Source organism: Lithobates pipiens, unplaced genomic scaffold (genome assembly GCF_037356315.1).
Source record: "Lithobates pipiens isolate NorthernLeopardFrog02 unplaced genomic scaffold, aLitPip1_a1.2 Scaffold_28, whole genome shotgun sequence".
Classification (NCBI taxonomy): Eukaryota; Metazoa; Chordata; class Amphibia; order Anura; family Ranidae; genus Lithobates; species Lithobates pipiens.
Window position 1 is genome coordinate 21,267,300 of NW_027507789.1, and position 144,179 is coordinate 21,411,478.

Sequence of the window (144,179 nt, forward strand, 5' to 3'; positions counted from 1 at the left end):
GACAATAAACATTTCCGAGTACAGAAATGTTCCACTGCTCTTCCATTAGATCACGTCACAATTGAAAAAAACTAGCTAGATATAATCTTCAAGAGGCCACACCAACCTATTTCCAGAAAAAAAAAATTATAGCACTTAGGTAAATAAAATAGTAATAGTTGCTATTTTATCCAAGAGAAAGAGGACTTAAGATCCAATGAAGTTGGTTGGGAAACCAACACTTCAGGTAATGTCAATCTTTTGGCCCCCTGCAGCTCTCACCGATTCCTCCCGCCAACTTCTAGGCCACGACTTTGTTCTGAGGCCTGGTGACAAGAACCAACTGAGCACTCTAGGGGGTCAGTGGTTCCTCCCGCTATGATTAAGCGCCACTTGAGGCGTGAAACACGTTAACTATTTGCATCTATAACCTATACCTCTGTTGGGGGGTATGGATCACGATTTACATGAATTAAGGTGTCGTATTGGAGTGCGGCCATCCATCTCTCTTTTCTTCCATTGGTTCCTCCCACAAACTTGGTGTTGCCTGGTCGAAGAAACATCTGAGCATTGTGAGGGACCCGGAGATTTCCCAAAGTCTGACTCCTGCCACTGACTTCTAAACCGCTTTCCTGGTGCCTCCATGGCAGCATATACATGTGGTAGTATGCTGCCATGGAAATGCATCAGAAAAGGGAAAAATACGGTATGATACAATTTTCTGTTTTCCTGATGCCTCCTTGGCAGCATACTACCACATGTATGCTGCCACGGATAGGCACCAGGAAAGAAAAATTACAGTAAGTATAATAAAATGTTGTTACTTTGTCCTTAGGCGAGGTGGAGGCTGTTGGAAGAAACGTTTGAGCTCCACGGGGGACCAGGAGATCGGCACTCCAAAAAATGTCAGGTTCCTCGCTGGAGTGGCAAGGGAAATGCAAATATTTCTTCTCAACCTTTACAAGTATACCTATTTGGAATTGTTTTTTTTAATTACAGGGTCACTAAGTGTAGCCTTTATCAATTTGGGCCTTGTTTAATTTAAATTTCCAAGCCGCTAAGGGTCAAAAAAGAGCTAGCGGGTTGCATGAAGCCCAAATAAAAATCTGTTTGACATGCGTGCATTATACAATACGGCATCTGCATCCACTGTGAGCAAAATCATGGGACATGCAAGGAAAAAAAAAAAAACAGCATTTTAGCTTGCACATGATTAGATGATAGAGTCAGCAGAGCTTCCCCTCATTTCAGATCTTCCCCCCCAGATCTACAGCAAGTGCACTTGAAGTGCAGAGTGGATTTGCCTTTAGTAAATAAACCCCTTTTGTATACAATAGTTGATACATGTGCTGTTATAGTCACAATACTGCCTTGGAGGTTGGTTGTAGTATTTTTCACCAAAGCTCACATAAATTCAGTTGGAGCATAAAAATGAACGAAATGTAATTTTGACATTTCAGTAAAATAACAAAAAAAAAAAAAACACAAAGCACAGCTCATATGCTAAAATGGATCGTTTTATCGTGCGGGCTGGTGTGAACGGGTCCTTAATCAGAAAACGAGATTGTTGTACTCGCCTTTTCTCCAAGGACATTGAGGGACACCGCAGATCTTCATAAGAGGTGGGCATGCTGTTGTCACTTGTAGGTGCAAAGGCCGATCAGCAGATGCCAGTGGTCAATCATTGCCTGGCACCTGCTGATCAGATTGTGCTGGGACAAGTCACAGGACAGCTGGTGCGGCAGGCACACGCCCTCCCTCTACCCAGCAGCGCTGGATCACATATTATATGCGTGATCCAGCACAGGAGAGTCGATCTGGCGTTGTATTTCTACATTAAGGGGTCAATCAGGTCACCAAGTATAAAAGTGAAACGTGATGGGACCCAACTCTTTTTCAGGCTACTAGTATAAAAGTGAAACAAGGAATACCAAAATTATTACCAGGTTTCATAACAATTACAAGGTATTCTGACCGCATACTTTCAGGTTACACAAATGAAAATGAAGCAACAGAAACTAAAGCTACAAAAAAAAAAAAAAAAGTAATCAGCAGAGAACCTTGGTTTAAAGAGGAAGTAAACCCTAATGGGTTTACTTCCTCTTTCATTCCCTGCAAAGGTAAAGCATAATGGACTACACATAGTAGTCCATTATGTGTCACTTACCTGACACTGGAGCCAGCGAAGTCACCGCTGTCCCCTGTAGTCCGCCGCATCCATCTTCTCAGTGGGTCTCACCGCTGTCATTCGGCGAAGCCGTCACAAGCCTTAATCTAGGCTTACCTGTAGGTCAAAGTTGGTTGTAAGGGTTTACAACCACTTTAAGTCACAAAGTATTTAATGCGTGAAGAAGCGTGCCTGTTTGGTGGCTTGAAACTTTGCACTTTAGAATGATTTTTTTCAGAATCGGACTCCTCTAAACCTATTAAAAAAAAAAACGGAAATATTTTTTTTTTTATACTTACTAGAATTGCCCTGTTATGTAGTCCTAATCTGCCACTTCCTACTCCGTGGAGCTCCTCGTCACTTCCTCCCTCTCCAGTAGTCTGTGGGCAGTACTGTGATGTTACCACAATGAGGCGGGACCTTCCTCCGTCACCGCCCTTCATTATGGTAACTTTAGAAAAAATCAGCGCTACAGCCGGTGAATCGTGCATGCGCGAGATCGAGAGGTGCCTGCTGGTTACCCAGCATGCGCCTCTCCAAAGCTAACCCAGGAAAAGATCTCGATTAGGCTTCACATGCCCGCAATCATAATGGTAATGGCCACAACAGGAGGCAGAAAAGATGCAGTAAGAAATGTATATTTTTGCTAAATCGATCATGATCATTGTATACTTTTTTTGTATTTCATTAGAAATAATGCTAGGATCAATTAAAAAAATAAATAAAATTTTTGCCGGAAAGCCGCTTTAAGCATAGAACATCTCAAAGTAGTCATCTGGTGCATCCCCATTCACCATTTCAGCCCAAATTCAGACCTGAAAACGGTCCAGAAGGTGCACAGGACTCCTGTGCAAATTCGCACCGGCTCCATAGAGAGCCGGTCACCTGAAATGTGAATTGGATACGGTGAAACTCACATCCAATTTGCAGGGTGTAAGACTGGGTCCACACTATTGCGAATTTCAACCAGTTCCTGCCAAGTTTGCTACATGGTGGCACGGATGGCCCCCCTCCTGCCTGATACCCATCGATTTCAAGAATGAAGCCAGGTGAAAAATGTTCAGCTGAATCCAATCGGATGCAGCAACTGGCAGAATACAGGAGGCACAGTAGACTTGTCTACCTGGGCTGTATAGCATAGATGGGAGGAAGTTGTAGGACTACTACATACAGCTCATTTTATTTTTAGCTTTTTTGGAGGAGTGTTTTTGGAGTGGCACCATTCATTTGAATAAGCGCGCCCCACACACACACACACACACACACACACACACACACACACACACACACACACACACACACACACACACTCCAAGAGAAGCTCATGTACCAAATCTTGGCAACAGAGCCAGGAGCGTGTGTGGTCACGATTGTTGACATGATTGTACTGGCATTTGGGGCTCGACAACATTTCCCCCTCGAGTTTGGGGTGCCATTAAGAAATAACATGGTTGCACTTGCGATCCAAATAGTTCAGGTGTGAACGGAGCCTTAGAAGCTGCAGCAAGTCATAGCCCACCTCATTTATGATTGGAGGATGCCCATCATCTAGCTCCTACCTCCCCAGCCCAGCTACCCGTGGGACCATCCCTTTCATTCATTAAAGATATAATCCACTTGGATGCACAAAGTAGTTGTGATGATATGTACGGTTTTACCAACTCATGTCTAAGTTGCAAAATTGTGCTTAGGCATTAATATCTGTTTTACCCTTGGGCATGAAAGGATTAATATTAAATACGAGTTGTGTGATATAAAGACAAACACATTTTGATATCCTTATTGGCCTGATGATTAAGCTCCAGTGGGTGGGACGAAACAGGTCAGGAGGTGTGGCTTTGGTAGAGACTAGGTTAGCGGGGCAGGCGTGAGGCGATTCTTTGATTTTATACATGCATCCTGGTGACTACGGAAGTTTGGTTTACCCAGCTTGAACTGCGTTCATAGTCTAATACTGCCACTTAGGTTATTGTGATTCATGTTAATGATAGTGCTGTGTTTATTGCCGTTTTTATACTCTATAGCGTGGGTACTCCGGAATGAGATGCAAGGTGTAATTTTTCCAAAAGACAAAGCTATAAAAAGCCAAAACTTTCCCACTCTTTCCAAAAAGGGAAAAATAAAATGTTTTGGCTAGAATTGGGCTTCAACACTTTCTTAAACCCTTCGCACCATCCGTATGAAAAATATGCGGCCCCACTAGACTGGGCTTTTTTTTCCTCCATGGGGCCACATATTTGAGTATCTCCCTTTGTGTGTCCAAGCATAGAGACCGGAGTGTCACCAAGAGCCCTGGGCACCGTTCCAATGATCGGGACCCAGAACTCCCGATACCGGGGCATTTGAGTGTTGTGATCAGTCACTGTAAAGCCCACCCCCCATGTTTTCTGTCTGAATGGATGAGACCGATACATTGCATCATTGTCCTTGCAGAGATAAAAAAGGAAAAAAAAAAAAAAAAAAAAAAAGCGGAAAAAAATTAAAATTAAAATAAAAACAAAACCAACACTTACAAAAAAATAAAAAAATAAATAAAAAAATGTATACAAAAATAAAAAAATAAATACAAAAAAACCTAGATCAAGGTTTGAGCTAGGTCAGCCCCAGGGTTAGTGTTTGGGTCAGGATCAGCATTTTTTTTATAATCAGTATCAGTTAGTTAGTGTTGGTGTGTTTTAGGCAGGATAAAAAATAAAATAAAAAAAGCAAAATGCACACTATGGTCTCTGGGCTGTACTACCAGTACAAACAACAACTAACATACACATATGTGGCATCGCTTTGATTGTCAGGAGCATTTTGTTTTCGGTTGGTCTTTGGTGGTAGGTTATGGAAATGGCAAGAAATATACAGTTAAATTTAGAATAAAAACCTTTTTTGGGGACAGTTTTCCTGCGAAAAAAATAAATAAATAAAAATCTGGGAGGCATCTATTCCCATTTACCATCAAATGAAAGCTCAATTTGTCCTAAGAAAAAAACAAAACGTGTTATAGTCCACCTGGATGCACAAAGTAGTTGTGCTGATATGTACAGGTTTACTAACGCATGTCAAAGTTGAAAAATTGTGCTTAGGCATTAATATATTTGTTTTACCCTTCGGTGTAAAGGGGTTAAAATGTCAGAAATAGAAGCCTGGTTCAAATACTTAGCCCTTGTACACACGGTCGGAGAATCCGTCAGAAAGTGTCCTATCGGACCGTGTTGTCGGATAATCCGACTGTGTGTGGTATGCATCGGACTGATTCCGTCGGACCCAAATTTTCCAACTTGTTGGAAATATTTTCCGACCAACTGGTTCGATCGGACATACTCCGATCATGTGTAGAGAATTTTGGTCGGACCAAGTGCCACGCATGCTCAGATCAAATTCCTACATCAAAGCTATTGGCTACTAGCCTGAATGTAGTCCCATCGTAACGAAATTACGTCATCGCGTTCTGAATGATCGGATTTTTCGACAACTTAGTCCGACCGTGTGTATGCAACAGTTTCGGACAAGATCCGACGGATTTGGTTGTCGAAATCTCCGACCGTGTGTACAAGGGCTTACAGCTGTAAACGCCTCTCAAAAAAAAAAAAAAATAGTAAAATTCCCCTTTAGCGTCAGGCATGCACAAAACATTTTACACAGACAACGTAGAAGTTACGAATTTATTATTTACACAATTTGTAAAGTACACAAATACAGTAGTGATACAAATTGTTGTTTGAGCAATAAGTATCAATGTACAGGATTTTTTTGTTTCCCGATCCCAGGAAAACATTCGGTCGTTTTATGGCAAAAAAAGAAAAACAAGGGAAGGATCGCTCCCCTCGGCTGGAATAGACGCAAAGATCTTGTGTACAGTGGTTAGAAAAGTCGGTCAGTTAACAGGACATTCACAGATATTTACAAAGAAAAAAAACAGAAAAAAAAAAAAAAAAAAGCACGCTGTGAAGAATCGTACAAGGAACATGGGACATGCGCAAAAAAGTCTTACGGTTTTATACTAGCATACAAGGACAACTCCTTCTGGGACAAGCCTCACGTTATTTTTAAGAAATAATCAGTAAAACTCCCTTACAACAAGAACACAAAGCCCTACTTAGTACTGTAAATACCCACCTAACACACTCCTGTACCATAAAAAGGATTGCTGTGAAGGCTACAGAAGGAAGAAGATATTTAAACCTTTTAAAAACACAACCAATAGACCACATCGAACATTTGAAACCCACCCCTTTCCCCTCCCACCTCCCGCTAGCCCCACCCACCCATCACAAAATTTAGACAATCGTCAATATTGCCAAAAAACCCCCCCCCCAAAAAACATCCTTTCTTGTGGGCAACCCATCTTATGAGCCAGCACCTCCGAAGGGTTTCGCACTGCGGCTCATCGTACGCGAGGGATGCACGTTGGGACAAGCTGATGTCAAACTCTACGAACACTGAAGTGGCCTTCGAAAATTTTATTTGCTACAGTGATAACTTGAGGCTTCGAGAACAGTGGCGATGCAATGATCCGATACTATCCAAGGCTTCAAAAAATCTACAAATGGACAAGATCGTGACTTCCGATATGGAACTAAATGGTGTCTATACAACAACAGTGATATGTTTTAGAACAAAGACTGAGGAAAAAAAAAATATTTTTTTTTTTCCCGTAGAAAATAGAGGTAACAATTTTTTTTTTGACACCATGAACGCCAATGCTGCGTTAAACCTATAACAGCTATGCATAGGAATGCTTTTATCGACCCCGATAAAAAAAAAAAAAAAAAAAAGTCGAAGAATTAAAAATGTGAACAAAATATGTACTTTACTTGGGAAAACTAAAAATTTAAAAAAGGGGAAAAACACACAAATTAAAAAAAAAAAAAAAAAAATTAAATATTCATTAAAGGGAGGAGAGAAAAAAAAAAAAAAAAAGAAGATGAAAACGAAGCCCATCCTCGCCTGGACACTTTTCCAGTAAAAATTACCAACTGCTCACCTTACATGCTACAAAACTGCTGTCCCTATGGAAGCAGACAAGTCTGGCACTGACAGATGGAATTATTTTTTTTTTTTTTCTAAACACACAAAAAAAAGGAAAAATACATTTAACGTACAGAATAAAAAGGGCCCCTGAAAAAAAGTAAAAGATGGCAATTCTGTATTTGGCGTCAAGAGTCTACGCTTGCACACGGGTGCTCAAAGTTCTTGCATGGTTATCGCGCCACTCCACAAACTCCGTCCCGCCAGCTGGTAATTGCTCAGATTATTATCTTGGTAAAAAGCATGTAAAGCTCCATTTTCCATTTGGTTCTTTTTTTAATTCAGGGTTCTGTTGTGGCTGTGAGATTTTTTATTTTTTTTTTATTTTTATTGATTTTTTTTTTTGCTAGTGAAACCACTGAAAAAAGGTTAGCCATGCATTAAACCACCCTCCAAGAGGAATGTGATCATCGGTGCACGGTGGAAGGGAAACCGCTGGATGCCACCCGACTTGGAATCTGTAAGGCAAAAGGAATAAGGTTACAATCTGAATCAATAAAATCGGTACAAAATCAGAAAAAAAAAAAAAATGAATAAAATCTCCATCTCCTTCCTGAATCCTAACTTAGGCCTTTTTTTTTTAAATTTTAGTTGTGGATAGAGCGCGACAATCTTCTGACCTCAATGTCCCCACATTCCTGTGTTGATGGGAAAAATCGAGCGATTATTTTTTCCTGCAAACAAAGAAAAATTGCACCGTCTATGGCTGGCTTTGCTATTCTCTGCTCTATTCAAAATGAAATAGCTTTACCTTAAAATGTTACTAAACCTAAAAGGCATTGTTTGCATTAAGGTAACATGTTTTCTGTTTCTCTGTGCCCCCATTCCCTGTGTGAAGGGGAAGAGAGAGGGGAAGAGATCAGAGCTGTGCACGGCTGTATCTATTCTCCCCTCTTTTCCACTTTGAACAGCAGGAAACATTGGCTCTTGCTGCTGTCAATCGGATGCAGTGAAGAGGAAGTGGGGGGCAGGCCTAAGACCTGCTATGCAAAGCTATGTAGTGCAGCTCCAAAGACAGTTTGGGATTGCGCAGACTACGCTCTCCCTATAGCCAACATCTTGCTATGGTAGTCCTAAGAAGAGGAAGAGGAGACGAAGGAGGGAGGAGGAAGAGGAGACGAAGGAGGGAGGAGGAAGAGGAGACGAAGGAGGGAGGAGGAAGAGGAGACGAAGGAGGGAGGAGGAAGAGGAGACGAAGGAGGGAGGAGGAAGAGGAGACGAAGGAGGGAGGAGGAAGAGGAGACGAAGGAGGGAGGAGGAAGAGGAGACGAAGGAGGGAGGAGGAAGAGGAGACGAAGGAGGGAGGAGGAAGAGGAGACGAAGGAGGGAGGAGGAAGAGGAGACGAAGGAGGGAGGAGGAAGAGACGAAGGAGGAAGAGGAAGAAGGAGACGAAGAAGGAGGAGAAGAAGGAGACGAAGAAGGAGGAGAAAGAGGAGGAGGAGCCAAGATTGCCACCCAAGGAGGGAGAAGGAGGGAGGAGCCGCCAAGAAGGAGGGAGGAGGAGGGGCCAAGATTGCCACCCAAGAAGGAGGGGGGAGGAGGGGCCAAGATTGCCACCCAAGAAGGAGGGGGGAGGAGGGGCCAAGATTGCCACCCAAGAAGGAGGGGGGAGGAGGGGCCAAGATTGCCACCCAAGAAGGAGGGGGGAGGAGGGGCCAAGATTGCCACCCAAGAAGGAGGAAGGAGAAGGAGGAGGAAGGAGGGAGGAAGGAGGGAGGGAGGAGGGAGGGGGGGGGGGGAGTAGCCACTCTGTGCAACACCACTGCACAGAGCAGGCATTACATGTTTGTTATTAAAGTCAAAAAACATTATTATTATTTTTTTTTTATAACCACTTAAAGACCAGGGCTCTTTTTCAGACTCCTTGTTTACAAGTTAAAAACATGTTTTTTTTTGCTAGAAAATTACTTAGAACTCCCAAACATTATACTTTTTCCCCCCTAACAACTGAGAGAATAAAATGGCGGTTATTGCAATACTTTGTCACACCGTATTTGCGCAGCGGTCCTACAAGCGCACTTTTTTGGGGAAAAAATCTCACTTTTTTTATATTGTGAAAGAAAATGTTACGCCACGTAAGCGGGGTGGCCGCTCTCCCGCCGCCAATGGTGATTTTAAGGCGAATCCGCTGCAGAGACCACCATTATCGTAAACGGGACCCCTGGCTTAAAAGATGGATATCTCAGTTATGGCAGCAGCTGCTGCAGTTACCGAGATATCGTCTTTAAAAATGCTGATGCATATATACAGGAGCCGGTCGGCAAAAAAATATTATAATTAATATTTCTATCAAGCCACTAAAGAGAACCTGTGCTTAGGGAACCTACAGCACTGCTGTCCCCTCTCCTCCTGCTATGCTCATTCTGTGGCTTCAACACAAACTTGTACACGGGTCAAAGTTCTGACTTCAGTAGTTGGGCAGATAGCACTTCCTAGTACACCCACCCACCGACTCGCATGCAACTTTACAAGGTGCTGAAGAGGCTACGCACTAGCATGGTCACACAGGAGGAAGGAGACCATGTCACATGATTCCTTTAGGCTACTTTCACACTGGAGCGTTGGGGGTGTCTATTTTTAGTGGCACTATTTGGCTGCTAGCGGGGAGCTTATAAGCCCCACTAGTGGCAGAAAAACGGTTAAAGCCATCAGCAAAGCACTGCTTTGCCGGCGCTGCCCCATTGATTTCAATGGGCAGGATCGCTTTAGGAGACGTGTATACACCGCTCCTACAGCACTGCAAAGATGCTGCTTGCAGGACTTTTTTTTTTACCGTCCTGCCAGCACATCACTTCAGTAGCCTTACTCCTCTGGGTAACTCTGCTCCTAGACAGAGCATCAGAGAAGCAAAAAGTATTTACAGTCAGTGGGAGGGCCATTAAAAAAAAAAAAAAAAAAAAAAAAAAAGGATAAGTTCACCTTTTGCAATTTGCATTCGTTTTTGTTGCAGGAGCCTGGAAATTCAGCAAATCGCTGATGCCACGCAGGTCTCCTGCAGATCTGTCACTGTATTGGCTTCCTCGTACAAAGAAGCCCGATACATTCTGACAGGAAGAATAAAAAGGGGTTGTAATTTAAACACTGTTTTCACCTTAAAAACGGATTTTCACCCGTAAATAGAACTTGCGCTTTTCCGGTACCCCCCTCCGGTGTCACATTTGACACCTTTCAGGGGGGAGCAGATATCTGCCTAATACAGGTATTTGCTCCCACTTCAGACAGACCGCTGCAGATTCCAAGGCGATCTACGCCATGTCAGTGCCCCCCCCCCCCCCGCTGTCTTCTGGGTGATACACAGGTCCCAGAAGACAGCAGGGACCAGTAAGGATGCGCAGCACGACTTGCGAATGCGCAGTAGGGAACCAGGCTAATACCGATTAGCTTATTGAAGATGGCAGCACCTACACCTGAGGGAGGAGGGATAAGACCGTTCAGAAACCATGCTGATTGGTTGAGAGCTGGCGCCGTCTGACAGGCCAACTCTCACAGTGCGCTCCAAGCTGCAAAAGGAAATGTTAGCAGAATTGTGCGGGGAAACGTTGGAGCCCAACACCACGTTTTACAGAATTTTTATATAGTTAGTTTGGAACAAGATGGTCCAAACAAACCATTTGCTTCACTAATATGTGCAGCAGCTGTCAGCTCTGTATTAAAAAGGAGTTGTAAAGGCAGAAGGTTTTTTTATTATCTTAATGCATTTTATGCATTAAGATAAACCTGCGTGTAGCAGCCTCTCCAGCATCCTCTTGATTATGTACCTGAGCTGCATCTTTCTCCAGCGATGTCCACGAATGTCTAAGCCATTCAGGACACTCCTCCCAATTGGCTGAGACACAGCAGCGGTGCCATTGGCTCCTGCAGCTGTCAAAGTCAGTCAGCCAAACCTTTACTTGCGCTAAAAAGGTGCCAACAATAAATTCATATTCATTAAGCTAAAAAGAAAAAAAAAAAAAACCTGTGAGCAGCAGCCAGCCCAGCAGCCGCCAATACTTACCTGAGCCAATCTCTGTCTAGCGATGTCAACGAGCGTCTCGCCCATCTCAGACTCTCCTTTCCGATTGGCTGAGACACAGCAGTGGCGCCATTGGCTCCCGCTGCTGTCAGAATCAGCAGAGAGAGAGAGAGAGAGAGAGAGAGAGAGAGAGAGAGAGAGAGAGAGAGAGAGAGAGAGAGACGCGGACACAGAGCGGTGACTCGGCTCGGGTGTCCTCATAGCAAGCGGCTTGCTGTAGGGGCACTCGACAGGAGGGAGTGGCCAGGATCACATGAGGGGCTGTTGCAAAACCACTGCAACAGAGCAGGCAAGTATGACTTTTTTTGGTTTAAAAAAAAACAAACGAGGCGTTACAATCACGTTAATTAAAAAGGCAAAACATAATATAATTATATCTAAAAACATCCAAATATAATTTTTTAAATGGTCATTTTCAGTTTTGTACATCCTAAGTTTTTGGAAACCAAAATTTCCATTTCGGTGCACTTTTCATTTTGCAAATGAATACAAAGCTTCCTCTGATTGGCGGAGGTGGAGGAAGACATCATGATCTCCGCCTCAGCCAGAGGAAGCTTTGTATTCATTCAAAAAAATAAAAAGACTTCCTGTGAATGGCTAAGCAGTGCTCAACCCGAGTTGATTTAGTTCCAGGTGCCGGAACACAGCGCTGTATACTGTATGTAGCTAAGACTATTCTTTTTTTTTTTTTTTTTTTTTATGAATACAAAGCTTCCTCTGATTGGCTGTGGTGTGTATAATGTCATTTTCCACCTCAGCCAGAAAAAGCTTTGTATTCATAACAAAAAAAAAAAAAAAAATAGTATAGCTTCAGTTACTTGCTTAACCCAATTTTCTTCCAGGAGTCAGACAGGGCTGTCTACTGTATGTAGCTGGGGCTTTATAGACTTTATACAGTGCTGACAGCTAGTACAAGCAAAGAGTTTGGACAAGCACACTATTCTCTCACTATAGAGAGTATTTTTTATTTTTATTTTTTATTAAATAAGTTCCTGCTGTTCAAGACTTCATATCTTCTGAAGGAAAATTAATAATGCTAATACTACTACTACTACTACTACTAAAACTACTACTAATAATAATACTACTAAAACTACTACTACTACTACTACTAATAGTAATACTAATACTACTACTAATATAATATTATTATTATTAATTATTATTATTATTAATAATAATATTATTATTAATAATAGATTTATTTAGCGCCCAACAGTTTGTGCAGCTCTTTACAACATGAGAGCAGATAATTAAAGTTACAATACAATAATAAAACTATAATGACCATTTAAACCCAAGATCTGCATATTTTGTTGACACTTCATATAAATGGAGACAAGTCTTCATCCCGAATCCTTGCAGCGAGAAATCAGTGTAGCCGGTAAAGTGACAGATTCAGTTCATAGGTCAATGTTTTTAGGTACAGCACCCATCTACACAATCTAGCTACTACTCGCTTTCAATGAAAAAATAAAAAGTGGGAGGAAAGGAAAAAGTGGGTTGGAGGATATATTTATCACACAGCAACCAATTAGATCCTAATTTTTAAATAAAAGAATACTGGAATCTGATTGGTTTGAGGTATTCTGCCACAAGTTTAAGTCCCTCATCTGAATGAATGAGCTTAGCTAGCTATAAAATCACAAACTAAACCCAAGATACTAAAACTCGGATATAGGTTTTACTCATTTTACTGTTGGATTTGGCAAAGAAAGGTTTGAATCTCTTGCGTTTTCATTGCTCTGTTCCTCATTAGGGGGACATTTCTGATCACGTTCTGTACCATAGACACACTCCTAAACCTTGTGGACGGCCTTCCCAGAAGAGTTGAAGCTGTTATAGCTGCAAAGGGTGGGCCAACCCAGTATTGAACCCTACAGACTAAGACTGGGATGCCATTGAAGTTCATGTGCGTGTAAAAGCAGGTGCCCCAATACTTTTGGTAATATAGTGCATCTTCAAAACCATATTATAAGCCAAAAAAAAAAAAAAAGCTATGCCCCTCTATTGCCATTCACATTTCACCCATTCTAATGTAAAGGCAGGTGTCCCAATACTTTTAGTAATATATTTTTATATCATCTCCCCTCCCCCCTACAAGCAGGAAACAAAAGGTGCCTGCCGACATCCAAAAAAGCCTCTCCTGCCTCTTGTCACATGGTAAACTTACTTTGACATCAGATGTAAACTTTGGGTACAAGCTCTACCCATTAAATACCACTAAACGCTCTTTGCAGAGGCAGCCAACGGGCAAGGCAAGGCTCCTGCCCCACGTGGATAAGTTAAGGTCTCTGTTACAAAGCAAGTTCTCTCATGTGGGGCACAGAGGAAGTATTTCTAGACAAGAAATGAATTGCAGGGATCTTCTTGTGCCTGAAAACTGAACTCCCAGTAAACAGCCAAATACTCAAATGATACACACATATAAGCTGTTTGACTTACCAAAGGATTTGTTTTTTTGTACACCTAGTACTAAGATTTACATACAGAGACATCAAAGGCAGTATGGTGACCGCAGTTAAAGTGTTACTAAACTTAAAAAATAAAAAAATAAAGTGGGCTCTTTATTGCTAGGTCTCTTCTAGAATAAACTTACCTGTATATTCACAATCATTAGAATATAGACTGAGCTGTGCATGGAGCAGCACAGGTCTCTGCCAACATCTGTTCTACAATAAATGTGTATTTATTCCAGGAAGATGCGCTAGTTGATAATTGTACTATATTAATTGGTGGGGGCTTTTTATATATACGTTTGCCTGGAGTTTACCTTTAAACATCATCTTAGTTTTAAATAAATAATAGGCTCACTTTAAAGAGAGAGGAAGTCTACAGCTTTCATTTCCACCAGGTAAAGAGACTTCTTGCTAGCCGGAGGAGTAGAGCCTGGAGGAGAGGAGACTTCTTGGTGTAGACAAGGGCTTATCAGGGGTCTCAAACAGGCGGCCCTCCAGCTGTTGCTAAACTACAAGTCCCATGAGGCATTGCAAGGCTGGCAGTTACAAACATGACTCCCATAGGCAGAAGCATGATGGGAATTGTAGTTTCGCAACAGCTGGAGGGCTGCCAGTTTGAGACCCCCTGGCTTATACAAATGGGTCTTCTAGGATCTGATTGGTTGCTGTGGGGTACACTTTTGTCCAGTTTTTATAGGAGTTCCAGGGTTTTATTTTTTTTTCAGGAAATACAGATCTGGTGGTCTGGATAAACACACCAAGTTTTAGTAAAGCTTAACCCAAAAACAAAGAAAAAAAAAAAAAAGTAAAAGTAAATGTATTGCAGCTTACTGGTCCTTAGATGGGGTGACTGCATTTGTGTTATGCAGGGTTATTTTTCCCCCTTATTGGCTTTCAGCTGATTACACCGTCAGTAACGCTTTCTGTCCTAGGGTGATGACGCTCACTTATGGTTCCAGCAATGGGGCCCCAGCATTGTCATCCTAGGTGAATCTCCTAGTCTGTACTACAAAAGTCTCCCACTCAATCATATAGGGAGATGTTTTTTTGTAGTACACAGAAGAGAGCTGGGAAAATTTGAAATGTTGTTTGATGTTCAGTGTGAGATAAGCCCCAGGTTCACACTGCCGTGACTTTGAAGTCGAATGAGACTTTGGCACGACTTGCATAAGACTTCTTTAATGGGAGTTGTGTCTCACATCTGGCTAAACACATGGATGGCGGCGTCCCCAGCCTGTGGGCAACGTTTGCCGCTGGGCTGGGCAAGGCCTCCACGCGCTCTGGAATTTTCCCCATGTGACACTGGGCGGAACCTGGGGGGTGGGGGCTGGCTGGGCACATATATGGCCCTCATTTTGTGCCCATCGGTCCTCTGGCAGCACGTTTTTAACCAGGTACATACATTTGGCCATCATTCACGCATCACAGGAAGGGGGTCTTTCTTAGTTCCCCCAGCTTTCCACTCAGATTTTTACCGCCATTCACTCCTTCTGTTCATTTTAGTTTTGGCGCTCTTATTCGTTCTTTTACTTCTTTTCTTCTCTTCCTTCCCCTTTCTTTCCCCTCCTTTCCCTTTTTCTCTTTCCTTTTACCCCCCCCCTCTTTTTTCTCTTTCCTTCCCCACCCCTTTTTTCCCCTCTTTCCTCCCCCCTTTTTTTCCCTCTTTCCTTTTCTCCCCCCTTTTTTTCTCTCTTTCCTTTTCTCCCCCCTTTTTTTCTCTTTCCTTTTCTCCCCCCCCCCCTCTTTTTTCTCTTTCCTTCCCCGCCCCTTTTTTCTCCCCCCCTTTTTTCCCCCCTTTTTTTCCCTCCCTTTCCTTTTCTCCCCCCCCCCTTTTTTTCTCTCTTTCCTTTTCTGCCCCCCATTTTTTCTCTCTTTCCTTTTCTCCCCCCCATTTTTTCTCTTTCCTTTTCTCCCCCCCCCCCCTCCACCCTTTATCCCTTTCCACCTCCTCCCCCTCTTATTCACTTCAGACATCCTACCACACTGGCATTTTTTTTTTTGTCTTAATCTGCGATTATTGGGTTTTAGTTATTTTCCAGTCACACTTTATTCGTTAACCACTTTTCCACAATTTTCACCAATCGTAGTATCATCATCAGTCACCAGTGTGGACACATTCACCACATGGGGGACATCTTTGTGCGCCCGGCCCTCCCTCTATAGGCTTCTCCCTCAGTTTCCGGACTCTGGTCCTTTTGGTGGCCTGCGGTCCTCTTGGGGTTCACACTGTACTGGTATGCGAGTATCCACTGGGAATTAGTGACTTTTTCTCTTCCCTTATACGTATAACCCTTCCCACAACAATGCACTTTGAGCTCCATTTACCAACCTTTATTTTTTTTTTTAGATTTTGGTGAAAACTGCCCCTGAAGTGTGTTTTGATACACGAAAAGCGTCAGATTTACGCCATGCACCAAACAATCAACCCCTGTATCGGGTTTTAAACACATCAGTGTGTTTTTAGAACTTTTGTGATTGTGTCATTTTAGAATGGGTGCATCAACTATTAAGGATTTTCTGCCCTGCATCCTCTGGAGGCTTTCCATTCTGTTTATAATGTACTAATCATTGTGTATATACTGTATGATGTGACTGTTCTTGCATCTCTATTATGATACTATGTTATTGTTTCCTAATAAAATGATTTTAGACAATGGTGACTGCCCCTTGGCCTCACGCACCCACCTCATCTAAAGTCCCAAACCTCTTTGCTTCATATCAGTTTAGGGATGGAGACGTGTGTCTCATTTAAAGTCCCAACCTTTTCTGCTTAATTACTCTTTAAGACCCCTTTCACACTGGGGCGTTTTTCAGGCGCTTTAGCGTTAAAAAAAGCGACTGAAGCGCTTGAAAGAAGCCTCATCTGCAGTCCCAATGTGAAAGCCCAAGTGCTTTAAGAGCCCTTTCACAATGTCAGCGCCCAAAAAACGCTCATAAAAGAGCTGCTTAAACTAGCAGTGCTTTACCGGCGTTTTTTCTAGCGCTATTTTGGGCGATTTTTTTTATTGGGGCGATTTTAACCCCTGCTAGTGGCTAAATAAAGGGTTAAAAGCTCCCGCAAACCGCTGTTGCCAAAAGCGCTTTTCAGGCGTTTTTCAGGCGCTTCCCATTGATTTCGATAGGAGGGGGTGCTTTAGGAGCGGTGTATTCAACGCTCCAAACGCGCTGCAAAGAAGCTGCTTGCCGGACTTTTTTTTGACGCACTGCCAGCTGAAAGCGCCTGAAAAATGCCCCAGTGTGAAAGGGATCTCAGTGTGAAAGCACTTGGGCTTTTACATTGGGATTGCAGTTGCGGCTTCTTTCAAGCACTTTACAGGCGATTTTTTTAAACGCTAAAGCGCCTGAAAAACGCCCCAGTGTGAAAGGGGTCTTATAGAAGCCAACACAAGTCATGCCAAAAGTCGTACCAGAAGTAGTCGCTCCTATTAGAATGGGTTCTTTGCACTGAATGGGGTGCAACATGTGCAAAGCGAACTGGGCCTTAACTGGCGTCTAGAGAAGAGATTTCCCCAGTTTGAGAGAGAGAAAGGAGGGCTACCGAAGTGACTTATCTGGCATCTGCATTTGTAGCAAAATGTGCTTTTACCTGAACACTCTGTAAATTTCCTGATCACACAGCTGAAATTCAAAGTGGCAGACCCTGTTGGATCTCTACTGCTCAGATGGAAAAATGTCATACAAAGAACAGCTGCATCCAATCAGATGCAGCCACTCTTTGGGCATTCGGCCTGAAGTGGCTGTTAGAATACAATTAGGGTTACACCGATACCAAGTATTTGTACAAGTATCGGTACTCGTGCAAATGCACCGATACCTGAAACCGATACTTACAGGCTCGGTTCTTTGAGCTGGCAGTGGGTTCTCCCCTGTTGACAAGTGTTAAAGAAGTCCGGTAATTAAAGCTGTCAAAAAAGAAAAAAAAAAAGAAGCAGCCGGCAATGTTTATAAAAACATCGCTCAGCCGCTGAAACACTAAAATAAAAATAAACCTTGTATATCTTTTTGAATCTGTTTCTTCTAGGGATGCACCAATATCATTTATTTTTTTTTATTTTTTTTTTTTTTTTACAATGAGTACAAGTACCAATACTTTTTTTTTTTTTACCCGCCGATACCAATTACCGATACCTACCGCAACTGCTTTGTTTTAACTTCAGCTGTCAACAATGGTACAAAGCATTGAAAAAGTTATTTACAAATTAAACTGGATTTTTTTTTTTTTAATTTAGCGCTTTTTCAATGTAAAATGTGCAAATATATATGTGTAAAAATATTCACTAACAAAGCAAACCAAAAAAAAAAAAAAAAGCAGGAAAATAATAATTAAATGGAGGAGAATAGGGAGTTAAGGCTGATTAGAGTAAATTAGGGGTTATTAAAGTGGATGTAAACACAAAATGTTTTTTTGTCTGGCACAATATACAGTATGGGATTTCAGATCAGCTGTGCCCAGTCTTGCCACAAAGTTAATCCAGCTCTGAGCAATCCTCATATCTTTTATCAGTGAAATAAAAACAGACAAACTGAAATCTTTGTCAGTTCTTCCCCCTTGCTGTGATTGACAGGTAATTTACATATTTCGTGCACTAACCTAAGACATTTTTTTAATTTCCAACCCCCACTCCTTTCTTCAGCAGCTCTGCAAGGATTGGCTGTTCCACACCTCAGCATAATTTGGCATGCTGAAGTCATGTGGGGACTTTTCTGGGTTTCGACTGGATGTTAGTGATCATAGCAGAAGTTCAGTGTAAGAAATACACAGGAGAAAATGCATGTTGATAAGGGGAGTTTAGAGGTGGGCGGGGAGTCTACTGACATCACGACTCCACCCACTGAGCTCCGGGCAACAGACCCACCCACAAAATCTGCAGTTTTTCGGGTCTCATAGCAGACAGACAGAGGGGAGACATTTGACAGATAAGTATGCATACAGGAGGCATGAATATCCTTCTAGATAACCAATATTGCAGTAGTTTAGAAAGTAGTTTACATCCACTTTAACGGGTTAAACTGAGGAACATTTGTTAATCTCTTTGATCTGCAGATGAAGAAACAAAAATATACAAAAAGAAACAATGTTTTTTTTTTACTTTAGTGCTTCAGGGCTGAGCAATGTTAATAAACATTGCCGGATGCTTTTTTTTGACAGCTCCAATTACCGGAATCCTTTAACACAGGGTAGACCCACTGCCAGCTCAAAGAACAGAGCCTGAAAGTATCTGTTTCAGGTATCGGTGCATTTGCACGAGTACCGATACTTGTGAAAATACTCAGTATCGTGTAACCCTAGTTTCTTCACCTGCAGATCAAAGGGATGAACAAATGTTCCTCTGTTTAACCCCTTATTAACCCTTAATTTACTCTAACTCCCTATTCTCTTCCATTTAATTATTTTCCTTTTTTTGTTCACATCTATTTTATAAAAACTATAAGCAATTAAAAAACCTTGTTTGCTTGGTTAGTGAATATTTTTACACACATACATTTTATATATATATATATATACACATATACATACACACATTATATATATATATATATATATACACACACACACACACACACACATACATACATACACACACACACTATTATATATACATATATATACACACACACAAAATTTTTATATTTTTACACACGTGTGTGTATATGTATGTGTATATATATATATATATATATACATACACATATAATATATATATATATATATATATATATATATATATATATATATATACACACACACACACATACATACATATACATTATATATATATATATATATATATATATATATATATATATATATATATATATATATATATATATATATATATATATATATATATAATCATTTACACATTTCACATTGAAAAAGCGCTAAAAAAATAAATAAAAAATATCTATTTCATTTGCAAATAACTTTTCAATGTTTGGTACCATTGCTGACAGACCGACATGAAAACAAAACAGTTGCAGTAGGTATCAGTAATTGGCATCGGCGAGTACTTAAAAAAATAAAAATAAAAATAAAAGATACGAGGAGTAAAAAAATAAATAAATAAAAAAAGTGCATCGGTGCATCCCTAAATACTACATGCCGCAGATTTGTCCATCCGAAATATGTATAGCAAGGATGGAGCAACCCTTCAGGTCATCGATTAGTTCACACCAAGGACTGGTAAGCTGCCACATATTTTGTTCTTAGGTTTATATATCCTTTAAAGTGAACATTTTTGAAAACGTATCACTGGACATAAATGTGTATAATTTAAAAAGGTAAAAATGGCTGCAGTTCATAGGGATGCTTTCTAAACAAGACTCACCCAGTGCTGCCTTCAGCCGAGAATGGGGCGAGCAGCTACTTGCCATGATGTTCGAAAGGAATGCTATTCTGAGGTGGGGAAAAGACAGCTGCTTGTCACTGTCCCAACAACCCAGCAGTTTACTGTGAGCAAAATGTACATTGGCTTTGTGTGTTAGCATACACCCACAGAGCGCCAGCCAGAAGGAAGTGTGAAGCTGTGGCTGAGAATTGGAGGATCTCTGAGGGACTCCATGTGTTTACAATGATAAGATAATGTGTGTGAATGGAGTTCCTCAGGAGATCCCGTCAGATAGCAACGTATCCCTACCCCAGCCTCCCATAGCATGCTCTCATGTCACCACACCATGTACCCAAGCCCACACCCTCAGATTCTCGCACTCTAAGATCTACCCAATGAAGAATAATCTGCTGTGTCACATGCACTCACTGGGGATGCAAATAATTTGGAAACAGTTTATAAAATACTCCTCAGTTGTCAAAGGACTACAAGTTCCAGCATGTCACATAACACAGGACACACTGGGGCTTCCAGCTGCATAACAACTGAATGGATATAGGCTATGCTTGCACCAGACATCTTTAAATTAGAATTCCAGCTAAATCCTAACTTGTCTTAAATTGCTCCCTCCACTTCCCAACACCTATACACCCAACACCTGTGTAAAAAATAAAAATAGGGCTGTAGATATTTACAGATTTTCAGCTTGCTCCAGTCACATGATCCCCTGTGTGTGGGGATGGAGAGCGAGCCTGAAAACAGCTGTGAAAGCCGAGAGCGATTATGTGACCCCCAGGCTCCCATGGTGCAGCAGTGTTGTCGGTGGTCCCTCTTCTCCCTTGCAGTTGCCACTGGCAAACACAGGAGAGCTGGATCACGTGTGACCAGACCAGTCTGAAAATAGGCCAGTATATCTATCTTTTTTACACAGGTTAGTATAGGTGTCGGAGGTCGTGCATTTTTAAGACTATTGGGCTTTAGCTGGAATCCTATACGTTAAAGGTTTCCCAGTAAAGAGGTAACCATTTTTCCACCTAAGTGAGGTTGGGGAGCTTATGTTGTGCCTTCGCTCTTGTACACTGCTTAAGCAAACTATAGAGCAGGGGGAGGAAGAAACCAATGCAGAGTCTATGGACGAGGGATGAAAGACACTTTGCCAAGTAAAGCAGTGTCAATTCACAGCATGCATAGGTTATCCAAGAGATTTAGCGCCCAAATATAAACCTTGCCATGATGATATTTAGTGCAAGGCGGACAAGAGAGGCAGGGTATGGAATATCATATATATTCAGATTAAAAGGAATACAGAGCCCGACAAACAATGGACGGGGGGGGATATGGCATATGTAAAACTAAAAAGGGAAAATAGACTAAGGCATTCTATATAAAAAAGGTTCCAACAAAGTACTATAACCCTGATGTCCTTCCCAATCAAGCCAGATGCTCAAAAACCCAAGTTGAAAGGGGGTTGCGGGGGGTTGGTATTAGGGGGGGCTGTCAACTGAGAAAACCCCAGCCCAGTCTAAGCCCCTGTACACACGGTCAGACATTCTGCCAACCAAATCCGTTGGATTGTGTCCGAAACTGTTGCATACACACGGTCGGACCAAGTTGTTGGAAAATCCGATTGTACATAACGTGATGACGTTATTTCGTTACGACGGGACTACGTTCAGGCTAGTAGCCAATAGCTTTGGTGTAGGAATTTGATCTAAGCATGCGTGGCACTTTGTCCGATCGGAATTCTCTACACATGATCGGAGTATGTCCGATCGGACCAGTTTGTCCGAAAATATTTCCAACATGTTGGAAAATTGGGTCCGACGGATATTCTGACGGGATCAGTCCGATGCAGACCACACACAGTCGGATTATCCGACAACACGGTCCGATAGGACACATTCCGACGGATTCTCCGACTGTGTGTACAAGGGCTAAGAGGCTGAGGGTGTCTAATAAGCACTTTCCCCACTATAGGCACATTTGTACCATAATGTTTCATTACAAAGATGGTTTAATTGCCTGATGATCAATGGTCTGTACGTTTACCATTTCCTGGAAAACCTCTTCATAAGCAATGCTGTTTGATGTTCCCATGTACAAAGTCTGAAGCATTACTATTTGCATCCCCATGCGCTTATACTAGACACATACTGTCATTTGGTATGCAAGGCAGTGCTGTCCATGGCTTTCATGGGAGTGGCTGAGAATGAAATATTCATGTTCAGGCAGACTGGGTTTTTTTTTTTTTTTTAGATTTGAATGCAGCAAAGAAAAAAAAAATTAAATTAAACAAAATGACAACCAAAAACCAATCAGGCTTCATCTTTCACTCTCTGACTTGCATAGGGAAATTTTTTTTTTTTTCTTAAATGGGGGGGGGGGGGGGGGGAACAGCTCCTGATTTTCCAAAAAAGAAAAGCCTCAATGTGCTCTTATAAAAAGGTGATGACTTCATGATAAGCTGCATATCACAAAACCAGCACAGGAAAAAAAGGTTGTGCCCTGGTTTGCAGGAGAGTCTTTGACTTTTGATGACCTCATTTGCTCCTCCCATGAACGGATATAACTATGCACAAAGATGGAGAGAGACTACCCACAGTAGTTATACAGCACCCTTTTGAACAACCCCTGGAAATAAAATTAAGGAGGAGGAGGACAGCATTGCTGGCGGCAAGCTTAGAAGCGTAAGCAAGTTATTTCCCCGCCAAGCCCCGGAGGATCTCAGGCTGTACCTGTGAGGTTGACATGCGGGAGGTATCTTGTCTGCCGGTAAGATCAGAGGACGACACGTTAACAGGAGCGCCACGATGTAATCTCATGCTGACTTTGCGCTCGCGCTCCATGCCAGAAACGGGTCGTGGTGAAGTGTTTGCTGTAACAGATTTTAAGAGGCAGGCCAAATGAACTTCAATCTAAAAGATCTTACCAAGGTCCACATTTTACTACAGTGCTATATATAGCTATACTGCCGACGGAAGTAACATTAAAAAGAGAAGTTCAGGAGGTAAAGATACACCCATTTTTTTTTTACTACCCTAGTTGAATGCTACATTTGTCCCGCCACCTCCAAGACAGAGAACTGAGCGATCAAAGACTGCTGATCTCTCAGTTTTCGGTCTTCAGTGAGCAGAAAGCCTGTGACTGTCGGTCACCAGCTCTCTGCCCTGTCCCTCCCACACTCACTAGAGCGTCCTGTGAAGGAGGCGGAAGTGACTGGCTCAGGCTCTCAGCAGCTCGTCGAGAGGCTGAGCCAGCTACTGGTCCAGGCATCTGGGTGGATTCAGACTTAAAAGTTGGGATCTCTCCAGAGCCTGGATCGGCTTAGTTGCTTCAACCAACAGTGGACTAGGCTGTTGGCTTAAAACGGGTCACAGGCGTGCAGAACAATCCATAGGAAAAGCAGAGCCAGAGTAGCTTTGACCATAATTATCCTTTAAAGATGGTCTTAACTATATCAGCTGTGGCAAAAAGGAGGCAGGCAGAGAACCTCTGACCTTTTTACCATTACCGACATACCATACCTTTTTTTTGCATGGTCTGTATGGAGGTGGCCATCTTAGTACAGAAACAAAGATTAGCTTCCTCCTGGGGAATGGACTGGTTGCATAATGAGCAATATTTAGCAGCAGGAGTAGTGCCAAAATCACGGATCCAATGAATGAAGGAGATCCTGCACGGCAGCCTTCTCTCCAGCAAGGAGAACAGTAAGCAGCACAGTAGTGACACCAAATCTCACTCCAGATCTTGTGGAACTAGCAGTCAGGAGCAGCAGCGTCACAGATTACCTCACTGAAGATATAGTTTATAAGGGCTCATGACAGAGGAGTACCCAGCTAATGTTCAGGAGAAATTTCAGGCAAAAAGGTGTTTCAGGGTACCGCTTATTTACAGTTGAAGTTTTTATGTCCTCCTCCCCACCTCCTCTAACAGTTTTAGAAATTTTTGGGGAGCGAGTACCTAGTTTTGTCAGGTACCCAGTCCCACTTTCCCTGGAATCAGCTAGACCAGTGATGGTGGACCTTGGCACGCCAGATGTTTTGGAGCTATATTTCCCATGCAATGGGACTCTGCAGTGTAGCTGAGCATCATTGGAAATGTAGTTTCAAAACATCTGGGGTGCCAAGGTGCACCATCACTGGCCTAGACGATTGCACCAAATGTCTACCCCCTTCCACAACCTCCTGGGAACAGAGGTTCCAGGAACCTGAAGGACCATTTACACAACAAAGCCAGCTGTGAAGCCCCACAATAAACATGCCGGAGCCAGGGACACGAAGACTGGTATAGAACTGACCTGGGTGATGACAATGCTGGATTCATTGGACAGGCAAGTGTCCTTTTATTTAAAAAAGTCAGCAGTTACAGTATCTGTTGCTGTTGACTTAATTAAAAAAAAAAAAAAAAAAAAAAAAAAATTACTGAAAACCCACCTTAACATTTCTAGATATAACCCACATAAGAAAACATTGATGTTTTTGACTTGAGGTGCACTTAAATCTAGAAATCTGGAGAGCCAAACCCACTGGGTAGGAGGATAGAATTCTGATAGGTCAACAATAGCATGGTGCTTTACAGGAAGTTGGTCCCATTGACCACTTTAGCCCTGGAAGAATTGGCTGCCCAGTGACCAGGCCACTTTTTGCGATTCCGCACTGCGCCGCTTTACCTGACAATTGCACGGTTGTGCGACGCCGTAACCAAACAAAATGGACAACCTTTTTTTCCCACAAATAGAGCTCTCTTTTGGTGGTATTTGATCATCTCTGTGGTTTTTATTTTTTGAGAAAAAAAAAAACCACCATAATATTTTGTACGTTTTGCTGTAATAAATAGCCCCAATTTAAAAAAAAAAAAATTTTTTTCCCTCAGTTTAGGACGATATGTATTCTAATTTTTTAACCCAAAAAAATCCCAAAAAGCGTATATTGATTTGTTTGCACAAAAGTTATAGAGTCTACAAAATAGGGGATAGCTTTATGGCATTTTTATTATTATTATTTTTTTACTAGTAATAGCGGGCGATCTTCAATTTTTATCGAGACTGCGACACTATGGAGGACACATCGGACACTTGACAGATTTTTGGGTCGAATGACAATTATACAGTATTCAGTGCTATAAAAATGCACCGATTACTGTATAAATGTCTCTGGCTGGGAAGGGGTTAACACTAGGGGGCGATCAATGGGTTGTGTTCCCTAAGTGTGTGTTCTAACTGTGGGTGATGGGACTGACTATAGGCGATGAGAGATTGTGGTTTCCCAGCTCGTAGGAACTCACAATCTCTCTCTCTTCTCACAGAACTGGAACGTGTGTTTACACACACGTCCCTATTCTGCCTCTCGTGCCCACGATCGCTTGTGGCTGGCGTTCACGAGCATTGGCACCCCCACTCACACCTGCTCTACCGCTTGAAGGGACTGACGTATAGCTACGATGGTCCGTGGGATCGTGCGGACCTGTAGATTATAACGAAGGCGGCTGGTCGGCAAGTGGTTAAGGGAACACAGATGACTCTGTACAAGTTTACTTGAACCTGAGAGTAGAAGGGGGTGTAGCCCTTCTGGTGACTGGACCTGCCTCCACCCTTCCAGCCCTTTTCAGCAACCATTAGCTGCGAGTTTTATTTTTTTTCTACTTCTTAGACCAGGCTAAAAGGAGAGCAGTGTTTTCTTCACAGACTCTCCTACCGTGTCAACTGCGCTCTATCCTGACATTTAATCAGGGCTGCTTTGCCACTGGGGAGAGGGAGAGCCCTGTAGAGACAGAAAGACAGAGCTTGCTTTATGAAACACTTTTGCAGGTAGACATTTTCAGAGCTAATCAAACATGATCAAATAGGTTGTCTGCAATAGGGAGACAGACAGAAAGCTGGTTAACATTCACCTGCACTGAGCGTTTTCTTTGATCAGCCTAGCCCTGAGGAGGCAACAAGACTGTATTAAAGCCCCTTTTCAACCCTAACAAAAAGTAGAGTTTAAGTGAAGAGAAAAAAAAAAAAAACCCACACACCTCGACTGATCGTTATGAATAGGACACATTACTTTCCCCAAAAGCAGTCAAACAGGAAAAACCGTGCGATTGCAGTGGCCCCACCATACCTGTGTGGGAGGTTGGAGTGAGAGGAGTTGGTGGAGTGACTTCCTGGGTGCCTCTTAGTCTACCTGAAGCAGTGGAGGGTAGTCCTCGGGCTGCGGGGTTCCTTGTGTGTCTTAGACGCTCTTCCCGCTCTCTCCGTTCACGTTCTGCATCTTCGGCAGCGCGGCTTGCTCCCTAAATGAAAGAATGAAAATAAAACAAAAAAAAAACAAAAACAAACATTGGTCAAAAAAACAGCACTACCTCCACCCTTCTGTGTGGTGTTCTATTTGCTTATATGTATGAGGTGGTATCAAAACTCTTTGGAGACTTTCTCCGTTTACAAGAAAGTACTTTATCACCTTTAAAATTAGTCCCCTTGCACAGCAATAGAGCGCTCCCAGCATTCCTACCACTTCTGGAATGCGTCCTGGAAGTTTTCTTTTCTAAGAACGCCAAGCACCTTCTGCGATTCTCGCTGGATTTTCGCAATGGTGTCACAATGACATTTGAGCTAGATCTTCATCTTTGGGAAGAGGGTGAAGTCCGCAGGAGTCAAATCTGGCGAGTGGGGTGGGTGCGGAAGCGAGATCATGTTTCCGGCGAGAAATTCACTGTTCCAATTTACTGCCCATGATGTAATAGCCGACATTGTAATGCAACTGGTCACAATAGCACCAGTTGCACAGCTTTCGATGTACACAGGACCATGTCTTGGCACACCGACTTATGAAGGTCAGTGCTCCAGGTGACTGTGCGTGCAGCCTTGTGCTTCCATCTGTTGGCATGTTACAAAACTAGTCTCCAAACTTTTTGATACCACCCTAGGACTTCCTAATTGAAAATATTCCTTTGATGGGCAACGTGACCGTGTGTATGTAAAGAACCTGACCCAACCCAATTAAACAAGCTTCATTAGCACCCCACTGCAGCCAGAAATAAAATATATATAATAATTATATATATATATATATACACACACACCTTACTTTCTAACAAGGATTCTGTCTCAAAAGGTTAAGGGCATAAATATTCCCATTGAGACTGTCCCAAGTGTTTACAGCTTGCTTTACACCCAATGTGCTACCTACCAGCTCTGTAGTGTGCTCTGCGGGGGAAGTATTGAAGCCGCCTCACAAATACGAGAACTCAGAACACTTAACAGTCCAGCAATTTACTCACAAATTTCAGCATGTTCCAGTCAAACACATAATCGTAGGAGAAGCCTTGACGGTGGAACAGATTCCTGAACAACTGCCTCAAGTAAGAATAGTCTGGCTTGTCATCAAAACGTAGAGACCTACAGAAGTTCAAGTAGGTGGCAAACTCCGCTAAAAGAGGGGGGGGGAAAAAAAAAAAAAAAAAAAAAAGTACAAAATAATTTTTTTATTTTTTATAAAAAAACATTTTAGTGCAGACACGCTTTACATTGATGTGCATGTTAAAGCACCAACTACACAATTTTTTATAAAATGGCACAGCAGGTCTTGAAATTGAAAATGTATCTCTTTTTGCAATACTACCCAATGACGCTCTCCCCCCTCAGACACACTATTCCATTTGTCCAGTACTGCGCCTCTTCTGGCTTGAATGACCACCACATTTATCCCACTTTCTGTGAGCCCAGGTCATCAAGGACACAACCATTAGAGGTGTAGAATTAGGATGCCCAGGGCACACAGCGATGCTGCACAGATTGGTGCTTGCATTGAATTCTGCTCAGCAGTGAGGACTGCCTACTACTGAAATAGAGTACAATTTAAGAATGTGTGAAATATGTAATATTATATATATATATATATATATATATATATATATCCACCCCAAACTGCTGCACCGCTACAGAGGACTAAGCAGTGTTGTCACCTGCATGTAGACTGCTAGTCAATCAGCACCAGGCCACATACATATTTGCACAAAGTGTCCCCAAGCACCTTTCTTTCGGGGGCCCCTCACTAGCTCTTCTGGCTCCTCTTATCTAGGCACCCCCATAGAAAGCAGCTTCCTATGGGGGCGGACGTGTGGGCTCGATCATGAGCAATGCTGCCTACGTCCATTGACACAGAGTGTGGCATGACCCCGCCCCTTGCTCGCTTGTCACAGGATTTGACCGACAGCAGCAGGAGCCAACGGCTCTCACTGCCTCAGCAAAGCCTGTGAGAGCGGGGTGAGAAGGGAGCCGTGCTGGATCGAGCGAGGACTAAGTGAGGTCTAACGTAAGAATAAGGGGCAGTGAGGGGGCGATATCACTACTGGAACATTTTTACCTTAATGCAGGGAATGAATCAATGAATCAAGGTAATAAAAAAAAAAAAAAAAAAAAAAAAAATGTTTAGGCTTTAGAACCACTTTAACCACTCCCTGCCTGATAACTAAAAGACTGCTACAGCGCAGGCTCACATTGCTGGGGAGGGAGTCTATGGGTGTCCTCCCATGATCAAGCTGCCAACGCTACCCCTGCGTGCATCGGCAGGGATCTGTGAGCACCACGTCCTTAGGACACAGCTGATCACAGATTGGGGTAAAGAGCCAGTCACAGCGTTTAAAAATTTTTTTTTACCATGTGACCAGCTGTGTCCAATCGCAGCGTAAACAGAATTTGCCGGTTATCAGCAATCTCCTTATGCTGACAGCATGCAAGCAGAGGATAACCGGCAAATCCACACAGGGGACATCTACACTGATAATCGGGGCACAGATCTGATTAGGAGTGCAGAAACAACAACGCCCACAAATGCTGCCAATCTTTACCCATCAATGAAAGAGGAAAATTTCTCATTTAGAAAATTTTAGAACAGAACCTAAGAAAAAAAATAAAAAATTTCCCCAAAACATTTGGTCTTTTTTCGTTTGTTTGGGTCTCCAAATAAAATTGATGGATAAAGTGTTAAATCACCATGCAATTGTCATTCAAAATGTGACAGCACTGAAAAATGGCCTGGGCAAGAAGGGAGTAAAAGTGCCCAGTAGGCAAGGAGTAAAGAGGAGTTCCCCTTAATGAAGGTAAAAACACTTTAATCACACGAAAAGATTAAATACCAAAATGATTTCCTAAAACAAAAACCTTTAAATTTTTTCTCATTTGTTTCAATAGCAAAGTACCAGCAGGTATTCTGGTTCCCCAGGCAAACTTACAAGGGTAACTTTTACATAAGACTTCGATGGGCGTTGACATCTTTTTCTCGCTGATGCGTTCATATTTCTGCCTCTTGGTGGCAGCTTTCAGTCCTTGCCATGGCAGGGAGCCCAGGTTGAAATACATCAGCACGTAGCCGAGAGACTCCAGATCATCTCTGCGAGATTGTTCTTACATGGAAAAAGAAAAAAAAGGAAAATGTAAGACTAAAGAAGATGACATTACTTTTACTCTCCTGCCAATAAACACAAAAATGGCGGCCTCTGTGGTACAGGTACGCGATTTCGCCGTTCCTGGTCTGGGGCGCACACGCGCTCTGCCCGGCAACCAGGTGCCAATCGGCAGGTCCGACGGACCCGATGATCATTCCCGAGGCAGACAGAACAGTGGTCTGCCTAAGTAAACAAGGCAGATCGCCGTTCTGCGACAGAAGACAGGAACTTCCCAAAGTACAAGCACGCCCCCATTAGAAAGCACTCCCTAGGGCAGTGATGGCGAACCTTGGCACCCCAGATGTTATGGAACTACATTTCCCATGATGCTCATCTACACTGCAGAGTGCATCAGCATCATGGGAAATGTAGTTCCAAAACATCTGGAGTGCCAAGGTTCGCCATCACTGCCCTAGGGACACATTTAATCCTTTGATTGCCCCTGATGTTAATCCCTTCCCGTGTCATTAGTACAGTTACAGTGCATATTATTAAGCATTGATCACTAATAAATTACACTGGTCCCCAAAAAAAGTGTCAAAAGTTTCACTTAGTGTCCGGTTCGTTTGCCGCAATCCCACTATAAAATCACTGATTTCCGCCATTACTAGTAAAAATTTCATAAATCTATCCCACAGTTTGTAGAGGTTATAACTTTTGTGCAAGCCAATCAATATATGCTTACTGGGATTTTTTTTTTTTTATTATTATTATTTTTTTTTTAACCAAAAACTTAGCAGAATACATATTGGCCTAAACTGAAGAAATTTGAACATTTCTTTTACTCAATGTGTCTTATAGCAGAAAAGAGAATAAAAAAATAAAAACGCATTATTTTTTACTATAATAAAATATCCACCCCAAAAAATAAAATAATCGCAATAAGCATATATTCATTGGTTTGTGCAAAAGTTATAGCGTCTACAAAATAGGGGATAATTTTATGGCATTTTTATTCTTTACTAGTAATGGTGGGGATCAGCGATTTTTATGACACATTTTTGGGACCATTGTCATTAATACAGCGATCACTGCGATTAAAATTGCATTGATTACTGTAAGATGTCACTGGCAGTGAAGGGGTTAATATGTGTCCTAGCGAGTGTTCTAACTGAAGGGGGGGAGGCGACTGTGCAGGGAAACTAACAGATCGCTTTTCATACTCTGTATGAACAGACTGCCAGTTCACTGCTCAGAGACCCGGAAACTGTGTTTACAAACACAGCTCCAGGTTCTAAGCGTGCCCGAGCGATCGAGGATGTATGTAAAAATATTATATAATTTTTTTTTCAGGTTTACTTTTTTCTCCTCCACTTTCTGGCTTCCCTAAAGACAGTGACGACAGGCCCCAGGCACATAGATGTCTCTTGGAAAGGCAATGTCACCATTTCCTTCAGGGAAATCTTGCCATCTCAACTGTGAAATTTCGCAGTATTGTTATGCTTTGTACATGCGGGTAGTGCCGGACATCATCAAGCTTCTAACCAAGATCTCAGGGAAGGGTTGGGTTTTTCTTCAACAGATGCAAGTAGTGTTGCACAACGCATGATGAAACACATGACATTATTATGCTACAGAATTTACGTAGCAGCAAGTTTACGCAGCTCTTTACAATATAAAAAGGGAAGACAGTACACCAACAATACAAGAGGGTTAGAATGACCCTGTTTTTGGGAGCTTACAATCTAATAGGGAGGGGCTGGTGAAACAAAAAAGTCAGTAGCTGTGAGTGATGAACTGATGTAGAAGATTCAGTTAGCTGAAGGCAGGATAGGCCTCTCTGAAGAGATGAGTTTTCAGGGATTGCCTAAAAGTGGGCAGAGTAATAGATAACAGATTGGGGTTGGGAGTTCCAGAGAATAGGAGAGGCTCTGGAAAAGTTCTAGAGACGAGCATTGGAGGAGACAAGGGAGCTAGAGAGTAGGAGGTCTTGAGAGGAGCAGAGAGGACGGTTTGGGAGATATTTGGAGACAAGATTGGGGATGTAGCTCGGGATAGAGTTGTAAATGGCTTTGTTATTGTTAGTGTTTTGAATTGAACTTGTTGGGCAATGGGAAGCCAGTGGAGGGATTGGCAGAGAGGGGTGGGGGACACCGAGGCCAGCGGAGGGATTGGCAGAGAGGGGGTGACAGGTGCTGAACGGCTGGTAAGGAGGAGGAGTCTGGCAGCAGCATTCATGATAGACTGAAGAGGGGATAGCTTGATGCAATGAGGAGGGAGTCACTAGTCAAGGTGAGAGATAACACAGGAGTGAATAGTTGCTTAGTGGTTACAACAGTTAAAAAGGGGTGTATTTTGGAGAGGTTACGGAGGCGACGTTGGCAAAATTTGGACAGCGTTTGGATTTGAGTCTGAAAGGACAGGTCAGAGTCCAGGATTTTATGCTCTTCATCTACGCATGCGCAGCATCACAAACATTTGCAAAATGGCAACACTGGGAAAGAGGGCCCATGCAGCACTGGGCAGAGAAAAATTTGTAGAGTCACAAGGGATATACTGTAGACAAGTATATAAAAGTAGGGACAGCAAAGGGCAGGACTCAGGGGGAATATGGCTGGGGGAACAAAATGTTCAAAATCAGGAATGGCTGATCTACATTCTGTAGAAAGTGGGCGCCCTGTGCTATGGTACAGCTATGATCGATTATACTTTCAGTTGCATGACTGCACTGTATACAGTACTAGATGTGAGCAGAGGGGACAAGCACTTTATTTCAGATCGCTAGCAAGGCTGCAAACTGCTGGTTCTGACATGCATTTTCTAATGAAGGCAACTTACTTATGTTTGAGATCACATGCTCCGTTTCACTACCAAGTTTAGTACCCCAGTGAATCTCAACTGTGCCTGTATGCTTCCACAATGCTCCCTGGGAGCTCCATACAAACCTTCATATAAGATTGCAGTGGCACATTGCTTCCATTTCCTACAATCAGGTGTGAGCTCGGTCACATGGGGGATGCACCAGAGGTGTTGAATATAAATCACAGCATCGATTCAGACATCACAATGCTGAGTCGGTCGAATCGATCTCTGATGACATCATCCATCGCTCCGTACGGTGCTCTGCCTCTCTGGGAGAAACACAGACAGAGCCTGCATGGTGGATAAAGCCCCCTCCCCTTCACTGAAGCAGAAAGTCAGCTGATGAGCTGACAGCCAGTACAGTGAAGGGGGAGGAGCTCAAGGAGACCCGGTGTCTTGTCTAATAACGTCCTCCATCGGATAGTGTCCGCTGTGTACTGCGCATGCGCAGTACATAGCAACACAGATTCCGAAAATTGCCGAGGAGGAACGGCGCTTGCGCCGTGAGTCCAGGTTCTATCCCCACTATCCAAGTGGACATAGAGTAGGAATAAAAAAAGAGCCGAGCGCAGCGAGGCCGAGCCTGAAGCGTGGCGAGCGAAGCTCGCCCGCGAGGGGCCCTTTAATACTCACAACCCTATGTCCGCTTGGATGGTGGGGCTACCACCTCCACTCACGGCGCAGGCGCCGTTCAGCTTCGGAAATTTTCCCGAAGCTTCGTCTGCTCCGTACTGCGCATGCGCAGTACGGGGCGGACGCTATATGATGGCCGGACACTATGCGGCAGAACACCAGCATCAGGAGAGGAATCACTGGGAGGCACCGGAAGGGAGAAATCGACTGACACTGAGCAGGCGAGTGCCACTCACCCGATCCCTCCACTACCGTCAACCCTCTGCCTCCGGTACCAGCCAACTCTCTGCCTCTACCTTTCTGACGGCTTGAATTTTTGGATAAAAGTTTTTTTTTTAACCATGTGCACTTACGCAGTAATCATGATGCATTGCGAAATCAAATCGAACCATGGACAGGCAAATCATAATCAAATAGAATAACCAGTGAAGAAGCCCCCTAGGGTGCACATCTAGTCTTCTTCAAATACCAACTTTTAGAAAGTCAACATATTGTGACGTCTACCAGGATGCTTTAAGTATACAGGAATTGTTACTTCTTTGTACAATATGGTGCTTGCTATTCAGAAAAGCTCTGACTACCATTACAGTTTTATTTTAACCACTTAAGCCCCGGACCAATTTGCAGCCAAAGGACCAGGCCCCTTTTTGCGAATCGGCACTGCGTCGCTTTAACTGACAATTGCGCGGTCGTGCGACGTGGCTCCCAAACAAAAATTGGTGTCCTTTTTTTCCCGCACAAATAGAACTTTCTTTTGGTGGTATTTGATCACCTCTGCGGTTTTTATTTTTTGCGCTATAAACAAAAATAGAGCGACAATTTTGAAAATGCACTATTTTTAACTTTTTGCTATAATAAATATCCCCAAAAAATATATAAAAAAAAAAAAAAAAAAAACATTTTTCCTCAGTTTAGGTCGATGCGTATTCTTCTACATATTTTTGGTAGAGGAAATAATCGCAATTAGGGATTATTGGTTTGCGCAAAAGTTATAGCGTTTACAAACTAGGGGATAGTTTTATAGCATTTTTAATATATATATATTTTTTTTTTTTACTTTTTTTATCAGTGCTATTTAAATGCACCGATTCCTGTGTAAATGACACTTGCAGTGAAGGAGTTAACCACTAGGGGGAAGTGTAGGTGTTATGTATGACGTTATGTGTGTTTTTTTTTTTTTTGTAGGGGGACGTAGCCTGGCATGTGACGTCACTGATCGTCCTTCCCTATAAAAGGGAAGAGGCGATTGGTGACAGCCACACAGGGAAGCACGGGGAGAGGTTTGTGTACACAGACCTCTCCTCGTTCTTCAGCTCTGTGACCCGATCGCGGGACACCAGCAGCGATGGGGTCCGCTGGTCCCGCGGCCACAGAGCACGCCGCCACGCTCCCGACCCACGCCTGGGCGCTTAAAAAGCAACGTACAGGTACGTGCTTGTGCCCAGCCGTGCCATTCTGCCGACGTACATCGGCGTGAGGCGGTCCTTAAGTGGTTAAACCTTCTTGTGACCAATGGTCATAGGTATCTAGGCCAGATTTATCCAGAGACTGTGATTAAGCATGCAATCCCCATGTTGTATCCATTTTATGAATTTAGATCAATAAAAGGAGTATTATTTTGACTGTCGTGTGAGCATCCACTACATTAAACACCATACAACAGCACAAGTTTGTCCACTTACCTATGCCCAGGTGAGTGTTTATAGAGGCATATCTTGCAGTGCCAGTTAAGTTCTTGTTTTCACGATAGGGTATATGCTGGTGTGTGCGGGCATCTCTGTACTTCTTCGCAAGGCCAAAGTCTATGATGTAGACCAGATTTCCTTTCTTGCCGAGGCCCATTAGAAAGTTATCTGGCTTGACATCTCGATGAATGAAGTTCTTGGAATGGATGTACTCAATGCGACTAATCTGCAATGACAAGAGAGAAAATCCACGTTTTACTCTTTTTTTGTAAAGGTTCCATTTAGACTTGAGCAACTTGTCATGCAACTTTGGAAATCAAAGTCGTATGACAAGTAGTTCCTCCTGTTTTTAAATAATAATCATTCATATACGTTCGACTTAAAGTTGCAGCAACTGCATAGTAGTTTATGCACTACATTTGTCCGACTTTCATGCAACTTGAGGGCCATAGACTACAATGTTAACCTTCAAAAGATGCGCGAAAATCGTACCTGAATGTTACACAATGCATTAGTTGTCAATTATCACTGGTAAAAGCCAAACCCCCCCATGACCACCCAACGCCCAAGCCAAACCCCCCCATGACCACCCAACGCCCAAGCCAAACCCCCCCATGACCACCCAACGCCCAAGCCAAACCCCCCCATGACCACCCAACGCCCAAGCCAAACCCCCCCATGACCACCCAACGCCCAAGCCAAACCCCCCCATGACCACCCAACGCCCAAGCCAAACCCCCCCATGACCACCCAACGCCCAAGCCAAACCCCCATGACCACCCAACGCCCAAGCCAAACCCCCATGACCACCCAACGCCCAAGCCAAACCCCCATGACCACCCAACGCCCAAGCCAAACCCCCATGACCACCCAACGCCCAAGCCAAACCCCATGACAACCCAACATCCAACCCCACCCAACGTTGTTGCAATTTTGGAGCAGTACAAGTGTGAATGGAGTCCAAGTTCAAAAGCAGCAGCGCCCTTGATTGCACACTGACCTGTACAACTAAAGTCTACCCATAGAGCATTTTCCAATCAGATTTTTTTTCAATGAACGTCACCAATATCTTCGGTAACGTATCTTTAAAACCAAAGACATCTTTTTAGCTTTACATAGAGAAGGGGGGAGACTGAAAACATTCAATTTGTTTTCCTTTGTGTTCCATTGGGAAGATCTTCCTTCACTTCTTAGACTGCCGTCACCAGAACAGATGACACATTGAAAGATTTTCCCCTCTATCGTGTTCCAGTGACCACTTACGTTTTTTCCCCCCTCACTTTCAATTCCAGTGACAGTCACCAAGACAGAGGTCAAATCTTCCCAAACACAAGACAGCAATCAAAACCTAACAAGGGTTCTAAGCCTTTTACATACAAAATGGCAGCCCCAATGGCATCTGTCTGAAGGTAAATCTAGAGACAAGGCAGGAGGACATTGTGTAATATGTGCAGTCCCCTCCTCATAGAAACCAATCACATCTTCACAGCACACGGGTTTGGACAGGAAAATTTGATTGGCCGCTTCAGGACAGAATGGCAGATGGTTTTCCTCTCATGTAAATGAGTTACTTTAGCCCAGCTACATTTCAACTGAATTTGCCATTCAAATAGGATTTGTTCTGAATTCAACAACACTTAAATGCATCTTTTTTTTTTTTTTTTTTTTTTTTAACCACTAGCTGACCGTGTCCCGCAGATATACTGCAGCACAATGGCTCTCCTGGGCAAAATCGTGTATGGGTATGTCCTACCCGTTTCTGACCACCAGATGGCGCGTGCCCGCTGCTTAGCGGGGAGCCCGATGTACATGGCCGACGGGCACAATCGTGCGCACGAGCGTCAGCACGGGGATTAGTGTGTGTAAACACACAAATCCCTGTGCTATCACAGGAGAGGAGCCATATCGTTTCTTCCTATGAAGTAGGAAAAAAACAATATGGCTCCTCTCCTAGTCACTCACATCCCCACACAGAACATGCTGATGAAACACATTTAACCCCTTCCATGCCAGTGACATTTACACAGTAAACGGTGCATTTTTATTGCACCGATGGCTGTATAAGTGCCCAAAAAAAAAAAAAAAAAAAAAAAAAAAAAATGTCAAAAGTCTATGATCTGTCCATCGCAATGTCACAGATCACCGCCATTAGTAGTAAAAAAAAAAAAAAAAAAAAAACGTAAAAAGCGCCATAAATCGTTTGCAGACGCTATAACTTTTGTGCAAAAAAATAAAAATATTTGCTCATTACATTACCAAGCTCATCCTGTTACACTGAAACGTCCTTACGGATTGAAAACAACGGACTATGCAGTACACTGATGTCCAAACACCCACATTGCACCTGGTAGTCAGATACCATGTGATCATTACCTAACCTGGGAAAAGAAAGAGCTGCAATCAGCATCTTATTCTTGGCAAGATGAGCACAAACATTTTGCACTAGTGATGTGCTTTAGCCTAGAGTCTACACAAAAAAAAAAAAAAAAATATTACCTATTAAAAAGCAATCGAATGATCATCTGATCGCTAGTACGCCGCTGACAAAATTTTCCAAAAGGGACAAACGCGAAAATATTTCTCTTTCTCATACGATGTTCATTAGTACAGTTTTCAATCGAAAATACAATACATTACTTACAAATTTTTATTCTGCCATAGGAGAATTTTCATACTTTAGTAACCTATTCATTCGAGATAAGGAGACGAGCAACCAAAAGAGAGAAGAAAAAAAAAAGAAGAAAAAAAAGGGACGGACGAGCATTTGTCCAAAAAAGCTTATTGTGTGTATGAGGTAGGGAATCGATCAATATCGTTTTTTCGGTGCTAATACAATACCGATATTTCAGCCACCTCTCATGCCAATAGTCTGTATGTAGTACATTTAAAATTTCTTTTTCTTTAATCACTGTTATTGCTGTCACTAGGAATGTAAACATCCTCTGTGACAGTAATAGGCATTGACAGGTACTCTTTATAGAGAGATGGGGGGGGTATTGAAAGTATTCAAAAACGTCCAGAGCGGCGTTTTTGAATACTTTATTTTTTTTAAACTGGAGCCTTTAAAGTGGTTGTAAACCCTTACAACACACTTTGACCTACAGGTAAGCCTAGATTAAGGCTTACCTGTAGGTCCAAGAAATATCTCCTAAATCTACACGGTTTAGGAGATATTTGCCGAAAGACAGGCACAGCTGTCTACGGCGCAGGCGCCGTAGACAGCGGCGCGCAGGCGCACTGAGCGCGCCACCGTCAACTGCGATATGCCGTGCGTGGCGGCTCCCCTGCGCATGCGCGGGAGTGGCATCACGGCTTCGCCGAATGACAGCGGCGCAGCAGTGAGACCCACCGAGAAGATGGATGCGCCGGACTACAGGGGACAGCGGTGACTTCGCTGGCTCCTGTGTCAGGTAAGTGACACATAATGGACTACTATGCGATACGATGCAGAGGTACATCCCCTACCGCTGCTTGCAACAGCCAAGTGGCTGCTTTACGGGCAGTTCAGCGACTCTGCCCATTGATTTCAAGGAGCGGTGGAGGATCGGTGTATTCACTGCTTCTACAGCGCTGCAAAGAAGCTGCTGGCAGGACTTTTTGTGATGTCCTGCCAGCGCAGTGCCCCAGTGTAAAGGCACTCGGCTTTTCACACTGGGATTGCAGCTGAGGCTTTTAGCGCCAAGGTGCTTGAAAAACACCTCCAGTGTGAAAGGGGTCTAAAGAACAGTAGTGGGGTGCTGTGTGCAGCTGCATGCATCACCCCGGTGAAACCCCTTGAAGCAATAATTGGTACTTTCCGGTACGTTTGTGCCAGATACTTCCAAAACAGTGAATGTCGGCGGCCAATAATAAGTCGATCCCTAGTACTAGTACCAGACTTAATATAATCACACAAATGGGTTGGCCTTGATGGACTTGCCTTTTTTCAACCTCACCTACTATGTAACTATGCAAGAATAAAATTTTAGCGACTGGTCTACTTCGACTGACCAGGAAAACAAAAAAACAGAAAACAAAACAAAAAACAAAAAAACACACACCACGACAAACTGGACTTTTTTTTCATGCAAAAGTCCAGTTTCGGTTGTTATTACAAACAGCGGGAGGGGACGCCTCCCCCTTCCGCCACTCGCCTGTGCGCTCCCATCACAATGGGAGGGCCGAGCAACCAGCCGGCATGTCCGCCGGCTGGCCGAAGACCCGAACTATGATCCAGTAATCTGGAATCGATGTCATGATATCAATTACCAGATTACTGACATCTTAACCACTTCCCGACCAGCGCACGCCGATGTACATTAGAAGAATGGCACGGGCAGGCATATTGGCGTACAAGTACGTCCAATTTTAAATGCTGCCCTGCCATCTTGAGCGCACCGTGCACATGTGCCGGTTGGGACCCCCGTGAGTCCAGTCGCGGGTCCCGGGGACTTGATCGCAGCGGGCATACCCGCGATAGTCTCACAGGGCGACTGAATTGGGAGATGCCGTTGTAAACAGCATCTCCCCGTTCTGCCTAGCAACAAGTGACGCTGATCTCTGCTCCATGTGATTGGAGCAGAGATCAGTGTTCACTAAAAGAAAGCCCAGCCCCCAACAGTTAGTAACACACCCCTAGGAACACTTAACCCCTACACTGCCAGTGTCATTTACACAGGAATCACTGTATTTGTATAGCAGTTTTTCCTGTATAAATGACAATGGTCCCAAAAATGTCCAACGTGTCTGCCATAATGTCGCAGAAAAAAAAAAAAAAAAAAATTATGCCTTTTGCTTTGCAGGTTTAAAAAAAAAAAAAAAAAAAAAAACATTGCGGGTTTACTACCGCTTTAAAGGCTCCCGTTCAAAAAAAAAAAAAAAAAAAAAAAAAGGAAGGAAAGTAATGCTTTGCAGGTTTTCCTTTATCTTGCACAGGTGCTTTAAATCCGAGTCAATGGCTTTGTATTTACAGCTATTTTATCTAAGAGAAATTCACAAAACATGTCCTATTGGGGGTACTTGAGGACAGGGTTGAGAACCACTGCTGTAGAGAACTTTACAGTTTGACTTAGCTATGCAAATAAAAATAAATAAAAATTCCGGTAGGCGTTAAAATGACCACCTGAAATATGTACTTGCTGAATATAGACAGTTTCCCCTTTAAACCAATCTTTGTAGAAAGTCGCACCCCATGACACTGGGCAGATGTCGGCAGCAGTAATAGAAAGCAAGCGGCTTGCTACACAAAGCAGCTTTGTTTACGTAAGGTAAAGGCACTACCCTGCTGAGCTCCAGGATTACACTGCAGATCATGGCGGACTGACAAGCGGTACACGGGTGTCTAAATAAACGTGACACTGAGAACGGGGACTGGTTCCTCGATGTGCATCACGTGAGTCACTCCTTTCAACCTACCATGACCGCACTTTCTGTTTTGAAGGTGTCACTAAATAATTTTGCAAGAGACAAGTCATCCGAAGTGTTCACCACACACGGGGCGTAGCTCTAGTGAGTCAGACCAATCTCAACAGACCGTCTTTATTTTACAGGAACAGCTACACCGTGGCATCACAATTTCATTGTAATTAAATGGGTGATGAAGCTCAATTCTCCAAACATCAATCAGCTTACAACAAAACAGCAAAAAAAAAAAATAAAATATATACAGCTGGATAGCTTCATCGTGACGTGGCTGGCTACGACCTTGTGCAGCGTTTATTCTCAGGGGCTCCACAAGACATCGTACTATCTTGTACACCCTTCAATTAGAGATGGGGCCTTGTAAATAAGATCTCGTCATTTTTTTTTTTTTGTCTGTTAAAGAGGAAGTAAACCCTGATGGGTTTACTTCCTCTTTCATTCCCTGCAAAGGTAAAGCATAATGGACTACTATGCATCGCATAGTAGCCCATTATGTGTCACTTACCTGACACAGGATCCAGCGACGTCACCGCTGTCCCCTGTAGCCCGGAGCGTCCATCTTCTTGGTGGGGTCTCGCTGCTCCACCGCTGTCATTCAGCGAAGCCGTGATGACGTCACTCCCGTGCATGGGAGCCGCCACGCGTGGCATATTCGCAGTTGACGGTGCCGCTCAGTGCGCCTGCGTTCCACTGTCTACGGCGCATGCACCATAGACAGCAGTGCCTGTCTTTCAGCAAATATCTCCTAAACCGTGTAGGTTTAGGAGATATTTCTTGGACCTACAGGTAAGCCTTAATCTAGGCTTACCTGTAGGTCAAAGTGTGTTGTAAGGGTTTACAACCACTTTAAAAAGTGTTCCTAAACCCACAACAGTAAAATCAGTCTGTACATGTAGTAAAGCATGCTTGTTACAATCACTGTGGAACCTAAGGGGTTACTCCTCTGCAATGTGTAAAAAGGCTGTTTGATCCTGTCTTCTCTAGTACTCCCCTTCTTCCACTGTCCTCAAACCATCTCCTGAAAGAACAGAGCCCCAGGGACACATTAGCAATGCACACCAGACTGAGCATGTGCAGAGTTTTTTTTTCCTTGGGAGGGTGCATTTGATTAGCACAGGGCCAATCAGCACTGCCCAGACAGAGGGTTAGGGGTCCTGCAGCCTAAGACTGGATTCACACTTTTGCAGTTTTAGTGCTCTTTGCATATTTGCACTACAGAACAACGTGTATCATAGGAAACCATGCTAAATGGACCGTAGTGCAAATCTGCAAAATGCAAAAAAGCACTAAAACTGCATAGGTGTGAATCCAGCCTAATGCCGGCCATACACGGTTCGAATTTTGAAAAGAATTTTCTTTCGAAAATCATATCTAAGAATTTTCGTATGAATTTTGCACCATTAGTGGGCTGCAGCAACAGCCGATTTTTGTGCGGAAATAAAATTTGAGGAATCGGACATGTTGGAAATTTTTTGAAAAACAAACGATTTTATAATCAATCAATGATGGGAGAATCGTGCGAGAAATGTGATAAGAAAAGAAAATTTATGGAGAGAAAAAAAATAAAAATAAATTTACGGAGAGAAAAGAAGATTCCCGACCAACATTCTTTTCTGTAGCAACATGAGGTGAAATTGAAGGCTTGGTCGGCCGAATTTCGAAAACGAATTTTCTGATTTTGAAAAGAAAATTTGTTAGAAATTCGACCGTGTATGGCCTGCATTATAGAAGAATGAAAACTCCTCCTACAAGTATTTTTTAATTCCTCCTACAAGCTTTAACCACTTGCCGACCAGGCCAATTCTGACACTTCTCTCCTACACTTAAAAAAATCATCATTTTTTTTATAAAAAATTACACAGAACCCCCAAACATTATATATGTTTTTTTTAGCAGAGATCCTAGAGAATACAATGGCGGTCATTGCAACTTCTCACACTATATTTGTGCAGCAAATTTTCCAAACACTTTTCCAAACACAAAAAAAATAAAACAGTAAAGTTAGTTCAATTTTTTTGCATAATGTGAAAGATGAGGTTGCGCCAAGTAAATAGATACCAAACAAGTCACACTGGTGCCAAAAATCCCCATAGGCGATAATTTTTACTGGTTACATGTTTTGTGTCACAGAGGTGGGACTTGCGTATGCGTTCGCTTCTGCATGCGAGCACACGAGGACAGGGGCACTTTAAAAAAAAAAAAAAACATTTTTTGTAATAGGAATATGGCATCACAGAACCTATTTACAGTGAGATATGGGGTCAATAGGACCCCACATGTCACCTCTAGGCTGGGAAGCAAAAAAGAAAAGGGGAGGGGGGGGGGAGAAAGAATCATGGCTTCCCAGCCGAGGCTGCGCCATTTTTTGAATGCAGAGGCCGGGCGTGACACGTCATAACATCACGCCCGGCCTCCAACGATCATAGAGACTCTAGAGACCATCTGGTCCACCGAAAATCTCTATGGTGGCTATCCGGGACCAACGGGAGAAGCACCGGACGGCGGCAGGATGTCCCCTGTTGCCGCCCGTAAGAACGATCTAGCAGCCAACCAGCCGTGATGATCGTTCTTATGGTGTAGGAAATCACCGGCTGAAAACGCAGATATCTGAATGATGCCTATGGCTTCAGGCATCAGTCAAAAAAAAAAAGAAAAAAAAAAATGTATACGCCAATAAATAAAAACGTAAAAAAATAAATAAATAAGAGAAAGAAAAAAAAAAAAAAAAAAAAAAAGGGGAAAAAAAATAAATAAATAAAAAAGCGTGTCTTGTTACAAAACAGGAATGGACGGATTATTTAAGTAAATGCACAAATCCAGTACAATCCGACGAGCCAAAACACCGGGCTCACATCACATTAGACCAATGATGTTAATTGGGCAAACTTCCTCTTCCTTAAACAAATGCATGTGACCCATCCTCAGGCCATAATCAGCCATCACCAATGATGTTCAAACACAGCTGTCCTGAATTTGGCAGCCGCCGTCTGTCTGCTGGAGGGAGCGCCCTGTTAGGGAATTCTGATCCTCACGGTCAGCTGTTTTTCTCCCAAATAACTTTCTACAAAAAAACTGTGGCAATTCCTCGCCCACACGATGGACAAACCTAAAATTCTAATTAGACGAGGTTATGCCGAGAACAATTTGCCTATTATGAAGCGGAACTTCAGGCCAACAGCTGTACACACAGTTGAATTTTACAATTACCAGCCACTTTATAAGGTCCCCCTTGCTTGGGTTAGACCCCCTTTTGCCTTCATTCTTTGTGGCATAGATAAAAAGATGTTGGAAAAACGTCTGAGATTTTGCTCCATAGTGACACGATAGCATCACGCAGTTGCTGCAAGCTTATCGGCTGTACATCCATGATGGAAATCTCCTGTTCCCCCACATCCCAAAAGATGCTGTATTGAATGAGATGTGGTGAGTGTGGAGGCCATTGGAGTACAGAGACCTCATTGTCCAGTGGTGAGATGATTGGAGCTTTGCGACATGGTGCATTATCCTGCTGGAAGGAGCCACCAGAAGATGGGGACATCATAGTCATAAAGGGATGAACAATACTCAGGTAGGCCTGTAGAGCTGCATAATTAATCGTTAAAAAAATTGTGATCTCAATTCAACTCCCCTGACTGTCTCTATTGCAGAGTTTGCGGATTCTTTCATAACAAGTGGAGAGGCTTATCTGCTCACTCAGCTGTCAAAAGAAAACATCTGGGCAGTCTATTAAAGTCTTTTAAATAAAAAAATAATTCGGCAAAATTGTAGGTCTTCGTTTATAGCGCCAAAAAAAAAAAAAGTGCAATTGTCAAAGTAACGCAGTGCTGCATTGCAAAAAAATACACTGGTTGGAAAGGGGGGGGGGGGGGGGGGGTTAAACCTTCCAGAGGTCAAGTGGTTAATAAAGCAACACACTCCACTGTTCCGAAAACTGCTTCAGGAGGTTGTCTCGAGAGAGGGGACCCATCCGCATATCTTCTGGAGTTGTAAAGCACTTAAAGAAATCTGACAAAAGGTATCTTCCGAAGTGGCTGAGATCACAGGTATTTTGAAGACCCTAGCACAGTGATGGCGAACCTTGGCACCCCAGATGTTTTGGAACTACATTTCCCATGATGCTCAACTACACTGCAGAGTGCATGAGCATCATGGGAAATGTAGTTCCAAAACATCTGGAGTGCCAAGGTTCTCCATCACTGCCCTAGCACATCAGATGTGTCTACTCTTTGCAGAAATACCTGGGACTCTCCCTCTCTGAACAAAAACTGCCCTATACTCTCTTTAGTGCGGTCTACTGGACTATCGCCTTGTTCTGCCATGCTCCTGGGATCCCATGGGACCAGGTCCTTAAACGTGTGGCGGCCCATACAACTCATGGAGAAAGTTTTTCATACTAATGGGCACCATGCCCATCTATGATATGAAATGGAAGTCCTGGTCCTCCTGATCCCAAAAAGATCATATTTGCTCTCCCATGGAAAAATTCCCAGATAATAATGCATTGTAAACATCCTTTATCCCAGGGATATGCAATTAGCGGAACTCCAGCTGTTGCAGAACTACAAGTCCCATGAGGCATAGCAAGACTCCGACAGCCACAAGCATAACACCCAGAGGCAGAGGCATGATGGGACTTGTAGTTTTGAAACAGCTGGAGGTCCGCTAATTGCATATCCCTGCTTTATCCTAAAGGTTCCCCGTAATTACCTCTTTATTTTGTTTAATGGTTTGTTTTGTATTTTGTTTGCTCCTTTTCACCTCTTTCTGTAGTAGAAGTGTCAATGAGAAATTGGGATGCCCACTAGCAAGACATTGGGCTCCTCTCATTGGGCCGCCTCTCTTAGCTGACCAACATATGCGACGATATAGAGTGAAGCTGATAAAAATGGCCCCATGTGGTCTTCTGACCACCAGATTTTGTTATATGTACTTCAATACTATTAAATGCATAACCTGTTCCATACATTGTACCACCTTCTGTAATTGATGCTTCTTGTTACTAATCTTTATTTTCTACAAAAAAATCTTTTGTATTAAAAAAAAATAAAAGCAACACACAAAGCAGGAGCAAAACAGACATGGTCATATGATGTCAACTGTGTTCACAGTGCAGCATCCTTCCAGATATCAATTCAGACATCAAATAGCCACAGGGGTTCTTATCACGTGCTCATCAGCAGATCATTCTTAATTGTCCTACCATGCAACAGTCCCTGACTTATTCAGCATAATTACGGCACAAGACGCGGACCCCCCCCCCCCCCATGTTTATTGCCAAAACAAACTTACCATCTGGTCGGCTAGCAGCAGTACGGTCTTCAAGCTGAATTTCCTGGAGCAAAAGTTGAAGAGATCTTCCAGGCTTGGTCCCAGCAGCTCCATCACCATGACGTTATAGTCACCCTCCGCTCCACACCACTTTATGGTCGGGATTCCCACTAAAAAGAAAACAAAAAACAAGCTGGTAAACAATGCTGGACACAGAACGAGAAGTCTCCTTAAGGTAGCTTGTGGCGTGTCACAAGAAGATGATGACATCTTTATGTCCAGGCCGTCCTCACCTCCTCCTTGCATCATCTTGTAGATCTTGCTCTCGATGTGGAGCTGGGGATGTTTCGTCTTCACACATTCTAACTTTATTGCAACTTCCTCAGCTGCTGCGATATCAGTTCCTGAAAATAAACAGATATAAAACATTAAAATATTTTATAAAATAATTCTAGGGCTAACAAAGCTAGAAAAAAAAAAACATTATAGATATCAAACTACTTTACCACACAGAGAAATTGTTCTAAAGCCTAGCACACAAGATGAAATTAAGTTAATCGGACAAATTATCTTCTGGGGTTTTTTTTTTTTTTTTTTGCATGCTAGTCTCCAGATCAAAAATGAAGAGGTTAACAAAATACGAAAATTCTCGTACGACAATAAAAGTTTGGAAGCGATGTCATGTGTTGTAGTGTATTTGTATTGTATTTTTGGTTGAAAACTAAAATGATTAACCCTTTGGCACCAGCTGCCCGTAAATATGCAGCCTCTCAGCGTCCGCCTCCCAGTGTCAAACTTTTTTTTATTTTTTTAAAGTAATAATATATATATATATATATATATATATATATAACGATCTGGTATAGTACAAGAAAATGTTTTCGTATTTGTCCCCAGATTATCGTACGATCGCTACAAAAACAGTATTTTTTGTACGATTTTCGGATCGCGTGTATGAACCTTAACCTCCTTAAATGGTATTTCCGGGTCTGGCTCAGGATCGCATCGCAGGATCCAGGCAACGTTACTTACCTTGTCCCCAGGATCCTGCGATGTCTCCCCGCACTGTGTGCGAGCCGTCCTCCACTTGATCTATCACAGAGCCAAGCTCCGTTCCCTGCGACGCACGGGGACGGAGAACGGTGCCAAATTCAAAAAGTAAAAAACACATAATCCGTATACAGTACACAGAAATCTTACAGATTACAATACTGTATCAAATAATTTCACATCCCTTTTGTGCCTAGTGGTCTGTCCAGTGCCCTGCATGCAGTTATATATTATAAATACTGTTCTTTCTGCCTAGAAACTGGAGATTGTCCATAGCAACCAAAAAGAGTCCCTTCAAATCAAAAGCGGTTTTAGACCCGCTAGAAAACAGTGATAATAAATTAGAATCACTTGCAGAATTGAACGATAGCGATTTGTGGGGAGATCCGTCATCAAACACTGAAAGTAACGACAGCGACAATTCTGCAACTGGGCAAATTTCAGTGTTTTTGATTTGATTACATTGAGTAATTTTTATTATTATATTTGTTATAATTATAAATTTATGATTTTGTGTTTCAAACTTTATCATACTGGCGCTGTCCACTAGACTCGTTTGGACAGATTTATTAGCGAGTTGTTCCTAAGAATTACGGCCTAAAATATAAAAAACGCCAAATTTCCATATGAAACAATTGTATCGCTTTACGCATCAAAAATCTGAAATAATCATACTGCGAGCGAGGTTAAAGAAGAGTTCCAGACAACTGGGAAAATTAAAAAAAAAAAAAAAAAAAAAAAAAAACTAATTTTTTTAAAAAGGTCAGCAGCTACAAAAACTGTAGATTCTTTTAAAAGACAGCCATTCACCTGCCCCATGATCCAGCGTTGTGCTGCCACCAGTCTGTTTCACCTGCGGTCTTCCGTCCCCGGCATCTTCACTAGGGGAGGGAGGAGAACTTCAGCTTCCGAACGAAAATGATAAGCAGGTACCTGCGTGCCCCCCCCCCCTTTTCTTCAAAAGTGGCAACTGTTTAAGAGGAGCGGGAACTTGGCGTGGAAGTGAAACATCCCCTTTTGGGTGGAGCTCCGCTTTAAGGGCTCATTCACACTAAGCAGTTTTTGGGGGGGGGGGGGGGGGGGGGTGTGACTCCCCCGACCATCACCACTGCCCCTATAGGTGGTGAGGGTGTACAACACATTGTGGCTGAGCTTTGTGGCCCCGGCAGGCATTATACCTCATCGCTTTCGTCATGCATTGTGTCTGCCGAATGTGACCCACCCAAGTGAATGGGGCCTCTCTGCAAGTGCCCTGCAAACAGCAATCAAGGGGGTAAAAGCAGGTGGTGAAACAATGCCACCACCTGTCAAATGCTCTCTGAAGAGGGATCCAAATGTGAATAACTCTTCAGTGACCAAAGCTCGTTTGAATGAGCCACAAGTGATACCCATGGTCGACAAATACACAAAATGTCAAACCCTTAGACCTCTTTCACACTGGGGCACTTTTCAGGAGATTTTGTGCTAAAAATAGCGCCTGTAAAGCACCTCTCAAGCCAGTTTACAGGCGCTTTTCATGCGCTATTTTTAGCACAAAAATGCCTCAGTGTGAAAGTAGCCTTAGGGCACTTTCACTCTGGGATGGACACGTGTCGGCGGGGTACACCGCTCTTAAAGGGCCTCAAAGATGCTGCTTGCAGGACTTTGAGCCTCCCGCCAGCGCACCGCTCCAGTGTGAAGGAGCGAGAGGAGAGGCGCTTTGCAGGCGCTTTTCTTTTAGCGATAAAACACCTGTAAAGTGCCTCAGTGTGAAAGCAGCCTTATATTCACTGATCCATGGATCTCCAAGTTAAAAAAAAAAAAAAGTTAATGTTAAAAGCAACTATATTAGTGTACCTTGTCCTTGGTTGGCAAAGTAATGACGGGAGAAGCACGGCCAGGTGGCTTCTATATTCCCTGCCCATGGTAAGAGGAGAGGGGGAGATTCAAAAGAAATAATATAAAAAGATTTATTAGAATGAGTGCCGCTGTGCAGGCAGATCCTTGCTCTGCATTACCCAGCGCTTACATCCTTCAGCACTGCAAAAGCCCAGGAGGGACATCAGCATTATAGGGAGGGCTTGTTCTACCGCCAGCCTTCTCCTCAGTCGTGCAGAGTTGTACCGGCTCCTCTCCTGTACTGAAAGAATTTACTAACTGCACACTGTGAGCTTCTAACAGTGTGAATTAGAAACTGCAGCAGATCACATGGAGCCCGCCTCATTTCCTGGCTGGAGGACGTCAAGCACAATCTAGCCCTTTCCTTCCCAGCTTCTTTCCTGGGCCCGCCCCCTCGATCCATTGAATTTCAGCTTTCATTAAAGTGTCACTAAACCCACATCATAAAAAAAAAAAAAAAAAAAAAAAAAAACAACAACACCCCCCACACACACACCCCCCAACACAATAAATGGTGTAGTACATGCTGTTCATACTCAGTCGCTAGGAGATTCGTTCTGTATTCTGCCAAGTACCTGGTTGATCCTGCTGCTCTCTATCTCCCCCTTCTGTTCATGTCTTCAAATCGGCTACGGATTTTGCAGCTGTGCTGGCAGTTCTGCACATGCTCAGTTTTCAGCGAGTTCCTATGCTGAGCATTTCCTCCCCATCACATCAGAGCAGCCCATGTGACTACAGAGTCACACGTGGGTGTATACACTGTGGTAAATGACAGCCCACTCCCTCCACATCTACTAACCAGCTAAACACAATGAGGGTGGGATATTACATGTAGATTAACTACTTGTCAACCAGCCGTCTTTATACGGCTCCCCTGCACGAATCGCCATAGCTGTACGACAGCCGCTTTAAGGGGTATGGGGGGGGGGACCCCATGCACTCGCCGCGTAACATCAAAGACGATGCGCCTAGCTGGCGGCCGCGATGTCCGCCTGCGATCGCTCCTGAGACAGACAGAACGGGGGATCTGTCAATGTAAACATATCCCTGTTCTGTCAGGGAAGCAGAGAGAGATCTGCTGTTCCAAGTAATCAGGAACAGCAATCTCTCTCATCCTCCAGTCAGTCCACTCTCCCCCCCCCAGGTTAGAAAACCCCTCACCCCTCGATCCCCCCTAGTGTTAACTCCTTCCCTGCCAGTAACATTTACACAGTAATCAGTGGCTATTAGCTCCGATTGCTGTATAAATGTCAATGGTCTCAATAAAACAAAACAAAAGTGTCAAAATGTCTCATCTGTCAATGTCAGTCCCGCAAAAAAAAAAAAAAATAAATAAAAATCTCATACTTTTTTTTTTTTTTTATGAGCGTTTCGCAACACAAGCGATTTTTTTTTTAAAGCCTGTCTTGCAAGACAAACAGGATTCAAAAGGTGGGGTGTGCAATACCGCATTTGGCCAGAGGTGCAGGGGACACCGGAGACGCTTGGAAATACTCGGCGCCCCTGCTCCTCTGGCCACATGGGGTACTGCATACACAAGTGGTGGCTGCGGATTATCCGAGTTTCCATTATTTCCTATAGGGAAACTCGCTTTGATATACGAGTGCTTTGGATGGCAAGCATTCTAGAAACAAATTATGCTCGGGATCCAAGGCATTACAGTATTGGACGAGCATCACAATAGACCTGGGCAGCTGACCAACGAGGGCAAGAAGATCTCGCACCGACCAATCAGCATTAATGCTGCATACATTTCATAAGTCATATTACAGGGATATGCAATTAGCGGACCTCCAGCTGTTGCAGAACTACAAGTCCCATGAGGCATAGCAAGACTCGGACAGCCACAAGCATGACACCCAGAGGCATGATGGGACTTGTAGTTTTACAACAGCTGGAGCATATCCCTGCTCTATTAGAAGGATTGGGCCTTCCTCATTCCAAAAAACAAAACACTGATTTTAAAAACATGTCAAATAGGATATCGGTCACATAAAATGATGTGGGGTCTGTATAGAGGAAGTAGCAATACTCCTAAAACATCTCTAAAATGTCAGAAACCAAAAGCACAATACAAATCTTATATGAAGCGTACAGAATTTTATATACAGCCGTCATAAAAAGCAACAAAAAACACACACACTGCAATTATCAGCCGAGAAAGAGGAAGTGCTTTATTTATCCAGTATCACTGCAGAAGCCATGGTGGTGGTGGGGGAAGGGCTGGGGACACCTCCCAACCTAAAGCCTTTTAGATCCGGGCTCCTGTGAAGTGACAGTTATTACATGCACGTTCAGGGCCTCCCCGGGTCATCTGTGTCAAGGCAAAGGGCTATTGGCTGGGCTACAATTTTTCCATTTAATTGGCAGAGGAGGATCTGAAAGCGACACACGTACTTCATTCTGCACAGACATGTCTCTGCTCATCGTACATTTGCTAATGACTGACCTCAGTTTCAACGTCTTGCATGATCTCCCTGTATTAGCAAATCTCTGGAAACAACAGGAAGCTCACAGGTCAATTGATTCAGAGGACCGTCTACCAGGAGCAGCTCAAAGTACACATAGACAAAATACTCTTCCCTGAGCCAGTGTCTTGTCAAATAACGTCCTCCATCCGAGAGTGTCCGCTGTGTACTGCGCATGCGCAGTACACAGCAACACAGATTCCAAAAATTGCAGAGGATGAACGGCACCTGCGCCGTGAGTCCAGGTTCTATCCCCACTATCCAAGTGGACATAGAGTAGGAATAAAAAAGCCGAGCGCAGCAAGGCCGAGCCCGAAGCGTGGCGACCGAAGCTCGCCTGCGAGGGGCCCTCTAATATTCACAACCCTATGTCCACTTGGATGGTGGGGCTACCACCTCCACTCACAGCGCAGGCGCCGTTCAGCTTCGGAGATTTTCCGAAGCTCCGTACTGCGCATGACATTATACGGCAGAACACCAGACTGAAATTTTACCATGCTGTTACCAACGTAATGCATGGGTGCCACAGCAAAGAGTGGGCTTTAATGCCCACATATGCATCCATGGGTAGCAAAAGGTTTGTGCTGAACGTGGGCTCACCGTACACTCCTAGTACAATGACCAGGCTGTCAATAGTAGCTCCAAGTCTCTATTAATGAGCCAGTGGGACCGGCTCCTGATCATGTGACCACTGTGACATTACATTGGTCACGCGATTGGGCAGGCACCGTCCTGACCCCAGGCGTAATAACTTAAAGTGGTTGTAAACCCTTACAAACCACTCTGACCTACAGGTAAGCCTAGATTGCATTTAGAAGCGTTTAAAAAAAAAAATAAAAAAATAATAGGCAAGAATGAAAAACAACTTTAAAATATATAATAATAATAATAATAAATATATATTTTAATAATAATATATATATTTTTTTTAAATGGCCAAAAACGAAAGACGCCTATAGACGAAACACAGCTAAATGCGGGTTACCGCATTTCAAGCGCAAAATGCTTCCAAAACACGGTAACTCGTGTTTCGTTTATAGTTTTTCATTCTTGCCTATTTTTTTTTTTAACGCTTCTAAATGCAAAACTGACGTTTTAAACGTGGGTTACTATCTGTCAAGTTAAATCGTTAAGGAGGTTGTAAAAACGTCCCGTATACATGAAGCCGTAGACACTTAGCTTCTGATGAGGTCACCTAGGCAAGCGTGAGATCACTGGGTATTCCAGCAGGTATCCAAGAAAGCCAAACATCCCACAATAATGCTCTCCAATACCAATATCTTCTCAAAGACTGTTGGGATACCCAACAATTCCAGGATTCCACAGTGAAGCCCGGTGAATCTTTGTTGTATTGTTAACATTCTTCTATTGCTTCCAGGTCGCCTTTTTTATTGGGAGAGATACTTCAAGGTTCACTTTACAGGTGGCCCCAAACATACAAAGGCAGTTGTATGGAGGCCTGTTGTGTCAGCCGGACATTCTCATGGAAACCTGGGAAAGGCAAGGATCCCAAATCCTATGGATCTCGTTAACTGTATTTCATCATCTCCTCACAAGATTTGGAATCCTCAACATTCCAATGATCCCATAATAAAGTCCAATGACATAACTAGCGCCTACAGGGATGGGCCAGAAGCCTGAGCGCAAGGCAAGAGCTTTGTTCCAAGGTTTACATTCTTTTATTGCTTCCAGATAGCATTTTTCTTCTTAAATAGGGCAAGGTGCTTCAACATTCACCTACATGGCCAAAACCTGTACTGAAAATACACCAGCCAGCCATTTGCTAAATATGTCTGCTGTGGCTTATAATGCCGCGTACACACGACCAGACTTATGTCCGACAGACTTTCGAAGGAGTTCTGACGGAGTTCCGGCAGAGTTCCGACGGACTTTTCGAATGAGCGGACTTGGCCACACACAATCACACCACACTCCGACGGATTCGAACGCGATGACGTACGACTGGACTCAAATAAGGAAGTTCATAGCCAGTAGCCAATAGCTGCACTAGCGTCGGTTTTAGTCCGTCGGAATAGCATACACACGAGCAAATTTCTCGGTAGGAACTGGGTCCGGCAGAGTTCTTGCGGAAAAATTTGAAGCATGTTCCATTTCTAAAGTCTGTCAGACTTTTGCGAATCAAAAGTCCGTTGCAGCCCACACACGATCGAATAGTCTGACGGAATCAGTCCGTCAGACTTTGGATGTTGAAAAGTCCGGTCGTGTGTATGGGGCTTTAAGACATACATCTAGCTGGATGGAGAGGGGAGAACAAGCCAGAAGCCCTGTTGATCACCTATCTTAGGGGAATGGCAATTCTCACACCCAAGAACAGTTGACTAATGCCAGACACAAAGTCTTGAAAACTGCCTCAAATCAATAGAGGACTGGATGACCACTAACTCCCTCCAGCTGAACGAATCAAAGACAGAGCTTCTTATCTTACACCCAAATCATAAGCCCGCAACCAAAACCTCCTGGTCTCCACCAACCGACTTTGGGCAGACCATCTCACCAAAGACCAAAGCCAAGAGTCTCGGGGGTTATTTTAGATGCACAAATGTCAATGGATGCGCAAATAGAATCTGTAGTCAGTGGATCTCACCATCTGCTGCGCATGCTTCGCAGACTCATCCCTTTTATCCCAAAGAATGACAAAGCAGTGGTAGTTGGAACAATCATTAATTCACGACTGGACTACGCAAACTCGCTTTACATAGGATTACCACAATATCAACTTGCGCGATTACAACTGATCCAAAACACGGCAGCAAGGCTGATAACAGGAAAAAAAACCTGGGAATCCATCTCTCCCTTCGCTGAGGAGCTTACATTGGCTAACCGTAAAAAAAATATATCGGATCCATTCAACACCCTTTGCCTCACCCACAAACGTGTGCATAGAGGAGCTCCGCAATACCGAATGGAGAAAATACATCATTACACACCAAACCGCAGTCTTCGATCAGCCAACAAAAACCTCCTCCTCGTGCCCAAAGCCCGGTATAAATCCAAGGGGGATCGGAGATTCGCTGTCCAAGGGCCTCGGCTATGGAATGCTCTACCAATCAACATCCGCCTGGAAGAAAACCACCTGGCTTTTAGGAAAAAACTCAAGACCTTCCTCTTTTAGCAGATGATCAAAGCTCGCCACAGCGCCTAGAGGCGATTCAGTTCGCATTGTGCGCTATACAAGTATTCATTCACACAAAGTTGTGGCTGGAACAAGCAACTGTCAACTCCCATTAGGGTTAATCCATAGGGCTGGTTCACGCGCGTGGTGCAGTTTTAGCAATGCTTTTTTTTTTTTTATGCACGCTACCACTGAACTCTATGAAACGCACGTGTTTTGCGGAAAGTGCATCACATATGTGACATGCAGGATTTTAATAGAAATGAATGGTCGCAAGCTTAAAAAACAGCTCTTAGGTGTGGAGAAATGACAAGTGTCCGCATGCCTAGCTGTTCCTCCAAAACAAAGAAGCCCCCTTTGCCTGCCTACAGACCGATAATGGCTGTGAACCATGAAGGCATCAGGGGGAACATCTATCAGCCACTGTAATCTGCATATGTACATTTGGGTGAACTGAGCATGTAGGTTTAGCTAAGGGAGATTTGGCTAGACAGTTCCTAATCTTGTACCCTTGGATGCGATGAACGCATATGGTTAGCTAAGGGAGGTGTGGCTAGCCTCGAGGGGAACAATAAAACAGCATTCATACCTGTCACGTAAATTTTTTCCCCTCTAAAGTGGTTGGCCACTAGTCATCTGCCACCCCTGGGATCATAGCCCAATCCAGCCATAGTGCTGGAGAGTCATCTATTGTGGTGCAACAACAGGGCCTCTTGGGAGAGGTTCAACTACAAGTACCAATACTGCTCCTTCAAAAGCACAGAAGGCCCCTTTGGCTACCTACAGACCCTATAATTAATGATCAGTCACAAAGGCACCAAGGGAAACATCTATTTGGCCCACTGCCATCTGCATGTGTATCCTCAGATGACTCAAGCGTGTTTTTTTTCTTTTTACTACACATCCACACCTTATTGGATTTTGATATGGTACAAACATACAAAAGTACAGACAACACGACAATCATCTTCCAAGCAAGTAGGTTTAGCTATGGGAGTAGTTGTCTGCTACCACCCATAGGATCATAGCTCAATACAGCCATAGTGATGGGGTATCATGTCTGGTGATGAAACACCAAGGCCTCCTGGGTGTGGTTGAATTTGAAGTACCAAAATTACTCTTCAAAAATGTGGAAGGCCCCTTTGACTACCTACCGACTTTTTAATGACCACCAAAACACAAAGGCACCAGGGGGACAGCTATTGGCTTGCTGACAACTTAGATCACCTTAGATAAATCAATGGAAATTAGGCTATATCATGGCCAGCCTCGTATGCTTGGACAAGCTGAGTGTGTATGTTTAGCTAAGCAAGGAACAGCAAGACGGCGACCAATCTTGAGGAGCACAATAACAAATAAGGTTGTTTAACTCTGCCGAATCACTTTCCCCCTCAAAAAGTGGCCAACCCATGATAGTCCGCCACTGCCATCTGTGAGATCAGAGCCCGATCCAGCCATAGTGATGGAGGGTCACCTATGGTGGTGCAACAACTGGACTTTCCTGCGTGTGGGTGAACTATGAGTACCAGCCTATACTGGCTGTCAATCACAAAGACACCATGTCTATCAGATACATACATACATTTGAATAAGTGTATGTTTATCTAGGGAGGGGGAGGGAGTGGCTAGATGGCAAGGAACAATACCGATCATTATATCTCCCTCTAAAAGCAGTTGGGTGGTAGTGGGGGACTACCATTAGCTATGGCTTCATAGCCCAACCCAGTGATGGACGGTCATCTATAGTGGGGCAATAACAGGACCTCCTGGGTGTGGTTGAACTAGAAGTCCACCAAAGCATGGAAAGCCTCTTTGGCTACCTACAGATCTAAAAAATTCCTGTCAATCACAAAGACAGCAGAGGAACATATATTAGCTGTCACCTACATACATATGCTTGGATAAGCCAAGTGTGTACATTTATCTAGGGGAGGAGTGGCTATTTTTGTGGAACAATAGCAATCAGGTGTTCAATCCTGCGTAATCAGGATATCCCTAGAAAGTAATTCACTGCTGCCAACCCATAGAACCATAGATCAAGCCAGCGGCATCTGGGGGGGTATGATTAAACTACAGATACCAGAATATCTCCCCCAAAACACAGAAGGCCCATTTGGCTTCTTACAGACCTATAATGGCTTTCAATCACAAAAGGCACCAGGCAGAAAATTTATCAGCTTACTGTCACCTGTACATGGACGATAGGATAAGCCGAGCACACTTTTATCTGGGGGGAGCGTCTAGACAGTGGAGAACAATGACGATCAGGGTATTCAATCCTGTCCGATCATGATCCTTCCCGAAATTGGTCAGCCAACAGAAGTTGGCTGCTGCCACTACCCATGGGACCATAGCCCAATCCAGTGATGAAGGTTCATCTAGGGTGGGGAAATACAGAACCTCCTGGGGTGTGGATAAACAAGTACCAGCATCGCTCCTTCAAAACATGGAAGGCACTTTGGCCTACCTACAGATCTATAATGTCAGTCAACCACAAAAGGCACCAAGAGGAACATCTATTTGCTTGCTGTCACCTGCATACATTTAGCTAGATGACAGTAGAGCTGCCACGACGCGTCAACTAAGAAAATACGTCGGCGTGCGCGCAGGGCGTCGATGCGTCACAGTGGTGGCAGTGCTTAGTATCTACCGCTGCCCTCCTTGCCGCTGTCTCCCTCTCTTCTCCCCCTCCATGCCGCCGTCCCTAGGGGTGCAACGGATAGTCACCGATCCGTGATCTGCGCGCACATGCCGCGCTCCGCGGTCTCGGCCTTAGGAAGCGGCGGCCATCTTTCTACACCCAGGCGTTTACAATGTGATCGCTCCGATGGAGCGATCACTTGTAAACAAGCCGGCGTCATGACATGACGCCGGTTTCTCTCTCCCCGCTCTGTACTGTGCAGTGGAGGGGAGAGGTCGGATGGAAGCAGCCATCCCTCCATACCCAGCCGATACTCTACCCCGCCCGATACTCTGCCCCGCCAATGCAAAATACTCTCAAGGTTATCCAAAGGATTAATTAGCTAATCAAAAAAACAAACACTAGATTAAAAAATAAAAATAAAAAAAATAATCGGATAGTCGTTGACTAATCGAAAAAATAAGCGATAGATTAGTCGACAGACAAATTAATCGTTAGTTGCAGCTCTAGATGACAGTCATCTTGTACAAACCAAGCATCTACACTTAGCTAAGGAATAGGTGGCTAGATGGCGGTCGGTCTTGGGAAGAGCAATAACGATCAGGCCGTTTACCTCTGCCCATTAAATTTCCCCCTCGAAATTGGTCATCCAATAGTAGTCTGCCACTGCCGCCCATGGGATCACAACCCAACCCAGCCACAGTGAGTATAATCTATTGTGGTGCAACAACTGGGCCCCCTGGGGTGTGGTTAAACTACAAGTACCAGCACTGCTCCCTCAAGATACAAAAGGCTCCTTTGGCTGACCACAATATAGCACCCCATTATAGTCTATAGGACAAACATGTCTACAGCCAGAACAGAAGGCCCCTTTGGCTACCTGCAGATCAATAATGGCCGTCAATCACAAAGATACCAGGGAGACTGTTTATCGGCTTGCTGTATGCTAGGATGACCGAGCACGTACATTTATTTAGGGGGAAGATCGCCTAGACAGTGGAGAAAAAAAAAAAAAATCACAATAAGGGAGTTTAATCCTGCCCAATCACGATCTCCATTAAAAATTGTAAACGAAACCGTCGTTCACTGCTGTCAACCATGGGATCACAAACCAAACCAGTGATGGAAAGTCCTCTATGGTGGGGCAGTGACAGAACCTCCTGGGTGTGGTTAAACTACAAGTATCAAAATTGCTCCCTCCAAAACAAAGGGCCCGTTTGACTTCATAAAGACCTAATAATGGCTGTCAATCACAATAGAATCAAGGGGAACATTATCGGCTTGCTGTCACCTACATACAGTATCTCACAAAAGTGAGTACACCCCTCACGTTTTTGTAAATATTTTATTAGCTCTTTTCACGTGACAACACTGAAGAAAAGACACGTTGCTACAATGTAAAAGTATAAATAACTCAACACAGCCATTAATGCCTAAACCGCTGGCAACAAAAGTGAGTACACCCCTAAAGTGAAAAAGTCCAAATTAGGCCCAAAGTGTCAATATTTTGTGTGGATTTTCAAGCACTGTTTTAACCCTCTTGGGCATGGAGTTCACCAAAGCTCCACAGGTTGCCACTGGAGTCCTCTTCCACTCCTCCATGAGACTGGTGGATGTTGGAGACCTTGCGCTCCCTCAATAGGGTTTAGGTCTGGAGACATGCTTGGCCAGTCCATCTTTACCCTCAGCTTCTTTAGTGAGGCAGTGGTCATCTTGGAGGTGTGTTTGGGGTCCTTATGTTGGAATACTGCCCTGCGGCCCAGTCGCCAAAGGGAGAGGACCATGCTCTGCTTCAGTATGTCAGAGTACATGTTGGCATTCATGGTTCCCTCATTGATCTGTAGCTCCCCAGTGCCGGCAGCACTCATGCAGCCCCAGACCATGACACCCCCACCACCATGCTTGACTGTAGGCAAGACACACTTGTCTTTGTACTCCTCACCTGGTTGCCGCCAAACACGCTTGTCACCATCTGAACCAAATAAGTTCATCTTATTTACTTATTATAGTTCCAAACATCCATGTCCTTAGTCTGCTTGTCTTCCGTGAACCTTTAGAAGAGGCTTCCTTCTGGGACAGTCATGCAGACCAAATTTGATGCAGCGTGCCATGTATGGTCTGAGCACTGACAGGCTGACCACCCACTCCTTTAACCTATGACCCTGAGCACATGCATGCAACTTCTTTGGTTAACCATGGCGAGTAGAACCTGTCCTGTTAAACCGCTGTATGGTCTTAGCCACCATGCTGCAGCGCCGTTTCAGGGTCTTGGCAATGTTTCTATAGCATAGACCATCTTTATGTAGAGCAACAATTAAAGCGGGAGTAAACCCGCAGAAGTTTTTTTTTTTTTCCTACCTGCAAAGGAAAAGACATAGTGCATACTAGCTCATTATGAAATACTTACCTTAGAACGAGGCCCCGACATCTGGTCCGATCCACGCCGAGGGAGCTGACATGCTCCCTCTGCGTTTCTTCCGGGTATCGCGGCTCCGGCACTGTGAGTGGCCGGAGCCGCGATATCGTCACTTCCGCGCATGCGCGCGGGAGATTTCTTCTCGGCAGCGTCCGTAGTCTGCCGGGCTTTCAGCCGGGAATCCCCTGTGCGCATGTGCCACTGCAGTCAGCGGCGCATTGCGAGGGGAATATCTCCTAAACCGTACAGGTTTAGAAGATTTTTTTTTTACCTACAGGTAAGCCGTATTATAGGCTTTCCTGTAGGTAAAAGTCCCAAAAAAGGCTATACAACCACTTTAATTTTTTTCAGACCCTAAGAAAGTTCTTTGCCATGTTGAACTTCCAGTGAAAAGTAAGAGTGAGAGCGATGACACCAAATTTACCACACCTGCTACCCAATCACACCTGAGACCTTGTAACACTAAAGAGCCAAATGACACCGGGGAGGCAAAATGGCTAATTGGGCCCAATTTGGACATTTTCACTTAGAGGTGTACTCACTTTTGTTGCCAGTGGTTTAGACATTAATTGCTGTGTCTTGAGTTAATTTGGAGGGGACAGCAAAGTTACACTGATATACAAGCTGTACACTCACTACTTTACATTGTAGCAAAGTGTCATTTTTTCAGTGTTGTCACGTGAAAAGATATAATAAAATATGAGGGGTGTACTCACTTTTCTGAGATACTTTATGTATGCTTGGATGAGCCATGCGTTTATGTCTAGCTAGACGGCAGTCATCCTGTATGCTTTGACAAACCAAGAGTCCTCACTTAGCTAAGTGAGGGGCAGCTAGATGGAAGAACAATAACGTTCAGGCTGTTTAACGCTGCCCAATCAACTGCCCCCTCAAAAATGCGCAGCCCATGGTGGTACTGACACTCATGGGATCATAGCCCAATCAGTCCATAGCGATGGAGGGTCATCTGTGGAGGGCCAACAACTGGACCTCTTGGGTGTGGTTGAATTATAAGTACCAACAGTGTTCCTCAAAAACAGAATGCCCCTTGACCACAGAGGCCCACTGCATCCTAATATAGCCTACTGGACAAAACACAGAATGTCCCCAGGAAGACCCCCTTTGGCTACCTAGAGACCTATAACATCCATCAATCACAAAGGCACCCAGAGGAACAACTATAGGCTCACCGTCACCTGTATAAGTTTTCTTGGATAAGCCAAATACATATGTTTATCCAGAGGGAGGAGCATATAGAGAACATCGACAATCAGGGTGTTCAATTCTGCCCAATCACAGTCTCCCTTAAAAAACGGTCAACCAATAGTCGTCAACTGCTGTCACCCAGGGGATCATTGACAAATCTAGTGATGGAAGGTCCTCTATGGTGGGGCAATGAGAGGACCTCCTGGGTGTGCTTGAAGTAAAAGAAGCAATATTGCCACCCCCCCAAACAGAGAAGGCCCCTCTGACAACCTAGAATGGTCATCAAAAGACCCGAGAGAGCAGCTATCGGCTTGCTGTCAGCTACATATGTATGCTTGGACGAGCGTGGAGGTTTAGCTAGGGGGAGGAGTGACTAGACAGCAGTGAACAATAACGATCAGGGTGTATAATCCTGACCAATCACGATCTCCCTTGAAAGTGGTCAACCAAATGTCATCCCCCCCAGTAATGGAGAGTCCTCTACTGTATGGTGGAGTGTGGTTGTACCAACACTGCTTCTCCAAAACATGAAAGGCCCCTTTGGCTTGACCAATCGCCTGACCACAATATTGCACTAGACAGTGGGGAACCACAACGCTCAAGGTGCTCAATCCTGCCTAATTATGGTCTCCCAATGGTCATCCATCACTGCCACTCATGGAATCATAGATCAATACAGTGAATGGAGGGTCCTCTATGGTGGGGCAATGGAAGAACCTCCTGGTTGTGGTTGAACTACCAGTACCAGCATTGCTCCCCTAAACATAGAAGGCCCATTTGGCTACCTGTAGACCTATAATGGCCGTCAGTTACTAAAGAACTGGGGGAACACCTATCGACTCGCTGTCACCTACATATGTACGATAGTATGAGCCGAGCATGTCCGTTTATCTGTGGGGAGGAGAGTCTAGACAGTGGGGAACCATAACCCAATCCAATGATGAAAGACCATGTATGATGAAATTAGAAGACCTCCAGCGTGTGGATGAACTACAAGTACCAACATTACTCCTCCAAGACATGGAGGGTCCATTTGGCTTGGCCAAAAAATTGCCTGACTATATTGCACCTTATAATAGTCTGTAGAACAAACAAGAAGGTATCCAGCCAGACCAGGAAGGCCTCTCTGGCTACTTACAGACCTATAATGGTCAAAAGACACACCAAGGAGACTATCAGCTCACTGTATTCTAGGATGAGCTTAGCGTGTACATTTATCTGGGGGGGGGGGGGGGGCAAGTAGACAGTAGGGAACAATCGCAATCAGAATGCTCAATCCTGCCAAATCATGGTCTCCCTTGAAAGTGGTCAACCAATGGTCATCCACTGCTGCCACCCACGAGATCATAGATAATTTCATTGATGGAGTATCTTCTACCGTGGGACAATGAGAGGACCTCCTGGGTGTGGTTAAACTACAAGTACCAGCATTGCTTCCCCAAACATAGAAGGCCCCTTTGGCTACCTGTAATGGCCATCATTTACAAAAGAACCAGAGGAACATCTACTGGCTCACCGTCACCTACATATGTATGCCAGTACAGTCCGTATATCTCTGGCAGTCCAATCATGATCCCTCCCGAAAGTGGTCAGCCAATGGTCATTCACCAACAAGATCATAGCTCAATCCAGTAGTAGAAGATCCTCGATGGTGGGGCAATGAGAGTACCTCCTGGTTGTGGTTGAACAAGTACCAGCATTGCTCCACCAAACATAGAAGGCCCCTTTGGATACCTATAGACCTATAATGGCTGACAGTTACAAAATAATCAGGGGAACATCTATTGGCTCGCTCTGTCACCTACACATGTATGCCAGCACGAGCCAAAATGTGCATGTTTATCTCGGGGGAGAGCATCTAGACAGTGGGGAACAATACCAATTTGGGGGTTCAATCCTGCTCAATCATGATCCTTCTTAAAAGTGGTCAGCCATGTTTGTCCGCTGTGGCCAACCTTGGGACCATAACCCAATCCAATGATGAAGGACCATGTATGGTGGGGAAATGAGGACATCCTGGGTGTGGTTGAACTACAAGTACAGGCATTGCTCCACCAAATATAGAAGGCCCCTTTGGCTACCTATAGACCTATAATGGCCGTCAGTTACAAAAGAATCGAGGGAACATCTATTGGCTCGCTGTCACCTACATGTACGCTACCACGAGCCGAGTGTGCATGTTTATCTGGGGTGGGGGGAGGAGCGTCTAGACAGCGGGGAACAATACTGATTTGGGGGTTCAATCCTGCCCAATCACGATCCCTCCTAAAAAAGTGGTCACCCACGGTTGCCCGTTGCAGCCAACCCTGGGACCGTAACCCAATCCAATGTTGAAGGACCATGTATGGTGGGGAAAGGAGAGGACATCCTGGGTGTGGTTGAACTACAAGTACCAACATTGCTCCTCCAAGACCCAGAAGGCCCCTCTGGCTTGGGTGACCCTGACCAGAGGCCCACAGCCCCCCAATATTATCCATTGGACACCCAAGGCAGGAGGAGCCCAGGGGCCCCACCCCCAACCTCAGGGGCCCCCCCATTTCCCCCCTTACCTCCCCACCAAAAGCTTTCTTACCTAAATAAATGTCTCCAAAAGAACCACTGCCGATCTTCCGGCCCAGCCGGTACCGGTTCCCGACCCTCAGCTCCATGGCAGCTCCTCAGGCCCGTACTCCGTCTCTGAACCCCGGGGCACTTTTCACCATCAGTTCCCGGCCTCCATCCGCGCTCAGGGTCAACGATACCGGGCTGGAAGGTGACGGCAGGCTCCGTACTCGCTGTCCCCAGCCGTTCCGGGACTCCTCGGTGGCTCGGTAACGGAGGATTACTGCGGATTTTCTCCGACCCCCCCTCTTCTTCCGTCCCGGAAAATAACCCCAGCAAGAGGCTGTCACTATAGGCTGGTGACGTCACCCCACCTAGCAACAAGCTGCGATGCGATGGGCGGCGCTTTCCGAGGTAGTCATGTGACCGGCGATCATAAAGTATCGATCGCGAGAGGGCTGGGGGTGTTCTCGGTGCTGCCACCTGCAGGTCCTGGCCGTGGTACTACAAGCTGAGTGCATGGTGGAATTGCAGTTAGAAAAAAAAAAAAGTTTCTTTTCGTGTTTGTTTAATTTAAATGCTTTATATTATTTTTTATGTTTATTTACCTATATGTTTATGTTATTTTTCATATTTATATTTTTTATGATTATTCGAATTTTTTTAATTCAGTTTTTATTTATATTAGGGGGAGCGTGTCACCCTATAACACAGCTATTATTTTTGTTATTTTTATTTTTAAAATCAAATTCTTTTTATTATTTTACATGAAAACAACACTGACACACTACAGACAAAACCATAAAAATAGAAATCACACCAAAAACAAAAAAAAAAGTTTATTTTTCATTTGTTTATTTTTGTGTTTGTTTATTTAAATGTTTTATATTATTTTTTTATGTTTATTTACCTATATGTTTATGTTATTTTTCATATTTATATTTTTTATGATTATTATAATTTTTTTATTTTGTTTTTATTTATATTGGGGGGGGGGCCCTATACCACAGCTATTATTTTTGTTTTTTAAATTTTTTTAAATCAAATTCTTTTTATTATTTTATATGAAAACAACATCGACACAATACAGACAAAACCATAAAAATAGAAACCACAGCAAATCAACCCCCCCCCTCCCAAAAAAAAAGTTGTTTATTTTCTTTTTCATTTGTTTATTTTCGTGTTTGTTTATTTAAATGTTTTATATTATTTTTTATGTTTATTTACCTAATATTTTTATGTTATTTTTAATATTTATATTTTTTACAATTATTCTTTTTTATTTTGTTTTTATTTATATTAGGGGGAGCGTTGTCACCCTATAACACAGATGTATATATTTTTTTTAAATAAAATCCTTTTTATTATTTTACATTAAAACAACATTGACACAATACAGACAAAACCATAAAAGTAGAAATCATACCAAACCAAACACCCCCCCCCCCCCCCCGAAAAAAAAATTATTTATTGGCTTTTTCATTTATTTTCCTGTTTGTTTATCTAAATGTTTTACATTATTTTTATGCTTATTTACCTATGTGTTTATGTTATTTTTCATATTTATATTTTGTATGATTATTATTATTTTTTTCATTTAGTTTCTATTTATATTAGAGGGAGCATTGTCACCCTATAACACAGCAATTATTATTATTATTTTTTTTTTTACAAAACATCACAATTATTTTTTAAATGAATGCTACAAATAAAAATAAATAAATATAAAATGTTGTAAAGCGCTGAGCAAACTGTTGGCGCTATATAAAACCTGTATAATAATAATAATAATAAAATGTTTTTCCTGTTTCAATCATTTTTATTTCGTTTTTAAGCAGACCTTCATTCGTTTTTTTTTTCATCTTTCCATCTATTAAATCTTCTGCCCTTGTTGCTTTAACTTTGGATAGTAGAACATTTTTTTCTGCCAGTAAATACCTCATACCGTCCACTTCCTGTTTCTTGTCTGGTCATTAGCCTAGGCTTATGACATCAGGTACAGCTCTCTCTCTCAGTCTACTAAAAGTTTGCCAGGAACACAGGGGGAATGAGTCATAAGAGGGCCAATGAGAGCTGCAGAGCTGGAGGTGTCCTTCTGTGTAAAGTAGTGAACAGGCAGCAACTTCAGCTGCCCACAGTTAAAATGGCTGCAGCTAGACTCAGTGGGGGGAGATTTCTGCAGCCTATTTGTCAAGTACAGAATCGCAGTATATATAAAATAATATGCAAAGTGGTTGGAGTGAAGCTTCAGAATGTCAAAGATGTTTTTATTACAAATGATGTGAGCAGACTGCAGTTCCTCTTTAACAAGTAGATAACATGCTATCATTCCGCCCACGCAGGGGCTAGCAAAATAATTTGTTTTAACTTTTGTTGTTACTTATGTGTTCTGTTTTTTTTTTTTAAAGTATTCTAATTGTATTTAAGAAAAAGCTGTAATATTTTTTTTCAATTACTTTCCGCTGATTTGAAGAGATGATTGGACAGAATGGAAAAAAACAAATGTCGTTCATTTTGTTGTGTCAATTAACCTTTTTACCCAGTTCAAAGAATTCAAAACAGAAAGCGTTAAAAAAACGCAGTTTTTACGGGCGTTTTGCATTTTTTCCTGCCTCTAAACACCCCTCACCATTAAGCCTCATACACACGATCGGACTTCCCCAGGGGGAAATGTTCGATGTCAGGCTGTTGGCGGAAAATGCGACTGTGTGTGCGCTCCATCGGACAATTGTTGTCGGATTTTCCACTGAGAAAAATGTTGGATGGCAGGTTTTAAAAATTTCCGCTGACAAATGTCTGTTGTCGGATTTTCTGAGCGTGTGTACACAAGTCCGTCGGACCAAAGTCCAAAGTACGAACACGCATGCTCGGAAGCAAGGACGAGCCGGTGTTCTGGCATATTCAGTCCGGCCATTATATAGAGTCGGCCCCGTACTGCGCATGCGCAGCGCTTGCGCAGTACGGAGCAGAAGAAGCTTCGGAAAATCTCCGAAGATGAACAGCGCCTGCGCCGTGAGTCGAGGTGGTAGCCCCACCATCCAAGCGGACATAGGGCTGGGAAAATTAGAGGGCCCCTCGCGGGCTCGCCATGCTTCGGGCTCGGCCTTGCTGCGCTCGGCTCTTTTATATTCCAACTCTATGTCCACTTGGATGGTGGGGCTAGAACCTGGACTCACAGCGCAGGCGCCGTTCATCTTCGGCTATTTTCGGAATCTGTGTGTGCTGTGTACTGCGCATGCGCAGTACACAGCGGAAAATATCCGATGGGGGACCGTATATGATAGGACACCGGAAGCGGCCGGTCTTGTAAACTAGCGTTGGTAATGGAGAATTAACATTCATGACGGGGCAAATTATGAAATCTGGAAATGCAGCGCACAATTCTCTTCTTTTTTAAAGTGGAGGTCCACCCTAAAGTGAAGCTTCCGCTCATTGGAACCCTCCCCCCTGAAAGCTGCCAATTGTGCAGGTACCTGTACAGTACAGGTATCTGCACCCACTTCCGGCATAGATATCTGCAGAATATACGGCCCTTTCCGAAGGTCCCCCGCTGTCTGCTGTGAAACACACGGATCCCAGAGACAGCGGGGACCGTCCTCATTGCGCAGCGCGACTCGCGCATGCGCAGTAGGGAACCGGGAAATGAAGCCGCAAGGCTCCACTTCCTGATTCCCATAGCCAAGATGGCGGCGGCAGCACCCGAGAGACGATCGTGAGTTAGGCTTCGGGTGCCGACATCGCGGGCGCGCTGGGCGGGTGAGTGTCATTATTTTAAAAGTCAGCAGCTGCAGTATTTGTAGCTGCTGGCTTTTAATTAAAAAAAAACGGCGGACTCCCGGCGGACTCCCGCTTTAATGGGATAATAATGAAGCTGCTTTGCTGGTGATACTGATGGAGTTATTGCAAACAAATTTTCAAAGGCTTTTTTTTATAGTGATATCAAGAATAATATTATTATACTTCTTTTTTTTTTTTTTTTCTGGAAAAGTTACCACAACACCAATATCCTGTAGTTTTTAATATCAAAGATACAACTATGTTGATGTCCCTTGTCAATTTTACATTGTATTTTTTTAACTGTACCTGCCTACTCCCAACTGTCATTTGAAGTAAAACACATAGCCAAGTATTATTCTACACAATCTTTTTTATTGTGCATTAAAAAAAAAAAAAAAAAAATTAGACATGCTATCTGCCAATATAACTTAACCGAAAAGTGCATGCTATGCATCCAAAAATATAGAAAATATACCAAATCAAATTATTATTCAACCAAAAAATAAAATAAAAGCCTCATGCATGTGCCCTGCTTCTTAATATAGGGGGTCAGCAATGCCAAGAGTTGGTGAAAGCAGGGGTCCGCCACCCGGAGATAATTCTGAAAATCATCTGGATTATTCTCCTGGAGCTCCCGCAGCAAAGGCATATGACATAATTGGTCACGATTAATAAAGCAACCAATTTGTGGTCCAAGAAATCCTCCTCCTCCTTTTGATCCTGGACTGGACTTGGGTCAAAGCAATAACTCCAAGGCCAATAATAAATAGCACGTTATCTCCTCTGATTCTGCATCATGGCTGCTTTGACGAACGGCCGTTCAGAAACGAACTGAGAAAACACGAAATGAAAAGTGCAAACTGGAAAAGCGCAAAATGAAAAGCGCAAAATGAAAATCACAAATCGACACTCACCAAACTTCTACTAGCACAAAATTAGCAGAAGGAGCCCAAAGGGTAGTGCTAAAGAGCTGGAAAAAACACGTCGTACGCCACTATGTTCGTGTTTGTTGGCCGACAATTCCTTGCCGTTCGTATGCAAGATAAGTTTGGGTCAACGCCCTTCGGACAAAAGTCCGGGGTTTTGTTAGGCTAAGAATCCGATCGCATTCAGGAAAGGAGCAATTCAGCTTAAAAAAAACCCTTGATGCTCCTAAGCATGTTATGCATGAGGCCTTGCTTAGTTCAAGGGTTAGTTCACCTGTATAATAAAATGTGGTGGGCAGTCAAGGGGCCCAGTAGGGTAGAATTCATAATGCATTTTAGGGATATTCAGCTTCCTTTAACCCCTTCAGCTCCGGAAGATTTTACCCCCTTCCTGACCAGAGAACTTTTTGCGATTTGGCACTGCGTCGCTTTAACTGACAATTGCGCGTTTTTTCCCCACAAATAGAACTTTCTTTTGGTGATATTTGATCACCTCTGCTGTTTTTATTTTTTGCGCTATAAAAAAACCCCCATTTTTTTCCTCAGTTTAGGCCGATACGTATTCTTCTACATATTTTAGGTAAAAAAAAAAATTGCAATAAGCGTTTATTGATTGGTTTGCGCAAAAGTTATAGCGTCTACAGAATAGGGGATAGTTTTATGGCATTTTTATTGATCCTTTTTTTTTTTTTTTACTAGTAATGGTGGCGATCAGTGATTTTTATCATGACTGTAACATTATGGCGGACAACATCGCAAACTTTTGACACCATTGGCAATAATACAGCAATCAATACAAAAAAAAAAAAAAAATGCATTGATTACTGTAAAAATGTGACGGGCAGTGAAGGGGTTAACCACTAGGTGGGGCTGTAGGGGTTAAGTGTCCTAGGGAGTGATTCTAACTGTGGGGGGAGGGGCTATGTGTGACACATCACTGATCACCGCTTCCGATTGCAGGGAGCTGTGATCAGTGACACTGTCACTAGGCAGAATGGGCAGATGCTTGTTTACATTAGCATCTCTCCGTCAGGGGCGGATCCAGACTCTAGTCTCGGGAGGGGCACTGCTATAAAATATGTTTTTTGGGGGCAATTTATATGGGAAATGGCTGGTATTGGCGCTTCAATCATTACGGCACCATGGCTGTTATGGTGTCAGGATGATTGAAGCGCATTATTTCTATTATTACATTGTAATATAAAATTAAATGGTTCAACTCACCATAAATGCAGAATCAGTGGGAGCCCAGAGGGTGTCACTTGCCATGTCGCCTGCCACCAAATGCCGATTGTCACTTGCCATGTCGCCTGCCACCAAATGCCGATTGTCACTTGCCATGTTGCCTGCCACCAAATGCCGATTGTCACTTGCCATGTTGCCTGCCACCAAATGCGGATTGTCACTTGCCATGTTGCCTGCCACCAAATGCGGATTGTCACTTGCCACGTCGCCTGTCACCAAATGCGGATTGTCACTTGTCACGTCACTTGTCACCAAGCGCGCAATGTCACTTGCCACGTCACCTGCCACACATTGTGAATTGTCACTTGCCACATCGCCTGCCACATATTATGGATTGTCACTTGTCACGTCACCTGCCACACATTGTGAATTGTCACTTGCCACATCGCCTGCCACATATTATGGATTGTCACTTGTCACGTCACCTGCCACACATTGTGAATTGTCACTTGCCACATCGCCTGCCACATATTACGGATTGTCACTTGCCACGTCACCTGCCACATATTACGGATTTTCACTTGCCCTGTCACCTGCCACACATTGTGGATTGTCACTTGCCACATCGCCTGCCACATTTAATGGATTTTCACTTGCCCTGTCACTTGCCACACATTGTGGATTGTCACTTGCCACGCCACCTGCCACATATTACGGATTGTCACTTGCCACGTCACCTGCCACATATTACGGATTGTCACTTGCCACGCCACCTGCCACATATTACGGATTGTCACTTGCCACGTCACCTGCCACATATTACGGATTTTCACTTGCCCTGTCACCTGCCACACATTGTGGATTGTCACTTGCCACGTCACCTGCCACATATTACGGATTGTCACTTGCCACGTCACCTGCCACATATTACGGATTTTCACTTGCCCTGTCACCTGCCACACATTGTGGATTGTCACTTGCCACGCCACATGCCACATATTACGGATTGTCACTTGCCACGTCACCTGCCACACATTGTGGATTGCCACTTGCCACGTCACCTGCCACATATTACGGATTGTCACTTGCCACATAACCTGCCACACATTGCGCAGCAGTGTTTTAAACGCAACTTTTTGGGAAAAGAGACACTTTCACGAATTAAAAAAAAACATAATGTGAGAGATGATGTTATGCCGATTAAATAGATACCAAACATGTCACACTTTATAATTGCACGCAATCGTGGAATGACGACAAACTACGGTACCTAAAAATCTCAATAGGCGACGCTTTAAAAAAAAAAAAATCCGGTTACCAGGTTAGAGTTACAGAGGAGGTCCAGTGCTAGAATTATTGCTCTCGCTCTAACGATTGCGACGATATCTCACATGTGTGATTTGAACACCGTTTACATATGCGGGCCCGTATGCGTTTCCTTTGCTGCGTGAGCTCGCGGCGACGGGGGCGCTTTAAAACATTTTTTTTCTTATTTATTTTAAAATGAATAAATTGTTTAAGAAAAAAATAAAAAAATTGATCACTTTTATTGCTGTCACAAGGAATGTAAACATCCCTTGTGACAGTAATAGGTGGTGACAGGTACTCTTTATGGAGGGATCGGGGGGGTTCTAAAAGACCCCCGGCGATTCTGAATACTGTATTTTTTTCACTAATCGACCCCCCTCCAGCGTCGGGAGCGAGCAGGAGGATGTGAGCTATTGAACAAGTACTGCGCAGGCGTTCCCGCTGCGTTCGGAGGCTTTCGGTCTCTCCTGTACAATGCTTGCGGCGCACGCGCAGTGAAGAGAGGACGCTTCTCGATAGGCGGGCTATATGTGGCAGAACACCGGCGGCCATTGGCAGCCGAGTAAACGGGAAGTGACGTCTTGACGTCGCTTCCGTGTTTACGATTAGGAGACTGGAATGAAGCCGCTTATGGCTTCATTCCGGTCTGTCCCCAGCAGCCAGAAGCGGCAGATGTTCGATCGGGGCTCAGGATGGAACGGGAGCCCCGGTCGAGGCGGCGCGGCGTTAGCCGCATCAGTTGCTATGGCATTTTGGAGCAGGAGGCAAATAACCGTTGGGCTGCCTGGTCTCTTGACCAGCCAGCCACAGCGCCACACTGTGACGTCATTGCAGCTGTCCATATAAGGCTTGTAGCTGGAAGCCCGCGTCACTCTGACTTGTAAGACGGAGAGAGTGAGGACGTGTGACGTTGCAGCTCTTGATATTTTTTTTGCAATTTGCAATTAAAAAAAAACCCAAAATGAGATTATTATTCTTAGCAAGCATTATTCTGCTTATCAGCACAGCGTCAGGTAAGATTATTTTCATTAAATATATTATTGTTATTTATTGGTTATAGATGTATGGGAGGGGGGAGGTCTCTTAGTGGAAGGGCGAGAGTAGCCGATTGTGGTGCCCTATAGGAAACCCGGAAAAGTGACGGGGGAGCTGACTGATGGTAAGGGTGGAAATAAAAACAAGAAGGCGTCCTATAGGGAATGCCTAAGCAGGGAGAGGGAGGGGCACTTATCTGGCATATTTACGTGCAGAAGCTGCAGCATAGAAGAAAACAAAAAATACTTGTGCTTTTTAACTAACGCAAAAACGGAAGAAAGACGGTTCAGCATGAAAGTAGCCTTAGCCCCCCCCCCTTCTTTATTTTATTATTATTAAAATAATAATAAAATAATAGTAATACTTATTATACACTGGGTCTCAGCTCCCTGTGTGAACCGTCTGTGGCTCTTTGAATTGTTTTCCCCCAGTTTCCAGCCTGTCCAGCCCTGCGCCAATGGGAGAGAAGAAGGCTGGATCTGCTCCAGCTCCCGTGCCCGCCCTCTCTCCCTTTTGCACGAATGGGAGTTTGGGTTTGCTCCGCCTCCTTCCAGCTCCCGTGCCCATCCTCTCTCCCTTTTGCACGAATGGGAGAGAGTTTGGGTTTGCTCCGCCTCCTTCCAGATCCCATGCCCGCCCTCTCTCCCTTTTGCGCAAACAAGAGAGAGTTTGGGTTTTGCTCCGCCTCCTTCCAGCTCCCGTGCCCGCCCTCTCTCCCTTTTGCGCAAAAGGGAGAGAGTTTGGGTTTTGTTCCGCCTCCTTCCAGCTCCCGTGCTTGCCCTTTCTCCCTTTTGCGCTAATGGGAGAGAGTTTGGGTTTTGCTCCGCCTCCTTCCAGCTCCCGTGCCCGCCCTCTCTCCCTTTTGCATGAATGGGAGAGTTTGGGTTTGCTCCGCCTCCTTCCAGCTCCCGTGATGGGAGAGCGTTTGGGTTTGCTCCGCCTCCTTCCAGCTCCTGCACCGGCCCTCTCTCCCTTTTGCACGAATGGGAGAGAGTTTGGGTTTGCTCTGCCTCCTTCCAGCTCCCGTGCCTGCCCTCTCTCCCTTTTGCACGAATGGTAGTTTGGGTTTGCTCCGCCTCCTTCCAGCTCCCGTGCCCGTCCTCTCTCCCTTTTGCACGAATGGGAGAGAGTTTGGGTTTGCTCCGCCTCCTTCCAGATCCCATGCCCGCCCTCTCTCTCTTTTGCGTGAACGGGAGAGAGATTGTGTTTGCGCCGCCTCCTTCCAGCTCCCGTGCCCGCCCTCTCTCCCTTTTGCGCGAACGGGAGAGAGTTTGGGTTTTGCTCCGCCTCCTTCCAGCTCCTGTGCCCGCCCTCTCTCCCTTTTGCATGAATGGGAGAGAGTTTGGGTTTGCTCCGCCTCCTTTCAGCTCCCGTGATGGGAGAGCGTTTGGGTTTGCTCCGCCTCCTCCAGCTCTTGTGCCCGCCCTCTCTCCCTTTTGCACGAATAAGAGAGAGTTTGGGTTTTGTTTGCTCCGCCTCCTCCAGCTCCTGTGCCCTACTGAAGGTTGGGTGTGGGCGGAGCATTGCAATCAGAGCAGCCTGTGTATGTTTTCCATGTAGCTGTAGAATGAGCTCCTATGATCCCTGTGTGCGGATCTCCTCCCCCCCCCCTCCTAATGGTTGCAGCCAATAGTTTAGTGTGATCCTCCTATGGAACCCCAAGGCCTGTTCACACTTGCAGAAGGCTCTGCTAGCCCGCTGAAAAGCGATCTGTGCTTAGGTGACTTTTCAGAGGCATTTCATATCACATCACCTCCATGTATATTTTAACCCCCTAAATGCCAACCCCCCCCCCCCTCTCGAAAGCATCCCTGACTGTTTAAAAAAAAAACATGTCCACATGGGACGGTTTTCCAATGCATTCCCATTCATTTCAATGGGGAAGTGTACTTTGGGTGCACTTTCGATCCGTTTTCTTGCATTCATTTCAATGGGGAATTGTGTCTTTGGTGCATTTTTATTTATTTTTATTTTTTTACCACACCAAACGTGCTCCAAAAGTACAGCAATCAGGACTTTAAAAAAAAAACGATCAATGTGTAGAGTTCCATAGGATTTAATGGTCATGGGTTTTTCTTGTGCTTTTTAACTAACACAAAAACGGAAGAAAAACGGTTCAGCCTGAAAGCAGCCTTAGGCGCCCCCCAAACCTCTTCAGACTGGTGCAACTTGTCATGTGATTTGACAGTTAGAAAATCGCATGACAAGTCGCACCCTATTGTCAGCTATGGGATTTTTTTTTTATTATTATTATTACTATTATTTTATTTTATATTATTATTTTATTATTATTAAAATATAATAATAATATTATTACTATTATTTTATTACTATTATTTTTTATTCTCTGTTACTTGTCATCGCTCTGTAGGATTTAAAAAAAATAACGTTTTTCTCTCTTTTTTTTTTTTTTCCCAGCTGTGAAGATTACGACAGTTATCTCGGTGCCGTTCTACATGGATGCGTTAGTAGGATCGCGGCTCCTCATCCCGTGCCAATTCCACATGGATGACCCATCACAAGCTCATCTCGTTAGGATGGAGTGGGGGAGGTCTATTCCCCAGAAGGAGCCTTACCACCCCCTTCTTATTCATTTTAATCGCTCCGTGTCTGAACACTTTGACCGCAGGGTCAAGGCGTTCAATAGATTAGTCCATGGGGGAAATTGCTCTCTGGTGTTGAATCCGGTCAGGCTGGATGACGTTGCGGAGTATGAACTACACCTCAGCGTTGACGGCAAGGAATACGCACCGACTCCAAAGGTGCAAGTGCAGACCTTCCTGCCAAGAGGTAAGTTATGGAAATGTAAGCATTATAAAGACAATAACCTCAATGCAGTGCCGGGGCAAGGTCACCTAGAGCCCAGGGCGAAAATGCCAAATTGCGCCCCCCCAAGTGTATGAGCATTATGTGTCCGAAAAAATCCCCCCACCCCTAAAAAAAACAAACAAACAAAAAAAGATCACTAATCTGCATGCTTCCCCCTAAACATAAATTCCCCCACCTCCCAATACAGACCCCCCCCATCCCAGCTCAAATCTTCTCATTCTGCATAAAAAAAAATCCTACTTCCTGGTACAAATCCTCCACCCCTCAAGTGTCCTCTACAAGCACAAGTCACCCCAAATCCCCCCTTTCCAGCACAAATTACCCCTCCCACATTTCTCTATCCTTGCACAAATCCCCCCCATCCCCCAAATTTCACTTCCCTCCCAAAAAACGTTCCCCTCCTAGCACAACCCCCCCCCACCTTATCTTTTCTAGCACAAAATCGTCTTCCCCATCTCCCTCTGGACACAAATCCTCCCAAATCACCACTCCTTGCACACCTCACAAAATGTCCCTCCTAGAACAATTCTTTCTCCTGGGGCAATGTTTCATCCACTGACAACAGTCACAATTTCTCACAATGACACCAATGATGGGGGCACAATTCCTCCCAATGACACCAGTAATGGGGCACAATTCCTCCCAATGACACCAGTAATGGGGCATAATTTCTCCCAATGACACCAATGATGGGGCGCTATTGCTCCCAATGATAGGGCACACATCCCCCCCAATGACTCCAACAAAGGGGCACAATTCCTCTCACTGACACCAAAAACACATTTTTCACTCCCAATGGCCTCAGTCCCCCCCCCCCCCCCCCCCAAAGTCTGAAGGACAATAAACTGACCCATTGTTTAGAAAATTTGGAGACCCCCTGCTCTAGAAGATAAGCGAGTGCAGGGTGTTTCAAAGTCCTTCCTAGGCTGACAACGCTAATGTCACACTAGGACAGGAAGTGTGTTACTGGCAGGATCTCTAGTCTTCAACTTGTAACCAGTTTTCTTTGTGTTCCTTACAGATTTCCCCTATAAGAATAGCAACAAGGAAGAAGAACAAAGGGCCAACAATCAGAAGAAAATTCCACTATTTATCATCATTTTAATTGCAGTAGGATGCTTACTTGGCATTGTCATTCTAGCCACCCTGGCCATTGTCCTATGCAAGGTGCGAAGGTAAGTTCCGTTAGCACTATAATTCTTTTCAAGAGTGTCTTCCCAGCTAGAAGTAGAATTTGTTGAAGAGCTCTCTATTTGTTCTACAAACAATGCTTATGTAATTTCTCTTTGCTCTTTACAGAAAACTGCGCACCTACAAGAAAGTGGACGAAGAGATGGGTCTCTTAGGAGAGCCAACAGGCCAAGGGCAAGAACCAACAGGCCTTTGGGAAGTTGTCTCCAGAAAGGAGGAGGCAGTCTCCGGGGACAAGGATGAGGTCCCTACAGAGGTGGAAGCAGTCTCTGGAGAGGAGGAGGAGGAAGCAGCAGTCTCTGGAGAGGAGGAGGAGGAGGAGGAAGCAGCAGTCTCTGGAGAGGAGGAGGAGGAGGTGGAGGAGGAGGAAGCAGCAGTCTCTGGAGAGGAGGAGGAGGAGGAAGCAGCAGTAGTCTCTGGAGAGGAGGAGGAGGAGGAGGAAGCAGCAGTCTCTGGAGAGGAGGAGGAGGAGGAAGCAGCAGTAGTCTCTGGAGAGGAGGAGGAGGAGGAAGCAGCAGTCTCTGGAGAGGAGGAGGAGGAGGAGGAAGCAGCAGTCTCTGGAGAGGAGGAGGAGGAGGAGGAAGCAGCAGTCTCTGGAGAGGAGGAGGAGGAGGAGGAAGCAGCAGTCTCTGGAGAGGAGGAGGAGGAGGAAGCAGCAGTCTCTGGAGAGGAGGAGGAGGAGGAGGAGGAGGAAGCAGCAGTCTCTGGAGAGGAGGAGGAGGAGGAAGCAGCAGTCTCTGGAGAGGAGGAGGAAGCAGCAGTCTCTGGAGAGGAGGAGGAGGAGGAGGAAGCAGCAGTCTCTGGAGAGGAGGAGGAGGAAGCAGCAGTCTCTGGAGAGGAGGAGGAGGAGGAAGCAGCGGTCTCTGGAGAGGAGGAGGAGGAGGAAGCAGCGGTCTCTGGAGAGGAGGAGGAGGGAGCAGCGGTCTCTGGAGAGGAGGAGGAGGAGGAGGAAGCAGCGGTCTCTGGAGAGGAGGAGGAGGAGGAAGCGGCGGTCTCTGGAGAAGCGGTCTCTGGAGAGGAGGAGGGGGAGGAAGCCGCGGTCTCTGGAGAGGAGGAGGAGGAGGAGGAAGCAGCAGTCTCTGGAGAAGCGGTCTCTGGAGAGGAGGAGGAGGAGGAAGCAGCAGTCTCTGGAGAAGCGGTCTCTGGAGAGGAGGAGGAAGCAGCAGTCTCTGGAGAAGCGGTCTCTGGAGAGGAGGAGGAAGCAGCAGTCTCTGGAGAAGCGGTCTCTGGAGAGGAGGAGGAAGCAGCAGTCTCTGGAGAAGCGGTCTCTGGAGAGGAGGAGGAGGAGGAAGCAGCAGTCTCTGGAGAAGCGGTCTCTGGAGAGGAGGAGGAAGCAGCAGTCTCTGGAGAAGCGGTCTCTGGAGAGGAGGAGGAAGCAGCAGTCTCTGGAGAAGCGGTCTCTGGAGAGGAGGAGGAAGCAGCAGTCTCTGGAGAAGCGGTCTCTGGAGAGGAGGAGGAAGCAGTCTCTGGAGAAGAGGATGCAGTCCCCAGGGTCAAGGGTAAGGTTCCTGGAGAGGAGGAAGTCTCTTGGGGTGAGGATGCAGTCCTCTGGGTCAAGGGTAAGGTCCCTGGAGAGGAGAAAGCAGTCTCTTGGTGTGAGGATGCAGTCCCCAGGGTCAAGGATAAGGTCCCTGGAGAGGAGGAAGCAGTCTCTTGGGGTGAGGATACAGTCCCCAGGGTCAAGGGTGAGGTCCCTGGAGAGGAGAAAGCAGTCTCCAGGGACGAGGATAAGGCCCCTGCAGAGGAGGAAGCAGTCTCTGGAGAGCAGGAAGCAGTCACCGGGGATGAGGATGCAGTTCCCGGGGACAAGGATGAGGATGCAGTCTCCAGGGACAAGCACGAGGATGCAGTCCCCGGGGACAAGGATAATGTCCCTGCAGAGGAGGAAGCAGTTTCCGGAGAGAAGGATGCAGTTCCCAGGGACAAGGACGAGGGTACAGTCCCTGGGGACAAGGATGAAGTCCCTGGAGAGGAGGAAGCAGTCTCTTGGGGTGAGGATGCAGTCCCCGGGGACGAGGGTGAGGTCCCTGGAGAGAAGGAAGGCAGGCAACAAATCGCAACTTGTTCACAGGAGAGAGTCACTACTCCTCCTTCAACAGATAGCGAGTCCTATGAAACCGCAGATGAATACTATGACACCGCAAATGTTCGGATTGACATACTTGAACCAGATGAAAGCACCTCATCTTTTGGCACTGAGGAGGCATCTCCAATTATTAACTTTTTAAGGAGACTTCAAGCCTACATGCCTCGTGCTCTGTTCTCTATCTATAGAGGCATTACTACAGAAGTCAAGCGTGCCAACACATGTCCAGGAGAAAATGGCTCCTGTACGATTGATTTGCCATTTTAAGAAAGGCTTTGGTGAGATATCAGGGGGTCTAAATTTTTACGATTTTTACATGCGCAGCTTGCCATGTTTGCCCCAGGTTGGGGTGGTATGGGGCAGGTTAGGATGTTATGGGGCAGGTTGTGGTGGTATAGGACAGGTTGGGGTGGTATGGGGCAGAACCACAGGTCCCTTGTATGGAGCAGAGCAGTACTAGTGCCGCTCATTCTTCTGGTGAAATGGAAAGCACCAACTGCCTAGTACATCCTGGTCGTACATCCAGCACTGCAGTATGACGTGGCCATAAGTGCAATTCAAGCTGGCGAGGTGGCAAGCGCAAGTAGTGTCCGCTGCTACCAGGAAGAAGGCAAAGACAGGCCTGTCAAGCCCATAGTGCCCTTCCTGACTCCAGCGCTGTCGGAGGCGATTTCACCTCCCACAGTAAAAAAAAAAAAAAGAGCATATATACTGAAGCATGGGGGCAGGGGTGGAGGAGCAATTTGCTCCTAACATTAGGGGCGGATTGCCACCATGCTTCGGCATATATTTATTTAGGCACAGATTGCAATGTTTTATTTTTACTATGATTTATTGTATTTGCTTTGCAGGTATGGTATGTCTGTTATACTGTAATGTTACTTTGTTTTATTGTTAACCATCATTTGCTTAGCAGGTACGCAATTCAGCTGCAGCACTGGTTTATTTATCGTGGCAGCAACAGTGTTTGCTCCCAAGATACATAAAGCCATGACTTCAGCGCTGTCAAAGGTGATTTCACCACCACAAAAAAAAAAAAAGCATATATGCCGAAGCATGGGGGCAGCAGGGGCGGAGGAGCGATTTGCTCCTAACATTAGGGGTGGATGCCCCCATGCTTCAGCATATAATTTTTTTAGGCACAGATTGCAATGTTTTATTTGTACTATGTTTTATTGTATTTGATTTGCAGGTATGGTATGTCTTGCTGTTATACTGTAATGTTACTTTGTTTTAGTGTTAACCATCATTTGCTTAGCAGGTACGCCATTCAGTTGCAGCATGGTTTTATTTATCTTGACAGCAACAGCATTTGCTCCGATGATACATAAAGCCGCAGTGACTCCAGCGCTGTAGGAGGTGATTTCACCACCACAGTTAAAAAAAAAAAAAAATAAAATGGTGCATGTATGCCCATCATTAGAAGTGGGTGGATGAAGGGTGGCATTCTAATGGTGGACATACCCACCGATCAATCTTCTTTTCTTTTTTTTTTGCATGGGAAAAAAAGAACATTACAATGTATGCCCAAAAAGGACCAGCAACGTACTGGTATGTTGCTTGACTTTGGTTATACCAGAATGATGCCTGCAGGTTTAGGTATCATCTTGTTATCATTCTTTTCAGGCAGAGGTCGGCTTTCATGTAAAAGCAATCCTAGTAATCCTAAATTAGCCTTTTAGATGTCACCCCCCCCCCCCCCCCCCGCGGCATTCCATGGTTTTCGTGGGCTCTCCTGTCCCAACAGGGAACCCGAAAATGCAGCCGGTGGTTCCGCCAGCTGACCATAGAGCTGATCAAAGACCAGAACAGCTCAATCACCTCTATGGCCTAAGATACCGAAAGCTATGAGCATTTCATGACTTAGCTTTCGCCGGATAAAAACGGCGCCGTTGAGAAATTGGCAAAGCATTTTATCACACTGATCTTGGTGTGGTCAGATGCTTTAAGGGCAAAGGAGAGATCTACCTATTGCTATAAAAATAACAAAAAAATAATGAAATGAACAGTTTAAAAATATAACAAAAAAAAAAAAAAAAAAGCAATGAAATCTAAAATGTATGCCCTTAGAAAGCCTGAATGTGGTGATTGGTTTTTGGGGTCCTGTACACAGTTGGGCTCCAAAAAAGGTTTCACACATGTGGTATCCCCGTACTCAGAAGCAGCAGAATGTATTTTGGGGTGTAATTCCACTTATAACCATGGCATGTTTGAACAATATATAATTTAGTGACAATGTTGTGTTTAAAAAAAAAATTGTAATTTTTCCCGAAACTTGTGTAAAATATTCCATGGACTCAACATGCCTCTCAGCAAATAGCTTGTGGTGTCTACTTTCCAAAGTAGGGTAATTTGGGGGGGGGGGGGGGGGGGGCAGGGTTTGTGCTATCTTGGCATTTCATGGCCTTCAGAACTAGGGCGGCACAGTGGTGTAGTGGTTAGCACTCTAACCTAGCAGTAAGAAGGGTCGCTTGTTCAAATCCCAACCACGACACTACCTGCTTGGAGTCTGCATGTTCTCCCTGTGCCTGCGTGGGTTTCCTCCAGGTACTCCGGTTTCCTCCCACACTCCAAAGACATGCAGGTAGGTTAATTGGCTTATGTCCAATATTGGCCCTCTAGTATATGAATGGGGACTTGGATCGTGGGCTCCTTGAGGGTTAGGGACTGATGTGAGTGTGTTACTAACTATATAACTGATAGGTAATGAGGAAGTAAAATCACCATTTTACGCTCCTTGGAAAGCCTGAAGGCTGTGATTGGTTTTCGGGGTCCTGCACCACGGCTAGGCTTCAAAAAAAGTCTCACACATGAGGTATCCCCGTACTCAGGAGAAGCAGCAGAGTGTATTTTGGGTGTCATTCCACATATGCCCATGGCATGTTTGAGCAATATATAATTTAGTGACAACTTTGTGCAAAAAATGAAAAATAATAATTTCCCGCAACTTGTGGCAAAATATAAAATATTCCATGGACTCAACATGCCTATCAGCAAACAGCTTGGGTGTCATGTGGTCTTTTGGAGGGGGGGGGGGGGCTTTGTGCATCTTGGCATTTTATGGCCTTCAAAACTGATAGATAGTGAGGAGTGAAATAAAAAATTTACACCCTTAGAAATCCTGAAGCGGGTGATTGGATTTCAGGGTCCTGTATGCGGCTAGGCTCCAAAAAAAGTCCACACATGAGGTATCCCTATACTCGGGAGAAGCAGCAGAATGTATTTTTGGGGTGTCATTCCACATATAACAATGACATGTGTGAGCAATATATCATTTACTGACAACTTTGTGACTGTGTAATTTTTTATTTTTCAAACTTGTGACAATAAAATATTCAATGAACTCAACATTCCTCTCGGCAATTTCTTTGGGGTGTCCACTTTCCAAAATGGGGTTATTTTGGGGGGGGGGGGGGGGTTGTACTGCCTGCCATTTTAGCAACACAAGAAATGAGATAGGTAGTCATAAACTAAAAGCTGCGTAAATTCAAGAAAATGTACCCTAGTTTGTAGACACTAACTTTTGCGCAAACCCAATAAATATATGCTTGACTTTTTTTTTTTTTGCAAAGACATGTGCCTGAATACATTTTGGCCTAAATGTATGGCTACAATTCAGTTTATTCATTTTTTTTTTTTTTTTTCTTACAAAAAGTAGAAAATATTATTTTTTCCAATTTTCTGTCTTTTTTCCGTTTTTATATCCCCAAAAAAATCGCAGAGGCAATCAAATACCATAATAAAGAAAGCTCTATTTGCGGGAAAAATGGATGCAAATTTTGTTTGGGTTACAACATTGCATGACCGTGCAATTACCAGTTAAAGCAACGCAGTGCCAAATAGTAAAAAGTGCTCTGGTCGTCGAGCAGCCAAATCCTCCGGAGCTGAAGTGGTTAAAGGGACTTTTTCCCCCCCAAAAAAAAACCATTTTATGTGACTACGGGGGGGTGTATGACACGCCCATGCACCCCCTATGGATGGGCCGCCATTGATTGGTTCTCTTACAAACTCTTACCTAAGACGAACCCCCAGCTGCCATGAAAGGGGTTCAAAGTATTGTCAACTTTTTATGAAAGTCTGGGGGATTTTTTTTCTCCGCATCTGACCAAGTGACCAATCTCAGATCAGGAAGTGAGGGGGCACTTCCTCTTAGAGTTTTTTTTCTTGAGGTAACATGGTACACATAAGGCAATGTTTTGAAGCCGTGTAGGGCCCCTTCCTTACGTGTACCATGAGATAAAGCTTTGAAACCCTTTTTGAGGAATCCTTGGTGTGCAGTGGCATTTCCTTCACTGTGCCCTTGAAAGGTCCCAATCACTGATGCATTTTGCATACAAATAAGCCAATTATAACTTTATTTAAGCCAATAGTATGCCCATATACTTCTGTATGTCTGGTCTGACAGACTCACAAAGTTGGAAGATTTATAGGACTGCCACTTTGCAATTTTGTTTTTATTTGTACAGTCCCTGAGGACTTGTGAAAATGGGGCTGCAGGCCATGGTTTTCCTAATAGGGTGCCGTTTCCAAAACATCAAGCTTTTAGACCCCTTTCACACTGGGTGTTTTTCAGGCGCTTTAGCGTTAAAAAAAAGCGCCTGTAAAGCGCTTGAAAGAAGCCTCATCTGCAGTCCCAATGTGAAAGCCCGAGTGCTTTAAGAGCCCTTTCACAATGTCAGCGCCCGAAAAACGCTTGTAAAGCGCCGCTTAAACTAGCAGCGCTATACCAGCGTTTTTCTAGCGTTATTGGGGCGCTTTTACCCCTGCTAGTGGCCAAATAAAGTGTAAAAGCGCCCACAAAACGCTGCTGCAATAGCGTTTTACAGGCGCTTCCCATTGATTTCAATGGGAAGGGCGCTTTAGGAGCGGTGTATTCACCGCTCCAAAAGCACTGCAAAGAAGCTGCTTGCAGGACTTTTTTTGACGCCCTGCCAGCGCAGCGCCTCAGTGTGAAAGCACTCGGGCTTTTACATTGGGATTGCAGTTGCAGCTTCTTTCAAGCGCTTTACAGGCGCTTTTTTAACGCTAAAGCACCTGAAAAATGCCTGAAAAACGCCCCAGTGTGAAAGGGGTCTTAAGGTGGTCTACAGCCTGGATAGAAGTTTAGCAGTTGCAATCTGAAGCCTCAAATCCCACCTTGACATACCTTATCCTAAACTTTGCACTAATGATGGGAAGTTTGGCTTTACACGCACATGAACTCTAATGGCATCCCAGTCTTATTCTGTAGGTTCAATATTGAGTTGGCCCACCCTTTGCAGCTATAACAGCTTCAACTCTTCTGGGAAGGCCGTCCACAAGGTTTAGATGTGTGTCATTTGTGGGAATGTTTGACCATTCTTTCCAGAAGCGCATTTGTGAGGTCAGGCACTGATGTTGGACGAGAAGGCCTGGCTCACAGTCTCTGCTCTAATTTATCTCAAAGGTGTTCTATCAGGTTCATGTGGGCGTAAAGGCAGGTGTCCCGATACTTTTAACAAGGTTAGTGTATGTGTGGGAGATAGGGACGTTAGATTGTAACCTTCCCAAGGGAAGGGGTGATGTGAATGTACATGTTCTTGAACTGCCAGCATCACACGTGGCTGAAAGTGAGAATAAAAAGTCATTGTATTTGGAATGAATATAAAGGACCAGCAACGTACTGGTATGTTGCTGGACTTTGGTTATACCAGAATGATGCCTGCAGGTTTAGGTATCATCTTGTTATCATTCTTTTCAGGCAGAGGTCGGCTTTCATGTAAAAGCAATCCTAGTAATCCTAAATTAGCCTTTTAGATGTCACCCCCCCCCCCCCCCCCCCCCCGCGGCATTCCATGGTTTTCGTGGGCTCTCCTGTCCCAACAGGACCCGAAAATGCAGCCGGTGGTTCCGCCAGCTGACCATAGAGCTGATCAAAGACCAGAACAGCTCCAATCACCTCTATGGCCTAAGATACCGAAAGCTATGAGCATTTCATGACTTAGCTTTCGCCGGATAAAAACGGCGCCGTTGAGAAATTGGCAAAGCATTTTATCACACTGATCTTGGTGTGGTCAGATGCTTTAAGGGCAAAGGAGAGATCTACCTATTGCTATAAAATAACAAAAAAATAATGAAATGAACAGTTTAAAAATAGAATAAAAAAAAAAAAAGCAATGAAATCTAAAATGTATGCCCTTAGAAAGCCTGAATATGTGATTGGTTTTTGGGGTCCTGTACACAGTTAGACTCCAAAAAAGGTTTCACACATGTGGTATCCCCGTACTCAGAAGCAGCAGAATGTATTTTGGGTGTAATTCCACTTATAACCATGGCATGTTTGAACAATATATAATTTAGTGACAATGTTGTGTTTAAAAAAAAATTTTTTTATTTTTCCCAAAACTTGTGTAAAATATTCCATGGACTCAACATGCCTCTCAGCAAATAGCTGTGGTGTCTACTTTCCAAAATAGGGTAATTTGGGGGGGGCAGGGTTTGTGCTATCTTGGCATTTCATGGCCTTCAGAACTAGGGCGGCACAGTGGTGTAGTGGTTAGCACTCTAACCTAGCAGTAAGAAGGGTCGCTTGTTCAAATCCCAACCACGACACTACCTGGCTTGGAGTCCTGCATGTTCTCCCTGTGCCTGCGTGGGTTTCCTCCGGGTACTCCGGTTTCCTCCCACACTCCAAAGACATGCAGGTAGGTTAATTGGCTTATGTCCAATATTGGCCCTAGTATATGAATGGGGACCTTGGATTGTGGGCTCCTTGAGGGTAAGGACTGATGTGAGTGTGTTACTAACTATATAACTGATAGGTAATGAGGAAGTAAAATCACCATTTTACGCTCCTTAGAAAGCCTGAAGGCTGTGATTGGTTTTCGGGGTCTGCACATGGCTAGGCTTCAAAAAAAGTTTCACACATGAGGTATCCCCGTACTCAGGAGAAGCAGCAGAGTGTATTTTGGGGTGTCATTCCACATATGCCCATGGCATGTTTGAGCAATATATAATTTAGTGACAACTTTGTGCAAAAAATAAAAATAATAATTTTCCCGCAACTTGTGGCAAAATATAAAATATTCCATTGACTCAACATGCCTATCAGCAAACAGCTTGGGTGTCATGTGGTCTTTTGGAGGGGGGGGGGGGGCTTTGTGCCATCTTGGCATTTTATGGCCTTCAAAACTGATAGATAGTGAGGAGTGAAATAAAAAATTTACACCCTTCGAAATCCTGAAGGCGGTGATTGGATTTCAGGGTCCTGTATGCGGCTAGGCTCCAAAAAAAGTCCCACACATGAGGTATCCCTATACTCGGGAGAAGCAGCAGAATGTATTTTGGGGTGTCATTCCACATATAACCATGACATGTGTGAGCAATATATCATTTACTGACAACTTTGTGACTGTGTAATTTTTTATTTTTCAAACTTGTGACAATAAAATATTCAATGAACTCAACATTCCTCTTGGCAATTTCTTTGGGGTGTCCACTTTCCAAAATGGGGTTATTTTGGGGGGGGGGGGGGGGGGGTTGTACTGCCCTGCCATTTTAGCAACACAAGAAATGAGATAGGTAGTCATAAACTAAAAGCTGCGTAAATTCAAGAAAATGTACCCTAGTTTGTAGACACTAACTTTTGCGCAAACCAATAAATATATGCTTGACTTTTTTTTTTTTTTTTACCAAAGACATGTGCCTGAATACATTTTGGCCTAAATGTATGACTAAAATTCAGTTTATTCATTTTTTTTTTTTCTTACAAAAAGTAGAAAATATTATTTTTTCCAAATCTTCGGTCTTTTTCCGTTTTTATATCCCCAAAAAAATCGCAGAGGCAATCAAATACCATATAAAGAAAGCTCTATTTGCGGGAAAAAAGGATGCAAATTTTGTTTGGGTTACAACATTGCATGACCGTGCAATTACCAGTTAAAGCAGCGCAGTGCCAAATAGTAAAAAGTGCTCTGGTCGTCGAGCAGCCAAATCCTCCGGAGCTGAAGTGGTTAAAGGGACTTTTTCCCCAAAAAAAACAAATTTTTTGTGACTACGGGGGGTTTGGGTTGTGGAGGTAAGGAGACATGCCCATGCACCCCCTATGGATGGGCCTCCATTGATTGGTTCTCTACAACTCTTACCTAAGAGACGAACCCCCAGCTGCCATGAAAGGGGTTCAAAGTATTGTCAACTTTTTATGAAAGTCTGGGGGATTTTTTTTCTCCGCATCTGACCAAGTGACCAATCTCAGATCAGGAAGTGAGGGGGCACTTCCTCTTAGCCCTTGTACACACGGTCGGAGAATCCGTCGGAATGTGTCCTATCGGACCGTGTTGTCGGATAATCAGACTGTGTGTGGTATGCATCAGACTGATTCAGTCGGAATATCCGTCGGACCCAATTTTCCAACATGTTGGAAATATTTCCCGACCAACTGGGCCGGTCAGACATACTCCGATCATGTGTAGAGAATTTTGATCGGACCAAGTGCCACGCATGCTTGGATCAAATTCCTACATCAAAGCTATTGGCTACTAGCCTGAATGTAGTCCCATCGTAATGAAATTACGTCACCACGTTCTGAATGATCGGATTTTTCGACAACTTAGTCCGACCGTGTGTATGCAACAGTTTCGGACAAGATGCGACTGGCAAAATCCGACGGATTTGGTTGTCGAAATGTCCAACCGTGTGTACGGGGGCTTGGAGTCAATTGTGTCCAATTTAAAGTTTTCCCTTGTCTCGTGGTAACTGTTTAATGTAATTCCCATAACTGTCTCAGTGACAGTGGTCACCAGTGGGGTCTCCTATGGATAAGGATCACCGGAACCAACGGGGGATGAATCTACCAAGTGAAGACAAAGGCAGCAAATAAATCCTGATGGGTTGCAACCTTTCTTGACTTATCAGAACAAAATATCTCTTGGAGCTGAGTTTTAAGAATGATGCAAATGAATAGGGCCCCAATATCTAGTACAAACCTTTTTATTTATAGGAGTACTGCAACCCCTACTGGAACCTCCAGAATACGCTGTAATTTGTCTGCGTATCCTTACCAGATCAAAGATGGTGCGCCATATGTTAGAGCCAAACAAGAAACACAATAGGCTCTCTTATTGAGCTTTTCACACAACACATTTTTGGTTATTACCTACATACTGCTCGGATCCAGGAACGACTACAGCAAATGGGTCAGATTTTAATCAAGTTTTAAGCCCCATACACACTATCAGATTTTCTGCTGAGTTTTTCCTTCAGATTTACCAAAACCATATAATATGAGGTCAAACCTTAGGAGTTTCAATGTGTATGCAATCAGGCAGGCCCTTGTACTACATGGTTTTGGTAAATCTGAAGACAAAAATCAGCAGAAAATCTGATGGGGCTTTAGATTTTATGCAGATTTTTGGCCTCAGATTTACCAAAACCATATAATATGAGATCAAACCTTAATGCCCCGTACACACGAGTGGAAATTCCGCCAGCAAATGTCCAATGAGAGCTTTTGGTCCTAAAAAAGTGACCGTGTGTACGCTCCATTGGACTTTTGCTGGCGGTATTCCAACCAGCAAAAGATTGAGAGCATGTTCTCAATTTTTCGGTTGGAAAAAGTTCCTATCGGAAATTCTGATCGTCTGTACCAATACCGACGCGCAAAATTCTTATGCATGCTTGGAAACAATAAGACGCATGCTCGGAAGCATTGAACTTCATTTTCTTGGCTCGTCATAGTGTTGTACGGCACTGTGTTCTTGACAGTCGAAAGTTCCGAGAACTTTAGTGTGACCGTGTGTATGCAAGCCAAGCTTGAGCGGAATTCCAATCAGAAAAATCTTGCATGATTTTTCCAACGAAATTCTGCTCAAGCTTGGCTTGCACACACGCGGTCACACACATTCCGCTCATGTGTACACGGCATAGGCATCGCCAGCAAAAGTCCAATGAGAGCTTTTGGTCCGAAAATGCGACTGTGTGTACGGTCCATTGGACTTTCGCTGGAGGAATTCCAGCCAGCAAAAGATTGAGAGCATGTTCTCAATTTTTCGGTTGGAAAAAGTTCCGATCATCTGTACCAATTCCGACATGCAAAATTCCTATGCATGCTCGGAAACAATTCGACGCATGTTTGGAAGCATTGAAATTCATTTTCTCGGCTCATCGTAGTGTTGTACATCACCACGTTCTTGACGGTCGAAAGTTCAGAGAACTTTTGTGTGACCGTGTGTATGCAAGCCAAGCTTGAGCGGAATTCCGTCGCAAAAATCTTGCATGATTTTTCAGACGGAATTCCGCTCAAGCTTGGCTTGCACACACATGGTCACACACATTTCGCTTGTGTGCACGCGGCATAGGAGTTTCAATTTGTATGCAATCAGGCAGGCCCTTGCACTGCATGGTTTTGGTAAATCTGAAGACAAAAATCTGCAGAAAATGTAATGGTGTGTAATGGAGTCTTAATCAAACTTTAGTCCATGTCATCTCTGATTTCCAATCCACTGATATATGGAATTGTTGTACACACTGTGCCCTTGAAATGCAATATTCCCCACGCACGCAATTCTTAAAATGGCTATTAAGTGATAATTGGTGCTGCAATGACCGCAGGCTAAGAACCGTAGATAATCCAAGTGAAGAAATGTCACCAGCACACCAAGAATTGCTCAAGAAGGGTCCAAAGCTTTTTTTTCTTGAGGTCACATGGTACACATAAGGCAATGTTTTGAAGCCGTGTAGGGCCCCTTCCCTTACGTGTACCATGAGAATAAAGCTTTGAAACCCTTCTTGAGGAATCCTTGGTGTGCGGTGGCATTTCTTCACTGTGCCCTTGAAAGGTCCAATCGCTGATGCATTTTGCATACAAATAAGCCAATTATAACTTTATTTAAGCCAATAGTGTGCCGATATACATCTGTATCTCTGGTCTGACAGACCCGCAAAGTTGGAAGATTTATAGGACCGCCACTTTGCAATTTTATTTTTATTTGTACAGTCCCTGAGGACTTGCGAAAATGGGGATGCAGGCCATGGTTTTCCTAATAGGGTGCCGTTTCCAAAACATCCAGGCTTTTAAGGTGGTCTACAGCCTGGATAGAAGTTTAGCATTTGCAACCTGAAGCCTCAAAATCCCACCTTGACATACCTTATCCTAAACTTTGCACTATGATGGGAAGTCTGGCTTTACACGCACATGAACTCTAATGGCATCCCCGTCTTAGCCCCTGTACACACGGTCGGACATTCTGCCAACCAAATCCATCTGATTTTGTCTGACAGATTGTGTTCCGAAACTGTTGCATACACACAGTTGGACCAAGTTGTCGGAAAATCCGATCATTCTGAATGTGATGATGTTATTTAGTTACGATGGGACTACATTCAGGCTAGTAGCCAATAGCTTTGGTCTAGGAATTTGATCTGAGCATGCGTGGTACTTTGTCCGATCTGAATTCTCTACACGTGATCGGAGTATGTCCGGAAAATATTTCCAACATGTTGGAAAATTGGGTCCGACGGAATCAGTCCGATGCATACCACACAGTCAGATTATCCGACAACACGGTCCGATAGGACACATTCTGACGGATTCTCCGACCGTGTGTACAAGGGCTTAGTCCGTAGGGTTCAATATTGAGTTGGCCCACCCTTTGCAGCTAGAACAGCTTCAACTCTTCTGGGAAGGCCGTCCACAAGGTTTAGAAGTGTGTCAATTGTGGGAATGTTTGACCATTCTTTCCAGAAGCGCATTTGTGAGGTCAGGCACTGGTGTTGGACGAGAAGGCCTGGCTCACAGTCTCTGCTCTAATTTATCTCAAAGGTGTTCTATCAGGTTCATGTGGGTGTAAAGGCAGGTGTCCCCATACTTTTAACAAGTTAGTGTATGTGTGGGAGATGGGGACGTTAGATTGTAACCTTCCCGAGGGAAGGGCTGATGTGAATGTACATGTTCTTGAACTGCCAGCATCACACGTGTAGAAAGTGAGAATAAAAAGTCATTGTATTTGGAATGAATATACAGATTCAAAAAGAGCACTTTAGTCAAGATTCAGGTGTACAAACCTGATAACAGATTTATTTTGTGTATTAAAAAAAAAAAAAGTTTATTGAAGTACACAAAGTTACAATTAAAATTTCACATTCATGTCCAGAACAAACCGCCAAATCTTATTTTACCTATTTTTATATACATCAGAATTCCTATAAATAATCACACATCAGGAAAAATAGCATTACGTTTTATACATAGATCATTTCATGTATCAAATACATACAATAGCAAAGTAAAAATTATACATATTTCTTTGTTTAGCATTTGCTGTATATTTCAAAAAGCACTTGTCTCTGTATATTCTCTATGGCATATAGACTCTATGCCATTACAATAAACGGCTGGTTTATTGAAGTATGAAATTAAAACTGTTGGCTTAATCACAGTATTTAAAATATAATTAAAAGGTTAGCTGTCTAAAGTATTTAGCACCATGTCTATATATAAATAATTATATATGTATAGATGTGTTTCAATATATATAGAAAAGGGGGGGGTTTATTACAGGAATCAAAAAGGCAAGGAAAAAAAAACATCGCAAAAACATTGATACATACATAAAAAAAAAAAAAAAATATATATATATATATATATATATATATATATATATATATATATATATCAGGGGCGGACTGACAACTCATGGGGCCCCCGGGCAATAGGAGATTATGGGGCCACACCGTATACACATACATGTACACACAGTATACACAGACATGTTTCTATTGGCTAGAGAGGTGGGGCAGCTATAATCTCTGGATTTTTAGACCAAAAGGATGTCGGTAAGGGACATTTCAGAGACAGATGTAAACAAAAACACAGATTTTTACATACTGTCCCTGGTTTTACTGAGGCTGGCAACCCTGATGGGGCCCCCTAGAGGCCTAGGGCCCTTGGGCAGTGCCCAAGTGACCGAATGGTCAGTCCGCCCCTGAGATATAGATATATATATGTGTGTGTGTGTGTCATTGGGCTATTTCCTGTACTTGTAGGTTCTTCATTGAAAATACCACATGATGCCACCATATGGATCAAAGTATCACAGGAAATTCCTATATGATACTTACTGCCAACAAGTGGCTGAATTAGGCCGATGAGTCCAGTCACCCCAAGGTTATTAGTTCGCCAAGGGTTTTGTATTTATAAAGAATAATAAGTGGTTTTCAGATTGTATTTTAAAAATAAAGTGACATTAGGTCCAGGCTCTATATAGGTGGTAAGGGTTTCCTATGAATATATTTGCATATAGAGATGGTTGCGAGTCCTTAGTAGTCTAGTTTGTTGAAGAGCTATGAGTTTGTTTCAGTTTTTACAATGCCATATTCTGAATGGGATATTAAATACTATTCAGTATGTACATTAAAACAGGCCTGAAAACAAACCATGTATAAAACCAAGAGCTGTAAACAAGACAAACATTCTCCGGGTATCTAAATGGAAGAAGAGATGGAGCTGGAGTTATCCCAGACCGGATCAGGAGAGAGATGTCTGGTGTATAAGCGATACCCTTCATTGGCTAACTTCATAATTAAAGTTGTAAGCATTTGGGACCCCTTAGGTCTCTTTCTTGGACATTATATCAGCCATTCTCAATCAGGCTGCTGGGGAATCCTAGGGTTCCTTGAGCTGTGACTAATTGACCTTTCATGTGATGATGCCTTCACAGTTCCAGGTCCATTGTCACTTGGTAACGCCAGTAGTGTGACACCAATGATCTTTTTAGCTGACTGTAATGCCGTGTACACACGATCGAATTGTCCAGCGGAATTGGTCCGGCAAACAATCCGCCAGACTTTATAACGAACGGACTCGGCCACACACGGACGCTCCGAAAGTCTGGCGATTTCTAACGCGATGATGTACAGCACGTACGACGGGACTAGAAAAAGGAAGTTCAATAGGCAGTAGCCAATAGCTTCCTTCTCGTACTTGCTTCAGAGCATGCATCATTCTTAGTCCGCTGGACTAGCACACTGACGAACGGATTGTCCGCTGAAAGCCAAGTCCGGTGGACAAATTTTTTGCCAAAACTACTTTCTAAGTCCGCCGGACTTTACGATGAAAAAGTCCGCTGGAGCCCACACACGATCGAATTGTCCGGCGTACTGTGGACAATTCGATTGTGTGTACGCGGCATAAGGGTGGTATTCTAATGAGCACCGTAAGGGATCATGCTTCCCATTGACCACCAACGTAAGGGGCATTTTCCTAATGATTCCTGGTAGACTATTCTTAACAGGGATTCCATGACACCAGAAAATTATTTCAAGGGTCCCTGTAAGCTAAAAAAAAAGGTTGAGAAGGGCTACATTATTAATCTCCTATTCCGAAAGACAGAACATAAAGAGCTCTGAAAGCTTGCATTTTAAATAACTTAAAGCTGAACTCTTTTGAGCTTTTGATTTACTTTACCTAGTTTTTTTGGGCCACCTTGGCCTAAAGAACTATGTCCATCACTAACATATGAGGCAGCTAGATGTGCAGTATAAACTGTATGTAGCTAAGGCTACAAACAGCACTTTTTTTTTACAGGTTCAAGCCAAGACCTTCCTGTCATACCCGGAACACAGTAGAGTCTATCTGATTGGAATTCAGCTATTCAGAGAAAGAGATATATTCTACCAGTGAATACAAAACTTCCTCTGATTGGCTGAATCAGAGGTTGTGCAGATTAGTTAGACCAGAGGCCTCAAACTGGTGGCCCTCCAGCTGTTGGAAAAACTACAAGCCCCATGAGGCATTGCAAGGCTGACAGTTAAGAGCAAGACTCCCAAAGGCAATGGCATGAAGGGACTTGTAGTTTCGCAACATCTGGAGGGCCACCAGTTTGAGACCCCTGAGTTAGACACTACTGTGTTTGAGGTATGAGACAGGAAGTGAAACATAAAAAAGAAGAAAAGGAGGGCACACTGACTTTGTGCATTACCAAAGATAACATTTATTGAAAACTATAACAGCAGTAGTCATTCTCTTGTTTATTCTTTTTTTTTATGATTCAGTTCTAAGGATACACGTTGTTCTGAGGAGGGCAGCAAGACCACTGGCATTACACCTTTATCCAAAGGGTTGGCTGCACCACCTACCTAAAGACTAAGCCCCCAAGCGCAGGAGATTGAGTTAAGATGAGACAGGAAGCTTGAACCCGGAACACAGTGCTGTATGTACTCTCAGCTACATATAGTTTATACCGCACATTCAGAGGCCTCACATGTTAGTGAGGGACATAGTTCTTTGAGTCCACGCTGGCTCAAACTATGTAAAGTGCATTAAAAGTTGGAGTTCAGCTTTATGTTAGCCAACAAACTATAATTTAAACCCTAAATCAACTGATGGCACAAGACTCTACTACTTGAAACTCTTAATTAAACATTCTTTTGGAAACTAGATAAATAAGGTGATTGTCACCTAATCCCACCAGTTTGGGCAGCAGTTGTGAATACCATGGCCACATTTTTGCCTCGTTTCCACTGAGTGGATCAGTTCAGTACAATATTTTGAGTGTTTCTATTATGAAAGCGTCCCATACAACCAAACCATACCGCACCATTCAGTGTCCTGCTTCAGATGTGGGGCCATAGAAAATGGTGTGATACTGTTAGGGCAGAGCTACTGGCATCACACAATACATTCCACTGGCGGACAGAAAAAACTTCAATGCTCACGTCAAAGGCATTTTTTCTAAACCCTGTATGGCCCCTGGTGGTCCGACTTGCAGTGGAAACGTTCACCTGAATAGACCGGACCATTCTAAGCCCTTGTACACACGGTCAGAGAATCCGTCGGAATGTGTCCTATCGGACCGTGTTGTCGGATAATATGACTGTGTGTGGTATGCATCGGACTGATTCCGTCGGAATATCCGTCGGACCCAATTTTCCAACTTGGAAATATTTCCCGACCAACTGGTTCGATCGGATATACTCCGATCATGTGTAGAGAATTTTGATCGGACCACGCATGCTCAGATCAAATTCCTACATCAAAGCTATTGGCTACTAGCCTGAACGTAGTCTCATCGTAACGAAATTACGTCATCACATTCTGAATGATCAGATTTTTCGACAACTTAGTCCGACCGTGTGTATGCAACAGTTTCGGGCAAGATCCGACGTACAAAATCCAACAGACAAAATCCGACGGATTTGGTTGTCGAAATCTCCGACTGTGTGTACAGGGGCTTACACTTCCAAACTGTACCGAACCGAACCGTTCCGCTCAGTGGAAATGAGGCATTAGACGTCATCATACACTCTGTGAACACCAAACACTTTTTTTTTTATATATATATATTTTAGCTATCGGTCTCCATAAATATTACTGACAGCTAAAGCATGTCCAAACTACATAGATATACACGCTTGTGAAATACAGATATGAATATCCAATGTGATGTTCATTGAACCCTTAAATAAAACTGTGCCCTGACTAAGCACACTAAAGTATTTACATATTCTAAACAAGCAGTAACAACACAGGCCCTCATTCACCCCTGTAGCTATAGGCATTTTAGATAAATTTGTCTTCAAAGTTCACACAGCAGGGACAATGAAATCACAGCTCCTCACTTTATTTTGTATAGAGAGCACAGACCTGGCAGCCTACCAGAATGTAAAACACACAGCTTTGTCTTCGTATTGACCTTCGAGAATGAATTACTTCACATTACAAATCAGCTAGCTAGAGAGGTCAGAGGTGGCTTGTTTTTAATCTCTTGTTAAGAATATGTAAAAATGTTGATGTCAATAGTCTGGGCACTGGTGCACTTACAAAAAAAAAAAACAGTTGTGGTTGAGCTTAAACCAGTATTAAATGGAAGAAACCAAAATTAAGTAAACTGCATCTTACCAGTTCTTAAAATGTGGTAGTTGTGTGAGTTTCCTTTACCAGACCAAGCTGACCAGGAAATATAACAGCTGTAGGGTTAAGACAAACCATTTACCACCGATGGGTGGTTTACAATGGGCAGCCTATATTCATTAATATAAAGCCTTTATCCCAGAAGGAAAACAAACTGTTGTTGTAACTGTTTAAAACGTGTTAGCTGGAGTTCAGCTTTAATTTGTTAGTCAAGTTGATCTAAATCTGCTATCCTCTCCCCAGGCAGGTGGGTCTACTGTCGCATTTGCTCCACCATCCAGAGTGAAGACTCCATAAAACAGCAAAAGCATTATTGGCCAGATCACCAGGGGAAAGTCAACAAAAAAAAAAACATGCAAAAAACAAAAGTAATGCAGCCACATTTAAGGGTTGGTAAGCTGCAATACATATCTAAAATTTTGTTTCCGGGTTTTAATACCATTTAAAACATACTTTAAATACGATCCCTTTAAACCGCTCCTTAGTGATGATTCTGCCTTTGCCTTAAAGCAGAAGTAAACCCATCCATAAAACTGTTTAATTTAAAGTGGAAGTAAACTCCCCTATCGTTTTCAGCCAAGGAAGCTGCCATCTTTGCCTCTGTTTAATCCTCAACTGCTATGGTGCTGCACATGTGATTCGTTATGACACCAGCCATTGGATGGTTTGATAGTTTGGCTGAGAGCACAGCCAATGTGCAGTTAGCATTCCCGACATGCCTTTTCTTTTTTTTAACTGTTTAAATCGATGGGTTTACTTCCACTTTAAGGCAGGTGCTGGAAACGTAACACTCCCATTGGTTGTGCTCTCAACCAAACTGTCAAACCATCCAATGGCTTGTGTCATAACTGATTACATGTGTAGCATCATGGCAGCTGTAGATTAAACTGAGGCAAAGATGGCAGCTTCCTTGGCTGAAAACGGTAGTGGGGGGGGGGGGGGGGGTTTACTTAAACTTTAACTGAGACTTTACACACATCTTAGCCCTTGTACACACGGTCGGACATTCCGACGGAAAATGTCTGATCGGACCATGTTGTCGGATAATCCAACCGTGTGTGGGCTTCATCTGACTTTTTCCGTCGGAATGTCCGACCAACAACGTTTGAGAGCTGGATATAAAAATTTTCTGACAACATGATCCGGTCGGACTTTGTCCAATCGATTGTAGAGAATTCCGATCGGACAAAGTGCCACGCATGCTCAGATCAAATTCTTAGACCAAAGCTATTGGCTACTAGCCTGAACGTAGTCCCGTCGTAACGAAATAATGTCATCACGTTCCGAACGTTCGGATTTTCCGACAACTTTGTCCGACCGTGTTTATGCAACACCAGATTCGGACAAAATCCGTCAGACGAAATCCGACGGATTTTGTTGTCGGAAAGTCCGACCGTGTGTACAAGGGCTTACTGTTTTAAGGGATAAAAGCACAGAGATGGTAGGCTAGAAAGGTTCAGCATTTTTTAGGCTACTGTTTATATTAAGCAGTGCTACACTCAACCGCTGTGAACAAATTTTGATTTTTAAGTTTTTAAATCTATCATCAAGGAAAAACCATGTGAAGTTTTAATATGCTGATTATTGTTGCCCATAACGTCACTGGATCATTCCAGGGATCTACAATATCTTGGTCACTTTCTGTCATAAGAACAACTCTTCAGTGAGTTTATTTTCCTTTCTCGATGTGCATGTTTAGCTAAACTTTTTTTGTATATTAAATCATTTTTTTTATATAAAATAAAAAAACAATTAAGAGCCAAACCAGTTACTATTTTGTGTCTGTGTCGTGTTTTGTAGATTTCTCTTCACTTTCTGACCTTGGAAAACATCATATCTTCAAATGAGAAAATCACTCGACAAACGTTACATGTTGATTTTCCATCAATTTCTCTCTTGGTGGCAAAGGTCCGAAGGACAAATAGGACTAATTGCCCCAGTAAGGATACGGACATCAATAATATCTTGATAGAGGTCTCAAACTTTCCCCACTGGAACCCAAACTAAAAACACTTGGGTAAAAAAATGATTTAATTAAATGGTTGCATATGCATCCTATAAGCCATTGATGTCTATGGAATGTTTTTTTGTACAAAGTTCTGTACAACTAAAAGATTATGTTTGGTTAACATCATCAGGTCTACTGGTAGCCTTAGAAATCTTGGGTTATGGAATCTACAGCATCAAATATGCTATTGTCCAAGGACCCTATGAGATGTGGTTCAGAGTATCACATATCTGATGCTCCCAAAAACAAATGCTCAGCCTGCAGTCTACACTAAATTTGTTTGGACCTTTTAGGCCTTTCTCACCTAGGTTTCATCCAGAGATTGCCAAGGTTCTATTGAGCAATGAGCATTGCCCAATTTACCTCCTGCCAGAAGGTGTCTGCATAATTCTATCACCAATGGCACCCAACTGGTCACAGAAACCAGGGATCATGTTAGCTATTCATAAGGGGGGACAATGTTCACACTGACCACCACTGTAAGAAGCATTCTTCCACTGTCCCCCAATGTATGTACTACAGTGACCACTATTTTAATGGGCATTCTTCAAACTGACCACCATTGTAAGGAGCATTCTTCCACTGTCCTGTAAAATATAATGGCACTACAGCAACCGCTATTTTAATTGGCATTCTTCCAACTGACCGCTATTGTAAGAAGCATTCTTCCTACTTTCCCCTGATGTATATGGGTGCACTCCAGTGAACACTATTGTAATGGGCATTCTTCCAACTGACCACTATTGTAAGGATCATTCTTTCCACTGTCCCCTACTGTAGGGGTGCAATACTATTTTAATGGCCATTCTTCAAACTGACCACCCTCCAATGTATGTACTACAGTGATCACTATTTTGATGGACATTATTCCAACTGACCACCATTGTAAGGAGCATTCTTCCACTGTCCCCAATGTATACTACAGTGGCCACTATTTTAATGGCCATTCTTCAAACTGGCCACCCCCCAATGTATGTACTACAGTGATCACTATTTTGATGGACATTATTCAAACTGACCACCATTGTAAGGAGCATTCTTCCACTGTCCCCAATGTATACTACAGTGACCACTATTTTAATGGCCATTCTTCAAACTGTCCATCCCCCCAATGTATGCACTAGAGTGATCACTATTTTGATGGGCATCATTCAAACTGACCACCATTGTAAGGAGCATTCTTCCACTGTCCCCAAGGTATACTACAGTGACCACTATTTTAATGGCCATTCTTCCAACAGACCTGAATTGCAAGGAGCCTTTTTTTCCATTGTCCCCCAATGTATGGGTGAGCTACAGTGACCACTATTTTATTGGCCATTCTTTAACTGACTAGCATTACAAGGAGCTTTCTTTTCACTGTCCCCCAATGTATGGGTGCACTAGAGTGACCACTATTTTAATGGCCATTTTTCCCCACTGATCACCACCATTGTAAGGAGCATTCTTCCACTATCCCCAATGTATACTACAGTGGCCACTATTTTAATGGCCATTCTTCAAACTGGCCACCCCCCAATGTATGTACTACAGTGATCACTATTTTGATGGACATTATTCAAACTGACCACCATTGTAAGGAGCATTCTTCCACTGTCCCCAATGTATACTACAGTGACCACTATTTTAATGGCCATTCTTCAAACTGTCCATCCCCCCAATGTATGCACTAGAGTGATCACTATTTTGATGGGCATCATTCAAACTGACCACCATTGTAAGGAGCATTCTTCCACTGTCCCCAATGTATACTACAGTGACCACTATTTTAATGGCCATTCTTCCAACAGACCTGAATTGCAAGGATCCTTTTTTTCCATTGTCCCCCAATGTATGGGTGAGCTACAGTGACCACTATTTTATTGGCCATTCTTTAACTGACCAGCATTACAAGAAGCTTTCTTTTCACTGTCCCCCAATGTATGGGTGCACTAGAGTGACCACTATTTTAATGGCCATTTTTCCCCACTGATCACCAGTGTACAGGGCATGTTTTCCACTGACCATCATGACCATGTGAGGAGGGCCTTTTCTTCCCTCGTGACTGTTGCACCTGAAGCTATAATTGTTTTTAGCAAGCGTCCCGAGACTTGAAAATTATTTCAAGGGTTTCTCTGTGGCAAAAAGGTTGAGAAAGGACCTGCCTCAATGGCATCAGTTTGAGACAATTCTTATTCAGAATTCATTAGCAGGTTTTACTTACGGTTGACCCTTTTTACATTAAAACCAGTTTAATGCAAACAAAAGCCCATTAACACAGGCCCAACTGCTGGACTAAACTGAATGTAGCAGCCAACCTGATATCAGTGTGTAGACCCTCTTCTACCCCCCCCCCCCCAACAGAATTCGACTACAAGGACACAAATGCATTAAAAGGATCTATTTTGCAAAGAACCATAGATATATATAAACATACATATACATAGTAAAAAAAAGAACAATACTGTACAAATGAAAGCAGGCTATGGTTTCAGTACTGGGGCATAGTATTTTAATAGATCATTTCAAAATCCATCAGTCACATATTACTCACAAATAACCTTGTTATTATTCACATTTTTGTATATTTACATTGCATTAGGGAATTAATATCCAGCTACATAAGAATGTATTTTTTTTTACTACATAGTCTTTCAGTTAGTTTAATTTTATTTTTTTTATTTTACGTAGAAAAATAGAACTTGCCTTCTAAAGATATATCGTTCACTTTCTACATAGAAACTTCTGCTTTTACTGTTCAGCGGCTACGTCGTTATGTTACACTAACGATGCACTGAAGGACGCGAGTGGATTGTCACTGCCTTTGTAAAGAGAAATGGGCCTTATGTATGGCAAAATGGAAGGGAACAGTCATCGTTGGCGCACTCCAACCAGTTAGAACTGTCATTTTTATGTTGCAAGACAGGAGGAATCTGATTGGTTGCCATGAGAAGCACAGATGTTTTGAATTGCCTTGTTGGGTTGGTTTCTCGCTTCTTTTAGCCAATATAGTCTAGTGGCCATTAGACATAGCCAATCAGATGCTTCTATCCATTAATGGCGCCACACACATTTGCAGTTTTAGAATTTGTTTGGAATTAGATGGAAATGACAAAAAATTTCCATCAACTTCACTTTTAGTTAAAGCGGAACTCTGGGAAAAGAAACAGTCCTCCCTTGCTGGTGGGCCCACACTGCTAGGGTTATTTGCTTGTTTATGGTTGAGGGGTACCAGGTAAGTAGTTTTACCTACCTGATCCTCTTGCACTGCTAGAGTGGGTCCTACAGCTTCCCCTACACTCCAGTGGTCTATAGTCCTCTGATATCATTAAGACCAAGTGAGGGCCCACAGCCTTGCCTTGCCCCTGAGGACCCAGAGGGACAGTCCCCTGCTGGAGTGTAAGGGAGCAAGAAAATAAACCTGCTTTTCTGGTCTCCTAGACCAGTGGTCACCAACCCCGTCCTCGGGGCCCACTAACAATCCAGGTTTGCAAGATAACTGAAATACATCACAGGTGATATCATTTGCTGCTCAGTGATTGCAGTATTCTAGTAATACATAAAACCTGGCCTGTTAGTGGGCCCTGAGGAAAGGGTTGATGACCACTGTCCTAGACCAGTGTTTCTCAACTCCAGTCCTCAAGGCGCCCCAACAGGTCATGTTTTCAGGATTTCCTTCAGATGAAACAGCCTTGGTAATTACTAAGGCAGTGAAACTGATCAAATCACCTGTGCAAAATAATGGAAAGTCTGAAAACATGGCCTGTTGGGGTGCCGTGAGGACTGGAGTTGAGAAACACTGTCCTAGACAGACAGAAACAAGCAAATAACCCTTGCAGTGTGGGCCCACTTACAAGGGAGATCTTTCAGTTTTTCCCAAAGTTGGGCTTTAAATTGTCTCTTTATCTTTCCCCCTCCACTCCCTTGAATTGCCACCTACATAAAATCTTACCCTTAGCCCTGCCCCTGAGATCCTTGTGTTGCCCTGCCCCTGCACACCCAATATTTAAGGTAAGTCATTTGAAAGGTAGATGCCACTCAGTGGAGCGGGGGAAGATTAAAAAAAGGACAACTTCCATTCCTACAATGCTCATTCAATTTACTTTTTTTCATGCTTTAAAAAGACTCAATAAATAGTTCTATTATATCACACGCTTTACAACCACACCGGAAAACAAATGGAAAATGTCCAACTGTTCCTGTTTGCTACAAGAACTTTTTAGAGATGGGGAGAATTATCTTTCAGCAAATGGCTGCTCTAAAAGAAGATTCAATCAATAAAAGAACAGTCCTGGTTGAAACTTGACTTAAGGCCCGTACACACGGTCGGACTTTTTGACAACAAACATGCAAATTAGCTGTTTTGGAGCAACATCCGACTGTGTGTACGCTCCATCGGACAAACTTTTTCTGTTTTCATCGGACTTTTGTTGGCTCTGCGAACGGACAAACTTTTTGACAACAGAAGTCCGATGGAGCAAAGTCCGACCGTGTGTATGCAAAAGCATCGGACTTTTGTACAAGGTACAAACACGCATGCTCAGAACCATTGCAAACGATCAGACTACAATACAGAAGTTGACCAAAGGTGGCGCTGGAGTCATTGAACGTCCTCTTTTGAAGCGGCGTCAGTACGTTGTGACGTCATTACGTTCGTGTTTGTTGTCAAAAAGTCCGACCGTGTGTATGCAATACAAACTTGTGGACAACACACTTTGTACAAAAGTCCACGGAAAAGTTTGTACAAGTCCGACCGTGTGTATGGGGCTTTAGTTGATTTACTAAAACTGGAGAGTGCAAAATCTGGAGAAGCTCTGCATAGAAGCGAATCAACCTCCAGTCTTTTTTTTTTTTTTGTCAAATTGACCAAGCCGAAGTTAGAAGCTGATTGGCTATTGTGCACAGCTGGACCAGATTTTGCACTAACCAATTTTAGTAAATCAACCTCAATTTGACCAATATAAATAACATTTATTTTTTTTGTACAATCATTTTCAAGCAAACAATTGTGTTCTACGATTAAATCTACAGTCAATTGACTGTTTATCATAATGTGTATAGTTGGCATTAAAGCAGACCTTGCATGAAAATGCCAATCCCCCAACATCTGATTAAAAACAGTTGAGTGGAAGCCATAAAAAAAATATAGAACATTTAGGCTGGGTTCACACTGCTGCGGCTACGAGAACCGGATGTGATTCGCACCGCACTGCAGTGCAAATCACATCCGATCTCTGTGCGATGCGAGTTCAGCCATACAGATAGTATGGCTGAATTCGCATCGCACCCGCCCCATACTCGCACAGGATCCTTTTTTTGGTCCACAGCAGAATCGGATCGCATGGGTGTTCACACCATGCGATCCGAGTTTGCAGATCGCACTGCGATATGCGAACTGATCTGGGGGTGTCATTAACGTTTCACTGACACTCCCAGCAGTTCGCATAGGGCAGTGTGAACTGCCGCCCGGAGGTATGGGTATGGGTGTTCACACCATGCGATGCGATTCCTGTCCGAGTTTGCAGATCGCACTGCGATTTGCGAACTGATCTGGGGGTGTCAGGCTGGGTTCACATTGCAGCGATGCGGGAACGCCGTGAATCCGCGGCGGGTTCCCGCATCGCATACCTCCGGGCGGCAGTTCACACTGCCCTATGCGAACTGCTGGGAGTGTCAGTGAAACGTTAATGACACCCCCAGATCAGTTCGCATATCGCAGTGCGATCTGCAAACTCGGATCGCATGGTGTGAACACCCATGCGATCCGATTCTGCTGCGGACCAAAAAAAGGATCCTGTGCGAGTATGGGGCGGGTGCGATGCGAATTCAGCCATACTATCTGTATGGCTGAACTCGCATCGCACAGAGATCGGATGTGATTTGCACTGCAGTGCGGTACGAATCACATCCGGTTCTCGTAGCCACAGCAGTGTGAACCCAGCCTAAAAGAAGAAAAAAATTTCAAAAATACTTAACCAATACCCATCTCATCACCTAGAAAAGCAGAGGACTCTGAATCGGGTGACAATGCATTTCTACATAGTGGTGGAGTGTCTACTTGAGAGAGTCAGTATTCTCCGCTTTCCCAGGATCCCATGAAAACGCCCCAATGATGTCATTACAGGAAGCGGCTAAAAACTGGGGTGTAGGTTTCTTTTTTTTTATGGCTTTTACCCAGCGATTTTTAATCAGGGGGTGGAAGGGTCCCACTTAAGCAGACGTAGAAAACCACTTTAAGATGATCAACTGGAGTTGCTTGTGCACAGATACAGTCCAAATATATATAAAAAAAAAATCTGATTATTAAACTCATGGATTGAGATGCGTGTGGGCACCTGAGCTGCCTTTAAAACTCCATGGCCACCAATCAAACGTCACTTGGAGAACGCCTATTACCATTGGTGGCTGTGGAGCAATAACAGACAGTTTTCTGTAGTGGTAAAGGGATACATGAGGATATACATGAGAATCACAATATATAACTGGAAATGCTTTGTATTTAAAGTAAAAGAATAAGATTTCAGCTGCCATATATCTCAGTGCAAATAGACTTGCATCAAATATAAAGAAACTTAAATATCACATTTTGAATTAAAGAAAAAAACAAAACAAAAACAAAAAACCTCATGACTATATATGCAACTATTAATTGTGCATGCAGATGCTGTATACATTATTGCTTGTTTAAATTTATATTGTATATAATGCATGAACGTACTTCCTATATCGGTTGTGGGGAAAGTGGGTAGTCAGTGCTGTCAGCTGGGTATTTTCTGTGTCTTTTGAACAAGTAAAACTTTATTTAGAATGACTTATCATACAGTATAATGAGCAATGTTTTAATGAGCAATGTTAGTTTAGTAAAGAAAGATTATTTTAAGTCGAACTCGGGCCAAAACTTTTTTTTTTTTTTTTTTAAATCAATAAAAACACTATAGAAAAAAAATAAAGTTTATGCATAAGTTCAACTATGGCTAAAACAGAAATCCTTAGAATTATAAAAGAAAAAAAAAAAAAAAGAACACAGAATAAAAAAATATATATATAAATACAGGCATTTCGAAAGCCAGATCCACCTAAAGCACATTTTAGTGTCACATGTTTGCACCGGCTATCCTATGCCTCTCCAGTCTAGTGGTAAATTATCCCTACTTAAAATGGGCAGTTCCGCCAAATGGCCACCATCCTGTTTAAGCCCTTGTACACGCGGTCGGAGATTCCGTCGGAATGTGTCCGATCGGAGCGTTTTGTCAGATATTCCGACTGTGTGTGGTCTGCATTGGACTGTTTCAGTCGGAATATCCGTCAGATCAACTTTTCCAACTTGCCGGAAATATTTTCTGACAAAATGCTCCGATCGGACATACTCCGATCATGTGTAGAGAATTCCGATCGGACAAAGTGCCACGCATGCTCAGATCAAATTCCTACATCAAAGCTATTTGCTACTAGCGTGAACGTAGTGCCGTCGTAACGAAATAACGTCATCATGTCGGATTTTCCGACAACTTTTTCCGACCGTGTGTATACAACAGTTTCGGACAACATCTGACGGATTTGGTTGTCGGAATCTCCGACCGTGTGTACAAGGGCTGAGACATGTATACAGCAACCGCTCAATACTATGACAATTGGGTTACAAGTTAGGGAGGTTAGCTCAATTAAATTCTACTTGGCTGCAATGAGCTACAACTCCTTGTTGCTATTTAAAGTGGTTGTAAACCTTTACATATATACCCAGTGAAGGGACTATCCTCAGGTGATACACAGAAGGTGAAACAAATCCTCCTACATAAATTGTACCTGTCTTCTCTTTTCTACATCCAAGTGCTGAATTTATAAGGTTGTCTGGGAGTTCAGAAAAAATGGGGCGACGAGTGATTTGATACACTCCGCAGAGCTCAGTAAGGAGAGGTCTGAGAGCTGATTGGAGGGAAGGAACACCCCCCCCCCCCCTTTCACAGAGTACACAGGAACAGAGCTGGAGGCTGTCAATCTGCTGGAGGTCCCTCCCTTGTCACCATTTTTCCCTTGGTGTCAGGAAAACTTGTCAGAAGTAGTTCATGCAGGAATGAAGCAGCTGACACAAATGTCACTCAGTGCTCTGGATTGAGACAGGCACACACTATAGAAGGGTATGCTTTGTTCATTATTTCATGTCTGAGGTTTACAGCCACTTTAAGTATTGGATAATTCCTAGAGGAAAGATTAAGGTTGTTTTCCCATCGCCCATAGCTCTCTTCTATGGTTGCTATGGCTTGGCTCGCCAAAATGTATGTGACTGGGAATAACTAGATTTAAGCGGTGAAGGATTTTTCCAGTGGGGGGGCTATACTCTACAAACTGGATCCGAGTTTAGATATTTTTGGGAACCCTACCACCTGGGTAAGCTCAGACACCATAGCCTACTCATTGAGGAGGCCACAAGGGAACATGGATAGGTAAGCACATCAAGCTTGTTGGGGGGGGGGGGGGGACAAGGTTACTTTCCCCTCAACTGTTTATTTTGAGTTTAACATGTCAGATATACAATCTTCATTTCCAGCATTTCCCAGATCACTGAGCTATACCAAGTCACATCAGTCCTCCTGCTCTGTATACAACTAGGCCTGTGACCAATGCACCACTTGCTGAGTTTGTAGCCATTGTATAGTAAAGTATAAGCAACTGATTATTTAGGGGCAACCATCTTCTTCCTTGTAAAGATTGAAATTGGCAAATAAAACTGGCCCGTCACAACTGAGAATATACAGTATAATTGAAGTTTTAAACTTGAAATTCTTATAGGTCCTAATATTTCACATTCTGGCTCCTTTTGTAATTTGAAATGTTCATATATTAAAACATTTCTTTAAGTAGGCCTAGCTTAACAATCGCATAAACACCCAAATTGGTAAAAATCATCCAGTTCAGCATAATACATATTTACATACAAGGGTTGCTATCACTACAGTATAATCCAGATATAACTTTATTTTCCTGTGTAGGAGGATATTCTGGAGCGGCCACATTTGCGCATCCTCAGACGGTCTGCATAAAAAGATATTACCCCCTGATTTATTTTTCCATCACAGCCAATGAAGTCTCAAGAGACTTCAAGTCTAAGTTTATTTTTTATTTTTTTAAATTGGCACAAGGAACGGTACTTACATTCAATGAGAAGTGTCCATTGTGCTGGTGGGTGCCGTGCTAGTTGAACTCCAAAGTCCTTTGCCCCCCCCCCAAAGTCAGTAATCTGGTCAGGGGCGGCCTGTCTATTAAGGGCACATGGGCGCCACCCCCCGTCCGGCTTCAATGCAGGACGCCGGACACATGGATTTCAATTGGGAGGTTGGGTTTGGTTTGAAGTACCTGATTTGAGCCAGATGCTCTAATAGGCTTCGAAATAGGGTGGGCTTGGTTGTGTGTGTTTTTTTAAGCACCTGATTAGAGCCAGAGGCTCCAATAGGCTTCAAAATAGGGTGCAGAGAATGCGAACCGAGCCCACCCAGATGTGAACATTCGCTATTGTAACAATGATCCTCCTCCTGGCCAATCAGGAAGTGGGTCTTGAGACCTGTCACCTGATTGGCTGAAAGGACAAGCAATCCTATTGGATGCCTAGGAGGAGGAGAGGAGACGCACGGCTGCCTGGATGGAGGAAAGGACACAGGATCCCATGCTCACCACCTAGATGGGGTAAGTGCCGGACGGACCTGCAGAAAGTGAGCGGGGTATTTGTCCCCCCCCCCCCCCCCCCCAAAAAAAATACCAGACTCCACTAAATCTGGTGCTGCAAAAGGTTAATACAGCCGCTGGACATGCCATAGTCACTTATCAACAGTGACAACCATGTCTGCCCTTTCCGCCTCCTTCCTTCATTCACAGAAGCGGTTTCCTATAGCTTCCATCACTTATAAAGTCATGGAGAAGGACCTTACATTCATCTGTCTATTCTGCATTCATACAGTGCCTTTAACTGACAGAATCTATAGTACAGCTTATTTGACTGTAGGAGGGGGGACAGAAAGGGTGGGCATAGTTGGCATTCTTGACAAGTGCCTACAACAGTCCAGTGGCAGTACGGAACCCTGCAATACTGATAGATTACTGCTGCGGAGGTGGAGGGGCAGAGGACTTTCACATAACACAGCATCCACCAGCACAAGGGACACTTCTCATGTAATGTAAGTGCCATCACTCTGGTGATTGGGGATAACAGAGATTGGCAACATTACAAATCACATGGCCAGAAGACCAGGAACTCTGGTATATCATAATAGATTGGTGTAAGATGTGCTGAGCTGTCATGTAGCAGCATGAGGCCCATGGAGGAAACGCAAGAAGGACTGTTGCTCCTTGAGTCATTTTTGTACAGGATAAAAAACTTGGTTTGCTCACTTATTGGACTACGAGCATTGTGTTGTGACCTTAATAGACAACGTCAGTGCATATAGATGCCTTAGCTTTGTAGTGGTGTAAAATTTTAGGAAAACCCCTCTCATTGGTTTTGGTTGGAAAGGGAAGATGTAAGGTTGATGTAGGAACATGTCTCATAAATGAGCCGCAGTTGTTCCAGTCTTATGGCATATCAAGTCTAGCTTCTTCTACTCATAGCCTCATGGAAGTTGATGCAAAAACGTTGGTACTTGGGCCCTAACGCAACGTATGGTACTGCGTGTTAAGATGTATGGTGAACAACGTACATAAAATCAGATAAGGGCTAATTGTTCCCACACACTGCTAAAAAACACAGATTACTCACTAAAACACATGTGCTTTGAGGTGTGCTGCAAAGTAGCATTGGGGTGCCATCTAAATTGAATGGCAATGCCGGTTCTCGCTGCAAATAAATGTAAAAGTTAGGTTTGAGGCTTAGGTTGAGGCAGGCCGCCAATAGGGGAGTATAGGCAGTTCTACCATACCAGGTCCAACTGGGTGAGATAGAAGGTCTGGAACTGGCAGTTAGGCTGTATGTGGCTTCATGATTTTGTATGGTGGGGCCAAGGTACGGAACAGACCTTGCACTGCAAGAGTGAGTGCTGTAGCGGAAGGCTTATTAGGATTGCTAGGAAGGAGCTTTGGAGACGATCTCTGACATTCTCCACAAAACTGGCACTAAGGGGACTACAGAACTCAGGGTGGGTGCTAATGGGTCACTAACCATGCAAGAAAGGCTCTAACCGGAGGCAGAAAAGTGAGAGATCTAAGTGTGTGGAGGCTAGAGGAGAGAGAAAGGGAAGGAGGGGTTCCATGATTTCTAACGGAGGCCCCTGGTTGCGGAACAAATTTAGGTTAAAGTGTCAGGTTGAAACTATCATATGGCCTGGGGGGGGGTAAGTGGAGCATGTAAAGTTCACACGTCCTTCACCAGTCCTCCTTCATCCCATTGAGTGTCCCAGATTTGCCAATAACATTTCTACACTGCCAACACCCAGAAAAAGGAAAAATACAGTATTGAGTCATGGATCTCAAGGGTCCATCACACTGGTATAGCCAAAGAGCCCAGGGCCAATGAGGATATGCCATTTATAAAGTGTATTCTCTCTGATTCTCACTTGGAAACAATACATGGACTAGCCCTTTAAAACGTCAGCCCCATCCCTCCTACTCAAAAGCCACTGAGTTCTTATTTAAATACCAACCCAGGAACAAAAAAAAAAAGAAATCACCCAAGATTTAAAAAGCAACTGTTTTCCAATGTCTGACAGCACCACATTAGCGACAAAGCCCTTACAGAAAAAAAAAAAAGAAAAGAAAATTACTGTAAAGATTAATGATAATCTGGATGGACACTATAGGAGATCACAACTGTCCTAGTTTAAATAAAAAAAATCAAGGGTAGGTCCACTTAGAAGTGATCTTGGCTGGGTAGTCACTGACTCTATGGTAAGCAGCTGAGCTGGGGTGGAGCCTGGACTTAGTGACCACACCAACTACAACCTAAAAATTATGATCCCGGTTATGGGTAGGCTTAAAGAGTTGGCTCACCCAAAACTGCCATTTTAGGCAGCTAGAAAAAGTAGGTGATCTAACCTGCTAAATTTTGGGCAGACTTTCCCTTGATTTTTGGAATTTCTTTGTACTGTATCTTTTTATTGGGGTCATTTCTTGTTCCTTTCTCACCCCAGAGGTAACAGTAGTACAGTGGTCTCCAAACTGCAGTCCAGGGGCCTGATGAGGCCCTTTTCTTGCTTTTATCCGGCCCAGCGACAGTGGGGCATAGTTCCTACAACTGACACCAACAACGGGGCACTATTCTTCCCACTGACACCAATTATGGAGCACGGTTTCTCCCACTGACACCAACAATGAGGAACTATTCTTCCAACTGACACCAATTATGGAGCACAGTTTCTCCCACTGACACCAACAATGAGGAACTATTCTTCCAACTGACACCAATTATGGAGTACTGTTCCTCCCACTGACACCAATGATAGGGCACTAGTCCTCCCATTGATACCAATTTCTTCCACTGACACCAGTGATGGGGCACTATTCCTCCCACTAACACCAATGATGGGGCACTGTTCTTCCTACTGACGCCAATGATGGGGCACTGTAAACTGGCCCTTTGTTTATAAAGTTTGTAGACCCCTGCACAGTAGTTCATCAATGTAATGGAAGGATGACATCCCCCAATGCAGACCCTGACACCAACACCCTGACACCAACAATGAGGAACTATTCTTCCCACTGACACCAATTATGGAGTACTGTTCCTCCCACTGACACCAATGATAGGGCACTAGTCTTCCCATTGATACCAATTTCTTCCACTGACACCAGTGATGGAGCACTATTCCTCCCACTAACACCAATGATGGGGAACTGTTCTTCCTACTGACATCAATGATGGAGCACTGTAAACTGGCCCTTTGTTTATAAAGTTTGTAGACCCCTGCACAGTATTTCATCAATGTAATGGAAGGATGACATCCCCCAATGCAGACCCTGACCAACTCTTGCTATTGGCCAAAGCTGTTACAACAGACATCTGCTGGACAAACCAATATTACACTCTATCAAATCACCGACCAAATATACAACCAACTAGGCACAAACAACACAATACGAGCATGTCACCAGTGACTGATGTGTATTAAGGCACAATGATCTGTACCTGGCCAGATATTGGATTAGCGATACCTTGCTCATGCTGCTTCACCTTAAACATTAGGAATGCAAAAAAAAATAAAAAATCTATAATAGTTTCCTGCTTCAAATTCCCCTGGCTCCACCTTGGCTTTCAATCTTTTTTTCAGGATGAAATAACACCTTCCACTTAAAGCTGAACACTGGGAAAGGTAAAGAAATTCCCTTGCAATGGTGATCCCCTTGCACCGCGGGGGTTACATGTTCGTCTGCATATAAGAATATCCCCATTGGTAGCACTCTGATGTCATTATGTACAATGCAGGACCAGCAGTCCTGCATTGTAAATGAGGACACTGAGCCTCCCTGCTGACAATCAAGAGTATCAGAGGGAAGAGGAGAGTTCTGGCTGCCTGGAGAATAAGGTAAGTCCCTCCTAATGTTCCCCTAGAGCAGTGGTCTCCAAACTGTATCCCGTGGGCCCAATTGCAGCCCTTTGCTCGTGTGTATGCTGGCCTTGTGGCATTGTTACCCACACTGATACGATGAACTATTCCTTCCACTGACTCCAACAATGGATCATTTTTTCTACCACTGACACCGATGGGGCATTTTTACTACCACTGACACCAACGATGGTGCATTTTTTCTTCCAGTGACACCAACGATGGGTCATTAGTCGACCCCACTGACACCATTGATGGGGCAATGATCCTCCCACAGATGCCAATGATGGGCCACTAAAAAATGCCTGGTGGACATCCACGGAGTCCTATGGTTGTGATAAGAGAGCCAACGTCAGTCTGGGTCCCCACCAGGTCACGTTGCCAATGCGTTTCGCTGAGCTCCCCCCCTCCTCCAGAGCTTAGTCTTGGGGAACAACGATGGGGCACTATTCTTTCAATCTACACCAATAAAACTATTCATCCTCCTACTGACCAGCCACTATATCATTTTTTTTTTTTACTCCCACTGACCACCAAGCCTGAGACATGTCTACACCCACTCATACTGAGGCATTTTCTACTCCAGCTGGCCACGGGCTGGCCCTTCTAAAGTCTGATGGACAGTAAACTGGCCCTTTGTTTAGAAAGTTTGAAGACCCCCATCCTAGAATAAAATGAGCACTTAACCCTTGTAGTGTGGGGTTGCCCCATTGCAAGGGTATTTTTTTTTTTTTATATGTTCCTGGAGTTCAGATGTAAAAATGACGGCACCAACAGAGATGACAGCATAACACCTACAATCCTTTATATACCCCTGGAATTAACCCAACACTGAATTTTCAATATTCGGCAAGATTTTCTTATTCATCAACAAGAATGATGTGCCAAACTCCAAGAAAAGTAAATTTAAAGCCATTTTTTTTTTAAAGAAGGTTAAAAACCTCTGTCTGGTTCTATTTTTTATTTTCCATGCGTCTCTTGTCAATCCAGCTGATGGAAGAACCAATGGAGGTGTCAATCCAACCGATGGAAAAAAACGTATGGAGGTGTGAATCCTGCCTATGGAAAAACCTATAGAGACGTCAATCCAGCCTATGGAAAAACCTATGGAGACGTCAATCAAGTTTATGGAAAAACCTATGTAGGTGTCAATACAGCCTATGGAGAAACCTATGGAGGTGTCAATACAGCCTATGGAAAAACCTACAGAGATGTCAATACAGCCTATGAAGAAACCTATGGAGGTGTCAATCCAGCCGATGGAAAAAAATTTATGGAGGTGTGAATCCAGCCTATGGAAAAACCTATGGAGGTGTCAATCCAACCGATGGAAAAAAACGTATGGAGGTGTGAATCCTGCCTATGGAAAAACCTATGGAGATGTCAATCCAGCCTATGGAAAAACCTATGAAGACGTCAGTCCAGTTTATGGAAAAACCTATGTAGGTGTCAATACAGCCTATGGAGAAACCTATGGAGGTGTCAATACAGCCTATGGAAAAACCTACAGAGATGTCAATACAGCCTATGAAGAAACCTATGGAGGTGTCAATCCAGCCGATGGAAAAAAATTTATGGAGGTGTGAATCCAGCCTATGGAAAAACCTATGGAGGTGTCAATCCAGCTGATGGAAGAACCAATGGAGGTGTCAATCCAACCGATGGAAAAAAACGTATGGAGGTGTGAATCCTGCCTATGGAAAAACCTATGGAGATGTCAATCCAGCCTATGGAAAAACCTATGGAGACGTCAATCCAGTTTATGGAGAAACCTATGGGGGTGTCAATACAGCCTATGGAAAAACCTACAGAGATGTCAATACAGCCTACGGAGAAACCTATGGAGGTGTCAATCCAGCCGATGGAAAAAACTTATGGAGGTGTGAATCCTGCTTATGGAAAAACCTGTGAAGACGTCAATCCAGTTAATGGAAAAACCTATGTAGGTGTCAATACAGCCTATGGAAAAACCTACGGAGATGTCACTACAGCCTATGGAGAAACCTATGGAGGTGACAATACAGCCTATGTCAAAAACTAGGGGAGCTGTCCATCCAGCCTATAGAAAAAACTAGGGGAGGTGCGTATCCAGCCCGACACTACCAAATTTGCTGTTCAAACACGCAATTAAGCATTTTCCTTGGTGAAAGCTCACGCACACTGATCAGCTTTGATTTTAGCTAATACAAAAAAAGTTTATGAGAATGATTTTGATGAATTTAAAAAAAGGGAATTATGGTGGGGGTTTTTTTTTGTTTTTTTTACAAATATGTTAAAAAAAAAAAATACAAATATTTAAAAAATATTATTTTAGCCAGGTAGACATAAAATATTACATGAAAATATTTCATACACCACAGACGATATCAGATTACACACACACAGCTGAATGAGTAAAAGGACCCCCTCCCTCAACCCTTAGGCCGGCCATACATGGGTTGAAGTCCGAAATAATTATCTTTTAGAAAATCTCAACTAAGAATTTTCTTTCAAATTTCTCACCATTAGTGGGAGCAGAATGCGATTTTTATGCGGCCATCGAATTTGAGTGATCGGTCATGGAATTTTTTTTGAAAAACAAATGCTTTTCTATTTAATAATGGGAGAATCGTGCAAGAAAAATAATCGAAAAAATGTTCATGAGTGCAAGCAAAGAAAATTCACAAAAAAAAAAAAAAAAAAAGAAAGAAGATTCACAGCCATGAAATTTTTTTTCTGTAGCAACATGAGATGAAATTGAAGGCTCGTTTGGTCGAATTTCGAAATCAATGTTGGCACCGTTGGATCACAAAATCCATACAATTTCTGATATTCAAAAGAAAATTTGTTTGGAATTCGACCCATGTGTGCTCTGCATTAAATCAATCAGTGAGTCAGCCTGGCATGCAGGTAGTGCCGAGCAAACTAAGTGTCTGTTATGCAACCCATTTTTTTTCTTTTGTTTTTTTTTTGCAAAATAAAGATCGATAAAACAATTGCATACATTATATAAAATATCAGTTTAAAAACATGTGAAGCTAATAAAATTAAAATTGGCCAAAAGCCATCATACGTTCTTGTGGTATGCCCAGCTACAACTATTTTTTTTTTACATTTTGGATAGAGTGGGGAAGGATTGGAACCCCTGTCATGTTTTTACCATTGGCTCCCATTACAAAGATTTCCCTTCACTTCCTGTCCTGTTGGCAACATTTTACCAGAGAATAAACAAGGGTTATTCTAGAACAAAATTAAAATTCCTTTCTTCAATGGGGTGGGCAAAAAAAAGCTAGGACCCGTCTCAGATTTGTACTTCTGTGTCCTTGCTGCAGATTATTTTTCCAACTTCCTGTCTGGTGAAACCCTTGTCAGCAGGACAGGAAGTGAGGGGAAATCCCTCAGTTGGAACCCCCGGATAGCAGTATCAGTCCAACAAGATTAGGGTTCTTCCTAACGCCATTCAGAACTAAAAAAAAAAGTTTTTGGCTTGATATTCCGTAAACTGCCGTATACCATATCTGGGTTACCTTTGCGGTTGAAGCAGGAGGACCGCAGAGTTTAAAAGGGGGACCCCACAAATATGAAGTGTCTGTGGTCCAAGGGAATTATATGTTATGACTACACTAAACTCATACAAATCCAGAGGGCAAAGAATTTTAGAGCATCCACGTAAAGTTCAGTGTGTACAGAGCTGAAGCAACAATTAAATGCAAAAAATACCAGTAAAAAAACAACAAAAACAACAACTAAAAAAACCACATAAAGAAAAATCCCCTTTAAGCTTGACAATAATTTTAAAAAATAATTACAGAAGGGCATATTTTTTCATTTACACAGTTAATAAATGCATTAGTCATTTAAAATTTTTCTTTAAGCAAAGTTTAGTAACTAAAATACATTTCCTGGTCACCAAAAAAAGCTACCCAGTGTGTACCAAGATTGTGAACTTTTTTTTTTTTTGGTTTTTGATTTTTTTCTTTTTTTGCAAAATATCACCCTTCCTAAACAAATAATCTAGCCCTGCAAAAAAGGTACCAAAAGAAAAAAAAAAATCTGTTTCCTTGCCTACAATGCACAATATTTGTAAAATCTGAAAATATTACATTTCTTTTCAAAAACTTCAAATACAACACAAAATCGTCGACGTTATTTAATAAATTGTAAAACTTTTTTTTTCTTCACCAAAATATTTTCTTTGTCACTGAACAGAATGTCCCTGCACGCGAGTCCATTTTTTGTGTGTGTTTTTTTTTTTTTTAGATTCAGTTATTTTTTTTTTTTTTGTCTGTTTTGTTTTTGTAAGAAAACATTCTTATAGGGTTATTAATTTAAGAATTGTTCAACTTGCATCAGGGTTCTTGTTTGATGTAGTAGCTGCCGGACCCGTTGCTCTCCTGGTCAGAGGCTCCCTGGAGAAAAGAATAATCGTCTCCGTCTAGCATCTCCTCCTTCAGTTGTAATGTTGTTACTATGGGAAAAAAATAAAAAAGGTAAGTATAGGTAAGGTCTACATACAATAAATACTATGCTGATGTGGCCACAATGAAGTTGAGTTTGGACACCCATAATGTACCAGATGGAGGCGCCTGTGTACAGAGAAATGTCTTTTACCGCCCCCCCCCTTTTTTCCCCTCTCTTCTCCCTGCCCCCCCTCTTTCCCCTTTCACACTGGGGGCGCTTTGCAGGCGCTACAGCGCTAAAAAAATAAAAATCGCCATGAAATGCTGTGTCTCAGAGGGCTTTCACACTGGAGCAGTGCACTGGCAGGACGGTAAATAAAAAGTCCTGCTAGCAGCATCATTGGAGCAGTAAAGGAGTGGTGTATACATCACTCCTGCCCATTGAAATCAATGGGGCAGGGCGCCTATACTGCCAGCAGCAGCGATTTGCGGTGGTTTTAACCCTTTCTCGGCCGCTATGGGGGGGGGGGTAAAACCGCCCCGCTAGCAGCCAAATACCACCGCCGGCGCCGTTCCCGCCCCATTGTGAAAGGGGTCTGCCTTACTGGTCTTTGCTGGGGGTTCATTCATGGCTGGAGGTGTTGTAATCTGATTTTTATTCCTCCTTTCCCAGAACACAGGGTATATCTCCTACCAAAGTATTTATTTCCATTTGCTTCTTGTTTTTACAGTACTAGTCGATTTGCATTTTGATTCCATAATGCTTTGTTATACCACTTCTCAATGTAATGTATATATATATATGTAAGCATACTGGATCTTCTTTACTTTGTATGATTAGGTTTTTTTTTTAACCTATTTTTAAAAACGAATAATAAAAAAAAAAAAACGAACAATAACAAAAAGAAAATACAAAATGTGCTCAATCTTCTAATAAGCTCTCATGTTCTACTCCATTTTGAACAAATCCTATTTCCTATGCAGTTTTGTTTCATACGTTCTATAGAAAATTTTCTGGCATGTATGCCTTATCATTCATACAGTACATGAATCTCTTTTTCCACTTAAAGCTCAATTTCCGGCATTTTTTATTTTTTTTTCAATTTAACCACTTGCATACCGGGCCTTATTCTGGCACACCTCTCCTACATGTAAAAATAATTATTTGTTTGCTAGAAAATTACTCAGAAGACCCAAACATTATATATGTTTTTTTAAAGCAGAGACCCTAGGGCAGTGATGGCAAACCTTGGCACTCCACATGTTTTTGGAACTACATTTCCCATGATGCTCATGCACTCTTCATTGCAGTTGAGCATCATGGGAAATGTAGTTCCAAAACATCTGGAGTGCCAAGGTTCGCCATCACTGCCCTAGGGTATTGATGGCGAACATTGGCACCCCCAGATGTTTTGGAACTACATTTCCCATGATGCTCCACTACACTGCAGAGTGCATGAGCATCATGGGAAATGTAGTTCCAAAACATCTGGGGTGCCAAGGTTCACCATCACTGTCCTAGGGAATTAAATGGCGATCATTGCAACTTTTTTTTAATGTCACACTGTATTTGCGCAGCAACTTTTCAAATGTATTTTTGGGGGGGGGGGGGCTGTCTCATTAATAAAAGAAAAAAAACCCCAAAACACTGAAGTTAACCCAATTTTATTGTATAATGTTACAGGTGATGTTACGCCAAGTACCCAATACGTAACATGTCACACTTTAAAATTGCGCACACTCGTGGCATGGCGCCAACCTACGGTACTTAAAGTGGGGTTCCACCCTAAAGTGGAACTTCCGCTGATCGGAAACCCCCCCCCCTCTGGTGTCACACTTGGCACCTTTCAGGGGGGAGGGGGGTGCAGATACCTGTCAAAGACAGGTATTTACACCCACTTCCGGGCAGAGACTCCCACGGGAGTCTATTACTCTTCCTGTCCCTGCGCGCTGTCTGCTGGGACACACACGGGTCCCAGACACAGCGCGGACAATTCCTATTGCGCTGCGCGACTCGCGCATGCGCAGTAGAGAACCGGGAAGTGAAGCCGCATCGCTTCACTTCCTGATTCCCTCACCTAGAATGGTGGCGGCAGCAGCCGAGTGATCGATCTGCCTCGGCTGCCGGCATCGCTGGATCCTGGGACAGGTGAGTGTCCATTTATTAAAAGTCAGCAGCTGCAGTATTTGTAGCTGCTGGCTTTTCATATTTTTTTCCACAGTGCAAACCCGCTTTAAAAGTCTCCATAGGTGGCGCTTTAATTTTTTTTACAGGTTGAAGCCCCATACACACTAACAGATTTTCTGCAGATTTTTTTTTTCTTCAGATTTACCAAAACCATATAATATGAGGTCAAACCTTAGGAGTTTCAATGTGTATAGAATCAGGCAGGGCCTTTACACTACATGGTGTTGGTAAATCTGAAGGAAAAAAAATCAGCAGAAAATCTGATGTGTGTATGGGGCTTAAGAGTTTGGAGTTACAGAGAAAGTCATGGGCTAGAATTGTTGCTCTCTCTCTCTCTCTGTTTGCAGCAATACCTCACATCTGTGGTATGAACACAGTTTACATATGTGGTTGCGATGTACATTTGCGTTCGCTTCTCTATGCAGGGATGGGGGCACTTTAAAGAAAAAAAAATCATTTTTATTGCTTATTTTATTGTTTTATTTTTACACTTTCCCTTTCATTTTTCTTCTTTTTTTTTTTTAATCACTTTTATTCCTATTACAAGGAATTTAAACATCCCTTGTTATAGGGATAGGGCATGACAGGTCCTCTTTATGTAGAGATGTGTACACGGCCGTAACGTCACGCCTGGGCCTCCGAAGATCATAGACAGCTGGGGACCATCTGGTCTCTGGTATTCTCTATGGTGACCTTCTGGGTGCAGGATTTCTTCTCTGGCTCGCTGATCGCACGGGCAAGCTGGTAGAAGCACTGGAGGGTGCCAGGAGGGGGTCGCCTGTGAGAACGATCAAGCGGCCCAGATTGTTCTTACAGTGCAGGGAATCGCTGGCTGAAAAAGATGTCAGAATGATGGGTGCAGCTGCACAGTGGTGTAGTGGTGTAGTGTGTAGCATTCTCACCTAGCAGTAAAAAGAGTTGCTGGTTCAAATCCCAACCATGACACTACCTGCCTGTAGTTGCATGTTCTCCCTGTGCATTCCAAAAACATGCAGGTAGGTTAATTGGCTTCTATCCAAAATTGGCCCTAGTATATGAATGTGAGTTGGGAACCTTGGATTGTGGGCTCCTTGAGGGTAGGTACCGATGTGAGTGTGCAATGTATGTGTGGAGTGCTGCGTAAATTGATGGCACTATGTGGGTATCTTAAATATATAATAGATGAGCATCTTAATGAGACACAATGTACAGGGATAGGGATGTTGTAAACACGCACCCACACTCACTCAAGATGGACTGGTGTCTTTATTCAACCTTACTATGTAACATCAGAAATATATATATATATATATATATATATATATTCAGATATCCCCATTTAAAGTCCAGGACATTATATGATGACCTTGGGCGGAAAGTGGCTAATAGCCCAAAAAGGAAAAATGAAAAGGCAACTTGAGTTGTAATGTTCACCTGTATTCTCTAGCTCCCCCCTGCAGTACTTCTTTATGTCCACAAGATGCCCTCGGTCACCGGGTTGAAATACACCCAGCATCACTCAACCGGAGTGCCACCCAAAAATGGAACTTCTGCTTTTTGGAATCCCCCCCCATCCCCCCAGGTGTCACATTCGGCACCTTCCAGGGGGGAGATGCAGAGACCTGTCTAATACAGTAGCCCATTATGCTTTACCTTTGCAGGGAGACAAAGAGGAAGTAAACCCATGATGTAGGCAGTGCCTGCTTATACTACCGTGGGATAAGAAGATGTTGCATGGCCACTGCTGATTTACAAGCTTGTAGTATGCCAGTCAGCACCGGACTACATCTACCGTAGTCATGTAGACCAGTGTGTGGCTTGTTACTATCACTGAGTGTTAGGTTGGCCATACTTTATACAATTTTCTTGTACAATTTTCATTTAGATTTACCAAAACCAGCTAATATGAGGTCAAACCCAAACACTTTTAATGTGTGTGTGATCAGGCAGGCCCTTGCACTATAGTGCCTTGAAAAAGTATTCAGACCCCTTGAAATGTTCCACATTTTGTCATGTTACAACCTAAACCGGAAATGTATTTTATTGGGATTTTTTGTGAAAGACCAACACAAAGTGGCACATAACTGTGAAGTGGAAGGAAAATGATAAATGGCTTTCAATTTTTTTTTTTACAAATAAATATGTGAAAAGTGTGGGGTACATTTGTATGGCGCCCCCCGGAGTCAATACTTTGTAGAACCTCCTTTCACAGCAATTACAGCTACAAGTCTTTTTGGGGGTGTCTCTACCAGATTTGCACATCTAGAAGGTGACATTTCTGCCCATTCTTCTTTGCAAAATAACTCAAGCTCTGTCAGATTGGATGGAGAGCGTCTGTGAGCAGCAATTTTCAAGTCTTGCCACAGATTCTCAGTTGGATTTAGGTCTGGACCCTGACTGGGCCATTCTAACACACAAATATGCTTTGATCTAAACCAGAGATGGGCAACCTGGGCCCCTTAAGCTGTTGCAGAACTACAAGTCCCATCACGCCTCTGGGAGCAATTGTAACTGCCAGCCTTGCAATGCATCATGGGAAGTATAGTTCCACAACAGCTAGAGGGCCTCGGGTTGCCTACCCCCGATAAACCATTCCATTGTAACTCTGGCTGTATGTTTCGGGTCGTTGTCCTGCTGGAAGGTGAACCTCCGCCCCAGTCTCAAGTCATTTGCAGACTCTAAAGCCCCATACACACTATCAAATTTTATGCTGATTTTTGTCTCCCGATTTACCAAAACCATGTAGTGCAAGGGCCTGCCTGATTGTATACAAATTGAAATTCCTAAGATTTGACTTCATATTTTATGGTTTTGGTAAATCTGGAGGATAGGAAAAAAAAAGTCAGTATAAAATCCGATAGTGTGTATGGGGCTTAACAGGTTTTCTTCTAAGATTGCCCTGTATTTGGCTCCATCCATCTTCTCATCAACTCTGACCAGCTTCCCTGTCCCTGCTGAAGAAAAGCATCTCCACAACTAGATACTGCCATCACCATGTTTCACGGTGGGGGTGGCGTGTTCAGGGTGATGTGCAGTGTTCGTTTTCCGTCACACATAACATTTTGCTTTTAGGCCAAAAAGTTCAATTTTGGTCTCATCTGACCAGAGCACCTTCTTCCACATGTTTGCTGTGTCCCCCACATGGCTTCTCGCAAACAGGACTTTATGGCTTTCAACAATGGCTTTTTTCTTGCACATCTTCCATAAAAGGTCAGATTTGTGGAGAGCACGACTAATAGTTGTCCTGTGGACAGATTCTCCCACCTGAGCTGTGGATCTCTGCAGCTCCTGCAGAGTTACCATGGACCTCTTGGGTGCTTTATGATGAATGCTCTCCTTGCCCGGCCAGTCAGTTTAGGTGGACGGGCATGTCTTGGTAGGTTTGCAGTTGTGCCATACTCTTTCCAGTTTCGGATGATGTATTGAACAGTGTGCCATGAGATATGTTCAAAGCTTGGGATTTTTTTTTAATAACCTAACCCTGCTTTATAACTTCTCCACAACTTTATCCCTGACCTGCCTGGTGTGTTCCTTGGTCTTCATGGATGCTGTTTGTTCACCAAGGTTCTCCAACAAACCTCTGGGGGCTTCACAGAACAACTGTATTTATACTGAGATTAAATTACACACAGGTGGACTCTAATTAGGTGACTTCTGAAGGCAATCGGTTCCACTAGATCAGGGGTCTCAAACTGGTGGCTCTCCAGCTGTAGCAAAACTACAAGTCCCATGAGGCATTACAAGGCTGACAGTTACAAGCATAACTTCCCATAGGCAGAAGCACGAGGGGACTTGTAGTCTCGCAACTGCTGGAGGGCAACCAGTTTGAGACCTCTGCACTAGATTTTAGTTAGGGGTATCAGAATAAAGGGGGCTGAATACAAATGACTCCATCGTGCTCCTCGTGATCCCAGAAGTGCAGGTGAAAGAATTTGTGTTTGCTGGCAAAGGATTTTATTCACGCTTGAACGCTTTTTATCCATAACCGTTTATTGATATTCATCCATATATCAATATATGTTACATATATACTGTATTACACCATTGGAGCTCTCTATTTGTATGGTTTACCTTCTGGTTCCAGCTGGTTTGGATATCCCACTGTGAGTTTGACCCCACCAGAGGACCCATCCTACTACCAGAGTGTCCCAGAGGCTTCCTGGTTTTCTATACCTGGCAGGTTGTTCTGACCATCTGACCATTCTAGCAATAGGTGGTCCATACCATCTGGTAAGCGTCCCTCATCACTGAATGTGGGGTCTCTTTGCAAAATAACTCAAGCTCTGTCAGATTGGATGGAGAGCGTCTTTGAGCAGCAATTTTAAAGTCTTGCCACAGATTCGCAGTTGGATTTAGGTCTGGACTCTGACTGGGCCATTCTAAAACATGGATATGCTTTGATCTAAACCAGAGGTGGGCAACCTGGGCCCCTTAAGCTGTTTCAGAACTACAAGTCCCATCATGCCTCTGGCTTCACAGAACAACTGTATTTATACTGAGATTAAAGAGGGATTCGGCCCAAAAAAAAAATATTAAAAGCCAGCAGCTATAAATACTACAGCTGCTGACTTTTAATAAATGGACACTCACCTGTCCCGGGTTCCAGCGATGCCAGCAGCCGAGGCCGATCGACCGCTCGGGAACTTGGCTGCTGCCGCCGCCATTCGAGGTGAGGGAATCAGGAAGTAAAGCGAATCGGCTTCACTTCCCGGTTCCCTACTGCGCATGCGCGAGCCGCGCCGCGCAATAGGAAATCTCCGCGCTGTCACTGGGACCCGTGTGTGTCCCAGCAGACAGCGCGGCAGGGCAGGAAATGGCGTAGACTCCCGTGGGAGTCTATGTCCGGAAGTGGGTGAAAATACCTGTCTTTGACAGGTATCTCCACCCCCCTCCCCCCTGAAAGGTGTCAATTGTGACACCGGAGGGGGGGGGGGGGGGTTCCGATCAGCGGAGGTTCCACTTTAGGGTGGAATCCCGCTTTAAATTACACACAGGTGGACTCTAATTAGGTGACATCTGAAGGCAATTGGTTCCACTATAGCAGGGGTCTTAAACTGGTGGCCCTCCAGGTGTTGCAAAACTACAAGTCCCATGAGGCATTGCAAGGCTGACAGTTACAAGCATAACTTCCGATAGGCAGAGGCATGATGGGACTTGTAGTCTCGAAACAGCTGGAGGGCCACCAGTTTGAGACCCCTGCACTAGATTTTAGTTAGGGGTATCCGAATAAAGGGGGCTGAATACAAATGACTCCATCGTACCCCTCGTGACCCCAGAAGTGCAGATGAAAGAATTTGTGTTTGCTGGCAAAGAATTTTATTCATGCTTTACCACCTTCTATCCATAACCGTTTATTGATATTTATCTATATATCAATAAACGTTACATATACAGTAGTACACTATTGGAGCTCTCGCCCACGATTTTCCCCTGATTTTAAGGGGAAGAAGTGCGTGTTATACGCCGATAAATACGGTATGTGGCTAGTTTCTGTTGGTGAGAGAAAAGGCCCAGGAGCGGGCAATGGAGTAATGCAAACTTGGGGTCCTTATGGAAGGGGACATGAAATAGGGAGGATAGTAGGCCAAAGACCCTTGACCAGAATCCTACAAGACGGGGGCAAGACCACCATGTGTGTAGTTCATCTCCTCTTTGACCACAACCCGAAAGCATCTGTCATTACATGATGGGTTTGGCTTGGCGGTACGGGCTGGGACCCAGTACCAGTGCAGGTGCTTATAGGCCGCCTCCAATGTGGCAGTTTTATATCACTTCACAATTCTGTGCCACTTTGTGTTGGTCTATCCCATAAAATCCCAATAAAATACATTGACGTTTTTGGTTGCAACAGGACAAAATGTGGAACATTTTAAGGGGGGTATGAATACTTTTTCAAGGCACCGTACGTAATTGAAGGTAAAATCTAAAGGAAATTGAATAAGAAAATTGTATACTGTATGGTCAGCATTAGTTTTCCCAAGTATTTGGTTCCAGGGTCTTTGTTGCACATGGTATCCAAAGTCTTCATTTCATTACACCTAGGTGGACTAGTAGACGTGAAGCCAAAAGATAAAAATGTATTTTTCGGTCACGGCTCGGTCCTACGAGTCCAGACCCACCTCTTTGGACAACTGTGAGCACTGACTGGTGGGGGAAGGGCATTCCCCTGTTGGAAAACACAATAGCTTAGTGGGGAGATCGCCACACTAATATTGCATAGTTAGTACAGCAAGCTCCTCAGTGTGTTCACACATAATGTGTACCACGCTTTATCAAAGTCCTCTATCTGCATTCTAATCTCTTTGCCTTACCATAAAATGAAGCTTAAAAAGTGTCTATATCATATGACAACACTAACTACCCCGATAAAAGATATGCACGTCCTTCATACCTTTTATTTATTTTTAATTTTTTTTTTTTTAAAGTTGCTCACAGCGTTTAACCTTTATTTCAAGAAACAATATACTTTTTTTTTTTTTACAAAAATAAAAATACATTTACAAAAATAAACTAAGAACAGGATTTATGTTATCAAGAGAACACAATTAAACGCCAATGCAAACATACTGAACAAGGGCGTATACTGAACAATATAGATAGGCACTGAAAAGATGCTTTTGGCTGGTGCGGTCACTGTCTAGCACCTGCTACCAGGAGGGATTCTGAAATCTGCAATTCAATTCAAAAATAGCAAAATTAGGAAAAAATAAAAATAAAAAATAACCTACCGATATACCAAACTAAATCAACATTTAATGCATATTGTCCACTATTTACAGTGGTTGCAAACCTCAGACCTGAAATATGAGGAATATTCCTCTATAGTGTATACTTAGTGTCTCAGTTAAAGTGGTTGTATAGTCATTTTTTTTACTTTTACCTACAGGAAAGCCTATAATAAGGCTTACCTGTAGGTAAAAAAAAAAAAAAAAAAAAATCCCCTAAAGCTGTACGGTTTAGGAGATATTCCCCTCGGTATGCACCGCTGACTGCAGTGGAGCATGCGCACAAGGGGATTCTCGGCTGAAAGCCCGGCAGTCGCCGGACCCGGCCGTCGCCGGACCCGGCCGGGATGAAATCTCTGCGCGCATGCGCGGGAGTGACGATATCGCGGCTCCAGGCACTCACAGCGCCGGAGCTGCCATACCCGGAAGAAACGCAGAGGGAACATGTCAGCTCCCTCGGCGTGGATCGGGCCAGATGTCGGGGCCTCGTTCTAAGGTAAGTATTTCATAATGAGCTAGTATGCGTGCATACTAGCTCATTATGCCTTTTCCTTTGCAGGTGGAAAAAAAACAAACAAAAAAAATAAAAAATAAAACACATTAGCGGGTATACAACCGCTTTAAGAGCACTGAGTGTAATTTCTGTCTGCTGCTTCGTTCCTCTGCTATCAGCATGAATCACTTCTGACACCAAGATGAAAAAAAAGGTGACAGGGGAGGGATCTGCAGCTGGTTGACAGCCTCAGGTCTGTTGTTCTTGCGTGGAGGGGGAACGGGGTGTTTCTTCTCTCCAACCAGCTCTCCTCACTGAGCTCTGAAGTGAGTAATTTCAGCGCTCTGCCCCCCCCTTTTTTTTCTGAACTCTGAGATAAGCTTTATAATTCTGGTCTTTGAATAAAAGTATAGAAAAAAAAAAATACGGAAGGTAAACCGGTACAATGCATATAGGAGGATTGGTTCCATCTGTCTGTGTATCACCTGAGGTCGGTCACTTCATTGGGTATATGGATGGGTTTAAAAAAAGCCATATATGCGACACAGTTTGCCATTGGCATTGGGCAAGTGGAGGCTTTAATCTGTGTTTTACTAATTGTGTTTACAACTACATGTGCACCAAATGCTGACCTGTTGACAGGGTAATAATGGTGCTGTGTGATTTCACGGAAAAACAATGTCACCCGGTTGAAGGAAGTGGAAACAGGACAGATCTACTGGTAGAACAAGTGGTAAGAAAAAAAAAAAAAAAAAAAAAACCAAAAAAAAAAACAAAAAATGAAAAAATAAAAATAAAAAACCTGTTAAAAAGAGTAGGAACAACCGGTGAAAAAAACAAACAAAAAAAAAAAAAAAAACTGATGGTTTTATGAATACTAATTCTGATATAGATCTGTGAAGTGCATCCAAGTTTTATCCTATATTGAGCCTTGATAAAGGGGGAGTGGTGGTGTCCCCCGAAAACATGTTGGTTGACTGTTTTCATGACTTAATTTTAATTGTTGGTTAAATAAAACAATAAAAAAAAAAAAAAAACCTTGGACTATTATATCCACGTTTTGTCTGGTGCTCCTCTATGGTATGAGCTACTGTCAGGTGCACATTAAGGCTCGATTCACATCTATGCATGTTGATTTTGAGTGTTTTTGCAGTGCTTTTTGCGGTGCTTGTCACATTTTTGGACAAGCATTTTTACAGCGATTTTTTTTTTACACTGTGGTTGCTTAGCAACCAGCTATATACAGTGAAAAAAAAAAAAAAGGAAAAAAAACCCTGCAAAACGAAAATCGCGGTAAAAACTCGGTACTTGCATTCTTGATGCAGATCGATTGACTTCTATTAAATGCAAAACGCTGCATTTTGCATGAAAAAAAGTCCCCGACCCATTCCAAAAACGCAGAGGCACGAAAATGCATTGATGTGAACATGTTCCATAGGAACCCTTGTTAAAAAATTTCCCTGCATTTCTGAAAAATGCAAAATGCATCAAAAAAGCTTTAGTGTGAATCAAGCCTTAAGGAAGGCCTTGCTCTTTGGAGCCTCCACACCAGAACTTTTGAGGTTTCCTTCATCTGACAGCACATGCAAGGTTAAAAATTCCCGGCACCTCTTTGGGTATATTCCGGGGGGTTTTATGGAAAATTGACAGACTGCATCATATATGTCTTTTTTTTTCCACAGATATATTATAAACAAAGTAAATGTGATTGGGGGGGCCATTTCCATCCAACTGCGGCAGTTTAAACATTTTTGTGTCTCCGTAATGCTTGTTTTTGTGGGCAGGTAAAAGGATGAGAGCAGAAGAAGATCCCAGGACTATAGCCAACATCTTTTTTGTAACATTGGACAGAGTTGGGGAGGGAAAGAATCCTCTTCAAGTATGTAATGCAGTCTGTGTCTACATTGGTGGGGATTCTGGTCACAACAGGAAGTGATGGGAAATCTCTCTAGTGGGTAACCATCAACATTCCCATCGCACTCGTTCCTGGGAAAGGCTTGAAGATATTGGGTGCTGCAGAAACCACCAGCTGAAGACAGGATCACACATGACAGTGTAGATTTGTGCCAGCACAACACAGGTCTTCAGGTTGGGTCTGGTCTATGTGGACAGCTTTATACCGCATTCCTGCATACTTAGATGTGCCTCTTTTAATGATCAACCATCTGAGTTGCTAAATGTTGTTTCTTCATTAAATGTAACCATATTGCTACACTTAGGAGACGTCTCTCTTCTCTTATATTCTGTAGGTTCTGCTTGATTTTGCTTCTAATCCCCTTGTGGAGGCTTCCATTTGTGGATGGACATTTTATGGTTACACAACCTATCACATTGCTAAAATATTTTTATATGGACTGTAAACAGAAGGACTTATGAATAAATGGTTGTGGAACAAATCATTTGAGTTTCCATTATTTCTTATGGGGAAATTTGCTTTGATATACAAGTGCTTTGGATTACAAGCATGTTTCTGAAACGAATTATGCTCACAATCCAAAGTTTTACTGTTAAAAAAAAAAAAAAAGGGGGAGGTATTGGCCTGGAGCTTTACTCATTTATTGCTCCAGGATTACTCCAGAGCCTCTCCCATCCTCTGACACTCTCTACCCCAGTAGGTCCGACCCTGTCCGTCTTTATGCAATTCCTGAGAACTGTACCCGAGTCATCTCCATCAGATCGTCCCCTGCAGCTATTACCTTTTGTACCACCTCCCCGTCCCTTTAGATTGTAAGCTCTATGAGCAGGTCCTTCTCCTACTCCTGTATTGTAATTGTACTGTCCCCCCTCCCTTCCTGTAAAGTACAGGGGAGGAAGAGGACACCCTCTGCTAGGTTCACACCATTGCGAATTGGATGCAGACAATAGCAGGAGATTTTAACTGACTCTCGATGGAGCCGGTTCACACATCTCTGGTGCAAATTTGCATCTTTTGGTTCGTTTCAGGTCCGAATTCAACCTGAAACGAATTACCATTTCAGCCCAAATTTTTGGCTGAATTCAGACCTGAAATGGACCAAAAGACGCACAGGGCCCCTGTGCAAATTCACACAGGATGCACAGGACTCCTGCTAGGAGACGCATCGGTCTTAGGGGTGAATCCAGCCTAAAAGAGAATGCTCACAGCCCCGAATCTCCTGCAGAGGTGAAGCACAACTACAGAGGAGGGCGAGGCATTCTCCCTTTTAGACAAAACTTGAGCCCTCCTGCCTTTTGCCCTCCACCTCTCAGATTATCCCAGTTATCAGCCTTTGCAGTTCTCAGAGAAGTTCAGGATGAAAAAATGTTGATTAGAGAAGATGATCTTAAAATCTATGTCTAATCAAAACCTACTTCTTGTTTCGGATAAGGTAGAAAAGGGTTATTACCATGTCGGTTTATTTTATGAAGTCTGTGTCCCCACTGGGGAGATTTCTCTTTACTTCCTGCCCTAGAAATGCAACAGGAAGTGAGTGGAAAGCTCTCTTAAGTGAACGAAAACCCATCTTAGGCCTTGTGCACACAGGCAGAGAGTCTAAGTAAAACCAAGCATTTGCATTGCTGTAGTGACATCCATGCCTGCCTTTTACCTTACTACTGAATGGGGTTGTTCAGACTAGCAAATTAGAGCTGGTGTGTAGGTGGAGTTTATATACCCTTCCTCTACACCAGTGGTCTCCAAACTGTGGCCCTTTACTTGCCTTTATCCAGCTCTTGGGGCACCATTACTCCCACTGATACGAGGCACTATTCCTTGGCCTAATGAAAGGCACCATTCCTCCCACCGACACCAATGATGGGGCACTATTCCTCCCACCGACACCAACGATGGGGCACTATTCCTCCCACCGACACCAACAATGGGGCACTATTCCTCCCCAATGACACCAACAATGGGGCACTATTCCTCCCCAATGACACCAACAATGGGGCACTATTCCTCCCCAATGACACCAACAATGGGGCACTATTCCTCCCCAATGACACCAACAATGGGGCACTATTCCTCCCCAATGACACCAACAATGGGGCACTATTCCTCCCCAATGACACCAACAATGGGGCACTATTCCTCCCCAATGACACCAACAATGGGGCACTATTCCTCCCCAATGACACCAACAATGGGGCACTATTCCTCCCCAATGACACCAACGATGGAGCACTATTCCTCCCAATGACACTAATGATTGAGCATTGATTAAGGCCTAATGGGCGAAATGAGTTAGTTTTTTTTTTTACTGTTGTTCACATGCTATGATAAAATGATGTTTTAGCCGACTTTCATGTCACCAGACTTTCTTTTTTTTTTTTTGCATGGTTTACATGGAGGTTTACAGAGATTTCCCAAGCCGAGTGCCCTGTTCTTGAGGCTCGTCAGGCATTGCACAGGAGGTAACAGCTCGGATGCACCTGTTCCAATGATGGAGCACTATTCTTTCCAATGACACAAATAGGGTACCATTCCTCCCACTGATATCAAGGATGGTAGACTGTTCCTCCAACTAATACGAATGATGGGGCACCATTTCTACTCCTACTGACCAAAGGTTCTATGTATTTTTTATTTTTACTCCCACTGACCACCAACTATTGTCCACTCCATCAGATACTCCAACTGCTCTGTCTAGTACCCCTAGAGCAGTGATGGTGAACCTTGGCACCCCAGACATTTTGGAACTATATTTCCCATGATGCTCACCTACACTGCAGAGTGCATGACCATCATGGGAAATGTAGTTCCAAAACATCTGGGGTGCCAAGGTTCACCATCACTGCCCTAGAGTCTAAAAAGGACTGTAAATTGGGCCTCTGTTTAGTAAATCTGGAGCCATTTGCTTTCAATTACTAAAAAAAAAAAAAACCCTAGAAAGAACTAAAAAAATAATAAATAAAATAAAAAAATATGTACTTCTTTTGTAATGCCTTTATTCTTTAGCAATTGCCAACAAGGACACTAGCAAAAGAGCGCCTGCTTGTTCCATGAACAAATTTGGTTAGAAATAAGCAATATCAGAAAGGTCAGCGTTACAATGCTCTATACCATGTGGCATTGGCCTGCAAGAGTTTTCAAAGCTTAATCCACCCAAAAGTGAAAGTTGCAGATGTAGGGCCTGTCATCAACCTTTAATAAATTTTGGATTCTAGAAGAAATTTGGGCATCGGAGGTCCCAATTTTTCCCCCCTGCCGCAGCAGTCTCATTGTCCCTGGCTGATTTATTTATGCCACAGTAAGGCTAAACTCCAGGCAAACAGCTAGCCATGCATTTAAGATACACAGATGAAAAGAGTACTCTGCCAAAGGTTTTTGTAGTTATATCCAGCTACCTTTGCCAGGAGGGTGACGCCACTTTCTCTGTTAAGAGTAGCAAATACTAAGTGGTATAAAAGTGGTGTCATCTACCTAGCTCCAGGCAGCTGATTGGACAGTAAAGCAGCAGCAACACCCCAATAAGCCACTGACTCCACTCACTCTTTTTTCTCCTCCTATCAGTATGTTTTCTGTGAGCACATCTGCATGTTGCATACTGATAGGCCCCCATTGCCTGAGTGCTGCTATACAGAAGATTACAAGGGGCAGATATTGAGTGAGATTGGGGCATTTATGTTAGTTGCAAAAATGTATTTAATCATATTCAAATTAGTTCAACTACAATAATTTTTATAACTGCCTGGAGCTCACCTTTAAAAAAAAAAAAAAAAAAAAAAAAGGGAAATATACATTTGATATGCTTAATAAAATTATAAAAATAAGAAGCTCCTGTAGCTTCAAGAAGGGGTTAAGCTCTCCTTCAGTCCACCTGCCCTCCTTTATCGATCAGAATGCTTGTTCCTCCACTGTGGGGACACTCATTTTAGCGTTAGGACCACAGATACCAGGGTGCCGTGACGAGGCTCTGTGGCTTACGCATGCATTTTCAAATGTGTGCGGACTAAACCCCTGTTTTTAAATGCATACTGTTAGACGGGTTAATTTGGTTGTCTGCGAGCTGGTTGGTAAGTAGACTTGGGTTTTTTCCTGGGCATTCTCCAGGCTTTGTCGTTACCTCATATTAATCATGATCGATATCCCCTATGGGAAGTTCGTTTTTTCCATCATGTTTTAGTCCTTTTACCATTCTAAGACAAAATGCATAAAATATATTTTTTCTAACACTCTGTGGCCTGTGTCTACGTGCGCACTGTCAGGGCGTTGGACCAATTTTTTTGCTGCAATGCTTTCTCTGCGCCTCTCCCCTGTTCCCCTTACCCAATTCATTATTGGGTGTAGGGACGTGGGAGGGACTGTTCCGCCCTGGCATCAGTGCCACGCTACTGCTTGTGCAGTCTACCGGTACACTTTTGCAGCATCTGCTTATACAGGCAGGTGGCACCATCTTGGCTGATGGTGGGATGGAGGTCCCGGGGTTCAGTGAGCGGCTTCAGCACCGACTCTGGCGCCTGTCCTAATTGCCATGCCTTGCGGGGTCCGCTTATCACACAGGGAGCATTTATACAGCCTTTATTCACAGCCAGTTCTCACATTGATACATAAATTTGTGCAGTCTGCACCCGTTACTACTAGTTTTCACTCCCACTGGGCGGGGTCCACTCATTACATAGGGAGCATTTAAAAACACACTTTCATTCACAGTCAGTCCTCTGACTGATACACATCTTGTGCTGTCTGCACCGGATATCGTTGGCCTTTACTCCTATATCAGCAACACTAAGTAACTACCACTGGCTTTATGACATTTATGTCATATGTGGTTTCAATTCCAAGACTTTACCAATGTCTGGGGGCCTACACCGTCTTGAGATCAGTTCATACTCATGCTATTTGGGCTCCTTTCTTTGATTAGCTTATTTCTTCAAATTTTTAGCACCATTTGGTATTCATATTTTTGTTGATCCACAGAATGGAGCCCATTTTTCCCCCACTGTTCCAGATACCCTGGATCACACCTACATTCATGCTCACCGTGTTCCTATTGGACCCTACTACCACAGCTTCTGGACCACGCACTCCTTCCAGCCCTAGCACCCCGGCTGTGTGTTTGTTTCACACTCAGCAGATATGCGAGTCCTACTATCCTATCCTCCCTGTATGTATATTTATTCTTTGCCAATCTTTGTCTTGGAATAGATTCCATGAAACGCATCGAGATTAATCTAGATGCAATGCATACATACCTACATGGTTTTTGGATCCAGGCAATATCATGGATTATAACTGTTATAGTGATTTTTTATTATGGAGGATAATACTATTGTATATTCTATTTATACTTTTAACATGTAAATGATTTGGATACATGATTTGTTATATTATGTGCCATTATTGCATGTATTGTCTGCCATTTACCTACTCAATCATGGCAAACAAATACTTGTTCAGGTTTTATTTTGACTCCTTTGATTAGCCACAATATAAACACCTCATTTAAAGTCCCGACCCTCTTTATTTATGTACCACCTTGCTCCTATACAAAACCAAACTAAGGGTTCCTTGCAAGATAAGGTCACTGGTTCCGACACTCATCTCACAAAAGTGATGTCTACAAGAAATAGCACCTTGTGGGTTTGAGTAGAGAGAGGCATGTCGTTATTTGGATCAAACAACCAGAAAGAATTTGGTTCTTTGGAGCTGCAGGGAAAACAAACAGGGTAAGCTACATGGAAGATTCCCGTGAACAAAAGGTTTTCATCAAGGAGTGAAAGGCCAACAGTCTTTGAAAAAAGATAGAAAGGGCAGAAACCCAACCTTTGATAGTACCGAAAGCCAAATGCTGGTCCAACACCCAGCTATAGGGATTAAAGGATTTGACCCACAGAGAAATTCCTTGAGTTCAAGTATAATAGGTCTTTCCACATCCATTGATGGACCCAGTAGGAAGTAGACTGTCTGAGCTTTTAACAATGAGTGAATCACCAATTTAGAGATGCCCCTGTCTCTCAAAGTATGAGCCTCAACAGCCATGGTGATAAAGCCAGCAAATGGAAAAAAGGATGGTAAAATCCATATCTGAATGATCTAGTAGATGTCCACCAAGTGTCTTAATTAGGCTGGCTTACCACATTCATCTGGACCTGTCCAGATCAATGAGGATCACTGGAATGTCCCGTGAAGCAGAAAAGGAAAAAAAACAAACACTCAGGGGAGGAAGGGCATATATCAAAGTGTCCCGATACCATGAAACTACCGTGCTGTTAAAAAGTATTTGCCCCTTCCCGATTTTTATTTTTTTTCATATCTGTCGCACTTAAATGATTCAGAGTACCAAACATTTTAATATTACACAAAGATAACCCGAGTAAATACAAAATGCCATTTTTAAATGAGGATTTCAAAAAAAGCAGTCCAAACCTGCCTGGCCCTATGTGAAAAAGTAATTTCACCCTAAACCTAATAACTGATTGTGCCACCCTTGACGGCAACAACTGTAAACAAGTGTTTGTGATAACTGAGTGTCTCATTGTGGAGGAATCTTGGCCCACTGTTCTTTGGAGAATTGGTTTTAATTCAGCCACATTGGAAGGTTCTAGCATGAAAGGTCATGCCACAGCATCTCAATTGGATTTACGCGTGGACTTTAAATTAGGCCACGCCAAAACCTTAAGTTTCGTTTTTGTTTTTAGCCATTCAAAAGGTGGACTTGCTGGTGTGTTTCGGATCACTGTCCTGCTGCATAACCTAAGTGCCCTTGACCTTGAGGTCAGGAACTGATGGCCGGACATTTTCCTTCAGGATTTTCTGGTAGAGCTCAGAAATCATGGTTCCATTAATTATGGCAAGTAGTCCAGGCCCTGAAGTTGCAAACCAGCTCCAGACCATCACGCTACCACCACCATGTGCGACTGTTGCTATGATATTTTTATGAAATGCCATGTTAGTTTTACGCCAGATGTAACGGGATGGACACCTTCCAAAAAGTTCAACTTTTTTCTCATCAGTCCACAGAACATTTGCCTAAAAGTCTTGGGGATAATCAAGATGTTTTTTTTGGTAAATGTGAGAAGCCTTTGTGTTCTTTTTGGTCAGCAGTGGCTTTCGCCTTGGAACTCTCCTATGGATGACATTTATTGCCCAGTCTCTTTCTTATTGTTAAAACATGAACACTGATCTCGTCTGAGGCAAGTGAGGCCTGCCATTCTTTAGATGTTGTTCTGGGTTCTTTTATGACCTCCATTCTTTTGGAGTCATTTTAGTAAGTCAGCCACTCCTGGGAAGTTTACCACCATTCCAAGCTCTCTTCAATTGTGGATAATTGCTCTCATCGTGGTTCGCTGGAGTTCCAAGGCCTTAGAAATGGCTTTGTAACCCCTTCCAGAGTGATGCATGTCAATTACTTTGTTTCTAATCTTTTCCACATAGTGCCAGGCAGGTTTGGACAGCTTTTGCCCATAATAAATGAAATCGTCATTTAAAAAATGCATTTTGTAATTGTGTAATATTAAAAATTAGTTTCATGGTCTGAATCATTTAAGTGTGAGAAATATGCACAAAAAGAAAACAAAATCAGGAGGAGCCAATACTTTTTCAACTGTATCAGAACATGAAGGACGTCTGATTTCAGAGCAAGGTTCCTGAGCAACCATGCCAGGAACACCCTCATACTCAGTGCCCAAGGAATTAGTCTGTTAACCTGTTGCCGACCAGCCGCCGTCAATATGGCGACAGGTTGGTGCGGCTGTGCAAACCGCCGTAGGTGTACGTCGGCTGCTTTAAGTGCTGTGGAAGACACGGCGCTGGAGCCAATGTGCATGGCCGGCGACCACGATGTCTGCCGGCCACCCGAGCCAAAACGGGGAGCTGGCTGACAGGGAAGGAGAGATCTCATCTGCTGTTCCTAGCGATTAGGAACAGCGATCTCTCTCCCCTACAGTCAGTCCCCCCCACCCCCGTTAGAAACACCTCCCAGGGAACACATTTAACCCCTTGAACACCCCCTAGTGTTAACCCCTTCCCTGCCAGTGACATTTACACAGTAAATCAGTGCATTTTTATAGCACTGATCGCTGTATAAATGTCAATGGTTCCAAAAAAAGGGTCAAGTGTCGGATCTGTCCGCCGCAATGTCACAGTCCCGCAAAAAAAAAAAAAAAAAATAATTGCAGATCACCAATTACTAGTAAAAAAATTATATATATATATATATATATATAATATATAATAAAGAAGCCATAAATATATCCCCTATTTTGTAGACGCTATAACCAATATACGCTCATTGTTTTTTTTTTTTTTTGGATATTTATTATTGAAAAAAAGTAAGAGATATTGCTTTTTTTCCCCAAAATTGTCGAGCTTTTTTTGTTTATAGCACAAAAAATAAAAAAACACAGGTGGTGATCAAATACCACCAAAAGAAAACTATTTGTGGGAAAAAAGGACATACATTTTGTTTGTGTATAACGTCGCATGAAAGCGCAATCAGTTAAAGAAATGCAATGCAATATCGCAAAAAATGGCCAGGTCAAGTAGTGAGTAAATCCTTCCGGGGCTGAAATGGTTAAAGGACCCAATTTAGCTGTCAAAACGATGACAGAATGCTGTGTTGTACAGGTCTACAGTGAAACTGGGCAAATCAAAAACTACCTTGAAGGACGCTACCCTCAGGCCCAGGTCTGCAGTTTCTCCTGTAGAGGCAATACTCTTGTCTGAACTATGTTCAGGACTAGACCCAAATACTTCAAACAATGTGTCAGTTCCAGCACCAATTTCTGAAGGTTCAGAATCCATCAAAACTGGACAGCCCAAGCCACACTGTCCGACAGCACCCTTGCTGACTGGTCACTCAACAGGCGGTCATCTAAGTTAGCACCCAGTCCCACCCCTTCTGTGGGTGGAAACAGAAAGGAAGTGGGGGTAGTTAGAGGTGCCCAACGACCAATGTAAATAAGGAATTCCTGTTGCATGGCCCAACCGACCTACTAACCGAGCGAGTCTTCATATAGAAGGGAAAGCTCTGAGGCAATGCCAAAGCCTCTGGACGTAGAAAGAGCACAGCGACCAACTTCTTACCAGAATGGAGTCTTGTAAAGTGCCTGAAAGTCACTTCCAGGCTATTCCCGCAATGTCCAGTCTTGCGGAATTTGGGCAAAAAGAAGAAAAGAGGTCTTATCCTCATCCTCATCCTGGGCTTGCCTACAATTCACCTGTGGATGGTAGTAATCCCAAAAAGGTGAAACGCTTCCCATTTCCCTAAATGGACTAGAACGAAAACTTGTTTTCTCCATTTCTTTCCAGTGATGTTGCATATTGCTCTGTTTATATGTCCTTTTTTGAGCAGACACCACCCTAACCCTTCCAATCTTCAATGCATCCATCAAAAAGGTAGACGCTACTACAACAAATAAACTATTAAAAACGCAAACAAAGATAATCTTCATACAAATCCCATCAGTGTTATCGTAATCTTCATAGAAAGCTCCTTTCACCGTGCAAAGAAATGTGTGCTATTCATAACTCTCTCCAAATAGTGATCCACCAACTCGTGTGAAAAATGTACACTTACCAACCTTTAAAATTAAAAACGCCTTTTTCAAATAAATCCAGCCTTATTGTATCCGGCAGTTCCTATGGTGGTATGGGTATAAGTGATTAGGTTGGCGCCATATCTTATTTTTAATTATTCTAGTTCATTGCATCTATTATGAAATATAAAGGCCAACCGCAGGGAGGCCCCCAGGTGTAGGAAGTGAAGCTCTTTGGGCCTTAAGTTCACCAACACTCTTGTGGGCACTGCTCCAGCCTTTTCTGCTGTGGAGCACAGGTTGTGCTGGCAAATGCCTCTTCAAATATAGACACTTATCAATGCTAAATGTAATTACAGCGATAACAAATGACAAATCACACATTCCAAAAACAGCTGAGCTCATGGGACCACACAAAATACTCAAAGACAAATTCAAATGAACATGAAGCAGCAGCAAAGATACAGCGGAAAAAATAATTATTTGATCCCCTGCGGATTTTGTAAGTTTGCCCACTTACAAAGAAATTAAGAGTCTAATTTTTTTATCATAGGTGTATTTTAAATGATAACCAAAAATCCAGAAAAAAACACGATACAAGTGTTATAAATGGAGTTGCAGTTCAGGGAGTAAAATAAATATTTGATCCCCAATCAAAACATGACTAAGTACTTTGTGGAGAAACCCTTGTTGGCAAGCACAGAGGTGAGACGTTTCTTGTAGTTGGTTACCAGGTTTGCACACATCTCAGGAGGGATTTTTTGGTCTACTCTTCTTTACAGATCTTCTCCAAATCCTTAGAATCTCTTGGCTGTCACATGGGAACTCAAAGTTTCAGCTTCCTCCATAAATTTCCTATAGGATTAAGGGGTCTGGGGACTGGCTAGGCCACTCCATGACCTTAATGTGCTTATTCTTGAGCCACTCCTTTATTGCCCTGGCGGTATGTTTTGGGCCATTGTCATGCTGAAAGACCAATACATGACCCATCTTCAGTGTTCTTCACTGACTGCAACCCAATTTAGAACATTTATATCATGTGTTTTTTTCTGAATTTTTGGTTGCTATTCTGTCTAGCATTTAAAATACACCTATGATAAAAATTATAGACCCTTCATTTCTTTGTAAGTGGGCAAACTTACAAAATATGCAGGGGATCAAATAATACATTTCCCCCACTGTATGCGCCAAGGGAAAAATTCACAACCAAAAAAAATGTAAAAGGCCAAAGTCACCTTTTGGGGGAAGGGGGGGGGGGGGGGTCGTGACAGGTACCCGTCCCCACTTCCGGGAGACCTGCGAGATGCAACAAGGTCCTGCGAAAGTTTGGCCCCCTCCTCCAGGCCATTCACAAAGCGCAGCTCGGTCAGTTCACACTGGCCCTGGGTCAGTCTAACCTTGCAGATCAAATAAGCTTGTGTAACCCTTCCCCGTCTGTACTGTCTGATACCTGTCGAAAGACAACCAACCAAGGAGATATCTCCTAACTAGATTTTAACTTCCATGCTATCTAAAACTTAAAAAAGTTTGGCCTGGAGTTGGGTAAAATGTACAATGTACATCTTTTCACTGGTAAAAAAAAGTGCATTACTTGGAGCCTGTAAAGCATTGCAACCGCAATCAGCAATTGTGGGCCATGCAGGACTCATGCAGACTTGTCAGTGCGACTGTCTACTTGTACCTCATAAGGGCAGGCAGATACACACTGACAGGAAGAGAAAATGAACTACCAGAACAATCTTCTGTCACTGTATGACCATAGAAGTTCATGTTAGCGCCATGGTAAATCATTGAGACCTATAAACCGACAACAGCAAAGGCTGTCGGTATTGGAAAGAGTCACATTCACAGAACTCGGAGCCTAGCATGGACGTGTTATTTACATACAGTGACAGAAGATGCCCTCTGCTTCCACTGGGAAGGGGTAAGAGGCTGCAGGGGGTGGAACATGCTCCAAAAAGGTAAACTTATTCTTTTACATAACAGAAACAAGATGTTTGAAATGTTTAAACCTACTTGGTCTCTAGAAAATTAAAAAGCCAAACAGCAGCACTCAGCAAAAAAAAAAGGATTACCTGTAGTTACCTTTCTGGATTGGGGAGACTCCAATCCTCGCCTATTCATCCAAGAAAATTGGCGTTTGCCACCATCCCAATATCCTGTGCTTTACCAAACAAAATGCAGAAAGCACTTTTTTGTGCATCAAAACCTATTCATTTTGATTGGGCTGCCCGATGCTGGGCCCAGCTACCTACAATCGATGCACAAAAACACATGCATTGAAATGTAATGGAGCCTTATGCCATGTACACACGGTCGGACATTCAGACCACAAAAGCCGTCTGATTTTTTCCGAAACTTGTGTTGCATACACACAGTCAGACAAAGTTGACGGAAAATTTGATAGTTCGGAACGAGGTGACGTACAAAGTGTACGATGGGACTATGTAGAGGCAAGTAGCCAATAGTTTTGGTCTCGTAATTTGATCTTAGCATGCGTGGCACTATGTCCGATCGGAATTCACTACAAACAATCGGAAAAAGTCAGATCGGATGTTTTTGTCGGAAAATTCGACAATATAATCTGATCGGACCTTTTCCGTCGGAATTTCCGACCGTGTGTACAGGGCATTATTCTACAGCAGAGCTATGGGCGACACTTGAAAATTACACTTCCAGAAGTGTTGGATACCTGCTCACTGTGGTTCCTCCTAGAGCCCCCTACATCGATCCTATGTTCTTTAATGAGCTAGGGTCTGGCGGATGGAAACAGAGGGGGCACACTATTGGGCGCATCTGAAAGAATCCGATTTAAGCAGCAGCCAAAGAACAAAAATAGTAGCTCTCCAGAAAGGTAAGTAAAAGTAATAGCAATTTGCTGTGTATAGCTGTTTCACTTCGAGTTTCCTCAAGGAATATCCCCAAAAAAATAAATAAAAATGGAGTTCATATTTGTGACAATGAAAAAGGCAGTACTCACTTTTTTTGTGTCCTTTGTACTGTTGTGACTTAGACTTTTTCTTCTGTTTGGTTACACTCGTCTGGTTGTCCTTTGCTGCAGCGAAATATAATTATACATTAAACAATTATATAAGAGCAATCATACCAACTGCAAAGACCAAAGGCTTAATAAAGAAACATTGAGAGCATTGTGGACTTCCTCCTGAAAAGGTCTACCAGCTTTAATTCGACTCCATTCCTATTAAGTATTTTTCCCTCCCACCTTTGTGTGTTCCAGTCTCTCCTGTGACATTTTCCACAATAAAACTAAATAAAACTAAAAACCTGCAGGTAAAATTGAAACCCGTCCTAATGGGCAAAGCAGGTATACAAACCTGGAGACTCAGTGTAGGGATCTATCCAAAAGAATCCTGGTAAGATAGGAACCAGTTGGTGTTGGGGGGGGGTGTTTGGGATACTGCACACAGTAAAAACAAAAAGTAATATTTACTTACATTGTGGCGCTGGAGGTTGTAGCTGGTATCCCGTTAACTGACACCATCCAACGGGATAGAGGTCTGGAGATTCACAGTCAACCCACTGATCATACTCGTCTTCCCAGCCATCAAAATGGATCCTTAGAAGCCTGTGTATGATGCGTGTGACTGTGGCTACACACACCAGGCGAGGCTCCATGAGGTCCACAGCTTCAAGCTTCATCCCGACGCGGAAGCCATGATTGGGGACTTCCTGGAGAGGCAAACAGAACTGCATTTGTTAAGAAGCCTTTAAAAAAGGAATATTTTAATTATTGCACAGCTAGCAATAGTAAGAGGAAAGCTGTACAGTAACAAATATATAGGCTGCCATAGTCAATGCAAGCTGCCTGGCTGTCTAGGTCTTCAGCATTTTCTGATTCTGAGTCACTGAGGAACAGATGGAGGAACCCTATGGGAGAACCCTTGTACAAAGGCATTAAATAGCGACAGGTCGAAGGCCTCTTCTTTCACAAAATAGGAATGGCAGATACCCTACCCTTGCTATTGTTGAAAGCCAAACGCTGGTCCAAATCCAGCTGTATGAAGAAGTAGACCTCCTGGATTTAAACAACATATAAAGCAAAGATTCAGGTTCTCCGGTCCCTTAGAACCTGGGCTTCAACAGCAATGCCAGTAAAGCCATCGAAAAGCAGGATGGGCCCTTGGGTTTAAAGATCCTAACAATATAGTAGTGCCCGCAGGGTGCCCAAATTTTTGCCAGGTTGACATATCAAATTCTCCTGGGCCAGTCTGGAGCAAGGAGGATTATCAGAATGCCCTTAATCTCAATCCTGAAGAGCAGACCAGCAAGAAGTTTAAGAAAATGCATAGATCTGGGTGTATTAATCAGGGTGCAGAGTGTGCTCTTGAACCTGGAGACCAGGACGTCTACATTCAGGTGCAGTGTCCACTCTCCCAGGTCCAAGCTCTGCCAGCTGATAAAATCTGCGTGCCCAATTGTCTATGCATAAAATGTCCATGGGTAACATTGCAGGAATGTAAAAAAGTCAGCCCAAGAGAGAATCCATTTTCTCTTTTGCTGAGGAGGTTTGCTTCCTCCCTGATGGTTGATGTATGCCATCGCCTTGGCGATGTTCAACTGAATCCAGATCAGATGACCCACCAACAGGGTGGTCTAACACTGAAGGGACAGTCAAATTGCCCACAGTTACAAGAGGTTTGTCAAGAGGCAAGATTTCAGATGGCAAGGTGACCAGGATGCCTCCCCAGCCTGACAGGCTGCTGTCCATCAGGAGAATCTGCCAAAAAATGGAACGAAAGGATTTTCCCGGCTCACAAATCAGATTCCTTGCCCACAAGGCCAAGGATAGCCTTGCCTTTGGCATCAACCTGTTCAAAGACAGATGGGCATTAGTGTTACATTTCAACGGTCTGGAAAGAAATTAGGTGAAGAGGACTGCCTCAGCGGAGGTGGTAAGCTAAGAGTGTCACAATGGGTGGTCCAACACTGAAGGGGCAGCTACATTTCCCAAAGCTCTAGGTTTATCAGGATTAGGAAGCACAATTCAACAGCCAAGTGTCCTGCACTAACAAAGTGCCCAGGGCTACTCTCCAACCCAAAAAGGTCGCCGTTCACCAGGAGAAACTACCAAAAAACAGGAAGAAAGGATTTCTCCCACTCCAGATAGTTTCCTGAGCCACCATGCCAGAGACAGTATGGTCTCTTTCTCTAACCAAATTCACCTGTTAAGAGACAGGATTGACTTGCCCCATGGTAATCTAGGTCTCTCTGGTTGAGGGAGGCAATGACAGATTTAGTGAATTTCATCCAAAATTTTTGGACTCGAATGTGGACAGTCAGAGCCATGAGATGGGACAAATGTTCCCACTTCGTTTGGGTACAGTACACATGTGGGAATCTTGGAACCGGTTTGCCTTGGTGACTGGGGGGGGACCAACACTCTAATCCAGAATATCAACCTAAGCAATAACTAGATCATTTTTAAAAGGGATTTTAGACCAATCAGACATGGTTTGACAAAGTAAAGTCATATTCAGGATTGGGTTTACAGCTGGATCCTCCAAAGAAAATAAATCTTTGAAAAGGGCTTCCAACGACTTATCAATTGGGTCCTTAAAGACAGGAGCATCGTCAACTTAGAAGCCTTAGAAGTTTTAAACAACCCAAAACTAGAAACAGAACTGGTAGCAACAGGCTAATCCTCTAGTTTCAGAAGTTGTATGCACTGCATCATAACAAGCCAAAAAGATTTCCCTAATTTAGCAGTATTAGCAGAAGACTGCGATGCCTCGGGGTTAAGCTCATAGGACTTGAGCGACTCAGAAACCAGACAGAGTCTCAGTAGCCAATGGCTCAAACTATTAAGGCTGCCTGTAAGCCAGATACACTATCTGCTGGAGAGAGAGTGGAAGCACACTTGTGGCCTCTGCAATCCAAGTTTAATCCAATAAGTGGGTAACTTGGGTAATAAAGTCTTGCATGACCGTGATAAAGACCTCAGCCAAAAGGGCAGAGGACCCAGCCACACCCGACAGAGCTAAAAGTAGACTAAGAAGTTGGAAGAGTCTAAAGGGAGATCATAAGTGATGCAACGATCGAGTTCCCCATTAACCCAGCCAGTGTTGATGGGGGGAATCCCTCCTGCAGCGCTATTGTGTTCTGCAGCGGCAAGTCTTACCTGCTGGCAAATCACAACGATTACTGCTAGCGGCTATAGCTTCCGGCAGTAATCACATGTAAAAAAAATAAAAAAAATCAAACAAGCTGGTTTCCATCAATCTACTTCAGTACAACCAGTCTGCCCATAAATGGATAAAATCTTGGCTGGTCCCTGCTTAACTGAGCAATACTGGCTCCATCTATGGCTGGCTTAACAGAAGAGAATAACATGATTCCAGGCTGCAGACATTGGCACCATCAGTACCTTGCGGTTTCTCGATTGAAAAAAAAAAAAAAAAGCCAACATTTGATTGGATTGGTTGACGATAGGTTAATCTTTATAGCAAAAACATTGAAGAAGAGATATCCATCATATTAGGACACCAAAAAATAGGTGTGCTCATGGCAGGGAGGGATTATCCTGGGATGGCCTACAGGTTCTTATATTTGCCTGTGTCCAATCCTCCTGTAGGCTGCAGTATAACCTGAAGGTTAAAGACTTCTTTGTGAGTCTCAATGGAGAAGGAAGACAGCATAAACATTATCTCTTCTGCAAGGTAGAATCATCAATCTACCAAATAATGAACAATAAAATAACACTGGCAGATGATTAAAGTTTAAATTATCGTAGAAAATGAAGGACAGCAAGTGTTATTCTCAGCAGTACCAAATTTAATATATAAAAATAATTTATAATATATATATATATATATATATATATATATATATATATATATATATATATATATATATATATATATATATATATATATATATATATATATATCTTTTTTTTTTTATTTAAAAAAAGGACTGTAAAAGCTGCAATAAATAAGAATACATTTTTTGTTTTTGGGTTTAGCTTTGCATTAAAAGCATTCATGCTCCCTAGTACCATCAATGCTAACTTTACAAGCTTTATGTTACCTTGTTGAAAAGTTTCACAGGAGCTGCTATAGATCCAGTTTCCCTGAGGTAGTCAAACCATTTGAAAGGTAGTTTTGTATATCCTATAAAAACAGATAAAAATTAATCTTCTGGTTTTGAGATTACAGACTTGTAAAATATGACATACATAAAAACCATTCTCAATTCAGTTCAACCAGTACCCAGTTAATATTGGTCTGCTCATTACCGCAATTGTAAAAGAAAACACTGTGGCGTTGATTTACTAAAGGCAAATAGACTGTGCACTTTGCAAGTGCAGCTGCACTCTTTTTTTTCTTTGTAAAATGTCAATGTAGGTAAAGCTTTACTTTGTAAAGAATACCCAATCAAAAAAAAAAAAAAGGAATTTTTGCTTGCACATGATTGGATGGAAACCAGCAAAGCTTTACCACAATTTCTAAGCTTTGGGAGGAAAACGAGAGCAACTGCACAGTCCATTTGGCTTTAGTAAATCACCCCCCTGTGTGCCATGAGAGCACCCTACTTAAATATTTGAACTCTGATATATAACCTTACCTCGTGGCGGAGTTAATTCAATCTTGTTAATTTCACAGAAGCCAACAGGGAATATTGAGGGTGATAAAGCATGATAACAAAACCAGTCTGAACCATCTGCTGCTTCTGACCCGTCAATTCCAATCATCAGGTAGCCTTCGGCTAACACCTTAAGGTGCACATAAAACAAATGTGTTAAGATGGCCGGAACCAAAACTGCTTGGTTTAATCTAACAGATATTGAGCAACCTATATTAAAAATTGTGTACCGATACCCAAATCCAAGCCAAAAGAACATGCGACTACAGTAACATGAAAAAGAATCACCTTTCTAATGGTGGCTACACATATCGCAGAGAGGTTTAGTGGATCGATAGCTTCCAGTTTCATCCCTTCCTTGAACCACTCAGAGTTTTGGTCAACATCTTTGACCTAATAAAAACAAAAAAAACACAACTTAATTTAAAACTGGAACTATAGGCAAAATCAAAGCAGCAAAATGAAACACCCAATAAATCTGGGGTATGGGGTTCATGTGACTTTCTCACCTTCCTCCCACAGGGGCACTGGTGATTGCCAGGGATTGTTGGGCAGGAGGAGTACTCAGAACGGAATCATACCATTATCTCACAAAAGTGAGTACACCCCTCGCATTTTTGTGAATGGGGAGCAGGTGTGTTGAATTTGGTGTTATCGCTCTCACTCTCTCATACTGGTCACTGGAAGTTCAACATGGCGCTTCATGGCAAAGAACTCTGAGGATCTGAACAAAGAAAACGTTGCTCTACATAAAGATGGCCTAGGCTATAAGAAGATAGCCAAGACCCTGAAACTGAGCTGCAGCAAGGTGGCCAAGACCATACAGTGGTTTAACAGGACAGGTTCCACTCAGAACAGGCCTCGCCATGGTCGACCAATGAAGTTGAGTGCACGTGCTCCGGGTCTTATCCAGAGGTTGTCTTTTGGAAATAGACGTATGAGTGCTGTCAGCATTGCTGCAGAGGATGAAGGGGTGGGGGGTCAGCCTGTCAGTGCTCAGACCATACGCCGCACACTGCATCAAATTGGTCTGCATGGCTGTCATCCCAGAAGGAAGCCTCTTCTAAAGATGAAGCACAAGAAAGCCCGCAAACAGTTTGTTGAAGACAAGCAGACTAAGGACATGGATTACTGGAACCATGTCCTGTGGTCTGATGAGACCAAGATAAACTTATTTGGTTCAGACGGTGTCAAGCGCGCGCACGTGCGTGTGCGTGTAACCAGGTGAGGAGTACAAAGACAAGTGTGTCTTGCCTACAGTCAAGCATGGTGGTGGGAGTGTCATGGTCTGGGGTTGCATGAGTGCTGCCGGCACTGGGGAGCTACAGTTTATTGAGGGAACCATGAATGCCAACATGTACTGTGACATACTGAAGCAGAGCATGATCCCCCTCCCATCAAGACACTGGGCCGCAGGGCAATATTCCAACATGATAACGACCCCAAACACACCTCCAAGACCACCACTGCCTTGCTAAAGAAGCTGGGGGTAAAAGGTGATGGACTGGCCAAGCATGTCTCCAGACCTAAACCCTATTGAGCATCTGTGGTACATACTCAAAACGGAAGGTGGAGGAGCTCAAGGTCTCTTAACATCCACCAGCTCTGTGATGTCATCATGGAGGAGCGGAAGAGGACTCCAGTGGCAACCTGTGAAGCTCTGGTGAACTCCATGCCCAAGAAAGTTATGGCAGTGCTGGAAAATAATGGTGGCCACACAAAATAGACACTTTACTCCCAATCTGGACATTTTCACTTCGGGGTGTACTCACTTTTGTTGCCAGCGGTTTACATATTAATGGCTGTGAGTTTAATTATTTTGGAGAGAACAGGAAATTTACACGGTTATACAAGCTGTACACTCACTACTTTACAATGTAGCAAAGTGTCATTTCTTCAGTGTTGTCACATGAAAAGATAGAATAAAATATTTACAAAAATGTGAGGGGTGTACTCACTTTTGTGAGATACTGTACTTAAGAGTGGAACTACAGGCAAAATCAAACATGATGTATATGCTGTAGTCTGTCACGAGTATTAACTGACTTTTTTTGCAACACAGCTTTATTACCTGTTGAGCCTGTCAATTTAGTGTGAATGGGATGTGATTTCAGGCACACAGTTTGTACAGCTGATTTTGCAGCGCACAG

The 144,179-nt window shown here is 43.3% G+C and overlaps 3 protein-coding genes across 12 annotated transcripts in view; 1 reads left to right on the forward strand and 2 right to left on the reverse strand.

The window, feature by feature from the left end:
- Positions 1 to 5,785: 5,785 nt before the first annotated feature.
- CSNK1D (casein kinase 1 delta) lies at positions 5,786 to 62,896 on the reverse strand. Of its 3 annotated transcripts, XM_077458886.1 has the most exons (10): positions 62,548 to 62,895; positions 45,477 to 45,587; positions 45,205 to 45,353; positions 34,513 to 34,741; positions 29,183 to 29,353; positions 27,230 to 27,378; positions 26,071 to 26,242; positions 22,702 to 22,841; positions 19,967 to 20,034; positions 5,786 to 7,623 (listed from the first exon to the last, which is right to left on the reverse strand). In XM_077458886.1, the coding sequence occupies exons 1-9, from the start codon at positions 62,621 to 62,623 to the stop codon at positions 20,002 to 20,004; spliced, it is 1,230 nt and encodes a 409-aa protein (XP_077315012.1). In that variant the 5' UTR covers positions 62,624 to 62,895; the 3' UTR covers positions 5,786 to 7,623; positions 19,967 to 20,001. The 3 variants fall into 3 exon arrangements, with proteins under 3 accessions (XP_077315012.1, XP_077315011.1, XP_077315013.1); XM_077458885.1 differs by lacking the exon at positions 19,967 to 20,034 and having other exon boundaries at positions 62,548 to 62,894; XM_077458887.1 differs by lacking the exons at positions 19,967 to 20,034; positions 22,702 to 22,841 and having other exon boundaries at positions 62,548 to 62,896.
- A 7,394-nt stretch (positions 62,897 to 70,290) lies between these two features.
- LOC143935203 (uncharacterized) lies at positions 70,291 to 79,465 on the forward strand. Of its 2 annotated transcripts, XM_077458889.1 has the most exons (5): positions 70,291 to 70,725; positions 73,166 to 73,537; positions 74,598 to 74,751; positions 74,876 to 76,271; positions 76,395 to 79,465. In XM_077458889.1, the coding sequence occupies exons 1-5, from the start codon at positions 70,674 to 70,676 to the stop codon at positions 77,118 to 77,120; spliced, it is 2,700 nt and encodes an 899-aa protein (XP_077315015.1). In that variant the 5' UTR covers positions 70,291 to 70,673; the 3' UTR covers positions 77,121 to 79,465. The 2 variants fall into 2 exon arrangements, with proteins under 2 accessions (XP_077315015.1, XP_077315014.1); XM_077458888.1 differs by having other exon boundaries at positions 74,876 to 79,465.
- Positions 79,466 to 101,854: 22,389 nt separating this feature from the next.
- Positions 101,855 to 144,179, reverse strand: part of MBTD1 (mbt domain containing 1) — an 84,773-nt gene continuing 42,448 nt past the window's right edge. For 3 of the 7 annotated variants that reach the window (XM_077458891.1, XM_077458890.1, XM_077458892.1), the window contains 6 exons: positions 142,318 to 142,422; positions 142,012 to 142,159; positions 141,475 to 141,557; positions 137,883 to 138,117; positions 137,408 to 137,482; positions 101,855 to 113,674 (listed from right to left, as the gene is read on the reverse strand). In XM_077458891.1, the coding sequence (XP_077315017.1) occupies positions 113,556 to 113,674; positions 137,408 to 137,482; positions 137,883 to 138,117; positions 141,475 to 141,557; positions 142,012 to 142,159; positions 142,318 to 142,422 (765 nt within the window). In that variant the 3' untranslated portion in view covers positions 101,855 to 113,555. Of the gene's footprint in view, positions 113,675 to 122,161; positions 122,443 to 134,468; positions 134,531 to 137,407; positions 137,483 to 137,882; positions 138,118 to 141,474; positions 141,558 to 142,011; positions 142,160 to 142,317; positions 142,423 to 144,179 lie in introns of those variants that run through there. The other 4 variants (XM_077458895.1, XM_077458893.1, XM_077458896.1 and 1 more) reach the window with 4 other exon arrangements.

Coding starts and splice junctions, on each gene's coding strand:
- CSNK1D (XM_077458885.1), bottom strand. CDS start 62,623: ATGGAGCTGAGGGTCGGGAACCGGTACCGGCTGGGCCGGAAGATCGGC. Junction 45,588..62,547: donor TTTTGGAGACATTTATTTAG/GTAAGAAAGCTT, acceptor GTTTATTTTCAG/GAACTGATATCGCAGCAGCT. Junction 26,243..27,229: donor ACTGGAACATGCTGAAATTT/GTGAGTAAATTG, acceptor TCTTTCATTTAG/GGAGCAAGCCGCGCTGCCGA.
- LOC143935203 (XM_077458888.1), top strand. CDS start 70,674: ATGAGATTATTATTCTTAGCAAGCATTATTCTGCTTATCAGCACAGCG. Junction 73,538..74,597: donor GCAGACCTTCCTGCCAAGAG/GTAAGTTATGGA, acceptor TGTTCCTTACAG/ATTTCCCCTATAAGAATAGC. Junction 74,752..74,875: donor GTCCTATGCAAGGTGCGAAG/GTAAGTTCCGTT, acceptor TGCTCTTTACAG/AAAACTGCGCACCTACAAGA.